The 104710-nt window shown below is 43.0% G+C and overlaps 16 protein-coding genes, 5 long non-coding RNA genes and 2 other non-coding genes across 44 annotated transcripts; 11 read left to right on the top strand and 12 right to left on the bottom strand.

The window, feature by feature from the left end:
* Positions 1-721: 721 nt before the first annotated feature.
* Pld (Phospholipase D) lies at positions 722-6502 on the bottom strand. Of its 2 annotated transcripts, XM_069051108.1 has the most exons (13): positions 6069-6502; positions 5879-5954; positions 5656-5819; positions 5247-5607; positions 5080-5200; positions 4875-5026; positions 4505-4785; positions 3965-4451; positions 3183-3915; positions 2851-3062; positions 2671-2796; positions 2044-2623; positions 722-1994 (listed from the first exon to the last, which is right to left on the bottom strand). In XM_069051108.1, the coding sequence occupies exons 1-13, from the start codon at positions 6079-6081 to the stop codon at positions 1893-1895; spliced, it is 3408 nt and encodes a 1135-aa protein (XP_068907209.1). In that variant the 5' UTR covers positions 6082-6502; the 3' UTR covers positions 722-1892. The 2 variants fall into 2 exon arrangements, with proteins under 2 accessions (XP_068907209.1, XP_068907210.1); XM_069051109.1 differs by lacking the exon at positions 5879-5954.
* A 148-nt stretch (positions 6503-6650) lies between these two features.
* Positions 6651-9404, top strand: LOC138133256 (nose resistant to fluoxetine protein 6-like). Its single transcript, XM_069051114.1, has 12 exons — positions 6651-6949; positions 6996-7189; positions 7239-7450; positions 7501-7577; positions 7627-7820; positions 7868-8028; positions 8079-8247; positions 8306-8490; positions 8537-8663; positions 8727-9053; positions 9106-9214; positions 9262-9404. Exons 1-12 carry the CDS (start codon positions 6754-6756, stop codon positions 9366-9368), a joined length of 2058 nt encoding a protein of 685 aa, XP_068907215.1. The 5' UTR covers positions 6651-6753; the 3' UTR covers positions 9369-9404.
* A 58-nt stretch (positions 9405-9462) lies between these two features.
* On the top strand, positions 9463-11695 carry LOC138133258 (tudor domain-containing protein 3-like). Its single transcript, XM_069051117.1, has 7 exons — positions 9463-9653; positions 9704-9788; positions 9840-9905; positions 9956-10274; positions 10329-11113; positions 11387-11525; positions 11575-11695. Exons 1-7 carry the CDS (start codon positions 9625-9627, stop codon positions 11619-11621), a joined length of 1470 nt encoding a protein of 489 aa, XP_068907218.1. The 5' UTR covers positions 9463-9624; the 3' UTR covers positions 11622-11695.
* Positions 11696-12125: 430 nt separating this feature from the next.
* spri (sprint) lies at positions 12126-69981 on the bottom strand. 13 transcript variants are annotated; one of them, XM_069051098.1, is made up of 12 exons: positions 69840-69981; positions 67168-67235; positions 63242-63345; positions 15999-16195; positions 14491-15945; positions 14297-14440; positions 13926-14245; positions 13776-13866; positions 13253-13722; positions 13072-13203; positions 12533-13022; positions 12126-12475 (listed from the first exon to the last, which is right to left on the bottom strand). In XM_069051098.1, exons 2-12 carry the CDS (start codon positions 67228-67230, stop codon positions 12351-12353), a joined length of 3591 nt encoding a protein of 1196 aa, XP_068907199.1. In that variant the 5' UTR covers positions 67231-67235; positions 69840-69981; the 3' UTR covers positions 12126-12350. The 13 variants fall into 13 exon arrangements, with proteins under 13 accessions (XP_068907199.1, XP_068907207.1, XP_068907208.1 ...); XM_069051106.1 differs by lacking the exon at positions 69840-69981 and adding an exon at positions 37727-37751 and having other exon boundaries at positions 67168-67185; XM_069051107.1 differs by lacking the exons at positions 67168-67235; positions 69840-69981 and adding exons at positions 37727-37751; positions 64726-64746.
* LOC138133267 (uncharacterized) lies at positions 16194-29860 on the top strand. 3 transcript variants are annotated; one of them, XR_011160300.1, is made up of 3 exons: positions 16194-16334; positions 16429-16584; positions 28575-29860. It is a non-coding gene; the product is annotated as an uncharacterized lncRNA (long non-coding RNA). The 3 variants fall into 3 exon arrangements; XR_011160302.1 differs by having other exon boundaries at positions 16194-16584; positions 28575-28748; positions 28958-29860; XR_011160301.1 differs by having other exon boundaries at positions 16194-16584; positions 28575-28899; positions 28958-29860.
* Positions 19498-20009, bottom strand: LOC138133264 (uncharacterized). The gene is made up of 2 exons (XR_011160296.1): positions 19878-20009; positions 19498-19827 (listed from the first exon to the last, which is right to left on the bottom strand). It is a non-coding gene; the product is annotated as an uncharacterized lncRNA (long non-coding RNA).
* On the top strand, positions 23649-24889 carry LOC138133263 (uncharacterized). The gene is made up of 2 exons (XR_011160295.1): positions 23649-23786; positions 23836-24889. It is a non-coding gene; the product is annotated as an uncharacterized lncRNA (long non-coding RNA).
* On the top strand, positions 31753-35535 carry LOC138133266 (uncharacterized). 2 transcript variants are annotated; one of them, XR_011160299.1, is made up of 5 exons: positions 31753-32138; positions 32245-32441; positions 32501-32587; positions 32646-32906; positions 33233-35535. It is a non-coding gene; the product is annotated as an uncharacterized lncRNA (long non-coding RNA). The 2 variants fall into 2 exon arrangements; XR_011160298.1 differs by having other exon boundaries at positions 33084-35535.
* Positions 58041-58706, top strand: LOC138133261 (attacin-A-like). The gene is made up of 2 exons (XM_069051122.1): positions 58041-58205; positions 58263-58706. The coding sequence occupies exons 1-2, from the start codon at positions 58090-58092 to the stop codon at positions 58639-58641; spliced, it is 495 nt and encodes a 164-aa protein (XP_068907223.1). The 5' UTR covers positions 58041-58089; the 3' UTR covers positions 58642-58706.
* LOC138133260 (uncharacterized) lies at positions 65051-69842 on the top strand. The gene is made up of 4 exons (XM_069051121.1): positions 65051-68538; positions 68582-68702; positions 68755-68942; positions 68997-69842. Exons 1-4 carry the CDS (start codon positions 68449-68451, stop codon positions 69153-69155), a joined length of 558 nt encoding a protein of 185 aa, XP_068907222.1. The 5' UTR covers positions 65051-68448; the 3' UTR covers positions 69156-69842.
* TRNAY-GUA (transfer RNA tyrosine (anticodon GUA)) lies at positions 65198-65287 on the bottom strand. The gene is given in 2 exon segments: positions 65198-65233; positions 65251-65287. It is a non-coding gene; the product is annotated as a tRNA-Tyr (tRNA).
* Positions 65442-65514, bottom strand: TRNAR-ACG (transfer RNA arginine (anticodon ACG)). Its single transcript has one exon. It is a non-coding gene; the product is annotated as a tRNA-Arg (tRNA).
* A 713-nt stretch (positions 69982-70694) lies between the features above and the next one.
* On the top strand, positions 70695-72748 carry LOC138133075 (uncharacterized). The gene is made up of 13 exons (XM_069050869.1): positions 70695-70834; positions 70882-70966; positions 71016-71104; positions 71153-71270; positions 71321-71391; positions 71444-71461; positions 71540-71565; positions 71956-72028; positions 72083-72167; positions 72217-72305; positions 72353-72470; positions 72526-72596; positions 72657-72748. The coding sequence occupies exons 1-13, from the start codon at positions 70787-70789 to the stop codon at positions 72684-72686; spliced, it is 921 nt and encodes a 306-aa protein (XP_068906970.1). The 5' UTR covers positions 70695-70786; the 3' UTR covers positions 72687-72748.
* Positions 72749-74885: 2137 nt separating this feature from the next.
* On the top strand, positions 74886-75953 carry LOC138133262 (general odorant-binding protein 19d-like). The gene is made up of 6 exons (XM_069051123.1): positions 74886-75243; positions 75291-75375; positions 75426-75514; positions 75566-75686; positions 75736-75806; positions 75855-75953. Exons 1-6 carry the CDS (start codon positions 75196-75198, stop codon positions 75891-75893), a joined length of 453 nt encoding a protein of 150 aa, XP_068907224.1. The 5' UTR covers positions 74886-75195; the 3' UTR covers positions 75894-75953.
* Positions 75954-76102: 149 nt separating this feature from the next.
* On the top strand, positions 76103-78276 carry LOC138133666 (uncharacterized). Its single transcript, XR_011160466.1, has 2 exons — positions 76103-76344; positions 77471-78276. It is a non-coding gene; the product is annotated as an uncharacterized lncRNA (long non-coding RNA).
* Positions 77450-78201, bottom strand: LOC138133663 (general odorant-binding protein 28a-like). The gene is made up of 5 exons (XM_069051604.1): positions 78130-78201; positions 78000-78084; positions 77859-77950; positions 77682-77802; positions 77450-77634 (listed from the first exon to the last, which is right to left on the bottom strand). The coding sequence occupies exons 1-5, from the start codon at positions 78175-78177 to the stop codon at positions 77534-77536; spliced, it is 447 nt and encodes a 148-aa protein (XP_068907705.1). The 5' UTR covers positions 78178-78201; the 3' UTR covers positions 77450-77533.
* Positions 78277-78344: 68 nt separating the features above from the next.
* On the bottom strand, positions 78345-79568 carry LOC138133664 (general odorant-binding protein 28a-like). 2 transcript variants are annotated; one of them, XM_069051606.1, is made up of 7 exons: positions 79170-79568; positions 79038-79087; positions 78899-78983; positions 78764-78852; positions 78592-78712; positions 78476-78546; positions 78345-78426 (listed from the first exon to the last, which is right to left on the bottom strand). In XM_069051606.1, the coding sequence occupies exons 2-7, from the start codon at positions 79083-79085 to the stop codon at positions 78397-78399; spliced, it is 444 nt and encodes a 147-aa protein (XP_068907707.1). In that variant the 5' UTR covers positions 79086-79087; positions 79170-79568; the 3' UTR covers positions 78345-78396. The 2 variants fall into 2 exon arrangements, with proteins under 2 accessions (XP_068907707.1, XP_068907706.1); XM_069051605.1 differs by lacking the exon at positions 79170-79568 and having other exon boundaries at positions 79038-79112.
* Positions 79569-80424: 856 nt separating this feature from the next.
* LOC138133661 (general odorant-binding protein 19d-like) lies at positions 80425-81282 on the bottom strand. Its single transcript, XM_069051603.1, has 6 exons — positions 81133-81282; positions 80999-81083; positions 80861-80952; positions 80692-80812; positions 80572-80642; positions 80425-80524 (listed from the first exon to the last, which is right to left on the bottom strand). The coding sequence occupies exons 1-6, from the start codon at positions 81181-81183 to the stop codon at positions 80486-80488; spliced, it is 459 nt and encodes a 152-aa protein (XP_068907704.1). The 5' UTR covers positions 81184-81282; the 3' UTR covers positions 80425-80485.
* A 199-nt stretch (positions 81283-81481) lies between these two features.
* On the bottom strand, positions 81482-83265 carry ort (ora transientless). Of its 2 annotated transcripts, XM_069051601.1 has the most exons (7): positions 83175-83265; positions 82870-82938; positions 82446-82817; positions 82314-82396; positions 82028-82263; positions 81828-81988; positions 81482-81776 (listed from the first exon to the last, which is right to left on the bottom strand). In XM_069051601.1, the coding sequence occupies exons 1-7, from the start codon at positions 83240-83242 to the stop codon at positions 81485-81487; spliced, it is 1281 nt and encodes a 426-aa protein (XP_068907702.1). In that variant the 5' UTR covers positions 83243-83265; the 3' UTR covers positions 81482-81484. The 2 variants fall into 2 exon arrangements, with proteins under 2 accessions (XP_068907702.1, XP_068907703.1); XM_069051602.1 differs by lacking the exon at positions 82870-82938.
* A 2479-nt stretch (positions 83266-85744) lies between these two features.
* On the bottom strand, positions 85745-88127 carry LOC138132502 (heparanase-like). Of its 2 annotated transcripts, none has more exons than XM_069050012.1 (10): positions 87994-88127; positions 87758-87840; positions 87495-87711; positions 87068-87441; positions 86787-87015; positions 86605-86741; positions 86378-86556; positions 86186-86327; positions 86003-86138; positions 85745-85954 (listed from the first exon to the last, which is right to left on the bottom strand). In XM_069050012.1, the coding sequence occupies exons 2-10, from the start codon at positions 87801-87803 to the stop codon at positions 85792-85794; spliced, it is 1623 nt and encodes a 540-aa protein (XP_068906113.1). In that variant the 5' UTR covers positions 87804-87840; positions 87994-88127; the 3' UTR covers positions 85745-85791. The 2 variants fall into 2 exon arrangements, with proteins under 2 accessions (XP_068906113.1, XP_068906112.1); XM_069050011.1 differs by having other exon boundaries at positions 87939-88092.
* Positions 88128-88260: 133 nt separating this feature from the next.
* LOC138132500 (probable cytochrome P450 301a1, mitochondrial) lies at positions 88261-90695 on the top strand. The gene is made up of 7 exons (XM_069050010.1): positions 88261-88405; positions 88477-88763; positions 88812-89057; positions 89116-89353; positions 89404-89723; positions 89770-90452; positions 90504-90695. Exons 2-7 carry the CDS (start codon positions 88598-88600, stop codon positions 90612-90614), a joined length of 1764 nt encoding a protein of 587 aa, XP_068906111.1. The 5' UTR covers positions 88261-88405; positions 88477-88597; the 3' UTR covers positions 90615-90695.
* On the bottom strand, positions 90686-100164 carry LOC138132499 (calpain-D-like). 3 transcript variants are annotated; one of them, XM_069050009.1, is made up of 11 exons: positions 99822-100163; positions 99110-99773; positions 97140-97561; positions 96499-96708; positions 93816-93904; positions 92791-93767; positions 92413-92615; positions 92190-92365; positions 91858-92138; positions 91576-91805; positions 90686-91525 (listed from the first exon to the last, which is right to left on the bottom strand). In XM_069050009.1, exons 1-11 carry the CDS (start codon positions 100040-100042, stop codon positions 91051-91053), a joined length of 3948 nt encoding a protein of 1315 aa, XP_068906110.1. In that variant the 5' UTR covers positions 100043-100163; the 3' UTR covers positions 90686-91050. The 3 variants fall into 3 exon arrangements, with proteins under 3 accessions (XP_068906110.1, XP_068906108.1, XP_068906109.1); XM_069050007.1 differs by having other exon boundaries at positions 92791-93904; positions 99822-100164; XM_069050008.1 differs by having other exon boundaries at positions 92791-93904; positions 99110-99752; positions 99822-100164.
* Positions 100165-100241: 77 nt separating this feature from the next.
* Positions 100242-101026, bottom strand: mRpL17 (mitochondrial ribosomal protein L17). The gene is made up of 2 exons (XM_069050013.1): positions 100709-101026; positions 100242-100656 (listed from the first exon to the last, which is right to left on the bottom strand). The coding sequence occupies exons 1-2, from the start codon at positions 100904-100906 to the stop codon at positions 100282-100284; spliced, it is 573 nt and encodes a 190-aa protein (XP_068906114.1). The 5' UTR covers positions 100907-101026; the 3' UTR covers positions 100242-100281.
* Positions 101027-104710: the final 3684 nt, after the last annotated feature.

The raw sequence follows: 104710 nt of genomic DNA, 5'->3' as shown, positions 1-104710 counted from the left end.
ACATCATCCATTTTTGAGGTATGACGTCACATTCATTTTTTTTAAATAGCAACCCTCACTTTTTCTTCTTTTTTTGATAAACCTTCCTACTACCTAAACGACGAATGAGCAAAAATTAGTACCTTACATAACAATTTTTTTGAGAAAATGACAAATTTTTCTTCAAAAATTTAATTTAATTTTTAATATAAATTTTTGTATTGACCTCAAACAAAAACAAACAAACATCTAAGGTTAACAATAAAATTTAATGCAAATTGTCCTCCGTCAACCATTTGGCACTCATCGACAGTTTGTACACTGCGCTCAATAATGTCAGGGCTTATTTGTTCCATTTCAGCGCGAATTTTCTGGCGTAAATCTTCTAAATTGTTTGGTCTATTAAAATAAATCTTCTATTTCAAACAAATCCATACAAAAGAATTTTTACAGTAAAAATTAAATAAAATTTTTTAAATTAAATTTCTCATTTTCTCAAAAAAAAATGTTATGTAAGGTATGTACCAAGTTTTTTCATTTGTTTAGATAGCAGGAAGGTCTATCAGAGAGAGAAGAAAAAAGTGAGGGCCGCTATTTAAAAAAAAATTAATGTGACGTCATGAACAAGTGAAGCAACTTAAAATAAGCATGATGAGAAATCAAAATTGACCTGTTTCAGCGTTTTCCACAAATGTTATTAGTTTTGAAATGACTTAATTTATTGTAATAAATAAAATAACTGTTTCCACTCTGTACTCTGTATATTGGGATATAAGGTTAGTAAGTACATTATTACATATAACAGAATCGAGGAAGAGTTTGAAACATCGAGACAAAGACGAGACGTTTTTCGCACATTTGCTTATACGAAGAGAATTGACATTGAAGTAATTTTTTTGAGAGAAATATTTTGAAGGCATTAATGTCATTAATTACTTACCGTATTAGGTATCGGTGTCATTATTTACTTACCGCATTAAGGCAGTAAGTAGCTAGTAACAACACGATTGTGCGAACATTTTTTTAATTTTACCCTGTGCCCACTTTAGATGCATACCTATTATTGATAAAAAACTCATTTTTTTAACATAATTATATTACATAAAATACATAGTATTATTCGCGACCTTATCAGTAAAAGATTTGAGACACTTGTGTCTTCATTTAGTTTTTGCAGGTAAAAAAAAAGCAATAGGTTTATTACTTTGCTGTTTTTTCCCTTCATTTTGATTGGATGTTGAATAAAATTATGTATACATATTCAATAATGAAAGTAATCGTGTGAACGTCATTTATGTATTTGATTAATCTGACGTCAAAAAGGATTAAATGATAATTGAAACGAGTCGAGTTTTTTGATTAGGTGTAATTAGAAAACAAGTTATAAATACTGTGCAAAATGTAAATGCGAACAGGACGTATGATAAAAACGTGTAATACTGCAACAAATTAAATAAAATAGGAATAAAAGTGCGAGAATATAAAATTACAACGAAAACACAAATCACAATATAAAAATAATAATCATTATTATTTGGACGAGTATTTGTGTAAATATCTTTCGCTAATCTATTATTTTGCTCTAACAATAAACATTAAAAATATCTAAAAGCTGTACAACAGAGATATCCAACGACACGTATAAATATTTTTGTGCGTAATATATGCACCCAACAAATTAATATCACGATTTAAGCACTCTTCGTTTAATAAACATCTGTTATAATAGTTAGGTAATTAATGCACTTGGAAAAACCATTTAGACTGTTACATGAGAGACATTTGATTTTTTTCCGGAATGTGAATTTGCTTAGTTTCGGCACTATTTTCTTGTAAACGGTACTATAAAAAATAAGGTCACGTTTAAATCTTATCATAAAAAATATATGCTTGCAGCTGTGTATACTACTACTCTAGGTCCATAAGGAAGTAGGCATCATCCCTTCGACCGAATTGGCGGCGGGGGTCAAATTTTCCTGGCACAGAAAATTTAAAGGCAAAAGTACGAGATGACCCTAAAACAAATTGTTATTCTCTCGTTGTATTTTTTCAATGGAAAATCACCTGGATACTCTCCAGCATCTTCTCGGCCCGCGAAATCTCGTTGATGTACAGCGGTTTCTCGTCTTGATTCTTTTTCAAATCGGCGAACGTCTCCACTTTATCGGTCGGAATGCAATGGAAGACTTTCTCGTAGAACTCCGTGTTCAAACTGGCAGTTTTATACCAGACCTCTTTGTAGAAGTAGTCGGAGATTGGGTCGGTAATGTCGAAATCTATCATTTCGTGTTCTTTGCCCAACAAGCCCAGATGCTCCTTGAACAAGTACTTGCGCAAGCTCCCCGCGAATTTGCCGCACGGGAAACTCTCCCCGTTCATGACCCCGTCGTCGAAAGCCTCGTCCTCGATCAGGACCGCGATCTCCGAGTCCCTCTTGCCGATCAGCGAGCGATCGTTGATGTTCGCCGAGCCGCAGATCACGATTTTGTCGTCGACGATCATCAGCTTCGAGTGGACGTAGATCAGCTCGGTGATCGGTTCGTTGTTGAGGGTCGAGTGGGTTCTCAATCCGTAGAAGGAGATGTAATCGGAGGGGTTTTCGATGCCGTGCTCTTGCAATCGCCCGATGATCGAGTCTTTCCCCCTGAAACGAGTCGTGAATGATCGGGTGGCGGCGAAACCGAGACGTACTGAGAGATCGAGGCGTAGTTCCAGTGGGTGATGGCGTGCAGAGACGTCCCGGTCGGTCCTCCCACTTCGCCTTCGAAACCGGGAAGCAGCGGCATCACCACGAAAACTCTGAACACTTCTTTGGCTCTGGAAAAAAAATCACAGTTGACGGTCGGTCGAAGAAGCGAGCGCGGGGCGAACCTGAAGGCTCTGATGATTCGCTTGTAAAGCGCCTCAGCTATTTGGTTTTTGGTGTTGGGGTTGTTGTAAGGCAGCGAGATGAAGAACTGGTTCTCTATGTAGATGTAGTGTTGAGCTTTGTTGATTGTGTCGATGTAGGCCTCGTGAATGCTCTGCTCGACTGTATCTGGTTCTAAAAAACCACAAGACCAAGTACTAACACTTCGTAGGACCTGCGTCAGACAAACACAACATGTAAACAACACAGACTAAATCTTCACGGACAGTTTTTTAATCGAAATGATCAAATTTTCTTTGTTTAGATCGACAAAAAAAAAAGTTTCCGGACTCACTTGGCACGAAACGTTGTTCACTTCGTTCGGGAAAACCACCGGAAGCGTCTTGAACTCTTCGTAACTTTTTGGCAAGAGAAACGGGTAAGTCTTATTCGATTTGGCCTTTTCCAGCTTGGTCGCGTTCCACCTTTGGATGAAGTGTCTGGAGACGTCCCGCGCCGCCGCCCCCTGGACGCACACCCCCACGTCGTGCCACGGCATCCTGGGAGTGGTCACCCGATCGATGAAATCGTCGAAGGGCGAATCCAGATTGTTGAAATCCTTCACTATGAAATTAACATAATCTTTGCCCACCCACAACTTGGAGGACCCGTTCAAGCTTTCCAATATTTCCTCCGGCGTCTGGTTTTCCTTCTCGGGAATACTCTCCTTCTCCTCGACGCTGTCCTCGTGCGGAGTGTAAACTAAATTGATGAGATCTTTTCCTTTGCTCTTGACGGTGTTTTTGATCGTGTCGATCACGTTCTTGCGCTCCATGTTGGGAGTATTGCACTTCATTTTTTCGTTGAGCGGAGGCATCAACAGAGAGTCTCCGGGCTCCAACTGGGGGAGAGGACTCGACGGGAGTTCCGCGGGACAAGTGTCGGGCTCCTCGACGGCGGGGATCGGGGTCTGCTTGTACAGAGGGATGGGGATGGGGTAGAAGGCGTCACCACCGGGTACACTCGACGTCTTTTTTTTCAAAGTGGAGGGGTCGATTGTCGGGGTGATGCTCCCCAAATCGGTCAACCTTCAATTATGTTTTTATTGGTTACGAAGCGAGATGGCGTGACTGTTACCTGTGCTTGGCGTCGTCCCATCGGCCGTAGCACAGGTCGATTCCGCCTACGAAAGCGTAGCTCTGGTCGACGACTACGATTTTTTCGTGGTGGGCCCACAAGAAGACTCCGACTCGGGCGTGGTCCGGGTGCCTCAGGACCTTGATGTTGTCGGACAACTGCGCCAATTTCTGCTTGCTGTAGTAGCTGTTGAGGCCCAGTGCGACCTCGAGTTCTTTGTACAACAGCACGAAGATTTTCACCCCGCTCTCCGCTTTCCTCTGCAACAACTTGTCGAGTCTCCAGTGCTCCCCGCAGATCGCCGGTCGCTTCATGTGTATCTCGGGGCTCAACCACCAGTCCGTGATGAAAATCTCTTCTTTGGCGTTCTCGATGGCGTCGGCGACGGCTGACATGTAACCGGCGCCGTCCACGAACCAGCACGCCGGGATCGTGGTCCGCAAGGGGGCGAACGATCGGTGCTGGTTGGGTTGGACGAAATCTCTGGCTGGAACGGTAACGTACACGGGAGGCGCTCCACAATCGAGATAGAGTAAGTACCTGGACCGGCGGCCATGTCTTTGAGGGCTTCGACCCACTCGCGGCTCTTCCTCCGCGTCCAGCATTTGAAAGCGATCTGCCTGAAGAGCGTGATTATTTGGAATCCAGTTTGCAAACCGATAGAGTACAGCCCGGACGACACCTCGAAGCCCTGGTCGAACAAAATCACGCATTTGATGATGCCGTCTTCGGGGTTGACGTAACCGAAACACGTATCTTTGATGAAAAACCATCGCTCGACCCAGCGGGCGCACAAAATGTCGTTGCACAAGTGTTGACATCTGGAAAAATGTCAATGCGTCAGTGCTGACCTCTGGAGAAACGTCAACGAAACGTCGAGCGTGACCGACTTGATTATTTTTTGGCTCACCTAATGCAAAAGAGACACCTGATGAGGCCGCAACAGTTGCAACCGGCTTGTCCCGGTTGAGTGCTCCCGGTCCTCTTCTTGATCATCCCCTCTTTGCCTTTGGCCCCCAAGCCCTGGACGAACGACAGATGCGAAACTTCCAAAAATTCGATCTGCAAGAGACACCGCGATTAAAAGAACTTGTCAAGAGGGGCGATTACGGTACAGTGGTGGGATGGTTGCGATAAATGTTGATTGACAGCAGGTTGTTGAGATAACTCTCCAACTGCTTGATCCTGTCGCCCAGCTTGTCATAGGGCACTAAAATCTCAGGTTTTTTCGGAAATCTAGAAAAAACGTCATCAGTTGCGCTTTTTACGGTGACGCAACTACCTGGGCAGGGCAGCCTTCCTCTTGCCTCTCCCGCTCTTGGGCATCGACATTTTAAAACTCTTTCTTTTTCTTTTGTGGGTCTTGCTGGGAAATGGTATGTTCAAGCCTGCCCGGAACAGTAGCAACTGCTGGTGCAAATTCTGTATCTGTTTGTAGCGTTTTTTGATCTGCCAGGTGAAACTTCCATGAGTCAAAGAAATGGTGTACAAATTGGGGTTAATCATGTGGGTGGTGAGGTTGCGCTCGTAATCTGTGATCGCGGCGACCACATCGACGGACGGTATAAACACGTTTCTCTTGAAAGACTTGAACTTGACCGGGGGCTTGTGGATTGTTTGAAAAACGAGTCCATCACCTTCATCTTGAAAGTAATTTCGGTGAGAGAGAACACGACCGAGGGGCAGCTTACCTTCGACCTCTTCGTCGGAGCGTTCGATGACCACGGGCCCGTCCCCCACGTCCACGATGATGAGAGACTCCGGAACGCCCAACTCGTCGTCGTACTCCGACCCTCCGAGACTCGGTCTCGTCAACGAGACTTCGTTGTTGCACTCACCCTCCTCCTCCTCCATCCTGAAACAGATTCCGTGTGGTTTTTCAAAAGTTTTCAGTCAAGATGAAGCGGTAAATACCTAACTATGTTAATTGTTGACATGACGGACTTTTTTGCGTGCGGTGAAGGCAAACGGTGCGGCAGTGGTTTCTTATCTTATCGGATTAGGATTTTGGTAGAGAATGCGGAGATAATATAAAGACAATACGAGGTAAGGAGCATAACCTAGATGAGGAGCGACCGTGCGTTACACGAACAAGACCACTTACATGATAGTTCCATCGAAGGGATCCGGGGCTCCGTTACAACTAAAGTGGTTTTATAAATAGTTGCATGGGTCGCTTAATTAAATAGCGTGCCTGTGATGTAACCCATCCTGAGAAATTGAGTAATCAGGGAAATTCGAAGGAATTACGAGTCATTTAGTCGGCGCTCGAATGTAGGCAATACACTATACACAAACATCTGTCATATAACTAGTTTGACATTATTTTGTTGTTTTTCTTGATAACGTGACAAGTAGGTCATGTGATAACAATTGTCCAATGAATTTTTAATCTATTGGATTCGAACCAATGGAATCAATGACGGAGCAGTTTTTTTTTTATTTTCACATTTAAAAAATAATGAAGACTGCACAAATGGCATTTATTCATTAAAATCACGTAATAATTCAAATTTGTTGTTGTCTTTAAGCACCCCAGGTCGAAACTGTGCGTTTTAGCAATATTGTTTGTGCAAACACAACTACGCAGTTTTTTAAACAATTTCTCAATTATTTTCTCAGGCTTAGGCAAATGTAATCTCTGTCAACAACGCTAAATCTTGATTTCATTCAGAGTCGTTCATATCTGTCCTTCTGCTTACAAGTTTAATCTCTTGTATTCAAATGGGCATAAATTCGTTGTCTTTGTGTTGTCTTTGCGACAATTTGCGCACCAATCTACACGCAAAATGTTGCGTCTCGTGCTTCTCGTCTTGACAATTTTCCAAATTTCCTCAATCAAATGTGAAGTCGCCAATAATGTAACAGACATCGCAAATTTATATTTTCAGTACGTCGAAAACGCAACAATAAGTCACGAATGCAAAATCCAGCTCAACCTTTTGGCGTTGGGTCTGGGCGCGCGGAAAGAATGGGCGTTGAAAAGTAAGTAGATCGGCGCCAGAAATGTGTCTCTGATTGATTCGCGCAGTGTTGGACGCGACGGCGAAGCCCCAAGCCGGGATCCTGTTGGGGAACATCATGCACGTGGGAAATTACGACGAGTGTCTGGAGGTCGACGAAGACCTGTTCGGATTGAAGATTCAGGGCAAGTACTGCACGGCTGTGCTCCAAGCCCACCCGACCTACGGAGAAGATTTCGCGAAGCTGCTGACATCGCTGAATGTGAAGGGTTGCATTTCGCAAAGTATCGATGAAACGTCGTATTTTGCAGGCTGGCGATAAAGTCGTCGAGGGAGACATTCTGATGGAGCTGCGGAAATCTTACGGGGTCTGCGTCCCGAAAGGTTGCACCATAGAAGACTTGCGAAACTTGTCGAACAGCATCGAGGAAGAGTTTCAGTCTCCGGCTCATTTTCATTTCGCCGAAGAGTACTGCGACGGGGGCGAGAAGCCACCCTTCAGCGCCGCCGCGATCGTCGCCATGTCCGTACGAGTCGAGGCGACCCGCGGATGTTACAATTTCTCTGTTCCAGATTCGTTTTTTCCGCTTTCGCCGTCATCGTCGTCTGCAGCACCCTCTACGACGTATTTTGCTACCAGCGTCTCGCGGGTACGACTCGCCGGACCGTGGCGACCCCGTAATGATCGCTTTTTTCCAGAGAAAAGTCCCAACTTGTTCGTCGCCTTTTCGGTACTGACCAACACTCAAAGATTGCTGTCAACGCAGACGACCGAGTCTACTTTGGGGTGCCTCAACGGGATGAGAGTGATCAGCATGATGTGGATCATCATCGCTCACGGCTACCAATTCGCGTTTTTCACTCCGGAAGTCAACGCGGTTCACATCATATGGGTAAAGTCCCCCAAACAGCCAAACGAAACTTGATTTGGCCGTTGCAGTGGAAAGATCATCTTCTGAGCTCAATCATCATGGCGGCCTCGGTGGCGGTGGACACGTTTTTTACCATCAGCGGGCTGCTTCTGGTCTACCTATTTATGAAGAGCAACGACAAAGGTGTTAAATTCTCTCTGCCGATGTTCTACTTGCACAGGATTTTGAGGTGAACAAACTCCTAAATCTCGAGTATCTTCTCGACTGCTGTCTCCACAGATTGACGCCCTCTTTGGCGATGGTGGCGCTGCTCTCGGCCACTTTAATCACCCACATGGGCAGCGGACCCTTCTGGCCTGCAATGTACGTGACGTTTCAGGAATCGTGCGAGAAAAACTGGTGGTCAACTGTGACCTACTTGCAAAACTACGTCCATACTCACAACCAAGTACGACATTCATTCATTTTTGTACAAACTTGACCCGCGTCTAAATTTTGTTTTCAAGTGCGTGGGACAAGCTTGGTACTTGGCGGTGGACACTCAGATGTACTTCCTGTCTCCCGTGGTACTGTTTCCTTTGTTGAGGTGGCCCAAACAAACGATTGGGGCGATCGGAGTGTTCGTCGTCTTGAACTGCGCTTATGTGTTCGAAATATCTTGGAAGAAGCAACTAGGAGCGACATTTTTCAGGTGTGACGAAATCGTTTGTGTATTTTTAATCGCGCGATGGTTACAGCCAGGATGAGGCGCAGTACGCGTATATCTACAGCCCCACTCACGTTAGAGGAACCGTTTACCTCATGGGTATGGTCTGCGGCTACTTCATATTCCAAACGAAGAACAAACGACTCGAGTTACGCAAGGTACAAGCTCTACTTATTGATCAAAGTTAATAAATTGAATTGACGGTCGCGTCGATGATGTAGTCTATGGTGGCGCTCTTGTGGGTTTTGTCTCTGCTGGCGCTGACAGGAATTGTCTTCGCCCATTCCTCCTTCAACGCCGATCAATACACCGTACTAGAAGGGGCTCTGTTTAATTCTTTGAGTAGAGTAAGTTGGAGCGGAGCTCTGTGCGTCGTCATCTTGCTGTGCGTCAACGGTTATGGCGGTGTCGTGAACTCGTTCCTGTCGAGTAACGTCTTCACAGTTTTGATCCGCTTGAATTACAACGTCTATCTCTTGCATTTACTCGTGATAGGGGAGGTCGTCGGTCAAGGGAGAACTCCCATCCATTTCTCTAATCTGGTCGGAGTGAGTGCACATTTTGCGACTCCGGCGCGTTCTCATTGTACATTTGTTCCAGTTTCACAGCTTTTGGGGGAATTATGCTTTTAGTTTGGGGGCTGCGGTCGTTTGGACCTTAGCTTTCGAGTCACCTGTACTGGTCATAGAAAAAATTGTATTCGGACAAAGTAAGTTCGTCGTGACGGCGAAAAACGAGTTGACATAATATTTACAGAAAAAAAATCACACCCCAAGAAGTCTTTGGAAAATGGAGTAAAAAACGGAATAGGAGCGGAAAATAAGGTTTGCGACGTACCAACCATCTCGACTAGTTCGAACTAGTGGTTGAGAATATTAAATAAATTAACGATTTTGAAATTGACTTTTATTTCTTGTTACCCCCCATATGACGTCATTGATTTGACATGTGACATGTGTCAAATGTCAGAGAGTGTGAGAGAGATGAGGATAGTTTGGTGTGGGATTCAAATTTATCATATTATTTTGGTTAATTACTAAAAATATATCAAAACTTTAACCCTCCCGTAACATGCGAAAGTGTCTAATTACTTAAACCTTGTTAAAACTAGTATTACTAATGGCTGTAGATATTTTGGGACAAACTTGGTAAGTGAGGTTAGGTTTCGACTTCCTATCGTTTCGCACGGATTTTTTAGGAGTATCTCTCAAAAAGGTCAAGATATTATTACGGAAAACAACACGGTTAACGACAAAGCAACGCTGTTAAAAAATGCACTTAACGTAAGTCTCCGGAAAAATACGTGTTTTAGTTTAATTTCCCAGTTTTTCTAGTCCGATTTGAAGGAGATCGGTAGCCCGGTTTTGGCCAAAAACGCAAACAAAGCAAATATTTCTCAGGTGATGGTGCATTTTCGTGGTTACAACTTGTTAACGAGGAGAAGTTGTAGGTTGTTTTACAAATCCAGAAAATCCGGAATGTTTCTGCCCCTAAGGCCAACGAGAATTCTCAAGCGGCGCCGCGCATGTTAAAACTGATGCTCACAGATGGTGATACGTACATTCAAGCCGTCGAAACTGCCCCCATACCGTCACTCAATCGGGACAAAACTCCCCCAGGTTCGAAATTGTTGATTCACTCTGCTAAAATATGCTCTGGATATGTACTCTTGGACTCGAGCAACTGTTCGCTGTTAGGGGGTCAAGTTCCGGCGCTTTGCGAAAAGTGGGAGTTGGCCAAAAGCGTGAAGCATCAGAGCAGACAAAATGGTAAAAAAAATCTCTTTATAAGTGTATTTTTGATTGGATTTTTTTTTGTCAAAGCTTCAAGCGACGGTCCTCCCGCTTGGGTCAATTTCGGGGGTAAAATCCAGGTGGAGGTTCAAGACAAGCAGTTCAAATCGCTGGAGACTAAGAGTCAAGAAGCGAAAGAAAATTCGAAATTCGATCTGCAAAGGCAGGATGCAATCGCTGAAGCTGCGTCCGGCGCGGTGAAAAAAGTGTTTGGCGGCGGTTCGAAGCAGCCCGTCCAGCCCGCCTTTAACCCTAGAGCTAAGAAATCAAACGAGTTTCCCGTGAGGGACAAGAGGAATATGAAAATGAAGACCGGCAACGGGAAAGAAATGGAAGAAAAACTTCAAAAACCGCTAGAAAAGGTTTCTCTGTTTGATTTCCTTGAAGATAAGCTTCCGCCGAACGAAAATCTTGGAAACGATGTTTCGCAAGAACCGTTTAAACCTCATCCAAATAATAACGTTCAGAGAAACACGCCGACTAATTACCAGAACAATAGATATCATAATCCTTACGTAAATGCGAAAGTTACGGGTAATAATTCTGAATATCAAAATAACTCGAGCAGGTGGAAGAGCGGCGCCTATCCGAACAAACAAGCCGAGAAAGATAAACCGGAGAAAAATCCGGAGATCAACGGATTGAGCAACAGCTTCGGGAAGATGTCGCTCAATTCGCAGTTCGCGAGCAGGAGTCTGAAGCAGCATTTGAACTTGGGCCCCCAGAAGAAGAACAACGCCGCCGAAAGTGTCAACAGTTCGGCGACCTGGAAAGTCGGAGACGATTGCGTCGCCAAATATTGGGAAGACGGAAAGGTTTCACGTTTGCATAATTTTTTGTTTAGCGGAGGGACAAAAACACTGTCTGTCTGTTTTTCCGTACTTTTTCGTGTCGATTGTTATTTTTGAGTTTTGACATTTCATTGTGTAAACACAGCGACACGGACGCCATCTACAGTTGTCTCTACTAAACTAGTCAGGCACAGTAGTTGGCTGTGCATCGGTTTTTCTAATCAAAATGGCCGATATTGTTTTTGTCTTATTTTTAAACTTGTGCTTGTAGAAGTGTTGTGACACAGATATTTTCAGTACTACAACGCCAACATTACGGCCGTAACCGATACGACGTGCGTCGTGAAGTTCAAAGGATATGGTAATATCGAGGAAGTGCTAAAAACTGATTGTCTTCCAGTTAGCAGCGAAGCAAATAAAAAATCACATTATACAGGTAATTGACGCGTTTATTTGAATTGGCAAAAAAATCATGTTCTTTTCAGGACCAATGGAGTTCAGAAGGAACACACGGACATACAGGAGACAGTAGTAGTCAGTCAATTAAACTAATTAACTCGATAATTTATTGTTGGTTTTTTTACTAATAAATTATTTCTCGATTAAGATTTTGTAAAAAAATCCAAAAGTTTCTCGTAGGTGGCTGACGTGCGCGGAGGTGGACTAGTTTGTGATTTCGCCGTTGGCGCTGCATGATGTCATCCGATAGGACCTCCGGGAAATAGATTAAAGCACCTCTCGATTCAATTCTGATTAAATTACGTAACGCGTTCGACCAATTTTGTAAATATTTTAGTTCACGATCACGGGGATGTTAATGTTGCACTTACGATGATGATTCTGGCAGCGTTCTTTTTCTAAAACGTTTTATGTAATTCGAGTCGTTTTTCTTTCAACTTCGAGGTCCGGCAAAAAAAAACTTTACCGTTCACTTGTTACAAAACAGACAGAAGAACAGTCGAAGAAGCCAGTGTTTGTTGTGCGCGTCCCTGGATCGGTCGTCGTGTCGCCTGCATTCAAATTTCAAACCATAGAGTAAGAATATATTTTTATTGATATCATTCAGCACAGTTGAAAAGAATAAATTAGATACAAAATTTGTTACTGAGACAATAAAACAAGTATGCAGCTATGCTACATTGTATAAAAGATTAACATGTGTATTAAAAGTTATAAATTGACAAGTTACACTTTGATATAAACACAAAAATATGTATGTACAGAAGACTCGTAATAAAACGGTTTACGTTTAAATACATGACTAGAGATTCAGTTTGTCTTGATTTGGCCAAGCGATTTTAGCGTCAGTCCTTTTGTAAGCTAGCATAGTGTGTTTGCTCCCGCTGATGAAGTCCTGGGGACATTCGTTATCCAACAGTAAAGTTTCTGAAACAGACGCCAAACATAACCTCAAAATCTCCCAAACGCGGTTGAGTCAGTCACCTTCCCCGTCCGTGACTCGATAGAGAGCGTAATCCTGCGGATTCGTTATCCTAGCCTTGTGCGCGATGATATTGCAGACGTCCTTCGTGGTCATGTGCGGTTTCGCCGGCAACGTCTTCGTCAAGATCGACCCGTGCAGCTCGTCGGGAACCACCACTTTCAGCACCGACTGGAACCGAACGCTCGTCCAACTCGCACAAACCACAGACTCGCGCCCACTTACGTCGTTCTTCGCGTTGTTACTCTTGACGTTCTCCACGCAACTCTCTTTGAAGTTCTTGAGCACGTGGACCGCCGACGACAACGTGGTCAAGTAGTAGCCCCCTTCGCCCGACAGCAGCGACGGATGCAGCAGCCCCCACATGTACTCGGCCTCGATTTCCGCCGCGACGAAATTCGTCCTGACCAATACCCACACGAACAACGGCAGGAAGTCGTCCGCCCCCAGCTGCGCCGCCTTCCCCGACCCCGTCAGCTGCCCGGTCTTCACCTGAAACCTCGATTAACACCGCCGATCACACCCGCAACGAGATACTCACCGAATTGAAGATGGTGGCGATGGCCGCGAGGAGGTACTCCAGCTTCTCGAGGGGCGAGTCCGCCGTCTGGAGCCTCTGCAAGTACTGGGAGATCGTGCCGAGGGAGCTGTCCGACGGCAGAGTGATTTTCGGCTGAAACTCGCAAATTAATTTCGGCGAGAAGAGATTGGTATCGACGCACCTTGATGGCCAACTCTGCGATGGGGCGCGTCGCCGCGAACTGGATGTTGTCCGCCAACAACCTGATGGCTCCGGTTTTGGTGTAGTGGTCGAGGAACAACTTCTGCAAGTGTCCTTTCAGCGGTTTCACCACCAACTTGTGCATCACCCCTTCCAAGATGGCGTCCAAATTGAGAAACTCCGTCGGTTTCAGCTTGCTCCTCTCCCTCTCGATCTCCTTGTAGAACCCCTTCTCGCCGTGTTTCACCAGGTAGTTCTTCATCCCCGACATGAACTGCCTCATGTTCCTCATGATTATCTGCGGATTGGTCTCTTTCGACTCGCAGGTGCAAGCGATGAAGTTGTCGATGTTTTGAGCGAACGTGGTGTTCTTGTCTTGGGCCAGCTCCAGGGCGTAGGTCCTGATGGCGGCCCCCACGGCTTTCGGTCCGCTCCGCTCTCTGTTCCTCAACGCTTGCAAACGTGGGGCGGCTGAAACTGACTCTCTTAGCACGTGACCGCGCGACACCCGACCTACCACTCACAAAGTAGCGGATCCAGTCTGTCCTTGAAGCTCTTCGACCTGTTCATCACTTTTGTACCGTGGTCGATCCGTTCCGACACGGAATCGTCCGTCTGCAACACAACGATCACATGATCACAACAAAACAAATGACAAACGACGACGGACAGACCTCCGCGACTCCCTGGTTCAGTTCCGTCCACGGGTCGGAGAATTCGGTGAGCTCGCTGATCTCCGACGGCGGCGCCCTCGGGACTCTCCGGTCGTCGACGTTGTCGTAGGCGGACATCCTGCACAGCTCCTCGTCTATCGTCAGTTCTGCGGAGGTGCGGATGTCGGGGAACCGCTTCGAGATCATGTCCTGGACTGTCGTCCTGTCTTCGGGGTCGGGCGTGTACGGCTGCGGCGACGACGACATCAGCGTGGGGATGACCGGCCAGTCCGAGTCGTACTCGGGGTCGCTCGACTCCATCGTGACGTCGCACTCGCTACCTGAAATTTTCGCTGCAACTACCGCATCGATCGAGATTTTGTCAGGCTCACTTCGGAAGGTCCAACCGTTGTCCACTTGCCAGCTGTCGTTGCCGCGGGTTTTGATCGACGGCGGCTGCACCGGCTTCGCTTCGGGCTTGCGCAACGCGGGGAGTCTCTGCTTGGGGCTCAGGTTGTCCGCTGAAGACGACATCCCTGCAAATCAATCGAAGTTGTTTTGTTGTCACGTCGTCCGAGTGACTCACCGTTGAAGTCCGAGTCTATCCGCTCCAGGCCCGGGCTCAGGGGCGAGTGCGACAGCAGACCCGGCGGATTGGAGTGGCGCTGCTGCATCGGAATCATCGTCCGGGGGAGCGGCCTCCTCGGCACCGGGTTCGCGATGGAATCCGCCGGTTCGGCGTAGAAGGGACTCCCCTGCTTGGGGGCGTGGGGGCTCGCCATGTCCTCGATGAGGGGCGACTGGAGGAGCTGATTCTTGCAGTTCTGCACCGGGGTGCTGCAGTCGCTCCTGTGCGACTCCACCGGACTGAGCACGTTGTTGTTGAGCGAGACCACGTTCGCGGTGTGCTGGAGCAGATCGGGCGAGGCCAGACTCTTGGGCTTGTTGGTCGTCGGTTCGTTGGTCCACACGTCTTCGTAATCGCTGATCTTGTCGCCCAGACCGCTCCTGTAGTAGAAAGTGGGCGAGTCGACGATGTCGCTTTCTTGATAGTGCTTGGACAACTTGTGTTTGGAGCGTTTGCTGTGTCGCGATGTTTTGCTCGCCGATAAAGGCGATAACGTATCGGGAGATAAGAGGCTGTTCAGGTCGGAATTGGGCGAGAGGATTGACCCGTTGGGCGAGAGAACCTGGTCGGTGGGGCCGCCCCTCCTCGAGCTGCCCTTCGACGATATCGTCGAGTTGCACTGGCCCTCGGGCGACATCCTCTTGGGGTCGCAGCGGACCACCTCGACCTCCGACCCTTGCTGCTCGTCGGTGCCTTGCGCGTTCACGCTGAACGTGACGGTGGTGGTGACCGTGAAGTTGTTTTGGGGAGTCGACGGCTTGGACCACCTGGGTGGAGGCGGCGGGGGCGTCTTGGACGCGCTCTCGTTCTTCGGCTTCGACAGTTCGACCTTGTTGGGTTCGATGAAACTCATCAGGTTCAAGGTGTTGGGTCTCGCCGGTCTGCTGTTCTCCTTCGGAATGGGAGTCGAAGGCTCCGCCGTCTTGAACGTCGTCATCAGCGGGTTCAGGTTGAGGACCAGGTCGGCGTCGGGACTCGTCGCCGCCGACGGCGGAGGGCTGTACCGCCAGAACTCCTGTCCGAGGAGGGCGAGCGACGACAACTGCTGTCTGCTCTTCGCCTCCCTTATCGCTTTCGGCAAGGTCAGCTGCACCGGAAGCTCGTCGCAACAGTTGGCGTAGTGAGCGATCAGTTCCGGTATGCTGCCGAAGCGGTTCTCGCTCGTCTCGAGCCCCAAATGTCCTTCGGTGGACTGGATGAGGTAGTGCTCGATGTAGGGTCCCTTGTCGATGGGGAGTCGCACGGAGAGGGCCATGGTGTCGCTCTGCGACGACTGTCTTACCACGAAACAACCTTCTTCTTTGCCTTGGAGCAAGTGGAACGCCCCGGCTCTCTGGATTCCGGGCAGGAACCAGATGGGGTGCGACCTGATCAGGCGTTCGGTGAGACCGATGTCGCAGGTGGCTCCGTAACCTTGAAAAACGCCATGAAAACGCCATCGGGGACGGTATCCAGACTTGCGGTACCTGATTCTCCGCTGTCCTCGCTGCCGCCCTCCGAACCCCCGTTGGATGACAGGAGGGACTCGCCGGACGCCGATCGGGATGGCGGCGCGGGAGACGAGTTACGGGCGTTTCGACACGGAGGCGGCGACGGGGACGGCGCTCCCACCATCGGGCTCTGACGGTCGCCCAGCAGGTACGGTTCGAGGAAGGCATCGCTTCTGTAACAAATGACACATTCAAAATTCTAGGGATTTTTTATTTTTCATATTTTCAGTTTGTTGATTCAATCAAGTTGGCATCGTAAAACGAAGCCATTTTCTTATTTTTCTTTATTTTCAAACAAATCGTCGACCCCAGGTTAGAATTATTTAAATTTTCATGCACGTTTACTCGTTTTCCTGGAAAATACTGACGCCTTTGTATATCCACACCCATAATTCGTGTTTCACAGGAACTGTTTACTTGTTATTTGGTATGCAATAAAAAACCAAAAACTGAGGTTATGTCAAATGGTTGATTTCCATAATTTTCGGCTTTTCGTCGATTTCCCGACCTCGACGACTCCCCATATCGACAACTCAAAAACCAAGAACCTTTGCAGAAAACGGTAAGATCCATTTCCCTGTTTATTACGCCGCCCGAGACGTTATTACGAGACGCCTCCACTTGGGCTTTCCAGATCGCTGAACCTAATTTTAGACGAATTTTTAACATTCCACCCGCCATCTCCGTGATTTTTATTAATAAAGAGGAAATTTGATCGAGAGGCTTCGCCCGCACTTTACCCAAATCATGAACTCGCTCACCCCCAGCCCCCAGCATTTCGATCGTCGCCCCGAACGGAAAAGAAGTCGCAAACGAATGTGGGCCAACCCTTGCGACCCCGTCCGAACATAACAAAGCTTTTACCCACTCGTAAAACACGCAATTTAGAAATGTGTATAACGGGATGTCCAATAATCCTCGAGGGCCATACAGCCGGAAATTAAGTGATTTATTTGGAACGAAAACGCTCTCCTGGCTTGGAAAAACAAGGTACGATATGGAAATCGAGCCCGATTCGTCGAATTATTTTTATTGCGGTGCGCCGAGATAATGAATTTATTGGTCCGGGTGAACGAAACTTTTGCCGTTTTCTCTCGTCGAGCGCGCCGAGAGAATCCCGCTCCCAAAAATAACACTTATGCAACGCTTTCGACCCAACGACATTTTAATTATTATTTCTCGGCGGCGGAATGTTTTTTCGTCTTGTTTGACATTCCGCGTCTATTTGCGTGAGAGTTTGCTCTTATTGTATCAGCTACGGCCGGCTGTGTCGCTTTAATTACTTCACGGCGTTCCAGAACCATCCAGGAAATCGGTCATCGGCGTTCCCGTCCGTCGCGATCCCGACGTCAACGTGGAAAGTTTATAAAAAGACGGGGACGGTTGTTTATTATTTGTTAAGTGTCAGTCGTAGACGGTTTACATCGCGGCGAAAAAACCAAGAGAGCTTTGGAACGTAGCCAAACGGCCGCCTCCCGAGACGACACCGCCGCTCCTCCCCCCACCGGTTTCACGAATCGTAGAAAAAATGTTTACGTTTCCGCATTTTTGCCATCCGTAATCAATCGAGTTTGTCGGTGCGGTTAACGAACGTTCGCGTACGATCACGCTGGATGCAACGGATCTGGCATTTGTGACGAGCCATAACACGCCTCGTCCGTTCGAATCACGTCGCGACGTTTCGAAAAACCGTCGGACATCTCCAGGTGAACGGGTGAGTCCGTCCCTGGAGCGAGACGGGGAGTAATGCATGCAAATCTGTCTCTTTCAGTCTGGTCCGTGGATTTATCGGGGGTTGCCATGGAGGCTGGGGTGGCGCTTCATTGTCCCTGCATCATCCGGCATTATGGGAAGAACTGTGTGCGCCCCGGGCGAGAAAAGGGGGAAGAGGGACGGACTCTTATCCTCGGTCGGGTCACCGCCAAGAAACTCAACACCCACAACAGGTGTCGTCGACTCGATCGCCGTGATCGATGCAAATTAATTCGACAAAGCGAGCGGGTCCCAGAGGGGCAACGAATCTCGACCGGCAACGTTTTGACGGACTCAAGCTTCGCTGTTTCAGGAGAATCACCTCCGGTCGAGTTCTTCCGACACGCTCGGAATTAATATTTACCGATGTCGGCCGGCTCATCTGCTCCCGGATGAATATTTAAAAATCCGGGGAAGGTTCATAAAGTGGTCGATTCTGGTCAAACACAAACACGGAAAAACGTATGGGTGTACACGTGTAAATAAATTATGGGTGCAGTCTGATTTCGCCGTTCGTTTGGATTGTCGAGGCGCGCTCGTTTAGTAAATGAAAGCAGGAGACAAACAGAACAATCAACGTGAAATGTCAATTCGCCCCGGCAAAATCAACAGAACGGGAGTCGATACTTGGAAAGTTTGAAACATAATTCGCGGTTCTACCGTGAAGCATTATCGACCGTTGGGGCTGGTCAAAACAAAATTTTCAGCACAAAAAAAAATACTCGTGACTGGTACAAATCGGTTCGCACCGAAGGATTTTTTTCGCCTCCGCATCGAAAACTACGGCAGACGGAGAAAAAGTGTGCGGAACCTTTTTGCGAAGCACAAAAAATTACTGACAGCCATCACCGTTTAGACGCGAGAAACGTGATTTGCGTTAATTTTAAAAGTACAACGAAAAGATTAAAAAATAAAATAAAATTAAAGAGGAAATATCGAAGAAATTGTTTAAACATTTTATGCAAAGCGTTAAAGCTTTCAGCAGATGGAGCAAAATTGTGTTGGAACACAATTTGATCGACAAGCAGAGCACCGGCGTGCCCCAATATCGTGTCAAAATTTTCCGTCGTTACTCGTTTTGCAACTCTTATCCATTTAAGGTGTAGAAAGGAGCGAACCGATAAAATTAATCTTCGTTTTGTATCGGCTTGCCACACTGCGATCTAGAAAAAAAGCGCCTGGCCACGCCGATTCTAAGAACGACACCGTTTCTGTCGATCGCTCTTTAATTATTATTAATTACGCGGCTGACGATGTAATTTTGTCTATAATAATGCAGTTTCGCCTCTGGTAATTGTGTTATTAAGATAAGCGAGGATATGGTGGGACAGGGAGACCTTTTATTAGTCCATTACGGTCGTGAACGCGATAAGAAAATCAATGTTTATTTTGTTTTGGGGTACGCTGTTCCAATTACGCCATCAAAAACATACAACTTATCAGGAAGTTGTTCGTAATTGGGGTAAACGCACCCTCGACCCCCTCGAATTTATTCATAATTTGTAATCGAGTTGTATCCGGTGTAGCAGGTCAAAGTGCCACTATTCGTTTTGGCCGGGGTAGGAGGCCAAGAGGTCCTACTTATGCTCGCGGGACAATAAGATCGCTGTTCGAAGATCAGGAACAAGCAACACAACGCACGGCATATGACGTCGCGACGCGCCCACCCTGCCGTAACCTTTTTCGGGACGCTCATTTCGAAATAATTCAGTTTGTTTGTGCCGTCAATCAATTCATTTTCAGTTTATCGGGTCAGGGTTCATTTTTTGTTTATCGTTTCACTTTCAGTTTTGCTTTCAGTTTTGCTTTCAGTTTCACTTTCGGTTTTCGTTTTTTCCTGTCGCGTTTCATTTACAGTCCATTTTGTAGAGTCTGGGTGCCAGCCGTATCGTCGTTCTTCCAGTTTCGTACCGTCGTTCGCAGGTGGTCCGTTTTGTGGGGACACGTCAGGATCACGCTGTGATGCCGCGCCTGGTGTCGCCAGCGTAGTAGTATCTCGGCGGGCCCCAAGCGCATCGGGATCATCTGCGGATATCGTTTTTGGGATCGAATTCTGGAAGCAACATCTCTCGTGAATTACGCGTGGACTCACCGACACATTACCGCTTCAACATCTGAATTTTCGGATCGGTGACGTCCAACGTAAACAAACCGGCGCCATGTTCGACCATCTGTCATTTAGCGCGCAAGTGTAGGATCGCCGGAAGTTGTCATCAAGATGCGCGGTCAGTACAATAACCGGGACGCCTTATCGCCCAACGGAATAAGGTCCAGATCTTTCGGGTTGATCTCCTAGAGCAGGGGGTAGCCAAAAAAAAAAACCGATCGCGAGCGGAAATTAAAGAGGACTCGGTCGGCGACCGCCGAGCGGGCGGCAGGTGCCGCAAGTCGCGAGCTGCGAATCACGTGCGTGGCGTTCGGGATCCGCAATCATCCCTGTGGGTGGATTGCCGAACGCCATGGCGCTTATCGTCCGGCGCTGCCAGCCTTCGGGGCCGTCGAGGAGCCCGAAGATTTACCGTTTTACCGTTTACCGTTTTGCCGTGGTCGAGAAACCCCTCGTCATCTAGCGAGATAGAGGTAATTATCCTTCATTAGCGAATTCACTTCACTAATTTTCGTCCGTTAGGGGTAGTTCGAGCCAGATTACCGTTACCGTACCGCGAAGGAGAACCGGAAAGTCCTCCTTCGAATTATCGAGAAGCAACCCCTTTCAGCGGAAAGGTAATTACCGAATCGATTGAGTTTCGCAACACTAACGACAATTCGTTAGGGGTTGTTCTTTAGGGTCAGCCGGACCAGTCATCGTTATTTGGGGCGATAGTTCGGACCAGGAACGTTGTTCTTTAGGGTCAGCCGGACCAGTCATCGTTATTTGGGGCGATAGTTCGGACCAGGAACGTTGTTCTTTAGGGTCATTCGTCGCCGCGTCGCTTTTAGGGTGATTGTTCACCAGGACTATCGTTATATGGGGTGATCGTCGCCACATCGTTCGTCAGAGTGGTCGTCGCCAGACCGCAAACCGTCCATTAAGGTCATCGGACCACGTACCGTTTCACCAAGGACTAAAGAAAATCGTCAAGGTCACACCACGTTACCGGCGTAAGATAAGTCGCACAATTTAATTGCGGATTTGCGAAAAATCAAAGAACGCCTCAAATATCCCGCTTCTCAATATTTAGAACCGTTTCAATTTGTAAAAATCTCGCATTTCAATAATTTCAAATTTTTAGAAAGACTTCACGAAGCCCAAGTTTTCAAATTTCACATTTCAATTATTAGTAGCAGTTCTTCTACTTCCAGTAAATTTGCAATTTTTTCAATTATAGAATCGATGTTAAATTTACGTTGTAAATTTATGAAAGCAGAAGACTGCGCTTCATTCTTGTTTCACGCATGCAACAGATTTTCCTTTCGTCCTTTTTTTCATCGGAGTTGTATTAATTTTAAGTTTATTCACAAATAAGTTACAAGGTCACCTGTAAAGGAAAGCTTTCTTGATAAGACCAGAATAAGGTATTGAATAAGATCATTAATGTGAACTGGTTCGAAATTTCAATTAACAAAATTACGTAGAGTAACGTTGCCAATTCCACGGACCAGTGCACACTTAAGTAAGCATTTCGAATTTCCTGGACTGTTGGACAAAAATTGAATAAACTAATTATTTAATTCGCAAGGAATTAAGTTCTTTCGTATTGACTCCGAAGCATCCGAGAAACTGAGCACTTGTCCCGGCAGCTGGACAAGCTTAACAACCAGCTCAAGACAATAGCTGCCTGGCGCCCATTTTTTTATAATCCGAACCCACGCCCTATGCCCCGAAAACCCCCTGAGAGCCCGGAGCTGTCACTGGCCAACTTTTGGTCACACAAATATTGACGCCCACAACGTGGGGCTCGATTTCCCGACTTTTTGGAGCAACCACAAATTTTCGTTTATCGCTCATCTTCATTTTCGCGAAATTTGTAAACCAATTTGGGCCTCGAGGGCTCGCTTGCATTTGACAGCCACAAATTTTGACGCTTGGATTTTCGAGGGCCTGTCAAGTCAATCGAGCCGCCACAAATTTTGACGCGATTTGTTAGGGGTGTGATTTGTCAACTTTGTAGCAGTCACAAATTTTGACGATTTTGCTTCCTCGTTTGAATTCCGCAAATTTGGTCAGTTTGGCTCATTCAGCTTTGTTTATCGTGTTTGTGACTCAACTACAGATTTGGCAAGATCACAGATTTTTCATTGTTCAACAATCGGAGCTTTGGGTTTGGGTTTCAGAGAAATTTCAGTTTTCAATTTTTTTACCGTGTAAGAGAAGCAGGAATTTTGCAGAGAAAATTAGCGGATTGTATTCAGTCTTATCTCGTGTCTTCACAGATAAGAAATTTTTTGAGAACGTTATCGCGCTGCGAAACACTTTTTCGGGTGACATGTTTGTTTGAGTTCCATCCTTGTCGCACAATCGGAGAAACGGTGGACATTTCGCCAATGTCAAGGTCAGACACTCGAAGACCTCCAAGTGTCTCTATGAGCGATTTTTTTGCGGATGACGTTCCGTGGAATCGTGGAAAACGCTTCGTCGCATTTTCACTTTCCGTTTTCGAGCGCTGCAGCGAAAATTGCGTTGCATTTTTTTTCGTCGAATTTTTTGAAATGATCGAGACCAAAAATTTTACCGTGGAGTTTGTTCAGGAAAAGTTTATTTGAAAAACCCCATTTATGACATATCCCGAATTCGACTTACATCATACCGCAGTACTCAAGTACTAATTGACATTGAGATTCAGTTTTCAATCGTTTGATACGCGCAGATATCAACTAGCCATTTTGTGGCGGAATCAAAACTTTTCCATTGAACAAATTTTGACGTTTTTGAGAAGACTTCATCTTCGTTTTGTGTAAAAAGAAAAAGGCAACCGCGTTACCTTTTCTTTTTTCTTTTTGAGGAGGGGGGTAGTGTAGCAGGTCAAAGTGCCACTATTCGTTTTGGCCGGGGTAGGAGGCCAAGAGGTCCTACTTATGCTCGCGGGACAATAAGATCGCTGTTCGAAGATCAGGAACAAGCAACACAACGCACGGCATATGACGTCGCGACGCGCCCACCCTGCCGTAACCTTTTTCGGGACGCTCATTTCGAAATAATTCAGTTTGTTTGTGCCGTCAATCAATTCATTTTCAGTTTATCGGGTCAGGGTTCATTTTTTGTTTATCGTTTCACTTTCAGTTTTGCTTTCAGTTTTGCTTTCAGTTTCACTTTCGGTTTTCGTTTTTTCCTGTCGCGTTTCATTTACAGTCCATTTTGTAGAGTCTGGGTGCCAGCCGTATCGTCGTTCTTCCAGTTTCGTACCGTCGTTCGCAGGTGGTCCGTTTTGTGGGGACACGTCAGGATCACGCTGTGATGCCGCGCCTGGTGTCGCCAGCGTAGTAGTATCTCGGCGGGCCCCAAGCGCATCGGGATCATCTGCGGATATCGTTTTTGGGATCGAATTCTGGAAGCAACATCTCTCGTGAATTACGCGTGGACTCACCGACACATTACCGCTTCAACATCTGAATTTTCGGATCGGTGACGTCCAACGTAAACAAACCGGCGCCATGTTCGACCATCTGTCATTTAGCGCGCAAGTGTAGGATCGCCGGAAGTTGTCATCAAGATGCGCGGTCAGTACAATAACCGGGACGCCTTATCGCCCAACGGAATAAGGTCCAGATCTTTCGGGTTGATCTCCTAGAGCAGGGGGTAGCCAAAAAAAAAACCGATCGCGAGCGGAAATTAAAGAGGACTCGGTCGGCGACCGCCGAGCGGGCGGCAGGTGCCGCAAGTCGCGAGCTGCGAATCACGTGCGTGGCGTTCGGGATCCGCAATCATCCCTGTGGGTGGATTGCCGAACGCCATGGCGCTTATCGTCCGGCGCTGCCAGCCTTCGGGGCCGTCGAGGAGCCCGAAGATTTACCGTTTTACCGTTTACCGTTTTGCCGTGGTCGAGAAACCCCTCGTCATCTAGCGAGATAGAGGTAATTATCCTTCATTAGCGAATTCACTTCACTAATTTTCGTCCGTTAGGGGTAGTTCGAGCCAGATTACCGTTACCGTACCGCGAAGGAGAACCGGAAAGTCCTCCTTCGAATTATCGAGAAGCAACCCCTTTCAGCGGAAAGGTAATTACCGAATCGATTGAGTTTCGCAACACTAACGACAATTCGTTAGGGGTTGTTCTTTAGGGTCAGCCGGACCAGTCATCGTTATTTGGGGCGATAGTTCGGACCAGGAACGTTGTTCTTTAGGGTCAGCCGGACCAGTCATCGTTATTTGGGGCGATAGTTCGGACCAGGAACGTTGTTCTTTAGGGTCATTCGTCGCCGCGTCGCTTTTAGGGTGATTGTTCACCAGGACTATCGTTATATGGGGTGATCGTCGCCACATCGTTCGTCAGAGTGGTCGTCGCCAGACCGCAAACCGTCCATTAAGGTCATCGGACCACGTACCGTTTCACCAAGGACTAAAGAAAATCGTCAAGGTCACACCACGTTACCGGCGTAAGATAAGTCGCACAATTTAATTGCGGATTTGCGAAAAATCAAAGAACGCCTCAAATATCCCGCTTCTCAATATTTAGAACCGTTTCAATTTGTAAAAATCTCGCATTTCAATAATTTCAAATTTTTAGAAAGACTTCACGAAGCCCAAGTTTTCAAATTTCACATTTCAATTATTAGTAGCAGTTCTTCTACTTCCAGTAAATTTGCAATTTTTTCAATTATAGAATCGATGTTAAATTTACGTTGTAAATTTATGAAAGCAGAAGACTGCGCTTCATTCTTGTTTCACGCATGCAACAGATTTTCCTTTCGTCCTTTTTTTCATCGGAGTTGTATTAATTTTAAGTTTATTCACAAATAAGTTACAAGGTCACCTGTAAAGGAAAGCTTTCTTGATAAGACCAGAATAAGGTATTGAATAAGATCATTAATGTGAACTGGTTCGAAATTTCAATTAACAAAATTACGTAGAGTAACGTTGCCAATTCCACGGACCAGTGCACACTTAAGTAAGCATTTCGAATTTCCTGGACTGTTGGACAAAAATTGAATAAACTAATTATTTAATTCGCAAGGAATTAAGTTCTTTCGTATTGACTCCGAAGCATCCGAGAAACTGAGCACTTGTCCCGGCAGCTGGACAAGCTTAACAACCAGCTCAAGACAATAGCTGCCTGGCGCCCATTTTTTTATAATCCGAACCCACGCCCTATGCCCCGAAAACCCCCTGAGAGCCCGGAGCTGTCACTGGCCAACTTTTGGTCACACTGCTTCCGACAATTCCAAAAAGTTCGTTTGTTTTTGGCCGGTTTTGCGACCATCACTTTTGTGATAAAACGACAATAAAAAATAAATAAAACGCTTTATCGAACGTACTCGGCGATAAAACGCATTGCGTGGTTGGTAGACGTGTCGAAACCGCCGAAACGTAAATAAATGGTTGTAGTTGTCGCTCTGGCAAAGCAACAACAAAAGTATTTTCCACAAACAACAAAACAAAAAACAACTATGTTGTACAGTGCATCAAAGCACAAGTGTTGTTCGTCTTTCGCACGAGCGTAAATTGTGCGAGTCGCCTCTCTGGCACGGTTCACCAAGAATTCGATTTCGACATCGCCTCGCATTTTTCTTCTATTTGAAGCATCACCGTGTCGATCCTGTTGGAATTTCGGGCCAAGGCCGCGCACGTCTGCCAACTCGAAAATCAGGTGAAACGTCCTTCCTTGGGACTCCGCCGCAACATCCATCTTACCGTGGTTTGAAGTGTCCCAACTCGCCGTACCTCCTCGACGCGAAGTGCGTCTGAGGCGAGGGAGTTCCGCACCAACTCCTCCGCTTGTTGTCGACGATCGTGCTCCCGGTGACGGGACTCAAGCAGAGACTGCCCCTGGTCCGCGGGAGTCCCGTGTTGTTGTTGGGACTCCGCAGGCCGTTGTCGAGTAGCGTCTCGGGCAGCATCACTACATGGCACTGGATCACCACGTCCTCTCACGTCACTCGCGTCGTCCCTGCGTCACAAAGGGTGGCTCATGTGCGACACGCCGACCGCTAAACGGAAGAGATTAAAGGGGCACGGGGTGGAAGGAACCGGAGGATTATTGACGTTTGATAAAAGCTCGGCTATCATTTGTTGTAAGTGTGCAAGCTGTTGATGGCCAGATAAGATGCGAGAGAGGGTGTGATGGATGGCTGCGAAACATCGATAAGCTACTAGACGAGGGCACGAGAACCATCTTTTTTCCTTATGGAAAATTACTCGATGCGGGACCGATTATTAACTATCGACTGTTGAGCTGCACCAGTTGGAATTATTGTCGTGGATAACTTCGACGTGACGTAACACTCTATCGTTTTATTAACTGGGAAGGCACTGGTGGTGGTGGTGCCGCTCTAATTACACCAGCCCCGCCAAACAGATTAATAAACTTTGCCGTTAATGCAACAGTTCAAACTTTGATATTAACTGAGAATGTGCACGTAAAATTAATTAGTCGACGTCCTCGCTCTGCACGCCACTGGTCCCACCATGTCCGATTACCTATCGCTATCGAAAACACAGACAGTTGGAATCGCAGTCGATAAGATTTTTTGTTGTTGTCGTGCACTGACGCTCCGGTATTTAACGCTGGAAGTAAACGACGGAAAAAAGACTCCTGATGGGGATAAATCGGATACGAGAATAACAATCTAATAAAAAGTTACGGCGGCAGTAACTTGAATTGAAGTGAAATTGTCCAATTAACGATCAAGAATTTTATCTCGAGCATCCTCCACGCAAAAGTAGAATAATTAAAGCCTCGCTTCAGTCTCTTTTGTAAAAATTCTATGGCGGCGAGAAACTTTCCGAATCTTCCTCCAATTAAAATCGTCATTAAGGTTGGTTCAGAAAGGAATTTTAAGGTCTCACCGCGCGGTTTCACCGTACGAGGGTCATCCGAAAAGTTCGTGCGCGACTCGAATTTTTAGCGACGCATCTGTCACGTGGACAACTGTCGAGTATCAAGAAGATCTGTCAACCATAAATTTGACGTTCATGCGAGACGCTCGGAGGCGACAGAGAGAGAATGTAATTAATATTTGTGAGGCTCGCTCGTCTTTCAATCCAGTAAATGAACATTTGAAGTGATGGCACAATACAGTTGAAAGTTTTACAGATATTTTAATCACGAGCTACTGGGTTCATGTAGAACTCGGAAAAAATATGTAAACAATTCTACATTTTTTTTTTAATTGCTTTTAGTCGTTGTCAAACAACCTCGTAGGTAAAATTTCGGCACATTTTAAAAATACACCCTGTATATCATGTTTTATAAAATGTACGCCAATGCGAAGTAACCTATAGGAAATATGCTTTAAAACAAGGAAACCGCATTGGTGCATTGGTGTACGTTTTATAAAATATGATATACAGGGTGTATTTTTTAAATTTGCTGAAATTTTACCTGCGAGGTTGTTTGACAACGTAGAAGACTAAAAGCAATTAAAAAAAATTGAAGCTCAAAAAATAAATGTCATTTTTGAGATATTTTTTCCGAGTTCTACATGAAACCAGTAGCTTGTGGTTAAAATATCTCCACAACTTTCAATAACACCCTGTATATTAAAATCCATAAACGTTGGACACGTGCCAACCCCTACTCGTTGTAGAATCAGATGAGCTCTATATTTCGTACTAAAGGTACTGCCGCAACGAGCGTTTAAAATGTAAAATTAGAGAGAACACAGTGTCGTATCACGTTGAAATGTTATGCGAGGGGCCATTGGACAAATAATCAGTTGGAAAAAGCGTCGACGGCGCCAACATGTGAACGATGTTAGCTAACGCCACGCCCCACGGGCCCCACGCGTGGCCGCTTTTTCACGAAGCTGCAGGAGGGTTACGATTTTGATTTTTTTTTTCAAGATTTTGGGACAGATGTGGGCAGTATTTTTTCCGGAAATCAAATCGGCCCCGGCAGCGGTGCCGTTAAAAACAAAAGGTTAATGGCGTATCCGCTAGCAGGAAGCGTTCAAGCTGAGACAGTTATGTGCAGGCTAATCCACTTATTTTAACGTCTCATAAACGTCCAATCACAAGTTGATTATTATCAGCGCGATGTAATTTATTTTGGTGGGAAAGAGAAAGAACGAATGGATGTGTGTAAAAAAAAATGTTACATAAAGAGAGTGACTGTTCCTGCGTAAATCCTGCAGCGTTGTCGGCCTTAGCGCCAACTTTCAATAACTCAAGGTGGGCGTCACCGCGTCCGCGGCAGATCCTATACTTTATCCGGAGCCTTTTCTTAAGGGCAAAATCCCGCAAGAAAATACCGAATTAATAACATCCAACCGACTCGTTTGATGTTGTTGCCGTAAAAAAAAATTAAACAGCTCCCACATAATCGCACCGCTCCGGGCGAGCACACACAACACACACAGCTCTAACGCAATTTTCCCGAGTAATTCACAATCTCCGCTTTTTCATTTAGAATACGGAATCCTGCTTTATCGAGTGTGAATAATAGTGAAAGTTGTTCGGTGTTTCCACAGGTCGTCGATCGACGCCGACGAAAATCGGCTGTCACTTCGCCATCTTGCAAATGTTTACTTTCGGTTGCATCACCGCCACCATAAAAATCATATTTTCACATGAGCAGACGTCGAACGGGTCGCGAATGGAATGTCCTCGTCACGAATTAAAATTAATCGTTCGGGAAGGCGAGCGACTCTTCGTTCGGTCAAAACGCGGACCGATTCATTATAATTTGACCCGAGTATTTACAGGTCACGTGGTCCGGGTGAGAGTAACGCGCGACCGGAGGAAACTCCATCGGCCGAGGAAGAAAACGCGAACATTTTGTTGGACCGGTCGTCTCGGGGCGATGAGGAACAAGAGAGGGAAGAAAGAAGATCAGGTGAACTCGTGAGCAAGTGGAACGCTAACATCGATAAGCTCCGGTGAGTTGCGAAGTATCCTTGAAAAAATCTGGCAATTAAGCGGAGAGTGCTTTCAAATTGTTTGTGTGATTGCATCTTGCATAAATTTCTAATTAATCGTTATCATTTCTAAATCACTCAACAAATCCAATAATAATGGCAAATGAAAAATGTAAGAACTAACTAATAAGAGAAAAGGAAAATTATTTGGAGCGATGATAATTTTTCAGACTTTCATCGAGGGACGATGTTATTTACAAAGGGTGAAAAATAGGGGGCCGAGACTGCAGCCTTGAGGAACACCAAACAGCGAAACGTACGACGAAGTGTAGAATCATCCGCAAATATGTACCCACTACATAATACATATTGGGTGATTCAAAATGATTGTGGCCAAGTATGGCAACTATGTACGAAAATTTATGTGGCAACTGTATGGGTAGGGTTGAGTTGAGATTTCTTTGACAGTTCATAGGCGTGCAATTTTGAAAGTTTTCAAATCAATGTGCAATGGAATTAAAAAAATCAAATGCACGCTTATAAAATGTCATACAAATATTAACTGTACCCCATTAATACAGTTGCCACATAAATTTTCGTACATAGTTGCCATACTTGGCCACAATCATTTGGAATCACCCAATATATTGATTGCATCGTAACTATGGACGAAACGTGGGTTCGCCATTGCGACCCAGAAATAAAAGAATAGTCGCATGAATGGAAACACTTTGGTTCACATCGCCCAAAGAGCTTCGTGTTCAGGAAATCGTGTTTTGGGACAAAAACGAAAGCATTCCGACAGATTACTTAGAATAAAGTAAAAGTGTGACAAAACTGTTATGCTATTCTTCATTAAAAACTCAAAGATTCGTGAAAAAATCATGGAGAAACATCACGGTATTGACTCGAGAGCTTCATTAGGGTTCGGACTGATCGACCGTCCCCCATATTCACCAGATTTGATACCCACGAGTTGTCACCTATTTTGGAAGCTTTGGAAGTAAAACCAAGAAGTTTTTCAGATGACAAGGTAATAAGAGTCGTGGAAGGATTACTTTATTATTATGATCAAGATAAATGTGTAAAGTTATACAGCGAGTTATGCCTAATAAATAAAAATTCCTTCTGAATACAGTATAGTTTTTGTCAACAAGAACTTATGAATGCCTCCTCGTACACAACAGATAATTTGTGTTTTTTCGTCGTTGTGAAACTGCAAGACCTTGGAGTATGTTTGAACAAAGAATTTATATCTACTTCCTCGATTAATCGTGCAATTTCTTCTTCCTTATCAACGATGCTTATGTAATGTTAATTACTTAACAATACAAAATGTCATCTCTGGTTCGGTGCGACGAGACGTCACCGCTTGGCGAGCTCCATCTTTTACCATTCTTATTTTGTCCACATTCAAGACCGAGGCTTTTGATCTGTTCGTACAAATTTCTCGGTTTCCTCTTCCTCCTGGACGTGTTCTGATCATCATTACTATTATTAAACATGCGGATGCGATGTCAAACGACCACCGACTGTGTGAACCTTCACATGCTTTTTCCTGTTATTACGAATCCGCGCGACATGGAGGATTTAATTAGAAAGCGGCCCTCTTCCGGGGTCCCAGCCGATACAGAAATAACGCCATGTTAACAAACCTAACGGACCATGAAAGATGGTGCATGATTGGATCTTTTGAAGTACCGAATAAATCAAACAACCCCCGGGGCATAAAATATACATGATGGGTGGGAAGCTTCCAGCAGTCTCAAAGCTCAATTTCAAAGAGAACCGTTCGGGAATATATCGAATTTGTCGGGGGCACCCTGCACGATTATTATCTTCCGCATACCGTCACAATTGAATTTTTTCTTCTCTTCATCGATACTTTTACCGAACGCCGCTCGTTCCATTTAAACCGTGAATGTCGAGCCGTGATATTTAAATTCGAACCAAGGTCGACCGCACTTTTGCCCGAGCTGCCGCCGTCGCCGCCGCTGTGCAATTGTGTGTGAATTCACAAATAAAACTTTTCAATTTCCTATTGTTCTAAACCGTGTCAAAGGCGGAACAGTAAGAGTGGCGTAATTAACCCACTTCGAAATTCCTAATTTCCACAAGTGAAATCGGACGAGATGGATCGACCAAAAAAAGATGCATTATGGAAATTGATCGAAGAGGCGCGTTGGTGTGAATTCTTTCGAACCAAAACAAAATCAATCTTGAACTGCCCTCGATCCATCGATCCGCTCGGCCTCCCGTCTCGATCCGCGACTTGATGGCCTTGGAAGCTCAAAACTGCACCATTTTATGTATCTTTTCGGTGCCACAATTTTTCGGCCACCGACGAAAATCTATTTTTAATTTTCCGACAGCAACAGATTCGGATTCGGAAAATTCTCCCTAAATCTGGAGTTGATTGATGAGGCTCGGATCGTCCATTCGTCCTCGTTAGGGATTTAATCCCTTTCGGCGGCCAAAAAACGCCCGGATGGATAACCGAAATCGCATCAAAACGCGATCAGCGACTTGTCCTTGCTCGCCACACTCCAGCTTGGCCGTGTCCTGCGTACTTTTTTTTTGCACGAAATTTTTTTACCTTCGCTTTCGTCGTCAGACAGGAAAAGTGGTGGGAAAGTGTGCGGGTTCGACGAAACTCTTTCGACGGTGGGTGTATCGCACCGACCACGAAAAACCTCCTTCTGAGCTAATTCCGTACACAATACGAACAACAAGGTGAACGAACCTTAATTGTTTGTCGATGCAACAATTTTCAATAGAGCCGAATCGACCGCGGAAAAAATCACCCGACCCGAACCCGACGGCGAAGTCTTCCAACCCCGCCAGGACCCAGAGCTCGCATCAACCACCGATCGCAAAATTTCGAAGGGATTAGCTCAGAGAGGCGGCTTCGACGCGTACCTGGCTACTATTGACAAGCACATTCACATCACACAACGTGTCACAAACAGAACTGGCGACGAGGGAACGCGTGCTGTGCGCCTACGAGTCGCGAACTGAACCAGGGCCGTGAATCTCCAATGAAATCCTTTGATTTCACTGTTTGCCGCGACATCTATAGTCCTGGCACAAACTTTTAATTAAATTGAATGCCACTAGATGGTGGCACCATAACACAAGGAATTAAAGTCCCTAGAAACTATAGTTTCTAGGGACTTTAACAAGGAAATGACAAGGAACCGGAACATGTCATCGGCTGCCCGAGTGCCCGCTGCCATATTGGTATTGGAGTCATTTGGAGTAAGACCACCAAGGACTGGCGTGCTGTTTGTTTCATTTGTTTGGCGTTAAACTTTCATTTTTCGATTTTTTGCTTATGATTAATGAAAAGATGACCACCACTCGCATCCGACCGTGTTGTGTGCCTGGATGTACCGATAAAGAAACTGCAAGGTACGTAACATTGAATTTTGTGTTATTTACTTTACATTTCATACTTATTAGTTATAAGAAATTGTTCTTGTGGTATGTGCTTTGGTGATGTTTAACTTTTGTGCAGGTTCTCAATCCCATCTGATGAGCTGGTGAGACAAATTTGGGTATCTCGAATAAACAATCCAAAATTGATTGAAGTACCAGAACATGCAGTGGCATATTATCGTGTATGTGCAAGACACTTCCATGACATGTGCTTTGTTACTGGATCAAATAATAAGAAGTTGCAGAGATACTCATTACCGACTCTCAATTTGATAGGTATTTACATAATTAATTACAGGTTTAAGAATGGTTTTAATTTTCATATCAATTTGTAGGATTTGATTTGCCCTCGACAAAGGAGACTTGCTTTAGATATCCTGAGACTCCAGCTGCATACCCAATCACTCCAGAGAAATTGAGAGGTATTTAATAATTCTCCAACTATAGTAAACATTATTTAACATGTAATTACTTTTATAGTGGCTCTTCAAAATATTCCCCAGACCTCATCTGTAGCCACTGAGAGTCCAGAATGGAAAATTGCCCGAACAGCTGTTCAAAAAGTTTATGGGAAATCCAAAAGAAGACTTATATCTGTTGATTACTCACGTGCTTCAACATCTACTTCAGACATTTCTGTGGATGAAATGGAAATAATGCCATCGACAAGCAATATTGCCGAAATCTCATCAGAGAACATTTCTACTGCAGAACGAGCCACTTCATCTTCCCCACATTTAGGTAAATTTGCATGTAAATCGGTTGTTTTATTGTAACATAGAAGTGTTATGTGTTATGAGGAATGGTGGCTTGGGCATATGTATATGATGCATTATGGATTATAACTGGCTTGGTGGCAGTATAGCAAATGCGTATTGTTCTGTTTTTTAAATTTAGTAACAATTGCCTTCCTTCTAGGGATGGATTCACATCCATTATGCAATTAGTCTTCAAATATTACAGTCCTCACATATTACATGCATTGATGAAATCATATTACATAGGTCCTGCCATTGTTTTTTTAATGTGTAATGGTATGATATGCCTGATTGCTATATATTTCCTAGCTATGGAGTCTTCAACACATGGTGGTAGGACAGGAGCCATTAGTCTGAGAGAAAAAGATCTCATTAAAAAGTTGAAATCTGTTCGCAATACAGTAAGGCGTGTCAAGAAAGGGAGATCCAAGTTACAGCAAACTCTGAAAACACTTAAAAAACACCCTGCAATGTTAGAGCAAATGCAAGAGTTAAATGAGACAACGTTGAACTTCATAGTAAGCCAATTAGAGAACCAGCCGAAAAAACCTAAAGGCCGACGGTTCACTATGGACGACAAAGTTTTTTCATTATCATTAATGAAACAAAGCGGGAAGGCATATAAATATTTACGCAGGATATTTGCTCTCCCAGCGCAAAAAACCCTGCAGAACCTGCTGAACAATTTGCCTTTTTCTTGTGGAATCAATGAAGCAGTGTTTCAACAATTAAAATATTCAGTGGACAAGATGAAACCCCTTCAACGCAATTGTGTACTGATGTTTGACGAAATTGCACTATCAACTGGACTCGAATATGACCAAAAGTCGGATTCTATAAAAGGTTTTGTGGATTTCGGTGGTGCCCATAAACGCCCTGCATTCGCAGATCACGCACTGGTGTTTATGATAAAGGGAGTGTACAGAAAATGGAAGCAACCCACATGCTATTGTTACACGGAGGGGACGGTATCTAAAGGCGATCTGGTTCGCATGATTAAAGAAGTTGTGCGCAATGTCAGGAAAACAGGCTTGAATGTGGTTGCGTCTGTGTGCGATCAGGGGGCGACGAATGTGGCAGCAGTTAATGCCTTACTGCATGATACCAATGCCGAGTGTCTGCGCAGGGGCGTTGAGAATAGGTATCACGGATACACTATTGATGGTGATGAAGTGATCCATCTTTATGATTACCCTCATTTAATGAAGGGTATTCGGAATGCCCTCCTTACCAAGGACCTTTCCTTTACGCAGAATGGGAGGGAGAAAATTGCATCATGGCAACACGTCGTAGACGCTTACCGTGTTGATCAAAAATTGGGTCTGTACAGCCAGTTTGTAAAGCTGACAGATGAACATATCCTGCCTGAGAAAATAAAGAAAATGAGTGTGCGACATTGTACGCAAGTTTTCAGTCATAAAGTTGCGAGCGCAATAAAGGCCAGGGCATTAATCAGCCAGGAGTTGCAGCCCAGTTCGCAATTTTATCTAGACCCGGCAGCCTCCGACACGAGTGACCTTTTGCTGTTTTTTGATCAACTATTTGACAGCGTGAATGGAAGTCAGCTTAGGAGTCAAGACGGGAAAACGTTGCGTAGTGCAGTGACTGATGCCACAAACCATATTCCTTTTTGGGAGTCATCCATTGTGACATTGAAGTCGATGTATTTTACCGCTCCAGGTTCCACCAAACCCGTAAGGACGCCATCTCTGAAGAACTGGATTTTCACTCTCCAGAGTTTTATTTATTTGTGGCGAAAAGTTAGGGGCATCGGCTTTAAATTCCTAACTCCAAGGGCCTTCAATCAGGATCCCTTGGAAAATTTCTTTTCCTGTGTAAGGGGCTATGCTGGAGCAAATGCAAAACCCACTCCAACTTCATTTGCCCACACCACTAAGGCACTGCTGGTGAACAATTTGGTCTCTCCCCGTGCCATTGGAGCCAATTGTGAAGATGATGGGTCACTTTCGTATTTGGACAATTTGAAAAGTTTTTTGAACACTCAAGTTGCCATCACGGAGACTCCTTTGGTGTTGGCTCCAGTTTATCCCCCTGAAGAGACTGTCCAACTTCCCGCCGAAGATAATATGGATTTGGCAACAGCATACGTGTCTGGTGTGATTGGCAAAAAATTGAGAAAAAAATTGCCTGCGTGCCAATCCTGTCAAGTTAATTTGGAAACGGAAGAAGACTTGCCAGAACATATGCTGATTCGGGTAAGAGAGTATGCTCCACATGCTCTGGTGCGTCCCAGTGTTGAGTTGTCACAGGCTGTAGATTGGACAACAAGACTTTTTTTTTCTGCGTTGCCACATATAATAACAACATACAATATAAAAAAACGTTTGTTAGATAAGGTTGATATCAATTCGCCAATTTTTACAAATCTTTTTTGTGCGGAGCATTCCGTCTCGAACACCGAGATCCTTTTAAGAATCATATTAAATTTTGTACTGTATTTTTATGTTAGTAAGGTTAACAATATTTTAAAAGGCACTGATCTTCGGTACAAAGACCTTGATCCGTTGACCAAGTTGGCCTTTGTGAAATACGGCAAATCCCGTAAAGGACCAAAGCTTCCTTTGTAAAAAATAAATAAAAACTGTTTTTGACATGTTTTATTTTTTAGCACTGCATAATGTTTTTGCCAGTCTGATTTAAGCGCCTTTTTGTGTAGGTCTTTCGGAATTTGCTTTGCTTTTTTTTGTCAGTTTTTGACATTCGTCTTCAAATTTGACAAATTAGCACAATTTGGGGCGTCCATTCACAAAAAGTACATAAATGTTGTTCACGTTGAGTTTACAATTTCAAGGTCGAATAATTTAATTTTTTCGTTCTGTTTTGTTGTAAATAGTAACATGTAGTAACACTGTTCACATTGGATTGAGCATTGCTAAATCGCATTATGTTGGTTAGCTGCATGCCACTATTTACAAAACATAATTACAGAGCCGAAAATAATTATTGACATTGAAATTGTCAACTGAACGTGAACAACGTTTTATTAAAATTGAAAGTGGTGAAACCGTGCTGTAAATGGCGCGAAATCTTAACCCTGAACCAATCTAAGAAGGTAGCCTTGTTGCTTACATTTTTAACTCGTGCCAGACTAATAGATGTCGCTGACAGCATTTTTCTGGCACCATTATTTTGTGAAGAGAGCGACATCTAAACTCTTAACCAATCTAAGAACTGAACTGCAGAAACCGGCATAGCAGGAGAGAGCACGCAGCAGGAGCCGGTCCGGTTAACAGACGAGCGCGTGCCCAGTGCCGATAGTGTACGATTCCATGTGTAATTGTACAACCTGGCCCACCGGTGATAACGCGAATTATGCACGGCTAATTGATGATCAAAATCAAGTCCGGAACTGACAGCAGGAAACAAACATGCCCGATAGCAGGAGCCGGCGGTGGTGCAACGGTCTGGTGGTGGCAGGACAGGTCCCAACCAGACGACGCTACTAAACTGTCTGCATCCTGTCGGACAAGATTATTATTATTTGTATAACATATTTTTTTGTGCCCGGATTTTAGGTTTTTGTTCTGCCTCCCCGTCCCACATCCGCTACGATCATTATTATTGTTTTATAGAAGTGAAAACACATACATTTTATTCCCGGCCAGTGAATTAGTTTCATGCGACACGCTAAAATCGTTCGCAACACGCTAAGATCGTCCGCAACACGCTAAAAAGCCGTTCGCAGCAAGCTAAAATCTCAGGAGTCCAGTTTAGCGGAGCGAGAGAGAAACAGTCAATATTAATTATTTATACCTTGCTCCTGATTTCTCCAAGTACATACTATCATGTGAAAAAATAAAATGACATTTATTTTTTGAGCTACAATTTTTTTAAATTGCTTTTAGTTTTCCACGTTGTCCTACAGCCTCGTAGGTAAAATTTCGGCACATTTTAAAAATACACCCTGTATATCATGTTTTATAAAATGTATGCCATAGAAGTTTTCAGTCCTGTCGTGCCCGTGCGGCACACACTCTTTTTTTGGATTTGTCGAGGCGCGAGGAAAGTTTTCGTAAAATTTTCGAATTTGCAAAAATGTACTGAAAAAAAAATCGCGTCGGTTAGACTTCCGCAACGCAAACATTGTACGTGGTGGAGTAAATGAAAGAGAGTCAAAGCAAACTTCCATGCAAATTCGCATAAATAAACATGAAACGGCCAAAACCAGACGCGCGCCGCCCCCCGAGCGAACCCTTCATCACACAAGGGTGGAATAAAACATAACGGCAGACGGGCAATTTTAACTCGACGACACCTTCTCCGTTTCCGTTTAATTAATTGTAATCATATCCGAGATCGATAGGGGGACGGATCCGTAAGAGCCGCCCCTCGGACGGATTCAATTACGCGGGGGCGAAAATCCGCCGTCGCCGCCCCGATCCGAATCGGATTGTCGTCGTTCGTTTGCGTTTTTTCGGCGGACACCTATTTTTTTTGTCCGGGCGATGCTTATCCGGCTCGGGACTAATTGACGCCCCCGATTGATTCCGCACCGTCCCCTTAGGTCCTTTTATCTGCGACCCTCGATCGATCGACGAATTAATTAGCCGCAGTCGGAATTGATCGTCCCGAACGGATTTTTCAGACCGAATTAATCCGGGGTCGTAATTGGGAGGGTCTTATTTACATTTGACGTCGCGGGAGTTATTTCGGGAGGATCGCCGGATCATTTCGTCTGCATTAAAATTTACAGAGACTATTTGGCAACAGTAAACACGGTCTTGGCAGCAACTTTAAGTGCAACTCCGGCGTCTCGTCCCCGTAAATAAAACATCTACTTACGTGGACTTGTTCGGCGGTGACTTACCTGCAACAAACAAAATACTGACGTTAATTGAGTAGTCGTGCGCGAGGCGGCAACGAGACACTCCGAGGAGTAGCAAATTTGCTCCACCGGACTTGGACGCGACCTCCTGCATGTGCCCAACAAGTGTCTGGCTCGCTCGATTAACAAAACTGTTAAAGAAGACCTCATCTAGTCCACATTTCGCCTCGGATAACGACTCCGTTCAACAAACAAACGCGTTTATGTTCCCGCTCATAAAGGCAATCAGCGTCAACTCGAATTCCCGTTAATCTGATTTACTCGCGAGTGCCCTTCTCGTCCTCCCGAAGACAGGTGGTAAAGGGCGCTTTTTTCGCAATTACGAAAACGGGAGAGGGGGACCGCCCCGGTGGTTCGCTCCGCCCTTTTCTTTTATTCGACGCTCTTTTGCATAATAAAAAGTTTTAAAGGCGAAAAGTATCATTTTTTACGTTGACACTTATGATAGAGCCGTCGGTGCTTTGACCTTGTCGCGCTATCAGATAATAGTGTGCCGTGAGGGGGACACAGTCGCTTGTTCGGTCCGACAATAACTCATTGATTTCTAGTTCGCCGCCGCCGCTGCCGCCTCGATTCAATCGCGCCTATTCAAATATCTTCGCCTCTATTTCCTACATTTATTCAGGGGATCGAGAAAATAATTTATAACGTGTCCACGGTCCACGCGGCGGATTAAAATTCATGTCTGGGGGGCGGCGAGTTATCCACCAGAATGCTAACACCCTGTGTAATGTAATAACGCCAAGGGCGTCTGCAGAATATATCATGTTCGTATTAATAAAGGATGTTTACTGGAGCTGTTTAATTAATCAATTACTCCTTTAATTAATTTACGGCGCCCCCGTAATGCAGTCGGTGGAGGAGGACCGGTCCGACTGGGTGATGGGACCCTCGCACCCCCGAACTCTTTCTGCAAATGGGATGGAGTGTAAAAGGCGAAAATTGTCACAGCTGCGGGTGCACTTAACCCACACGCTAATGCCAAGTACAACCAGATGAAAAACTAATGACTTCACTTGCGCTTGACGACAATGGCCTCTAATTGGGTTTGAACAGTTGAAAACTGGCAATCGACGGAATTAAGGGCCATTGTAGCGGCACCAGAACGCGCATTCAAATCAGCTGGTGTTCTGGTGCAGATGCCGTTTCCGGCGGAGGCGGCCGGCTATGCGACACGACACGCCGCGTTGCATCGCCGGTTGCCTGCTGGAAACCGACACGAAGAAGATGCGAATGAATATTCATAACGCCAACGCAGCTTTCGCGTTTTGATGCGGAACGGGAGGACCGCCAAGGAGTCAGGGGTTGATTGCTCGGGGCCTCGGATTCTGCGGTCAGACCGCGAAAGGGGTGGCGGTTTAGACACCCGGGGCGCAATCCGACAATGCTCTTTGTGACGGCGGCGAAGAACCGATCCGGACGTTTTTGTTGGAGGATTTCGAGCGCGAGCTCAGTTTTCATTTTCGCTGCTTTCGTGCGATGTTATTGTTGGGACGAGGGGGTGCAACAAACGGAAAAATTGCAAAATGCGCAACCCTTTTCATCGATCGGGTTTTACGCGGGGGTTAAAAAATGAAAAATTTCACGAATTACTCTCGGGACTGTTATTTTATAGGGGGATGTGAAGTATTGTCCCTCTTAATATGAGGGTAATTATGTCACGATGCCTCTTTGTATTGTTATTCAAAGTTTTATAAAACGCCGAAATGACTCGACGTAATTAGCCCCCGTTAGACACAAATGTCCAGTACGTGAAGCGCATTTTCCACCCCTATTTTATTTTATCGTCGGGGTTGTGGCGTACAATTGTGAAAGCTGAAAACTGGACGTCAACAAAATAATTCTAAAGTCTGGAATCCCCGACAATTTTAAAACAACACTCACCCCTTCCCACGATTTTCTCGTGGTCCATACAATGCAGACATATATTTTCTTCTCTTCTTATACATTATTTTTATTTATTTCTTCTTTAACATGATTACCTTCCGAGTTGCTTTTCCTCTTTTCATTATTTTTTCCGAATCTTCTCTAGCTGAGGGACTCCTTATTTTTTTTATTCTCATCCCGATTTTTTTTTGTCTTAATTTATTTTTTATGGTTCCTCTTAAAAAAGGACTGTGGGCCTGATTTCAAGTTGACTTGCGACGGTCGCACTTGTGGTTGTCATGGTAACGTCGTAAAAGAGAAAGATGACGCATATTGGTAATTAATGTGTAGGACAAAGATAGCTACACATTTGCGCTGCACCGCCTATTTGCCACCATGGCTTGATATTGGGCCCTTGGAAAGTTACCAAAGGCAACTGTTTTAAAAATAAAACCAATGTCATAAATGAATTTGTCTTTTTTTACATTCTTCTTTCTTTATGGCAATTTCTTCTGGATGTTTTTGGATTGTTTCAAAAATGACAAAATAAAAAGAGAGTGAATTTGCGTTCTATTTTTCCTTTATTTCTCTCAGCATAATTGCATATCTCTTCCCTTTCCGTTTCCCTTTCTGTTCAATTGTTTCCTTCTTCGATTTTCTCGTGGTCCATACAATGCAGAAATTTATTTTCTTCTCTTCTTACACATTATTTTCATTTATTTCTTCTTAACATGATATCTTCCCAATTGCTTCTCCTCTTTTCATTATTCTTTCTGAATCTTCTCTAGCTGAGGGACTCCTTATTTTTTTATTCTCATCCCGATTTTTTTTTGTGTCTTAATTTATTTTTTGTGGTTTCTCTTCAAACAGGACTTGGAACGTTACCAAAGGCAACTGTTTTAAAAATGTCATGAATGAATTTATCTTTTTTTACATTCTTCTTTCTTTCTGGCAATTTCTTCTGGATCTTTTTGGATTGTTTAAAAAAGTAAAAAGAGTGAATTTGCGTTTTATTTTTCTTTTATTTCTCTCAGCATAATTACATATTCTTTTCTCTTCAATTGTTTCCTTCTTCTCGATCTACTCTCTGCAGATGAAGTTTTGTTTCTTCTTCTTCTATTTTTATTCTTGGTAGATGACTTCATTTTTTTCAGGAAGCGAAAAATAAAAACACTACCGAGAAGCGAATTCGATTATTTTTCTTCGAGTCGGATAAGCTTCGGAGTTCTTCGAAAATTTGTCACGACTTTCCAACTTCTGATTTATTTCGTTGAATTTTTTCCCCGCACAAATTCGATTAAGCCTCGCCGAGTTTATTTAATATTTCAGAACCAATCCGTCTTGAACTTTTAACCCCACCCCGGCCAATCTTCCTAACAGGTGAACAAAACATCCCTCCGCCATCATATAAATCCCAATAAAAATAAATCACCGGTGGCGCACCCGCGCACTTCTTAAAACACAAGTTTACATCTGTCCGGGAGTTTGCTCATAATTTAGCCCGTAGGTAACCCCCGGGGGACGGCGTTTGGGCCCTTCAAGACGAGATAAGGACGCAAACATGATAAACTACAAACATTTCTCAAACGCGGGACATGTTGATGTTTATTCGAGGCCCCGATAACGACGAATCCATCTTGTTGCCGATAAGGGATCGATGTCGGATCTCCTTTTTAACGGCGGCGGCGGCCAAGGGTCCGGGAACGATAATTAAAGTCCGACGTTACCGGAACGAATTGTTGCAAATTCCTACGCGGAAAAATCGGGCAAAAATCCGCTTTAATTAAATCGTACCCTCCAGACTCCCCCGAATTTGTCAAAGCAATCGAAATTCCTGTACGAAACTGCACAACACTTTTTGATGAAGTTATAAAACTTATCCAAACAGCAAAGCCGTTTTTATTGGACGGTGCGGTTTAAACGCATCCAGGAAAACTCTCCTGACAAGGACTAATACCGCTTTGACAATTGAGCGAAGAGCACCGGGGGCTCGAAAAATATGTTTAATATCGCGCACGATGCGGAATGAAATTACGAATATCCTTCCGACCCCACGTTACGACCGTCTTTATTGTTCTGCCTAATTGTTTTAATTATTAAAAGGATTAGCGGACGAGGGCCGCCGCCGCAAAATAAACAATTGCACGAGGTAGAAACTTCGTCGGGTAATTTCGTAAAGCGTGTCGTCCTGTCGCGAAAGCTCCGGGCTCCGGTCCTGTCGTCACGCAATTATCGAAATAATTAAGAAAGCGATCTTAATCACAACGTTTCGCCGATGCGCCTTTGATCATCCCCCTTCGATGCCCCCTTATTATCTAAATTAAACTGTGCTCGGGTATCTTAAAGCCGCACCGTGTAAAAGCTCAGATGCAATAACAATAAATCTCGGCGCGGTAAAAGGATTACAAACAACCCTTAGAGAGGCGAACCTATTTAGCATACCTTTTCCTCGAATCCTTTCATAATTCCCACCCTCGAACGAAACCGAGCGTCTAAAACTAATTAAAAATCACAGCCGGTTAGGTTTCTTTTTGTCCGGTTGCATTTCCATTTGCTCCGGTCGTGTTCGCCCCCGCTTTGCTGACGTCGTAAGTGGTTTATCTGCGGGGCCTGGACCGTGTAAGGCTAATTGGGCATCGTGCGCCCCCTAATGAAGTGGACGTGTCCCCGAAAAATCTTTTGTTTCTGATTAATAAAGAGTTGCACGATCCGAGGAGGGAGAAAAAGCGAGACGGGCACACTATTGATAAAAGTTTCGCAAATTCACTCGGTCGCATTATTTCGCCTCGTTAAGGACGAAACTTTTCCCCAGACGTTGTCGGATTCCCGTCCGACGATCTGGAAGATCATATTTTTCCTTTTTAAAGTGGCCGGGATGTGGGGCCTCCGACAATGCTACCCGCTCATTACGCCTAACAAGATCCAGGATGTATGAAAACTAATTCCGGGTAATTCCGGCGAGGGGTACGTGCGAGCTTAATTTAATAAATGCAGGGTTATATTGTGCGTGTTGCTCGTATCGTTCTTACTTGTAAAATTTCCCACCTACAATACTATACCGCACTAAAGGCAAATTGATGTGATTACTTGGTTGCCTACATACCAGGGGCTTCGAGATCATCATCGAAGTAAAAAATACAAACAACCAACATCAAGTGACCCGCAACAAACTTCGTCTGTTCATTGATCAAAATAATAAAAACAAATGGTTCGTGGTCAAAGAAAAAATGTTCGCTCCCACGTTCCAGAGACGTTTTATAAAACATGATATACATGGTGTATTTCAAAATATGCCGAAATTTTACCTACGAGGTTGTGGGACAACGTAGAAGACTAAAAGCAGTTAAAAAAAAATTTACCTCAAAAATTAAATGTCAATTTATTTTTTGACAGAATTTTTTAAATATTTTTTCTGAGTTCTACATGAAGCCAGTAGCTCACGGTTAAAGTTTGGCACGCCATTTACCTAACACCCTGTATATTGCGGCCTGAACAAAATAAATCCGTTGATTAAAACTCTGATATCGACATTCAAAAACCTTTCCTGATTTAGAACATTGTGATATTTTGCAAAGTATTTATTGCGATATTTTGTGAGGTGTTTATTTTTGAAGGTCAACAGTGAACAAGTCGATTCATTGTTGAATATTTCGATAATAATCCGATAAAAGTCAGAAAGTTTGCGTAAATAAAAAAAACGTTTTAGATACGAATGCGTCTACATACTCAGTTACCTGCACCAGGTCCAATTATTTTTCAAGGTCATATTTTCCCCACATTTTTTTCACATTTCAACGCATCAGGGTGCGACACATTTGTAATTAATAAGTACCGGTGAAAGGTGGAAGGGGTCGTAATTTCGCATTATCGGTGCGAAGAGAAGAGGGACCAGACCGGACAGTCGGCACAAATTGGGGTCGAAAAGAGCCGGCTAATCTATATCTAGGGGCGCGTTATTGAATCGAACGAGGGCAGTTTTTTAACTAACGAGGAATGCATTTGACGGACTCGGATCTCTAATTGGATTCTTGGCCAGGAGTCCAAATTAAATTCTACTTTTATAGACGATTTGTTCTTTGTCATTTATCGGAAGAGATGGGAGTCGTCCAGGACAAGATCGAATTTATTACGCATCGGCTACAAAAGCTCCCCGACCGCTTCCATTAACTTTCCGACTTTAATTAGATCGACTCCCATTTTTCACGGGAACTCCGCAAACTCCGACCAAAATCGGTGGCAAGGTCGCGCCGACCGATTTGGCGATAGTTTACGCCGCCACCTACGCCACCGTCTTCTGGTGATTCATCATCTCTTCGGTAGAATGAGTTTTCGGTGCGCGAATTATTATCACTGACGACCGGTCGCGTTAATTTAATATCGCAATTTGGTGAAACTCATCCGAGCCGGATCCCTCTAATGTCTTATTTAAACTCTGTCCATTCCGAGAACGGGAACAGCCCTCGAGGGCCCCGACCGCCGCAAATGAAATATAATCCGGGCTTTATAATATCGTAAATAAAACGCCACTCCGACAATTTCCTTATCTTAAACACAGTCCACCGACTTACAAACTGAAAATAACCACATCCTCAGATTAGGAGCTACATTTCCGAGAGCTGTTAGGTGAGCACGTCTCGCTCCCGAGCGAAGCTGGTGCGAAACACTAAACTCGGGAGATACGATCGCGCAAACAGCCCCCCGGGTGCTTTTAACAAATTCACCGTGCCCGCTTGAATGTTAATTATTTAATTTGATGCGAAGGTGCTCCCACCGGGTCGCTACTCACTCGCAGGAGGAGAAAGAATTCCTGTAGGCCACCGTCCGCAGCAGCAGCGACGTGTACTTCGTTATCTTCATTTCTTCGCCTCTCCAGATCGACACACATCAAAACGGCGACCACGAACGACCGCACAGAACCTGGTACTGCAAACGAAAGCGAACGCGCGACCACGACGACGACGACCACGACGACGTCCTTGAGAATGAATGCCTAGTCTGCCGAGTTTACCCACCTTACGAGCGCACTATTTACACGGTGGTGCGACGGACCCGGTTAAATATAGACGGGGTTTCGTCGGGAGAGCGATCAATTTTTACACGGGTACATTTTCTAATTGTGACGACGACAAAACGGAATTCACGATAAATCAAATAAATTGAAACGGGCCCGGCAAGCGGGCGCTACAAGCTGCAATAAAGCAATTCCCTAAACAAGACCAGGGAAATTGTCCCCGGATTCGTAAGACGGGGTTGGTATAATGCGCGACAACTGAACAGCGCCGAGAGAGCGACGACTTTGCTCGGATTAAAATAGAAATTGCGGGGATTTTTTGGGGACACGCTGTAGTTGCTGGTCGGTTTTATGCAAAGGCGCAATTAGTGCATCCGCCTGGCGAGCATCCCGTGTCCAGGTCCGGCTCGAGAAGCTTTCGAGAACACTCATAAAGTTACTGAACTGTCAGAATTTTGAGCGCCACCTGATGGAGATAGAACGAACGAAACCGATTGCACATGTCAAGAATGGTGTAAAAAGATGCAGAACGTGGTAAAAAAGTAAGGAAGGAACGACCACTACAAAAAAAAAAAACGAGGAGTTTGTTTCAGACTTAGCTGGAGCCGCCCCTGTTAGTTTCTTGACCCACACAACCCATGGAAATGGTAAATGACTCGATCGAGTCTCGCAACAGTCCACCTTCGCATAAGCGGCACCCGACTATAAGAGCAAAGGGCGAGAAAAAAAAATGTATTCGCCGAGTGCCTCAAGTGCTCACTGAAATGGTCCTCGACATCGAGTGTTTGTTCCAGTTAACATAATCAAAAGTTTGCGCCAAGTCGGGGGTCGCGAAACGTTATTTACTGCCGTCGGGGACTCTTTAAACAATCCTAATCTGGGTGGAGTGGTGAAATATGCGTCGAAATTCACCATATTGCCAACCAAAGTGAAAATTATCGAAAGTGCGTCCTCGGAGCGCGGCAACCAACAGCACTCCCGGCGAAGAATTCAATTTGAAGTCTCTAGGTGGGCACACACGCGCCTCCATTTTCACAGAAATTTAATGAATTTAATTAAAGCGAGCACAATGACGGCCGCGATTCGAACCTCGAAGGCCCCACCGCCGGAAAAACCGCCATTATTAATGAATTACAACGTCGGGCTCTGAAATACTGCGCTAGTTCGGCGTGTGAGGCATTACTTATTAATGGCGGAACGGCTGATTTAGGAGCAACAACGCAGCACCAGTCCAGATCTTATGAGAAAACTTATAAAATACGACAGGTAAGGCGTCGGGGGCGGCGTACGTGTGTTATCCCCGCGGGGTCACGCGAGCTTTCCCTCGAAAGAAAAGCTCTCTCTCTACATGTTAATTCCTTGGAAATTAAGAGGCGACTCATAATCTCCGGTAATATTTCACGGTGGGGGCGTTATATTTCTAATTCGGACAAGGTGTGATATTTCATACGGTGAAATTCCATATTTATGGGTGCGGGGAACGTATACCACGGCCACGGTGTTAACAAATCCCCCGGTGCTCGGGAATTAATCTGTAAAAGCCCGCGTTTTGAACAGCATTAGGCGGATCAGGTGTCTCTCGATTTTCCACCCTCAAAAACTTCCATCCGTATTGTTTACTCCCTCCGGACTTTGCCGCCCGGATCTTCTCCTCATGATAAATAAGCGAGTACTCGACCGATGATGTGCGCAAATCGACGACGGGCATTACGCAAAGCCCACCACGGGGAAGTGGAGCTACTGTTGAGATATCGGGATTTTATCAGACAAACAAACACGACACCCGAATAAATGCCGCCAAACGGAATTGTGAAATGCACTCGAACAAAATTCAAACGAAATTTCAGACGATTCGTAATCAGTTGGGCCATAGAGAGAGAGAGTTTTCCCCTTTAAAGACGTGGCTGCGAACTCCGACCCCAAAAACTCCTTCCGCATTGTTTTTTTGCAATTATCTAAGGAACGGTGGCCAACAGAGTAAAAATGTAAATGAACGAAAATGCTCAGAATTAAAATTCAAATAAAAAACCTTTAATGTATTTTTACCCTACAGCTTGTAGTTCTCGTGCAATTTAATCGCAATTACGTGCTCTGTCTCCGCCGATGCAGCACCCATTACGATTCACAATATAGATTTTTTAATGTGAAGGGCATTTTTTTACAACTAGTAAATCTTTCAGAATTTATGTTCATATTTCATTAAAAAAAAAATCTGCGGTGCCCGTGTGGCGTGGCCTTAACTAACGTTTTTCGAATGCTGGTGTGAGAATGAGTCAATGATTGACGGTTCGCTACGTCGAAAAATTTAATGAGCAATGAAAATTATAGGAAAGGGTGCGATAGGTAAATAATTCAAAAATTTTCTAGCTACGAAGTTCTTTAAACCAAGTTAGGATTAAAACCTGGAAACATTCTGAAACGTATTCAAAACATTGAATCTTTTGAGGAGTTGTGTTGTGAAACAATTAACAACAAATCTTTGTATTTCTGAGTCAGAATTCAAAATTCAATCTTTTTTCTAAGCAGTGAATTTTCAAAAAAATGTAATCTAGTGGAGAAGCTACCGTGAGATCGAAAATAAAAAAAAAATCGAGAAGAGAAATGTCATCAGATATGTTCAAAAACAGGCCTGGCACAATTCCCGAATTAATGCAAGTAATTATGTACTGATAACTGCAATTTAATTGATGTCCCGAGTTTGCGAAGGTCATTTGAAAACATGAAGCGAAGAGAGTAGCATTATGTTCGTAAATACGATTGGAGCTCCTCGTGATTCTTTTACAACCGACAGGTCACACATAATTCACACCTTTATGAAAATCAAGATTTCAACGTTCTCAAAATCAATAACCTAACTTTTAAGACTGACATCTGATAATTGAAATTTTAACGAATTGCCAACTGAAATTTTTGGTCACAGTCAACTCTAATTTATTTTTTTTTTGATCTCACGGTATAAGTACAAGTCGTTCCATAGACTTTGAAAATATTATTTTCCCTCCAATTGTTTCTATTGACTGTCACAATTTTGAAAGATTTCCCAAAATGAACTTTACTCCTGTTGCACATTTGTCTACCAAGTTTTCCTGCTTTGATCAAACAAAAATTCCTCAACTGAAGAATATTCGTGAAATTTTCAAGCTCACCCCGTAGATACATCTCCTCGTGACAGTCCATCTTCCATTCGTAACGATTCGTCACAGCTACGAGACAGTCGCTTCGGCGGCATAAACAGGTGGCAGAGAATCTTTTCCAATCTGAACTCCGAGTCTGAAACCGCCCCCATCCCCCAATTTAAACTCGGGTGAAACTACTCGGCGACGACCGTTCCGCCACTGTTTTAGTGCAAGAATCCGTCTTTTTATTGCAAACTTAAATTCAGACTTGCTTTTAAATCGCTCGAGAACCACAAATCGTCCAACAAAAAAGTGCACTCCTAAAACTTTTTCATTTGAATGGTGATGTTGAGCACGTCCCGTTGCATCTTTTTATCGCCGGACCCTTCCTCCTATAATTATGCGAAAACGATGCGAGGTCACATGACGGACCAGTTGAGAAAAAGGGGCGAAGCCTCGCCGGAGCGGAAACGATCCTCTTTATCTCCGTTTCCGCAAGTGCGTTTGCAAAATTTTATCTCTTCGTTATAATTTATTTCGGCCACTATTGGACCGTCCTCGTCTTAATTTCGTTAGGAAAAGTCTAAGTGATCGTTACTCGGCTGCGTCCCCTCTTCGAGCGGGCGCTAATTCGGAATATCGCGCCGCCCCCGCTCCACGTATAAATAAATAAGGTCGAAAAAAGTGCACTGCACATCTGCGGTTAAGCACCATCCTTGATACTTAGCCCCGTAACGGCACCTGCTCCGTTCTTGCCCTAATGGCACTTCTTCATCCTCGTTGTTGGCGTTTTTTGTCTGAGTAAATAGCTCATATACGAGGTGGAATCGTTCCCCGCAAAAAAGACCTATCGCTTAATAAAACATCGCCGCCTCTGTATTAAATCTGGCACAAAAGAAGACGTCGGGGGATGGAAAAATTAAAACGCGAATACGGCCCTTTCCTCCGTTATTAAAGTCGAAAACGGTCGCAGTGCTGGCCGCGTAATCCGCGCCGATAAAAAAACACGACCAGACGAATAAATCGTGATAATTGCGGGGGATAATAAATTTCCACCGGATTCGACGCGGAAAAATTATTTAAATCCGGACGAATTTTCCGGTCAAGCCTGCATTGCGGCCCTCCAAGATTCCGAATTCTGAACGTTCCCTTTTTCGAATCGGGATGCGTCGCTTGTTCGCGCCAAACGGACCGCGTGATTGTCCTCGTTAGAACAGGACAATTAAAATATTTTCGCAAACTATTCGTATTAATCACGTTTCGGTCGGTGCGCGTTTTGAATAGTGTAGACAATGTCTTCGCCCGGGGACCAACTTCTTGCCTCTCGCCTTGCCTCTTGGAGATAAACGATTCGGTGGCGATCGCAGCGCAGCCGTAATTTATGGAATTAATATCCGGAACGTGAAAGGACGGCGAGAGGGGGACAACCAGGCAATTAGCTCAGGTATTAATCATAACTACAATACATAAAGCAATGGTCCGGCTGAGAACACGATAAAAGCCCCCGAATCGACCTGATTTATGAATATTGAAAGCGCGAGGGCTCCAGATAACCGGAATTTATTCCACGAAAATTGTTCAATTTTAATTCCCGCTCCTGATGGAGATATTTTCCGATTTGGATCGGACGGGTGGCGTGTTCGGCGACCATTTATTTCCTCGCACGCGATTAGTTTGTAGTTGTTCCGAGTGTAATGGTGTTTTGATAACCGGTCACTTTGTCCAGGTGGGCGAGGGGCGATTTATCGATCACGCTCCGACAAAATGGTGCCGCAGCTCACACGACGTCGGTCCAGATGAAGATTTTACGACCTGGGCTGGAAGGAAATTACGTCCGGACAAAGCGACCCCTCAAAAATTTCCCACGTCGCCATTATCGCCGATTGCCACACTATCTCCTCCCCTCTCGCTAATAGTTTCCAGATACTCGTCCCAAAAATCGGAAACTACCACCTATCGGCGGCGAATTTTCCCTAAAACGCTTTCCGTGTATCGATTAAACTTCGTCGCGTCTTGTATTTGAGTAATGAACGTCACTTTATAAACTGGCGACACTCGCTTTGATTAAAGTTTATTATGGCGACATTCGAGGAGCAATTTTTCACGGGCCCCGGATGACTACTTTTCGGTAGATTTATGAAGTGGTCCTTATTCATTTAGGGAAAAAGCGGCGGCGGGGTTCGCCGCCCCCGCGCTTAACATGCAGGACGAACCGCACGAAGATGGCGCAGCTGCGGTCCGGCAACGAGTATCTCTAACGACACCGCATTATGTACTCGTCGCAGCAGCAGGACGCCAACTATCAAAACGGATAAATCCGGGAGTCCGGGGAATTAAAAATGAGCGGGGGTCGATAATTCGGACACTTTTCTGTAAGTGGCGGATTAATAATTTATCCGGGGCGGCGGTTTTATGCCGCAGCTGCTTTCCATACTATAAATTGCCCTTAAAATGGCGCATTGCAGTTTATAACATCCACCTTTACGGCCCACGGATACTACATAAACTGGCGGCGGCGTGTGCCGTTTCCACCTGGGGGTGGTTTTAATTTTGCCTAAGTATTACGACGGCTTCATCTTCTTTTACGAGTGTGTGGTGTGTGGGGGTGAAGCTCTGCGCTTTCTTACCTGAAACAAGAGAAACAACGTTAGTCCCGTGACCTGCGACGTTGCGATAACCGCGCCGCTGTAGTCCCACCCTTAAAATTCACTCTACCCCCAAGTTTGGAATTTATGGGGGCTCTTAAAAGTTGAGGTAAACGTGAGGTGAAGCGGTTGGACCGATATTGCACATGTTGAGATTAGATTTTTTCGCTGGGGGAAAAACACCACCTGACAATGTGACAAAAGTGCTGAACGTACGACGTGTGACGACAGACATTTTTGATTTTGACAAAGAAGACGTTCACGGAGATAAATCTGTCGCAGCTCTCCATAAATAGACAGGAAATAAATTAGCAAAACCCCTGCGGCAATTTTTTGCTTAAACGGAACATTAAACAGACATAACTGTCGATATTGGTCGAGAAATGGTCCCTATTGGATCCAGGAAACGCGCCCCTAAAAGGTGAACGTGTGAGTGGGAATTATCGACCACACAAATTTGAATCCCACGAAATATCCCTGTCCCCCGAGAATGCACTTGCATTATTCTTTTTTAGAAGGCTGCGACCGGATGGTGCACAGTCCGGGAGTGGCCAAAATCCCTAGATCTGGTAACTCTAGGAGTGGTCACTAGATCTCCAGATTTGACGCATTATAAAAACCTGGATAATCTATCGGGATTTTTTACACAACAATCATCGACGATTACTTTGGAATTTGTGATAATTCCAACTCTTCCTACGACCCCCTCTCCTCGACATTCTTTTATTCTGTTTTCGGAATAAGATAACTGAACTATTATGTCTTCGACCGGATGGTGCAATCGCTCATTACGCGCTTGCGGTATCCAGGTATTTCCTGCACTGAAACTTCTAGAATGGCCAACAGGGTCTCCGGATCTGACACCTCTTGAGCAGGAAACATCAACAATTTTTTATTTTTCAAGGTTACTCCAATTGTTGTGAGAAGATAAAATTATCGCCGAATCTAATCTGGCGTTAATCTTTCGCATAAAAATCGTCAAATAATTTTTCGGAATTCGTAATCATTTCTACTTGAATGGCTGCGTGGGAGCTACCGATTAGTTTAACCGTTTCCATATCATCCAATTGGTCGTGTCAATGTTTGTTTGTTAATTTATTTAAACGAAAATTGGACGAGATAAATCCTGTTATTAAAAATAATGATTCACGAGTGCGTGCTTTTGACTAGTCCAGTCGGATCTAACTCATTCGTTTCTTTGTCCCAATTCATCTGACATTTCTTTGAACAAACAACTTATCTAATCTGCATTTGCACTGTTGATTAATCTTTAAAAAAAATTCTCGGTTGGAACAATTAAAATTTGTAGTCGTAAAATGCAAGGTTATGCAAAACATGTAATGGGGGATTATGAGGGTAGCCATAAAACGCTAAGTGTTTCGTCACGTGATTACCGCCAATTAGAGGTAACATTGTTGACTGTAAATAAGTCGTAAAACTGACACTTCTTCGGTTAGTAAATTCCATACTCGATTCGTATTTTCCCAGATGTTCCCAAATTCTTTCGGCGAATTTTACGAGAGATAACATATTGGGTAAAAAACCGCGATAACGAATCTCTTCACCGAACGATACGGTTTCAACGCACCTCTTGTTCGGTTTCTGGTACCTCCTCCTCTTGCGTATCTCCCGGGAGACCACGTCGGGCAACAAGTGCTGCAGGTTGGTCCTGAAGAAGTCGGTGTCGAGGGCGTCGGTCCTCAACTTGAACGTGTTGTACGGCGAGATCTTCCTGTTGAAGTCATCGATGATCCTCTTGGCCTCGACGTCTGGCGTCACGCCTCCAGCTCGTCTCAGCTTGGCCCTCGGGATCAGAGAGTGGACGCGCACCTCCGAGCTCTCGATTTTCACCCGTCTCACCTCTAGGCTCGTCTGCCGGCTCAGACTGTTGAAGAAGCTGACCGCGCTCTTCACGTTGGGACTCTTCGCCTCGTCGGTCTCCATCCCGACGCATTTTCAACACTGATTCATTTCGGTCGAATCCGATCGCACTGAGTAACAGTTCATTACTAAGCCGGCAGTTGGACGTTGTTATCTGCGAGAAGTTCGCGATAAGACGAACAACTGGTAAATAAACAGATGGGAATGACACTGTTTGTTGCGGGATATCGACACGACTATCGAGGACGTCTCGAGGCTTAATCGAGTTAAGCTAATTGGATAATTGCGCGGGAGGGCCCGGATTTCAACCGAGAGTGACCACCACCTCGATTATCAATAGTTACACACTTGACGCACTTCGAGTGGACACTGAGGAAACGCTCGCTGCTCACAAATCAATCGGACGTTGCCACTTCCTCTTCGATTTGACACATTTACTACGAGTAATGCGGTAACAGTGCTCTATCCAGTCGCCACGATAGCGAATTATCTTGGCGAGTAACGATGATAAATTGATAAACGATCGTATTCATTCTACAAGGAATTCGAAATCTGGTCTCGCTCATGCCAAGGCAATTTTAATAATCAATTAACAATATTGGAAAACGGAAACCGTGAGGCTCGATGGTGTGAGAAATTCCGCTTTTCGCTCGAGTGGTCAATGACGACGCGATATATTTTTTCATTACTGGTGCCAGTACGCAATCGTTGCGGGAACCAGGATTCATCAGAAAAATGCAGCAGTGACGAAAATTTTTGTTTTGATAGTCGAGGAATTTCCTGTTTACGGTCTGGTGTGACATCGTATCAAAACAGAGATTTTTTCCTGGTGGTTTTTTGCGGAACGCCCCGTACATACCATCGAAAGTGATTCGTCAGAAGTTATGTCAACTTCCTCTGTTCGAATCGTGCCTCTCAGGATGTCGACAATTACGATGCATTATCTCAATTTCAACTAATTGCGATGAAAATGAAAATTCTCCAAACGAAATTAAAAAGTCGTCCTTTTACCTTCATTTTCCCCTTTTATTGCTCCCTATTATGCTTGTTGCAAAACAAGTGTCATTTTTTCTCTCGTAAAACCCAAATTACACTTCTGAATTAAACTGTCAAGTGTTGATATGAGAACGAGAGAGACAGAATAACATTAGTGTTATTATTATTGAACCACCTCACACGTGGTTCATTGACGTTTATCGATTTCTTGAAAGATATGAGGAAACGCGATTTTAAACGCAACGAATTCTAGGTAACACTCTATTTTTCATATTTTTTGTTGCATAATAAAACGCACAATATAAACAAACCTAAACTGTTTTTATTTTCGTTTCTTTCTGTTACTGAAACTGCTAGTTAGTTGTTAATAATTAAATGGAATAAATTTTGTGAAAAATCAGTTGAACGAAAAACTGTCAAAACTGGGGTGGTTTTGACGCACCCCTCCCACAATTTCATTACTGCTGACAGGTTTGCAAAGGGTGCAGAAAAAAACTGTTTCTGGTCGAAATAATCAAATATATTTCTCTTCAACTGGGCCAATTAATGGCTGTATGACACGATGCTAAATTTTCTAGAAAATTTATTAGAAAATGAGAGAGGACCAATGAACGATCAGGATCTGACAAAGACAGACTATGATCCTGATCGTTCATTGGTTCTGATCGAGGGTCTCACAAATTTTCTACAAAATTTAGCATCGTGTCAAACAAGCTTAAGAGACTTGCCTGTTTTTTTTCTTCGTTTAAAACTTACTAAAATTTTAATTTTTTTACAAAACAGCTAAAATATTCCCTTTTCATTCGAATAATTTAGCAAGGATAATAAAACTCGTCGGCTACGCCTCGCGGACGTAAATAATTCATTCACTAAATTAATGAATGAATTTTAAATTCACTTTTCTTCAAAGTTTTCTCACAGAACTTTGTGAAACAATTAAAGCGTAATCTGGCAAACATACTCGTTTTATAATCGTGGAAAGATGTTAATTTGACATTGAAAGCAGCTACACCAACACAAGAACATGACGACAAAAAAAAAACTAAAAAAGTTGTTTGTTGCTTAATTTCGAATTAAATAACAATTAGCACATAATGGCTAATTAATTACTTATATTTCTTAGTTTAGGTGAGATTATCATCCTGTAATAGTTATTTTCATATGAGTAGCGCTGTCAGATCACTTTTCAGGTATGATGCCGAAATTTGAAGCACGAGGCGTTAGCCAAGTGCTGCAAAACAGACCGAATACCTGAAAACTGACAGCGCACGAATATTGAATAACATTTTTCGTGTTCGTTTGGGCAAAGTCTTAAAAAACATTAATTTATTGTAAATTTTGAGGTTATCTTTGACAGAGGTCAAGTTAGGTATATAACCAGGAAAGTTTATATATTTAGTTATACATATATGTACCACTTTCCCGGTTATATATCTCAGGAAACGAACACAAAAATATTTATGATAGCTATGATACTTGATAGTTTCGAAAAAAAAAGTGGAAAAAAACATTTTTTACTAGTTTCTTTTTAATGTGTCTACAGTAAAAACTGTCGACGACTAAATTATTTTTATTGTTGTAGATATCTCAACCAAGTTCTTTTCTGGTGAAGCAAATCAAATTCGATTTGGTTCCAATTTGAAAAATCTCGATTGTTTCGAATTTTCGAGAATCCACTTTACTACTTTTAAATGTTCATTATTCCCTTCATGTTGTACTTAGGGCGACGATTCTGGCACCCTCTCAGACTCCCCTTTGCAAAAAGGTTTTATTTGAATCAGTTTGCCGCCCATCCTCCTTATTCGCCTGATTTATCTCCACCAAACTTCCATCCATTCCCAAATCTCAAAAAAAAAACCTTGAATGTGGCGATTTTCCTTATCAATTGTATTGAACGTCATGATTATAGCTCATAACAAAAACGATTTCAAGGAGAAAGATACAGCTGTTCGCGATCTGGTCCCACTTTTCAAATGACCCTCGTATTACCGCGGTACAACGTCGTACCATCTAAAACCAATCAGGCAGTACTCAAACAATTTACATTTCACCATAATTATTCTAAACGCAATTACCTGGCAACGCGCGGTACCAGAAAACCGGTTGCGATAAAACACGATCGATTTACTTTCGTTCGCGGATTAGCACTGCAGCAAATGTTCTTGTCAATAAAAAATGCATGCAAATCGCGTCCAATTCGTGGTTCACCGGAAACGCCGTCAACTTCCGTTTCGTCGTCTCTAATCGAATTCGCTGTCACTCCGGCTGATGATTAAGGAAAAACGCGGCCCGACAAGAGACGAATCGGTGAAAATTGCGGGGGCCGGCGAGCTGACCTCAGCCGAAATCCAGCTTGGCACGCTGTTTACAAATAAATTGCGATTATACCGACCTGTCGATCTCCCACAGGAGAAAAACAAAAAGGAAAAAAACAAGAGAACCGCAATAAATCGCCGAAAATACAAGGATCGCCCCGATAAATTGTCTCGTTCCGAACATCTCGCCTTATCAGTATGCAAGCTCGCGTCTTTTTTCAACATTTTTGCCTTGTTTTCGCGCAGACCCGTATAAAACAGTTTTATTTCGCATGCATAATCAAGGAACCGGTGTAAGTAGCTGTTCCTTTGGCGCATACATTTTTCATATTCAAAAACATCCACCAGCCACAAACACAGCGGGGGTGGATTTCCAAATTCTGTCTCGACATTAGACGTGCACCACATACAAAGCCCGAAACGGTTCAGTGACGTTCGTGACCGGATGCTAGGAGGAAATGGAGTTCGAGTTTGGAGAAGAGAGAACGGAGGACGCCGCATTTGAATACGTCGATGTTTTTTGCACGGTAGTTCCCGTTTAATTACATAAGAGGCAACTACCTAATTCGAACAAATTGCTCCCTCGCCAAAACTAAACACCTCCCGAATAACAACGACTGCTCTCCTCGGCGAAAGAGTTGATCCTCATTCGATCGGGGGGCTGCGTTGCGGGGGGAACCGCACCGGAGCCTGACATGTTACAGCCTCTCGGGTACAAATTGATTCCTGAGACGTGTCCGGGGCGGCCGCCACCCCTAAATAAACATGTCGTTGGTGGCGCGGTCACGAACGTCCGAACTCCGAAAAGAACGAGTCGCCCCCGATCGCGCGCTAATTGACGGAATATCGACGCAAGCCTCCCCGCTAATCGAATTTCCGCATTAGCGGAGACATTCAAATGTGTGGAAATTCATAAAGGACGCCTTTAAGAGTTTTTAATTCAATTTGGCACCGCTCTCGCTCGGGAAGAGCGACGCGCCCCTCACCGCCTCGAGCCGGATCGTGTGACAAAAATTTCGGACATAAATTGAATCTGGACGAACCACCCCTGATCCTCCAAACGACCGAATCCTGGTGGTGTCTTTCGGTGCGTGAGATTTATGTCTAAGATTTTTCCCGACGCCTTCCCCTCGCAAGAAGGGGGCGGCGGATCCGCAACCGCTCACCTCACCACTGCATTTTTCAATATCTCCCTTGACCGCATTCGGATAAAATCACAAAGGAATTTTTACGAGCGCCGACCCGATTAATCCCCCATAACGGGAAATTTTAATTCGGGGGGCGGGCACGTAACTCAGAACAAACACATCCTACCCTCGGTGCGCCGCCACCTCATTTTACCCTCTGTGCGTTCTTTGATTTTTAAATTCCGCCGCCCTTTATGATACGCCGCACGTTTTTTATGCGCCCAATTGAAAAAATACACTCCGACTTTGGCTTTTTATTTTCATTCACCTGTCATTTTTACAAGCGTATAATTGGTTGCCTAACTAAAAATCAATTTTCACACAAACTTTCACTTTCAAGTTTTCTATTTGCCTAATTAAAAAAAACACACTCCAGCTTCTTCTTTTCCTTTATGCTGTCCCAAATAACCCCCACTTGACATTCACAAAACCCGTCATTTCACGGCGTATAATTGGTTGCCTAACGACAATTAAATTCCCCCTAATTTTCACATTTTTAATTTTCCGGAATCAAAAGGGAAACCCCACATTAACGTTCGGTAATGATGCGGTTCGTGTGTTGGCAAATGCTCATCGGGACATCGCCGTTCATTACACCGAAACCGATGCGATATTAATAACGTGTGCATTGTATGCACTCCAATTTGGAACAGGTTTTGCAATTTTCAGGATTGCCTGTTCGATTTATGATTAACAACGGTCATTGATTACGGCGACGAACAAATCGTTCAGTATCAATAACACTGTCTGAAAACGGATACATTAACTGGCTCTATTCCAATTAAATCGGATGGAATTAGACGAGTCGGATCTAACCGACCGTAGAGACAGTGACAAAATTTCGCCATTTTCTTGTGCGCAACACATACATATTTATAAAAACGCACTGATACGAATGAATAATCAAACGGAGTGTTTTCGCTACTGCGATACTACTGCAGCCTAAGGTCATCAACATTCCGCGATGAATCATAATGATCTGCTAATTGTTTCATATTCTACGAAACTCGAAAATCAATCAGGTGGACTCTCTTCTGTTCATTTTATTTGTAAAAGTGTGATCGATTCTTACTGGGAAGAAATCAGTTATCATCTGAGTCACGTTTTGTAATGAACCGCGACGAGATAAAATTGCTGCAACGAGGCAACAACACTTTATCTGAATCCATCGGGGTTTCTGAGGGGCTTTCCCCTTAGCCGCGAAGTCAGTAAAGTCCCTTAAAAACAAACTCCCGAATGGGGTATATAAACCACACTCGCAACATCTCCAGTCAAACAAGTCCCAACAACCATCTCTGCAAAAATGTTCAAGCTCATCGTCCTCGCTCTTGTCGGCCTCGCTGCAGTGTCAGCCTACGAAGTGGTCCAAGATGACCAAGGTCAAGAATTCTTCTTGGTGCCTCTACACCGGCAACGAAGGTAAGACGAAAAAAACTCTTGTTCGCTTTAGTCGCGCTGACGCCACGATCATTTTAGACAGACCAGTGTGGACATCTCCAAGTCGAATCCTGGAGTTCGTGCGACGGTCAGCCATCAAGGTACCATCTTCAACAACGGAGACCATCGTCTGGACGGTGGGGCCTTCGCTTCGAAGCAGTTCCGTCCATCTGGACCCGCCACGGTTGGGGGGAAATTGGGGTATTCGCACGTCCCTTCAGGTTCCGGTTTGAACGTGGGGGCCCAACGCACTCAACGGTTCGGTACGGACGTCAGCGCCACGGGAAACGCGAACCTGTGGAGGAGGGGCAACGCCCGTCTGGATGCTGTTGGCCAGTACAACAGACATTTCGGAGGGCTCGGCGGGACTGGAAGGCCCAACTATTACGGAGGTCTCCAGTTCTCCCACAGATTTTAATTTATTTATTTATTTCAATTCCTACTTAATCTATAATCATTAAATAAATATTTATCTTTTTTAAATATGCATTTTTTTGTCAAGGGACCTTCACGACAACCGCAAAAGTAAGTCTGAGATTTTATTTGTTTCGGTTTCCACATTTTTTGCGATGGTTTTCGTTGCTCAGAAGAAACAAATTCGTATTTGTGAAAATACAGACTGACAAAAAATGAAACTGCTACATAAATTGTCCAAGAAAAAAATTGTCTTGCACACAAACACGATAAAAAAAAAAGTTCTGCTAAAGTAAGGCTGTGTAGGGATCAAGTTGAAAAAAATAAAACTGTCAAGGACTTGTTGCGCGTGAATCAAAGGCGAATAATTATTCTATGATTTATTGAGACACACACTAGATGTTTGCCGATCTCTCGCATACATGAATGACTTACACTTTACACTTGATCTACTGTCAAGCTTTGAATTATAAGTGTACAAAAATGACTTACGCTTGCTCTAATGTCAAGCTCTGAAATGCAAGTGAAAACTTATTCTAAAACTACCACTATTATATAACTACGAGCGTGGGGGGTAGGGTGGCAAATGGCCGACGCCTCAAGCCAAGTTCAGGTAAACTGAACAGACTAATACTTCATGCTTCACAAGTTTCCAAATTGATTTTACCACAGTTTTTTCTGAAGGACTAAAAGAAACAGGTTAATGCAGAATTACACTTATTAAAATGTATTGTTAAATACGGTGTCCAAGATAAATTGGAATTTTTCAATTACATATTGTACTCACAGGAAGATTTGTAATTCTTATTTTTAATTTCCACAATCTTGCATTCTTAATTTTAAACGCTGAATTTCCGTTTGTGAAATGTATTTGCAAAAATCTCTAGAAAGTTGGAGTGACATAACCTCAAAAAACACATCTTCAGATATTACAAAAACGTGCAACAAAAAATCAAGCTGGACAGCAACTGCACCAGGAAAACACAAACGTGAATTGAAGAAAACCTCCGCAACGGCTACAGAAATCCAATCTCTCCTGGAAACATTTCGTGAATCTTTCTGAGCAACACTGTTAAATTCACCGTTTGGGGCCAGGAGGGCCAATTCGACTGAAACTTTTTGCACAAGACAATCTTGCATTCTTAATTTTAACCACTGAATTTCCGTTTGTGAAATGTATTTGCAAAAATCTCTAGAAAGTTGGAGTGACATAACCTCAAAAAACACATCTTCAGATATTACAAAAACGCGCAACAAAAAAATCGATTTCCGTACTTGAATGTGAAGGTCATTTCAATGCACTTCGTTATCGATGCACCACTTTCAATTTTTATCGAAATTATTGAACTGTTAAAAAATCACCATAGGGCACTACTGTCAAAATCCCAATTTGACAGCTTTGTGTGGTGGATTTGAAAAATGATTTTGGCACCACTGTTGACTGTCAGATTAATTGCGTCAAAATGGCTCCAAAACGTGACAAATATTGATTATTGGAAGTCGTCGATTCTTTAATGGATTCTGCAACCTTACACTGCAATCCTTGCTTCGGCCCTAATCGATGTAATCCCATTTAATGGAAGAACAACCCCAATTCTTAAAACCTACTTTGCCCATTAGTTGGAAGCCGTTTTCACAACAAATGAAAGGACTAATACTTCATAAGTTTCCAAATTTATTTTACCACAGTTTTTTCTGAAGGAGTAAAAGAAACAGGTTAATGTGTCTGCAGAATTATACTTATTAAAATGTAATCAAAAAATAATTGTTAAATACATTGTCCAAGATAAATTGTAGGTATTGTACTCAGAGGAAGATTTGTAGATTTCATTTTTAATTTCCACTGAAAGGAAATTGTACAGAAATACTGATGAAAATATTGACTTCAATCTTTCATTCTAATTTAAAAAAATCTTATTAAGGCTACTTTTTCAAAATGTTTCGCAACACTCTTATTTTTATTATGTGGACAAAACTTTCTAATTGTTGGGGCAAAGTATTTAACCTTTCTACAAAAACGATGCCATAAATAAACCAATAAAAAAAAACTACTAGAGATAATGTTGTTTATATAAATAATTTTATGGACTTTTCTTTCATATTTGTTTAACAAATTGCAACGAGATAAGAAAGTGTTGCCGTAATAAGTTAATTAGAGTAATCTTTATTATTCAGTATTTAGGACATTCTTGGTGGTTTTTCCTTCGCATTAAAACTAGTAAAGTCCCCTAATCGTGGAAGATGTCTCAACAGAGTCCACAATCAGTCATCAATCTCAACCTTCTAGATCACGTTCAAGATCTTCACCTTCGCCTTTATGAACTTCACTGCAGACTATCATGTGGTTCAAGATGAAGAAGGTCGACAGTTCTTGGTGCCTCTACAGCGACAACAATGTTAAAAAAACACTTTTTCGCCTCATCACAACTGCAGACGTCGTCAGAGCGAATGTTTGCAGTCTGGAGGCGGTACGATCAACACCTGGGGGCGGCAGACCTGACTGCAACGGCGACCTCCAGTTCGGTCACCGATTCTGGTCGATCAATCGACAAATATTTATTTCATCCCCATTTACGTCTCCGCCGAGCGACAATAAAATTAATACGAAACTGAGAGCTCCATAATTTTTATTATTAAACCTTATAAGGACCTCGTAAAAGCGTTATAAAAACGAGGTGTCATAAAAGACGTGTAAATAAAGCGCATTTCTTTATTCGCACATGGCTCGAATAAATCCACAAATTACTTATTTTATTTATTTTCTTCATAAAGACAAGCCGAGTTATTGTTATTTTACGACGGGACACAAATATTATCGTTACGACTAACGTAACATTTAACTCGGATTAATTTAACAACCCCGCTAGCGCCTTAGATACAACAAAGAGGCGGATTTTATTAAAACTGCTGCCCCACTTGACGCACAGTCAATCTCGCCATTCCGAAACGAATCGATACAAGTATTTACGTTTGTGCAACCGTCAACTACTAAGTGGATCTGTTTAATTCCAACGTTCCGTGTGAAATGGAACGTGTGTTGTTACCCCCCGAGTCCCAGGAATCCAACAGGAAAGCGCCCCAAGCCGCTCCGACAGAAGCAACAATTTCCTTTCAGCTCGTCGCGATTTTTGATCCGCTTGGGGGAGTTAAAAGCCAGTCGATTGCTTCCGAGGAGATGTAGAGTAAACTACTTAATTAAACTCTTCACCAGAAGAGTACGAGACAGGTCCAAGCGGGACTCCGTGAGTAAGAGACCGAAAAGTGAACAGTTACATTGTAACAATGATTGTTCAATTGTTTCGAGTGACCTTAATTCCTTTCAAGGACACCAATGGGCGTTCGAGGAAGCAAAGGAACGTGAAACGACAATTTTGCAACAGTTAGAGTTCAAGGTTAGCAATAAAATATGTCGGCTAAATATAGTATCGGTAAACAAATAATGCGAGAGTTGTTTTTCCGGGTTGTTAACTTGATCATTGGTGACAGTTAGTTAGCGGTTTCCACGTCGCATTTTCACAGTTTTCCAAAAAGGGGGAAAATTCAACCGGGCTCGTCCATTGTTGAAAATAAAAATCTGCAGGATTTTCATCATGGGGTACCTCAGGGGGTTCATCTTGTACCAAACAATAGTTGGCTTTTTACGAAAATAAATACTGTACTTTTTTTGTGTCGGACCGGTTTGTCGAACTTGTAGAGGAAAGCTGCAGTAAACAAATCCATTAATTTCGCTCCTGATTCGGAAGCAATAATCAGATTGCATTTTGCAAACAAAACTTAATAGGCATTATAAAATAACCCCTAAATTAAACAAGCAAAACGTGCTCGACCACTAATTCGATCATTCGAACACAATGCCGCACAATACCCCTGTGTACGCGAAAAAATCCCCTCATTTGTCCCTTGAGTGGTAATTGTGATTGTTGATAAAGCGCGGCGCACCGAGAATTTCGCATGATTCCGCTGCAAACCCGTAAATTTATGCAGAAATTCAATTTGTTTTGTAATAATCCGTCGATAATGCGGGGATGAACCCGAGCCCCCAGCCCTCGCGCAGTAATGACGATTCCGAGTCTCGCACACAAAAATTCCCAAATGTGATTTATTACCGGATAAATTGCATTTCGGAATTGTGAAAAAGCAGAATGGTTTATTGTAGATTTCTAAATAAAATTTTCCATCTCGGGACCGCCGGTGAAAAATCGAGGTGACTTTTTGATCATTTCCGCATCCCTCTCGACCGAATAAGGGGGACGGGATTATGTCCCTCGGCGCATTTTATTTTCCGATATGTACGAATAGAATTCGCACCCCTCGGGCAATACAGGAAAAGTGTATATTTTTTTGATCGGCACCATACATCTCCACGGGGGAAATTTGTCTGGAGCGGCGCGATCTCCTCCCTTAATGCGATTAATCATTATTTGGTGGAATAAACAAGACGACGGAACGTCACGGTTCGTGATGTGGAAGGAATGTGACAGTGGAACGGCATCGGTAAAATGGAAATAAACGATACGTCGCTTCCACCTAATCGCACTGACTGACACGTTTCCTAATCCGGATGAAAAATTTCTAGCCGGCTTGTTCGAACCGGGTCGACTCACCTAGTGTGCAACTCGCTGTCGGAAAGGCGGTCGTACGGGGGCGGCGGCGTCGTGCACAGCTCGCTGAGCATGTTGTCCAAGTCGGTGGCCAAGCTGGACAGCAACTGCAACAGGAAAACACACACGTGAATTGAAGAAAACCGACACAAGGGCTGGAGAAATCCAATCTCTCCTGGAAACATTTCGTGAATCTTTTTGTTAAATACACCGTTTGGAGCCAGAAGGGCCAATTCGACTGAAACTTTTTGCACAAGACAATCTTGCATTCTTAATTTTAAACGCTGAATTTCCGTTTGTGAAATGCATTTGCAAAAATCTCGAGAAAGTTGGAGTGACATAACCTCAAAAAACACATCTTCAGATACTACAAAAACGTGCAACAAAAAAGCGATTTCCGTACTTGTTGAATGTGAAGGTCATTTCAATGCACTTCGTTGTCGATGCACCACTTTCAATTTTTATCGAAATTATTGAACTTTTTAAAAATCACCATAGGGCACTACTGTCAAAATCGCAATTTGACAGCTTTGTGTGGTGGATTTGAAAAATGATTTTGGCACCACTGTTGAGTGTCAGATTAATTGCGTCAAAATGGCCCCAAAACGTGACAAATATTGATTATTGGAAAAGTCGTCGATTCTTTAGTGGATTCTGCAACCTTACACTGCAATCCTTGCTTCGGCCCTAATCGATGTAATCCCATTTAATGGAAGAACAACCCCAATTCTTAAAACCTACTTTGCCCATTAGTTGGGAGCCGTTTTCACAACAAATGAAAGGACAATGTGGTCTGTGTATAGAAGGCAGGAAAGGATGAGTCACCAGTAAGCAGCCATCCGTGAACGTACGGCCCCTTCAGACGGAATCCCCTTTTACACAGCGCTCGCCCACACATGTATCAATAAAAGTGCAGTTAGAAATGTACCAGAATTACTCTCCTGCGTCCGGAAATCAACAAAAAAGACGCAATCTGTCGTTTTTTCGTCGAAATCGACCGAAAATAACACGTCTTGTGATGCCACCGAGCATTGACGTTTCTTGTCCGTCAAAAGAGACAAGCTAAAAAACAATTGAATTTGTTGGTTTTGAAATTGTTGCTTCTAGTGCATATTGATAAAGTTCGCCTTATCAATGCACCAGTTGCATAATCGGTCGTTATCAGGTTGCGCTAGATGACACACCACGCATCTCTATCTCTAATCTAATCAATTCCAATATTTGAGTGTTAATTACTCACACCTGCACGTGTGCCAACATCAAGCTCCACTACAATACAAACTTGATAAAATTAAATGTGTCAATTGCAACAAGCCCGTTGTCATGACAATCTGGCATTTTTTCTTTTCGAATTTATCGCCGATTTCCTCTAACGCCAAGGCCGCCGAAGAAATATCTACAGCAGCGTTGTTATTATCGCGTCGTCCTTGCTTTTCTCGTCGAATTCGTTACGTTGTAATTATTGAATGCACGATCAGCGACATTACCCCGTAATAATCCGCCATGACTTCGGCCCTCCTACGGAAATCACAACACCGAAGAAAAACAAACTACTGTGGTCACACCGCACATAACCTAAAAGCACGGACGCGCCGCGGTCAGTTGTCAATTGAAGCACTCTTCAACCGCATTTTGCCGCGATTGAGAAACCGTGAACTGTTCAGGTCGGCCGGAATCAACTGAAGTTGATTCACTTTCATGTTTTTCAAACGCACATGTGTTGTGGTGGGCACGCGATGGCCACGGACGCGGAAAAGTCGCCCTTAAGACCGCTGGACATAAAGACCGGTGGCTTGACAGGTGTAAAATGGTCGAAGCGGCCGTTATTCTGCCGTAACGTATCGCGACGTTGATAAGCGTAAGTATGCCAGTTTTTACTTTGCGTTCATGTTTGTTTAAGCATAACGTAAAAAACGTACAATGTTATTCGAAGTGTAAGTTTTTTGTGGAAAAAAAAAATCCTTCGAGCCGGATTTGAACCAGCGACCTATGGATGCCTACTTTTGTAACCTCTACAGTCCACCGCTCTACCAACTGAGCTATCGAAGGGTGCGGGATTGAGGCGCAACGGAGGTGAAAAACAGCACGTGGACTAATTAAACGCAATATAAAAATTGATTACATAATTTTCATTTTTGTGAACATGATTCTAAGATTGGTTTAAAATAGAAATTCGTTGTAATTTGTGGAAAAAAAAAGTGATCGATCCTGCCAGGATTCGAACCTGGAATCTTCTGATCCGTAGTCAGACGCGTTATCCGTTGCGCCACAGGACCTTACTTTCAAAGTTTAATACATTGAGTAAAAAGAAAAAGTAAATGAATAAATACTTCAATTCAATTTACATAATTAACGTATATAATATCTCAGAAACATATTTCTAATTGAGCTCAATTGAAAAACATCTCCGTTCATCATCGTCAGTTACAGAACTTTGTTCCGTATTTTCGGTGAATGTATAAACATAAATAATAAAGATTTTTTTTCCAAAAAAGGTGTTTTCTTTCAATTCCTCCCTTAAATTCCTTGGTATTTCTCTCTTTTTTTAATACCAACTATAGAAATCTTTGCTTTTAGGCCTTGCAAAAGAAAATCGATATTGTCTTTCCGAGATATTTCTTTGCGTTTTCTGGGTAAAAAAGAAGGACCAATTCAAATGACACTGAAAGACTTTAAATTCCAACTGTTTATTCTAAAGTTAGAATTTTTTGGAAACAATACTTGCTTTGTAACAACCAGTCCTGCATTGTTAGCTTCAAACATAGAATCTCCGTCAGTAAAGCATCTTTTCAAAAACTTACAGAAAATTGTAGTGGCATAACCTCAAAAAAAGATGTTTTCACAAGAAGTAAAAATTTGAAACAAGAACCGGATTACCAGACTTGCGAAACGTAAAAGACATTTTGATGCACTTCAGTAAACTCTCGAACAATTTTTTCCAAAACTATTTTTTGAAGCACCCTCAAAATTACGAGTTGGCACCACTGTCAAAATCGCAACTTCACACTGTTTTATGGTGGGATTTCGAAAATTATTTTGGCATCACTGTCACGGTGTAGTGTCAAATTTCTTTCATAAAATGGCGAACAGTTACAAATGTGTATTTATTTCCACCTTTCTCGTTTCCCAGCGCCATTTCTCGACTGAACCCTCCCCCTACCCGACATTACAAACACACTTATCCCGCATTTAAGTCTTTGAATGTCTTCATCGATTTTCGCGCTTATGGACTCTTCGCCCCATTCCTCGTGCCCACACTGTCATAAACTTATGCAAACCCTATCCCGTCGATTCTCCCGTCCTGCAAGTCCCACACCACCATCCAGTAAATACCATCGCCCGATTCCCGCCCATAACTCATTCGAATGGTTTTTGCGGACAGTGATGCGATAATAAAATCCAGGGAATGCGCATTAAACGCACATGACCATAAGTGCCCGCGGTCAGCAACGCTCCCAATTGCACTATAATTACAAGGGGTTCGACGGTCCCGTGTCCCTCCACCCGGCCAACGCGCCAGACAAGGACCTCCGCAACCGCCACCTCCAGCTGTATATTAACGGAAATGCAATTAGACCACGGACATTACGCCCTCTCTATGAACCGCCGCCGCATAAATTTCGCATCAAACGAGACACCTCTCCGGAGAAATGTGACGTCACGTACGGGATACAACTTGTATTGTGTGTTGCCGATCGAGCTTCTTTGATCTGCTGGCGACAGTTGTTCGATTCGGAAATTACAGTTCGTGCAAGAATGTCGACAATGCGACAAAAGCTGCCGGTTCAGAAATACAACGCGTGCGGCGACATGTTCGCGTGATTTATGGGGAGGAATTTGAACGACCACATGGCCAAAAAGAAATATGTTTTTGTACAGTACAACATGTGACGCTAAAGTCTGATACGTGGTCGGGAGTTTTTACGCACCTGCATGTAGACGCTTGACGTGGAGGACCTCCTCGAGCGCCGGAACTGGATGAAGTTCGCCATACTCCCTGAAACAAAACGCAAACGTTCATTTTCTTGCGCTTCTACTATCTATTCTTCACTCGACAAAAAACAAGCAAAAATTTTATTGCGGGTATGCAACCAATTAAACACGAGACACGTCTGCTCCGCCCAAGAAAATTAAATTCTTCCGGGCTGTATATAAGGCGGGTTTTTGTTCTGGCTCAAGATAAATTCTGAGCGAATTCCAATTTTGTCCTAGGACGAAACTTATGAAGGAATAAACCTTTAAAGTATGCGACAAAAAGGTATATGAAATAGAGGACTGAAATATTATATTATCAGAGACGACGTCTCCGGGGAGCACCGGAATTACTAGCATTCAACTGTGGCAGTAAACAGTGAACAGCAAATGACACCGCCTGGACTCCGGGTGTCGCCATAGGCGGCGCGAGAATTAGCTTCGTCGTGGCGTCTCCGAAAAACCACAATCCCACACGATTTTCTCGTCGTTGCGTTTCGCGTCCAGCAGAGCTAAAATGTGTAGAAAATTCGAGGGGGCGAGTCGGGACGCCACTGAGACCCTTCGATAGTAAGTGGCTGGCCGCAAAGGGCGCTAGAATAAAACAACAGCGATAAAAATGATAACATTTCGCAAACTACATTCGCACGGACGCGAATATTTCGTCGCTTTATAGGCAAAAAGACGCAAATGGCGCCATATGTGGAGTTGCATCAGAGGCATTCGCGCAAAATTCGAGACACTCGGACAATTAGTCTTGTCACTGTTACCATCAAATTTAACAATAAGTGAGCAATTTCTCACGCCACACTTGCAACAATGCCCCCGGTAATTGCCGTGGAGAAATCCGTCTTATTATGTCCCCAAACGTTTTCGCCGATTTCTTGCGGATAAAAATCCAGCCATGATCCGAGATTCCGGTTTAAATCCGCCGATGTAAATTTATTCAGGCGTCCCTGCACGGCCACCGGACCATGATGGGCATCGAAATCCGGGAATATCGAGGCGATTGCGTTATTACGAAAATGACAGTTTCATATCATTGTCTCTGGGCAGCGGCGTGTCTCTTTGCGGTCCAAAAACGAAAATAATGAAAGGAGAAATGTGACGACACTCGTACAGGCGCATCTCGAACTCTTGCACATCCAGGACACATAAGTAGATTTTTTTGTGGCGGTTCTTGTCAGTTTTACTGCGACTAAACTGACTCGTTTTACGATGCCTCAGTGACCGATACGATGGAGCTGAAGAGAGTTTGTTTGTTTTTGGTCGGTGTTTTGTTCTTGTTGCTGCTGAACGAGATCGGCTGCATCGCCACGCGAGAAGAGGTGAGTTGGTGGCGTCTCGTTTGCAAAATTTCAGTTTTTGCAGAATTTCATCTCCGATGAGGAGAGACGAGCGGCTGATGCCTACCACAGCAACTTGGACTCTGACAAAAGGGGGTTGTACGAGACTTCGGGCACCTTCATCAAGCCCCAGACTTATCCCTCAGGTTTGCCAAAGATCTCTCAACTAACATTCTCTCTACTCATGATTGTTTCTAGCGTACGGCCAAAACCTCAAGCCTCAGACGTATCCTTCAGCGTACGGCCAGGCGTTCTCGAGTCCCGGGTACGGCACCGCGTACTACCCAGGGGCGTACTCCTCTGGACACGGTTCCTTCGGGGGCTTCGGTCTCAGCGGCCACGGAACCAACTACGGTCACTCTCCGTCCTACGGGCACGGCCACGGCGTAAGTCACTCTATCGAATATCGATTCACTTCCTGCTAAAATTGGTCTTCGCAGGGGCTGGCTTTGAAAGGTTTGCTGATACCGCTGGCAGGAATAGCTCTGCTCGGAGCCGCCGCCGCTCTGTCCTCAAATCCGGTGCTGCTGCAATTAGGAGTGGTTAATGGACGGCGACGGCGTCGAAGGTCTCTCGATCGGAAAACTAATCGCGCATGAAATAATTAATTCTTGTTGAAAATAGTCGATTAAACCGTTGATCAGTATTTGATGAGTATTTGGGTTGATTTTGAATGTCCGATGTCACAAAAGTGAGGTTAGGTGGAAAAGTTTGGGGGCCGCTGGGTTGTCAATAAAGCGGTGAAAGATGAGAAACAGAAAATAGTTTGAGTCATTTTGTGTTAGATTGGGGGTGGGTGAGGCTGCGGGGGGCACGGGACGTGTCTTGCAAGTAGGATTGTGCAGAAAGAAATGTTGGTTAGGTGGAAAAGTTTGGAGTCCGCTGGTTGTCGACAACTGTCAACAGAAGGAAGAAATGGGGCTGTTTCGTGTAGGAGGATTTTTGAAGCCCCACAAAGCAGCTCGTGCCTTTGTAACCGAATCTGTTCGTTCGTCGTAAAGCGAACAGTGGGGCTATTTTAGTCGGCGTATTACAATCCCGACGCCGACCATCTGGCACTTCGAATCCACCGAGATTATTTACACAACATTGATTTGGAATCCCCGTGCTGGTAGCATTTCCATAAAAAAGATAATGCAAGTGTGGGGGTGAACGTCCGATAGTGCGAGCGCCCACTCGAAGCCGGCGAACAAAGAGGTGTTAAGGCTGTTACGAAACCACCCTTGACAGCTTTCCCGCTGCCCACGACCGACCCACGCTCGAATTTTTCGCCGCTCACCTACCTGTTAGGATTCGGGTGTCGTTCAAAAGGGGGCCCCGGGGCGCTGCACCGACTTCCGGTGTGCCAGACCTTTGTACTTTTCCATGGTACACACTAGTGAGCAACCACCGACTCGGCACCGGTCTTGTCGGTCAACGTGCGCGACTTCGTGGATTCCATAACAGACTGGAGGCCGAGATGCAACGGCTAAGACACCTCTGGGCGGATGCGATGACCTCGAAGAACTCCACCAGAGCCGGACTGGCGCTTCGCACCTGAATAGCGGGTTTTACCATTGTGGAGCTTCTCGAGCGGCGGCCTCGTTCCACGGCTTATTTACACTCTCAAAAAGCAATTCGGAAGTTTGCTCGCGCTGTTTGATCTGGCAACGGGGGCTGCAAATAATTCCAAATTAAATAAACAGAGTGTTGCGTCAGGCCCAGGTCGAATCGGGGCGTTCCCAATTTTCACAGGAAGTGACTTACAAAAAATTCTAGTGAAGCGAAAGAGGCTTCGAATTTGTTGTCACTCGTTCAAGGTTCAGATTTCGTTGTTTCCCAACTAATAACAAATATTATTCTGCAAATAATCAAAACAAATTACCAGTTATGTGTTCAATAACCATACGACTCGTTTGACTAATGACAGTTCACCTCTCATTCTTACTACTTATTATTGTTTTTATGCCACACTGTATTACACCAATATACAGGGTGTTAAAACTTTAAAACACTCCGCCTGTCTATTCTTCACCTAAACTTAATAATGTCATTAAACCCCCCAAAACATTCTGTATAATTTCTTGATAAAAAATAAATTACAAGATTGGTGGATGGCCAATATATTATTATTGCAACCGCTCGTTAAGTCATTAATGTCGATTAAATATGCAAGAAACTCTCCTCATTTAGTATATAAAATCTGCTGGGACTGAAGAAATTTGCACAGAAGACACCCTACTGCGAAGAAATGAAGATTCTGCTTAGTTTATCACTTCTGGTAGTGGCCACACATGCCGTAAGTACACTACAAGAAGAAAACACTTTCTCATTAATTTCCTCCAGATCGACAAAGAATTTATTGCACAAATGAAAGAAAAGATGAGCGAACATGTGAAATCATGTGCCAATGCTGTATCCGCCAGTTCAGGTAACCCCAAAATCTCAGTTGTTTAAATTTTGATCCCTCAAAAATGTAGACGACGTCGCCGATATCTTCGCCCACAAGATCCCAGCTTCGCACGAGGGCAAATGCATCTTCTTCTGCTTGCACAAGCTCTTCAACGCTGTGAGTGTCCCGTCTTTGTGACATCACCAATCTAAACTTCTTTTTAAGCAAAATGAAGATGGCAGTCTAAACATGGCGGGCGCTTTGGCCAACTTGGAAATCTTCAAAGACCTCGACGCCGATCTTTACACCAAAATATCCACCTCGTTCAAAAACTGCGAAGGGAGTAAGGCTATTTGCTTTGTTTGAAGAAAAAATTGTAGCTCGTTGTTGCAGCTCCTGTGGATAGCGACCCTTGCGTTTACGCCACCAGTTTGGTAGAGTGTATTGTCAAGGAGGGTAAAGCGGTAAGTAGATGCAGGAGAGGTTTCGTGCAATTGTAACGAATTGTGATTGTAGCTGGGGTTGGACGAGGCTGTCATCCAATAAAGTGTCAATTTGGAAATGATTTCTGCATCTGTAAATGGATTTAATAAAGAATAAAGCACTGCAAAGATTAACATTGTTTCATTCGTGGCTAGGTAGGCAACACACAATACACAGTACAGTAGATTATCGATTGATGAGGGCGCCACTAGAATTCGCGGGCTAAATTTAAAACTTAATTTAAAAGAAGTAATGATGGCCCCACGCACTGAATAACTGTAACAAAATGTTTTGATTTGATTGAAATAAATATTTTTTAACCCTTGAACAGTTTCTTTTTATTTTGTTCGTCCAAACCTTTCGCGGTTTAATTTATTAATGAAATAGAATTACCAGCGTACTATTTATTTAATCCATTCATCATGGTTTTAAATGAGCAAGTGTGCGGAAGCGTAATCAGTTATTAAATTTTAATTACCGTTTTCGAGCACCAAGACATGTCCTCAATTACGCCCCCCGTTCCTATAAAACACAAAAAGCCCCAGATGCGTCTTCAGTTCAGACTTAAGCATGAAGTTCTTACTAGTTCTTGCGGCTTTGGTGGTCAGCGCAGTTGCCGTAAGTAAAAATCTAAAACGAAATTGTTTTGGTTTGAAATGTTTGTAATGGTAGATCGACGAGGCCTTCTTGGAGGAGTGTCGAAGCAAGGTGAAGAAAATTGTGGAGGATTGCGTCGCCGAAGAGAAAGCTTCTGAAAGTAATTATGTTTGCATTGATGTGACATTTGCAAAACTGGTGGTTTTCAGGTGACTACCAGCAGATCATGTCGATGAACGTTCCAGAGAGCCATGAAGGAAAATGCGTCTACTTCTGTGCCCACAAGAGACTGAATATGGTAGGTATCTCAAAAGTAATCGAGCATTGCGTAATTAAAGTTGGCAGCAAAACGACGATGGGTCGATTAACAAAGAGGGCGCCATGGCTACCTTCGAGATTATCAAAGACATGGATTCTGAGTTTCACGATAAGGTGATAGAAGTGTACCACAGGTGTCTACCCAGTAAGTATTGTTATTCTTGTTGGGAAGTTTGTTGGTGAGGAGAAATGTGTTTCAGCTCCTGTTGACAGCGATCCTTGCATGTATTCGGTGAGCTTGTACAATTGTTTCATGAAAGAAGCGCAAGCCGTAAGTTTTGCCAAGTAATGTAATGGCGTTTTTTGTTTTACTTTTTGCAATTTGTTTTAGGAGGGAGTACACGAGCTCATCATTAAATAAGAATCTTCACTTCTGGCCGGGCTGACGATTGACGAACAATTCAAGGATTTGACGTAGCACTTTATTGTCTTTATAAAAAAAAAAACAATAATAAATATATATCAACAGAATTCGGTGTTGTTTGTTTCTTGTAGTCTACGTAAGATTTTTAATTAATATAAATGAGACAGTTGAGATAAAGTCAAAACTCTAATAATCCAAATCTATACTTTTGAAGAATCAAGTCCCACTGTCAGAATTTTCCAGACAAAAGACTTTTCACTGCAGAGTGATCTCTATAAAAGAGATAATCAAATTTACGTCCATTTTCCGAGTAATAAATCTATAAATCTAGGAACATTTAACTTTTACTAAATGTAACCAAAATAAATCCGAGATAAAAATTTCATAAACTGAAAATTACATTCTTTGAATAGTGTAATTTCAGAACAACAGATAAAAATGGATTGTATTACCGTTATGGAAATTAAATATTTATAAAATCGTTGGATTTTAAACTCAGCTGTCAACACCGTGGAAATTTGGCGACGTCGCGTTTACAGGAAAATCTTTTCCTTTTTGTCTTCTCTTGATGGATTCTCTTCATTATTATTTGTTTTGCAAATATTCCATTACCTCGAAGCAGTTCATTTTTTGGATCTCTTTCTTCAAACACTTCTTGCAGTTTGACATCAACCGTTATTTAATCGTGTTTCCATAATATCCATTTTACATAAATGTCAACTCTTGTCAAATCATTTAAAATGTTTAAAAAAATATTTTATGTTCTTAAAACATTCTCTTAAATAATGCGGTGCCAACCAAAATACTCTGCAATTTTCATTTTCTTTTAAAGTAACAAAATATTTTTCAATTCCTGCCTCAACTCGTGATACGAAGTCCCTAGATCTAGTAACTTTAACGTGATAAATTTCACAGTGCCGTTTAGTTTTGTGCTTTAGCATCAATTCATTCTGTCATTTAGTGACATTCTCTTCTGCGTTCTCAATATTACTCCCGTAAACTTTTCATTTGGAATAGCGAAGAAAATATAAACTTGAGAGAGATCTGCAGCAGCGCTAGCGGTGCTTGTTCACCAAACCTACACGACCCGCGAGATTTAAATTTCTTTCAAACAAATATCGCCCGTGGAAGCAAATCCTTGTTTTAATTTTATCATGATTCTGTAGAATAACCTCTAGATGTCAAAAATGAATTGTTTTGTTGCTGATGGAACCATAAAAATGTTGGACTCTATTTTTTCTAAGTGTCGTCGTAACTAAATTCAGTTTCAACTCCAGTCACACAATTTGTTGCTTTAGGATCTAAAAGAAAAAACTTTAACATATAGTATAATTCAGAATAAGTGGCATCGCGGTAGGGGTTGATTCTCTAAAGTGAACTCTATATTATGTCAAAAAATTTAGTAAACATGTGAAACCATCATTACTTTATTCTGAGGTTATGCGTTATAGTCGTTTTCAACGACATCCGTGCTGTCATTGTCATTTTTAATATGTTGGTGCAGATTGTACATACAAATTCATAACCAAGATTCAGAGTATAAGCAAATCCTAGTTAAAAAAATGTCAAACAAGAAATTGAGCTTATAGTAAAAGAAAATTGCTATTTCGTCAAACATCAACAACAAACAATAAAACTCAGCCTTCAACATGGTATAAAACATGGTTAAACCAGGTCATCCTCGGAATCCAAATCAGACTACACGTTTTCTTTGATTTGTTTGAAATTATAGAAAATAATTTGAATTTGTCAATTTGCCGCGTCAAGCTAAATTGCCAAATTAGAGAATTCAAAATTACTAAACTGAAACAGCAAGTAATGCCAACATACTGTCATAGTGACAGCACGGATGTCACTGAAAACGACTATACATAATTTTGACATGGTTTTCACACACAGCAGAGATAACCCCCAGACAAATAATACACTTTTCATAAATGAAACAAGGAAATTCCAAATACTTATAACAAGAAAATAAATACAAAACGATTCCAATGATAATATCAAGGCCAAATTAAAAGCGAAGGTTACCAACAGCATCGAAACTAGGGTATTATTAGGAAGGGTCTTGCTGCCAACGTAAATTTGAATTTCCAACACCTACCGCGATGCCACTTATTCTGAATTATAATATAGTTTTGATTATGTCTACATTTGTGAAAAATTCTGTTTGTAAATCTCACCATTTCTGTTTGTTAGATAAAAATGAGAAAACTTGGTAGCTCCCAAATATCAATTTAATTCATTAGTTTCAATCACTGTTGATTACACGTTCCAACGTTCCTTAATTGAGTACGCAAAGTGTTATTAAAACAATTGACTGCGAAACACACAATGATTGAGGAAACCGGAGCTATCATTTTCTAGCGTTTCATAATCAATTTGTACAAAAATGCGCCTCGACTGACCTCGTCATTGTCAAAAATCCCAACTATAAAAAGATGCAATTCGGGGAAACTGTCAACAGTCTTTAGCAAGACATCGTGTTCCCAACTGTACAAACAAAATGAAGTCTCTCGTGATTGTCGCCTCCTTATTCCTGGCAGTCAATGCTGTAAGTTACTCCAAATTCACCAACTGCAAACTAATACATTCTTGCAGTTGGACAAAGAGTTCATAGACAACTTCGTAACGAAAGTCAAAGCTATCGGTGAAGAGTGCATCCCAGAGACGTCCGCCAGCAAAGGTACAAATCTGTTTCTGCTTGATTATCTTCACTCTCGTACTCTGTTCCAGATGACATTAACAATCTCTTGTCCTTCACGGTCCCGTCCTCCCACGAAGGCAAATGCTTGATCTTCTGCTTCCACAAACACTTCCACATTGTAAGTACTTCAATTGTCTCATCTAGCACAACCCTTGATGATTATTCCTAGCAAAATGAAGACGGAAGTCTAGACAAAGCCGGAGCGCTGCAAGCTCTCCAACCATTGAAAGAACACGACAGCGATGTCTACGATAAAGTGGTGAAGGTGTTCCAAACTTGTGCTGACCAAGGTAAGTCCAAATCGTTGATTCTTCAAGTCTTAAACAACTTTTATTCAAGCTGCTACCGATAGCGACCCTTGCATTTACTCCGCTAATTTGGTCGAATGCGCTCTTAAAGAAGGAAAAGCTGTAAGTCTGAAAGTTTTGTGAAAGCAACATATTTAAGACTTGTTACAGATGGGACTGCATGATCTCATAGTCGTCGAAATGGAATAATTCTAAATCTGTTGTGAGGTTGTTTCTTATGGTTTAATAAAGCAATGAATTCATGAAAAATGTCTTTTATTCTCTTTGTTATTTATTTTTACAACTTACTTTTAGTTTTTAGTGCGTGCTCTTACTATGCAGAATAGTCAGAATAAATACAAGAAAAATCTTCAACTTCTCTATGGTACACCATAGACATCAGTGCGCGTCACGCCACCACAGCTTAATGCTACAAAGACAGAAGTGCACTATTTTTAGGGATTTTTGTGACTTGAAATTTTACGTGTCAAACACATTAACTTAACATTACAACCGTTGTCGTTACGTTATTTATTATCGAGAACCTCGCATTGCTCGCCACAGTCGGGAAGATCGTGAAGTTTTTTCAAGGATCCGTGCAACAATGGCAAGCCTGTATCACGCATCAAGGACAACATTATCAGCATTTGCTGTGAATAAGGTATGCTAAAAATAAAAGTGTTTTGTCCGTTTTTCGACACAATTCAATGTCAGTGTCAAATTTCTTGCGCGGTAATCGTTTTCGTTGTGGCTTTTTTACCATTTCACTTTCATTTGCTTTTCATTAGGTACTATCCGTTTATTAAACTCCCGCACTGTCAGTGTCAAATTTATGACTTTTTTTTTGGAGTGTACCTATGGTGGCATACATTTTCAGTTGCCTGTACACTAAATCTAGTGATAAAAACGTCGACAAGAAAAGTTTGGTTATGTTAATGGAGTTAATTCTCTTCTTTGCAAACAATAATTAACAATACCGTGCTTCTCTCTAGTCAGTATTCTTTTACGTTTCTGATCTTCTTCTTGTTCAGCCATTTTGTGTAAGTAATACTTTTGAATGAAAGAAAGCGAATTTGTTAAACTTATAGTTGAATTTTTTTAATAAACAATTGTCAAAACGTTGTCTTGTTGGTATGAGCCAAACTGTGATTTTCATGATAATACGATTGGTCACATTGAGTGTCAACATTTTTTTATGTAACTGAGCCTGCGCCCTAACGAGCGAGAGTTTATTTCAAATTCGAAAAGGTTTCTCCTGATTTCTCATTAAATTTGTTTTGAAAATGAATTCACGGAAGAAAGGTACGGGAAGTGAAGTGAACATAACCTCAACCATGATTTGGTGTCAAATTGTTATACAGCTGGTCCATATGTCCAAATTTTAGGGTGGTACAGTATGGTTTTTTACTTCATTTTGACACTGACAATTGTTTATTAAAAAAATTTCACTATAACTTCAAATTTAAAATTTAAAATTTTTGCGCCAACGTTAAAGCAAAAATTACTAGTCTCAGAACGGCAGTGCGGCAACTTGCAAACACTTTGACAATGCCGGAGTTTAGTAAGTCATAAGAAAATCTTTGAAATATTTGCTTCTTAAATATACCTTTATTAAAAACAGGGCAAAATCCTTTTAAAAAAAGTATTCTGAAGGAGCCCTACTTGTAGTTATGTATTTAGCTATCTCAAAAAAATTTTTTTCAAAGAAATCTTAACTTTTCAACACCAAAAGATCAGGAGACAATCAAAAACGTAATAACTTGTAATTCTTTATTGTTCTAACTCAGAGCAAGTACCAGGTGAGAAGATGAGAACTTCTAGATTTCGTATCACTTCATCTAGATCTAGATTTACGCTAGCAGAGACTCGTCCAATCCCATCGCCTCCGCCTCTGTCTTCCCACAAGCGGTCAGCGCAGTTGCGGTGTCGCACGGGTCCGCCACTGGTTTCACTAGAACACCCCGTATACACACCCTTCACACCCTCCAAAAGCATTACCTCTCATCCCGCAAGTAACAAATATCTTCAACACCTTCTGGTACAGCTGAGGGTCGGCTTTTTGAAGAGGTTTCAAAGCCACCATAGCTCCAGCCCTGTTTATCCCGCCGTCAGGTTTCATCTAGGTGTTGGTACCGCTCGTAAGAACTTTCTCTTCCGGGGATCTACACTACTTACCACGTTGAAGTTCCTCTGGATGCAGAAGAGCATGCACTTGCCTTCGTGGGTGCTCGGGGGTATTTGTCGAGAGACCAGCTCGGCGATGTCGTCTAGACGAGAAGAGTCGTGAGACAGTTGGGGACGCTCGAGACAACTCACCTGAACTCGCGTTCGTTTCTTCGGCACAAGCGGCACCGATATCTTGGATCTTCTCCATGAACTCGTCGATGAATTCTTGATCGAGCTGAAGAGATTAGTGCAGAGTCGTACTTGAAAGTGGGGTACTTACACCATTGGTGAGGACCGCAAGAGCTAAGAGAAGCAAACAGGACTTCATGGTGGTGAAGCGAAGACTACAAGTGCCAAGTCGCGACAAATTTTTATATAAAATGGTCGAGGCCAATCACAAATTAACTAAATTAGACGTTGCGGTGAACTTATTTGTTTTTAATTGTGCGTCTAAGAAAACATAATAATTAGAGTGACTGGGAAATAATTTAATGATCTTCAACAATGCTTTTATTTCTATAATCTACACTACTAATGTGAGTCAACTTCATCCCAACAAGGAGTCGTCAATTCCAGCCTAGAACGAAAATTTTAAATTTTGAAGGTTTTCGAAAGAGGGGACTTACCGCTTCACCCTCTTTGCGACCACAAAGCATCAACTGAGTCCCAGTTTCACAGGGGTCGTCGAAAAATGTTGCTAAAATGACAATCAGCTACCCTTCATTGTGGACTTGTTACTTACCCTTCTCTCCACAGGAGACGAAGATGGTCAAGAGCTTCTTGAAGAGCTCAGGATCGGCGTCTCTCACAGGGTCCAAAGCCAAGACCGAACCCACCTTATCGATGGTACCATCTTCCTTCATCTAAACCAGATCGATTGACCAAGTGCATCGACTCGAGTTTCTGGTACTTACCATGCCAAACTTCCTCTGGAAGCAAAATACCATACACTTGGCCTCATGACTAGTTGGACCTTTTTTCTCGATCAGTTCGGCAATGTCGTCTGCAACAAAATCACTAATTTCCTGGACTACCACTTGGTCAATTACCTGAAGTAGCGTGAGTCTCCTCGGCGCAGACTTCACCGATTTTCTGCATTTTCTCCAGGAAGTTGTCGATAAACTCCTGGTCCAACTGAAAGCAAACTCATCATTATTCAATGATTGTGACAATTTTGGTGATTTTTACGCCACTAGAGCCACCAAGGATCACAAGTACTACCACCAAATACTTCATGACTGCAATTTACGAAGAGATCAGAGTTTAGCCAACTTTATATACAAAATTTTACAACAATTCAAGGACCTGACAGTAACGTACCGTACAAAATTTATTTGTTTTTAATTGTAGGATTGCCGATGCAACTTTCCATAATGTTGTGATTAAAAAATCATTCAAAAAATTAGATGTTCGCAGTGATATAATGTTTTTTTAATTAAAGCAGATTTGCACAAAATGAATCGATTTCAGGGACGTCTCAGGTGAATGCTCTGAATCATTGGTATCATTTAGTTAATTGTCTCATAGTGCATTTGGATGCGGAAGTTGGCACAAAAGACAAAGTTTTCTGTAGTACCACTGGTATTATCTATAAAGTATCCCCACTCTTGGTACTATAAATTCCACTTTATTTTAAAAACTCACGCTCATATTTGCTATTAAATGAACAATGTAGCAACAAACATATTTTCAAAATTTGTTCCTCCTAGAAGAAAATGTCAAAAAACTGTCATAAGTAGATTGAGTCCAACAATACACAAAAAATTTGTTCAATGATTTATTCAAATAAACTTATTATCTAGGTCACGGAGAACAACCTGGTAATACATTTTTGGACGTTTAAAGAATTTTTATTTGCGTTAGGTGAAGAGATGATTCAAACTATAAAACATAACCTAAAAAAATTTTGCGTTTTGGATTCATTGTTTTCTCGAAAAAATGTTTAAAAAAATGGAAGGAATAATGTTATTGTTTTTCCTTTTTAAAGAAGTTTCTCTCCCCCATTTCAAATTCGGTGGAAATTCAATGCTTATGACATTTACAGTGTTGCCCGCGTGTAACCCACAAATGCCGTCACAAATTATGTAAAATTGCGCTACCGATCATCAGAATTTACCTAATTTACAACAGAAACATCTTTTTTGCTTGTCTACCTTTACCTAAAGTAGGAACATTTTATAAAAATGATCAAAATCTCTTATTTAATTCCAAAATTCTGCAATACTGCATGATCCTTTCACCATTGTATCTCTTTTTGTCAAGAAAGTAACAATTTATTCGTTTAAAAGGGAACAATTTGGATTTGGAATCCAAAACGTCGTTTCTTTTTGGTGAATTTTCGACGACTAAAAATGTCGCCATCAGCAGCGGCAACACTGGGTAGTCGTTCAAATGTCTTTTATCTATGGTCGTTCAATTTCCTTTGCAATAAAGTCCCTAGATAAAAGTAGTAACTTTGCAGCGCCCTGTTGCGGTTCCGATTGATAGATTCAAATTTTGGCGCCACTCAGTTTTGATTAACAACAAGGTACATTCCAGAGATGCTTTCTCGTTTAGTTGAGAAAAATAAAAACAATATTTTGAATATGCTTTATTTCTAAAACTAGTAACAATCCGTCAACAAGCAAGCGTTATATTCAAGACGATCCCAAGAACGCCTCCTTCGTCAGCCCCACCTGAAACCACTCGATCATTATCACAAACCCCAAGACACTCATCTTACGGCAGCCATTTCCGTCACAACACAAGTCGCCATCGAGGACGCGCTCTCACAGGCATCATCGAAAACTTGCACTACAACCAATGAAAATTAATTGAAACCTAGACAAAACCAAAAACATACTCTTTGCCTCGCAAGCGTCGATAACCTTCAAGATCTTGCCGTGCAGCTCCGCGTCCAGAGCTTTGATCTCATCGAACGATTTGACCGTCGCCTCTTTGTCAAAGCTGCCATCTTCCTTCATCTACAACGCACCAAAAATAGCGTCGATTTTGGAAAAACACTGGCTCACCATGTGCAGCTCCTTGTAGAAGCAGGCAAGAACGCATCTGGCCTCGTGACTGGTCGGGGGAAACTTGTGAGTAATTAACTCCGCCATGTCGTCTGGAAAAACACCAAAATTATGCAATCGTGAAAGTGACGCTTGTACCTGGTGTGGCGTGTTCTTGGTCGGAGCACTTGGTGCCGACCTCCTCCATTTTCTTGAGCACCTTCTTGGTGTATTCCTCGGGGAGCTGCAAATCGAGAGTTAGAGGGTCGCAAGAGAGGACGAAGAAAACAAACCGCCGCGCTGGCGCCCAGGATGAGGACAGATGCTGCAATCAGGAAACGCATGGTTGTGGCTCGGTGGAAGTACTGATGTGGATGCAGGATCGGTGCGGGTTTTATAGCGAACAGATTTTTAGACAGTCATAATTTTTTCTTATTCGTTTTTAATAATACAGCAATCAAAATCTACTTAATGACGAGTTAATTCACCTCTAACAACGACGGAACTCAATGATTCAGTGTTTATTCCACACATTTACTTCTAAATCTACCAATTAACTCTACTAGACGACTCTTGTACTTTGAGCTAAATCTAGTTTGTTTTTGCACTACGGCTGGCTAATCTGGTAAACTCTTTGGGTGTGATTTAGATGTACTCAGCAAACATCACCCAGTAAGTCCCGTTGAGGACCGTGAACAACAACGGGAAAAAAATCCTGCTAAATCTATCGATATTAATAGCTCTGTTTCTGGCCCTTTGGGCTGGAGTCTCCACCGGGACCGCTTTTGGGGCCCCACTCAACAAAAACGAGTTTTCTTTCGCCGCCATGTCAAAAATCGTGTCGATTTTTTTGGGGGGTTGTGGTGGCTTCGGCAAATCAGAATCCCCCAAGACGATGTTCACCAAACAGTACTCCATGAGCGCCATAAACACGAATCTGCAAGCAACGACTTAGTTTGGAGATTTTGACAGATCACGGGGTGGTCACATGGTACAAACTGACATGAACGCGTCCACTGCTTTTAAATAAGAGACCGGAGGGAGCGAAGCTTGGCTCTTGGCGTGTTGCGTGGAGAGAGTCAGCAGAGAGGTGACACCAAGAGTGACGCGAGCCGGGGCGGCTTCCGGTTTGATCCAAAAAGAGACCCACTGGATTGAATGAGCCGAGGGAGTTAGAGAGAGACTCACGGACATGATGACGATCAGGCACGTGGGGATGTAAGTGTGGAAGAGGTAGTAGCCCAGGCGGCGCTTCAGCTCGAAGACCACTTCCAAGCAGGTGAAGTTCCCGGTGGAGTAGACTTGGGTGCAGTCGGCGGTGTGGTTGTGCACGAGGGCCAGCTGGGGGAGCTCGATGTTCTCGTCGACGACCAGAGGCACGTCGGGGTCCCACTGGAAGATCATGTCGTCGGTGGTGTGCGACACTGGAAGCGAACAGTCTTGGGGGATGTTTTGGCAAACAGCGACCTCTTACGGCTCTCCATCTGGAGCTTGCACTCTTGGGTGTCGTGGGGGTAGATCATGAAGTTCATGGCGCACGAGAGGCGCAGCGTGAGCCTGAAACACTCGCGTCAGATCGGCTCTGGATCGACTGGTCTTCCCTTACTTGACCATGTAGAGGATGGTCTTGTCTTTGTACAGCCACATGTAGTGGTTCGGTATCGTCATCGTCTGAAAGGTTACAGATTTGGCATTTTTGAAAAACGAGTCGGGCCTCCACATGTTCTTCAACCAGTCCACCTCCAACAGTCTGTACTCTGAGGTCATGTTCTCGGGGAGCCTCAACCTGTGGTCCTTCCAAGTCTGCGCGAAGAAAATATCCGCGGCGTAGGTCATCGACCCCTCGTCGATGCTGTCCAGCCCCATGACCGTCACGTGAAAGTAGACTATCGTGGGGTTGCCGTCTTTCTTCGGCGGTCGCATTTTGTCGTACTTGCTGGGGTCTTCCGGGAGGATGTCGTTGATGGTCAATCCGGTGCTAAAAACGAGGAGGTGATCACAGATCGATCGGTTCGTAAGCGGAAACCTACGCTGGTTCTTCACGCTCGGGTTCCACTCTTTCCGCGAATTGCTCGTGATAATAATCTAGAGGACAGAGGCTGGAAATGGCAGAAAATCTCTTATTGGGGCGTGATCGATCAGGGATGCACAGTCAAGGTCGACCATTATCTCGTGCATGCAGTGGAAGTAAAATGATAATGGTGCAGCGGCTAATTGCTCGAAAAAATTCGAAGGAGCTAGACAATTGGCATGTACTTGAATTTTATTATTTCCTGTAATTTTTTTACCATTTTGTGCGATCGCAAATTAGTGTGCGGGGAGGACCGGTACTTACGCTATATTACCACTGACACCGTCGTACAGAAGAAGGAAAATAACCAGAAACATTTTACCGCAATCCATCTGACTCGCTACTTAACAAAAATGTACTAAATCATCTGAAACACTTGTCTCGACTGTCACGCTTAATATCTTGTCGGTTTTAGATCCGTCGATCTTGAGTTGTAGGTCGTGAGGGTGAAAATAGCTGACTAAAGAGTGAAGAGGTTGCGCGTCTTCTTATGCACTTTGTACCTCTTGTCCTTTCCACCACCACACAACAGGGTGCTGAAGCATCATTTTGTCCTTAACTAATTCTCTCGATTCTTGGTCCACCGATTCAAATCGCAAAATGAATCCTGACATCATTCTTAATAAACCAACAATTAAATTGTTCAACAATCTTTTCCCAACAGCACGAGTGTTGTCGCGATTTCTCCGCCAAAATTATTGTACCTAACACTGTCATTATCATGATTATTTCTACCAAATTGTACTGCTCATTGACATTTTTAATTAATTTAAATATGGGTTCAAGCGCAAATCCTTCACAGAATTTTACACCACTCGAGCACGATTCCCACGCCAGCGGTTTTTAAAGTGGTGGAGATCACCACATTCGAGACTCTTCAAGTTTGCCAAGACAGGACCGTCTCGTTCGTTTCTTGCTCCACATAAAAATAAAAATTCAAAACGGAAACGGAATTGTACAAAATCTACATTTCCTGCTCCCCTTTTTGTGCAGGGTGAAATCGAAATACATCAAATATTAAAACCTTCTTCAGACTAATTGTGAAAATCACGTGCATTCAGTTTTGCGCTATAGATCCCCATGAGGACAGAAATGCCATGTAGGTACAATTGCTGCCACGGAATTTTGGCCGTCACTTTCATGTCAATTAAAAAAAAAGGATATAGTCCATACTTTATTGTCATTATGACTTTTGGAATTGACATCCAAAAATTTGTCAATGTCATACTTCATTATTCAAATAGTTGCGAAAATGCTGCCAATATCCTATTTCAATAAAGTCCCTGTTCCAAGATTGCACGAAATGAGGTAGCGATTTTTCTTGTAATAGCAGAAAGTGAGGTTACGAATACTTAAGGGCCACTTTACATTTCGACTCAATGGAATGACAATTGACGGCCAAAATTCCGTGGCCGTAATTGTACAGTTTAAGCACAAAGTTGAGTAGGTACTATGGCGACCAAAAAATTTTGGCCGTCACTTTCTTGACATTCAAGTAAAGTGTAAATAAACCTTTAGGAATCGTAACCCCACTTTCGATTCTTGTCATTTTGACAATCAATTTAAACTGTTTGAAGATCAGATATTCGAAAGATCCGACATGAATGAACAAAATTAGAGCAATCGTACTATGGCGGACAATAAATTTAAGCCGGCCTGTCATTGCCTTGACATCAAAATGTGAAGCTGGCATTATGTTCAACTAACCCCATTTTCGATTTTTGTCATTCTTGTCATCGTGACAGCGATAATCAAAATTAAAATTGGTAAAAGAAGCGTGCACCAGAGAGAAGTGCTACTACAAATCAGTTATGCAAGTGCGTCATGATCTGTGAGTTACGAAAAGGGCGAAGGAAACGCCTTGAAAATCTTCAATTTGACAAACTGACACGTCAGTCATAATGAGTTAATGACAATAAATGGTCGCTTGCATTGACTTTTTTGAAATGTCAGAAATTTGCCAGCCTAAATTTATTGTCCGCCATAGTACAATTCGAGACACGGAATTTCGGCCATCACTGTCAATATATCTTCAAAAAATGTAAAATAGGCTTTACATTATTAACCTCAATTTTACCGGTTGCGACGATTTTGATTGACATGCGATTGACGTGAACAGAAAATACATTTCAAAATTTGACGTTTGAATGTCACGTTGATGATCTATCTGTACAGTTGCTTGCAAAAAAAAACGGAAAACGAAAAGTTTCCTAATGTAAATTTGATTTTGTCCATTTGTCAATTAACTTTCATTTTACTTGACAAAATGACAACACCCATCGAATAATTTTAAAAAATGTCATTGAATTTTGACATTAATTCTAACCTATCTCTTGTAGAAGGTTTCACACTATGAAAAAATTGTAACAATGTGTCAGTTTTATTGTGATTCTGCAGCAAGTTTTGCAAGGTTTCGGGACAATCTACATCGAAGGGCATGTATTAGAGATCACGGCCGACGACTGTTTTGTTATGTTTTTTGCTTTGACTTTTCCTTTCACTTGATTTTCACTCTTAGTTATCTTACAAGTTTTTGCGACTTTGTGTATTTAAAGTGTTTTTCAACAATTTCATTCATAGTAAGGTCTTGTCACTCTATTTTTAAAGCGTTTTTGCGGCTATTCACATTTCGATTTATTAGAGTTTGCAGAAGGGTCTCGTTCACGATGGAATTAAATTAAATTGGACATTTTCGGTTTATTTACTTTTTGAAGATTCTATGGTTTACGTATTATCCATTTCTTTTGTTACGATGCCATTGCCTCATCATTTTATCGATCCTCGAATTAGACTCGCTTATTAGACTCTTTTCCAGGGATCAAGTAAACTCCAAATTACTCAAAAAGTTTATTGTAAAACGTGACAATATAAAAATTATATATTAACAATAAGACGGCACAGTTCCAGTCGCCGGGACCACCCAGAACGCCAGGGAATACGGGGGCATCTCCACATACGGGTGCGCCGAGACAGTTCTGGGGAGTAAATTTGGCACGTCGTTGGTGTTGGTCAATTCCAAAAGGTCGTCATTCAGGAAAATCAACCTACAAATAAAATCAATAGAAAATGCGTACATTGAGCGAATGCAAGACCTTGAGTCTATTCTCTCTACGGTGGTCAAGACGTAAGCGTGCACTTTGAGATCCTTCATCGCTAGCTCGTCGTTCAACGGGGTGGTGCCCTCGAATCGAATCTTCGCAATGCGGTTGTGCAAATTAATCCCGAAAACTACAAAATTCAAAATAAACGTGTTCGCCGGTTGATTTGAATTTTACCGGTGACAGATGAGATATTTTTGTAGTAACTTTTCGGTTGGGTACATTGGCAATAAATTCGAGTTTTAGGGGAATGAGTCGTGTGACAATCGATGACCTTGTTGCCCACTAGTTTTTTGTACAAAACGCTCACCCACCAGTCCTACCAACATCAATAATTAATCGACGATCGATAGAGTTTTATGCAATTACAGGTGATGGCTCGTAGTGTTTGTTGACCAGGGCGTAGTGGCCTTGAAAGATGGTCTGTCTGATGACCAAGTCCAAGCCGTATTGTGCCGCCACCCCCAACTTGTCTAACCAGATAAAAGTCGCGACGTAGCGATTAGAAAGGTGGAGAGCGCCGCCCCCGTAAGCAGACGAAGTTTCACCTTTAACCAATTATGAACAGGTGTCGATCAAAATGTGACAAAACCCACCCAACCAGATGCGCTTATCCGTCAACCTGTCACCCTGCACGATGGCCTTGACTGCGTTGATCTGCCACTTGAGAATGTCAAAAGTTTGCGGATCTAGAAAGTCACCGACTTTCGCCGTGGCTCCGTTGAAATAATATCTAGAAATATTTTTTAAATGTCGCTAAAACTTCTCGAGAACTTACTGATGCCACGTCACTGCATCGACCACGTGACCACCTTCTGTCAAAAACTCCCTAAGATATGCAGTACTCTGGTTGCTATCAGTTCGAGGTCGGGTCACGTCCGGACCTACGAGAAGTGAATCGGCGTATTTGGGGTACTTGCGCAACAAATTCCTCAACGTGTGGAAATCTTTGGCCAGTTGCGAGCTGTCCACTTGGTAATTAAATTGGTGGCGAAAGGAGTTGGGTTCTGGAAACACACAGAGTTGGCAGCACTGATAGCACTAGTTTGTGCGCAGTACCGTTCCCAAGCTCCCAATTTAAATTGAAATTGTGCTTGTTGGAAAAACTGATCAGTTCTTCTGCGTTTGTGGGGTCCCAGGTGTTGTTGTCAAACCTCTGGAGCACGTTCAGGTCGAAAATCAGGTCTAAGTTTGTCTTTTGAGCTAGTTTGTTCAGTTGAATCCACTCTTTTGCGTTCATGGTGAAGTTAGGTTTCTGCAAGTAGTCACAATATTTTTGTTCATAGGAGCATTCACCTCCGTCCGTTTCTCTTAGGTGATATTTGAAAGACATCGATTTGTTTGTCGTGAAGATTAGTCTGTCGGCCATGGTGCCCCCAACGCGCAAATAAGCAGGAGATAGAGCTTTCATCACTTTCAGAAGTCTTTCATTACTATAATTTGTTAGAATCAATAGGAAATAAAGTGAGAATGTCGATTTAAGTACGTGAAGTCAAAGTGCTTGAAGCCGCTCGCGATTGTTGCCGAGTCAAGCGCCACGCTTAGAAATTTCTCATTTGTCACAAATCTGGGCTTGACACCATCAATATAGACAACGTGGACTTTCTGGTTCAGATCTACCGCGAAAATCGCGAGAAGCATTATTAGAGTTACGAAACATAGAGTTACAGATAGGACGGTACAAACGCTGCCGCATTTCTTCACTGCAAATGAAAATTTAGAAGGGATCAGGGAGATTATCAAGTTTACATCTAGGTCTGTACTGTAGAGTGTCCTCGTCAAGTGTGGTGAACATTTTGTTGAAAATTTTTCAAAAATTTAAGAGTCTTGTCCTGGAAATAAACAAATATTGTAAATTGTCTTGAATAAAAAAAATGACAACTGCTCTAAATAAACTTGTTTACTATAAACATAACCTAAATTTTCGTACCTTTATTGCACCGTCGAAAACGAGAATTTTACACGATACAATTGTGCAGACATACCTGGATCTATTTATTGCGGATTATGTCGAGTTAAATTTGCAAAAATTATTTTGGAAAAAGTTTCAATTATTTTTTTCGTATATAAACAGAGACAGCGTGGGCGTGACGTAAACTGAGAGAGGGGAGTTCCGGTGGCCAACCGGAATGGACTGGCCCAGCTTCAAATCGCTCTAATCCCGCCTTTAAAATGAAAAAACCGGCGAAACATGTTAGAAATTGGATAGGACATCGATAAAAACACCAACGGGCTGTGTAAATACTGCAAAATAATTTTTTGAGGGAAATAATTGGTTGACATCAAAAAACAGGAGCCCGTTGTTGAATTGTAACAAATGAATAACGGCGAAAAAACGTGTGGCGAATTTTTGGTGCGCGTTTTTTGGAAGAAATACCAGTTGAAAATTAATTCCAGGTGAGGGAATCGCTTACGATTTGTACAAATCGATCGCATCTAACAAATTGCGCCGTTTGACCAACTTTCAGTAAGAAATTGTGGTTTTGTCGGGTCCGCGAAATAAAGCGAATAGTAGCCTGTGCGCCGCCATTACTTTTTTGACCAGCTCAAGTGACGCCACTTGGGAAAGGTGAAATTTCGTCGAAAAAAATGTCCATAGTGCAAGCCCTACGCGTGAAACCTTTGCATTCCTACATTCTGACCCGCTTCAACCGGAAGAACTTTGCAAATGACTCGACCAAGACCTCTGCGACTGCGGCCTCCGCATCGGCAGGAAGCGCCCAAGCCCCCAGCCCAAGCGCCTTCACAATCACCGGTAACTCCCACTTTCCGTAATTCCCCGCTCATCCGTGCTTTTCTGCAGGCAAACCCAACATCTCCGTGCCCCCAGACCCCGTCAAGGTCACTCTGCAGAAGCCCGACATGGACCTGCTTGTCGACACCTCGACTATCAAGAGGCAGGTGGTCGTAGATCAAATCACCAAAGCCATCTCCTTCGACAACATCCCTGGTCCCATCAGCCTGCGAATAATACACAGAATATGGGGGATGCTGCCCGTCATAAGCACCCAAATCACTGGCGGAGCGATTCAGTACTTGCTAGCTGTTGGTAATGGCCGGTTAAACGCGGATGATGGATCGAAACGCTAATTTTTCGAAAAATGTAGGTAGCTTGCTGAGCTGGAGCGGGAACATGGCGCTCTTCAAGCGATTTTTCGACCACTACGGGCCTGTGGTGCGTCTGCACGGTCCCCTAGGGGGCGACATCGTCATGGTGAGTCGCCCCGAACACGTCGCGGCGGTGTTCAAGAACGAGGGGCCCTACCCCATTCGCTCCAGTCTGGACTCGGTCGAAAAATACCGACTCCACTACAGGAAATTGAGGCATTCGGGACCGTTTCTCATGTAATTCACGGAAAATACGTGTTTCGACCGTGTTAAAATGTTTTGTAAAGGTTTGGCCCGGAGTGGGAGAAATTCCGCAAATCTGTGGAGCAACCTCTTCCTCTGCTGATCGCTCGACAGTACGACAAGATCGACGACACTTGTGACAAGTTTATTATGCGAATCGCGAGCATAAGAAATCGTCAAGAGGAAGTTCCTGGGACTTTCCAGAAAGAAATCTACAAGTGGTGCTTGGAATGCATGTGCTTGGTGACTCTGGACAAGAGATTGGGTTTCTTGGATCCGTGCGGTCTGAGTTCCACTTCCGATCCAGGAGTCTTACTGGATGGTTTGATCAAAGCGACCAAAGCGATCCAGCGGTGCGAATACGGTAAAATGACGAATTGTCAAAGCTTTGGTTAAAAATATTTGTCAAGGTCTCCACTTGTGGCAATTCTTTCCGACTCCCGCTTGGAAATCTCTGGTGGAGAATTGCGATTCAATCGACAACGTCCTGAGCAAGTACGTGCACAGAATCCAAGCTCTGATCAAGGAGAAAAAAGAAGGCGACACCACCAGCAAAGAGACGACGTGTCTCATGGAAAACGTCCTCTTGAAGCCTGGGATTATGGTGGAGGATGCCATGACGATCCTGCTCGACATGATGCTGATCGGGATCAATGCGATGACCCACACCGTCGCATTCATGCTCTACCACTTGGCCCGAAACCCCAGATGTCAAGTGAAGCTCTATAACGAGATCTCGCGTCAACCCTCCAAACTGTCTAAAGACGCGTTGGCGGCGATGCCCTATCTGCAAGCTTGCATCAAAGAGACTCTCCGACTTAAACCGCCGATTCCTCTGTTGGGACGCATTCTCCAGAACGACCTCTCCGTCTACAACTACCACATCCCGAGAGGGACTTACTTGTTGATGGTGACGAGCTTGTCGAGCTGGCGGGAAGAGTACTTCGAAGACGCTCACAAGTTCATGCCGGAGCGTTGGCTCACTCCCGTCGACGACATGCAAGTGTTTGCTTCGATTCCGTTCGGTTACGGCGCCAAGGCTTGTCTAGGTAAGGAACTGGCAGAGATGCAGATTGGAGTTTTGATAACGAAGGTAAGACAATTTGTCGAGGCACGATCGGTGTTAAATGCGAGTTTGAAACAGATCTTGCGGAACTTCAAGATCGAGTATCTTTACGGCGACATCAACAGCACCAACAAGCTGTGGGCGGCGCCGAACAAGAAACTTAGATTTAGATTTGCTGAACGCGTTTAAGTTTGTTGTTTTGGTCTTAACGTAAGTTGTGTTCTCGTTTGTATGTTTGCTTGGTGAAAATTAAAATGGAATTATTTGAAAGCTTACTTTAATTCTTAACAATTTACGAATTCACACAAACTTTGCAAGACAATCTAAAAAGCATGTTACTGAATCTGTACTAGTAAACACCAAACAGCTAACGTAACTAAGTTACATAACAAGAACAAACGTAGTTACGTTAACATTTACGTTTATACGTCGTAAAAACTGAACACTGTAATATTCGTGAACGTGGTGACAAAAACGATCTGCATTAAAACATGTACTGATAAAAACAAACAGCTATTCAGGAATGAAGAAACAAGAGTCATTCTGAACAAAACTGGACACTTAGGCCATAATCTCAACGTTTAAAAGATCAAAAAACAACAATAGAAAAAAACTGAATAGAAAATTAAAACAAACGAGGCATATGCAACCCGCTAGTCTGATAATCTAGCTCTGGATCGTGACAAGTGCCGGAAGGCCCCCAGTCGTATAAACCCTGTGAATTAGCAAGTCTATGTGTGAGTCTATGAGCTATGGAAAAACCGCCACTACCCTCGAGTTGCGTCAAAACAATGATAACTTGTCGGGTCAAGGGAGGCACAGAATCGACAGTTTTCAACGTACCGCGTGTCGACACCACGTTATAACTCTCCTGACAGTCGCACTTGACGTGAATCCACTTGTTCTCGTGTCGATTCTCCACCATGACCACCAGACCGGCCCATCCCTTCGTCAGGTAATAGGCGGTCATGCCCTCCCGACCTTCGTGTCTCTGCCCCCGAGCCAGCGTCAGCGAAATGATGGAATCGGCCAGGATGCAATCCGGAGGCGTCAGCTGCTCGGCCAGCAACTTTTTCGAGCTGTGAATCGCTAGAACATATCTTTAAAACAAGAGGTGAAGCGGGTGCGGGTCACTCGGCCGCGGGTCTACCTCGGGAAGGCCGTCAGGTCCTCCAGTCCCGTGTGCCAGTGGTTGAAGGCCAAGGGCACGACGACGTACTCGCCGGCCTCCAGCATCTTGTTGCAACCGACGAAACCGCGGACTTGTCTTTTGCTGTGCTCCACCAAGCTACCGATGGTCGAACCGTTGCGTGCTTTGAAAAGTACCACGCACAGATCTAGTTGAGATCGTTGGGATTTTTCAGACTTTCGTTGCCCTTCCTGTCGACAAAAACTCGTCAAAGTGTACCACGCAAGAGGTGCGAGGAGTTACTTGAAACAGTGTGAAGTCCACTTCGGTCGGTTCCAAAATCGTGAGCAAAATGCAAGATAAGTGTTTCTGTGAGGAAAGCGGGGGCAACACTCCCGACAGTCTGACTTCGTTCCAACCGTTCCGAGCTTTGCAGATGTCGATGCAGTCGAAGTACTTCAAGACGTCGGCGAAAGAAATCCAGAAGGTGCCGTCTTGAGGTCCCTCCGGCATCAACTCGTACCGCAACGAGCGAGTCCACTTTTCCGAAGTATCCGACCAGTCCCCTTTCCAGACGAAGTGACCTAACACCACTTTAACAGTAGTGACCTTCGACACCATCTGCTCCCACTTACCCCACGGATTTCGCAGTTTCAGAAGTCTGTGACCGTCCACGTCCCTCACATCCAGGAGAGAATAAGCGTGGCGGGGTCTCAACCCCTTGTTCTGGTACTCCACCTCGTCGACTTTCATGTTGCCGCCGCCACAAGACGCCCCCATCAAAAAAAGTGCTTGACGTGAAGACAAAAGTCTGCAAAGGAGCGAGTGATTGAGGGGAGAGTCGGATCGGGGACTTACTGTGCCCAGATGAGATCAGTGTCGAGTTCCTCTTCGGCGGGAGCGGGAATAGAAGACGCCTGGAGAGGAATGGATTCGCAAGGTGCTCCTGTCAGTGTTGCTAAACCTTCGATGGCGCGCCCAGAAACTAAAGCTTCGTAACAACCGTGGATTTTCGCGACGGCCTTTTCGATCAAAGGAACCCACAACTGTTTCCTTTTCGCCTAGATAAACACACAATTTCAGTGGAAAAAATCGATCACCTCTTTTGCAATTTTACAAGCCGTCCCCTGCCCACACGAGATTTTGCATTATTAATTAATGGCCGCAATTAAAATGATATCAAAAAATAAATCAATATCCGTTTTAACTGTGAAATCTCCGGGGAGGAGTACTCACTTGAGAGTAAAACAAATGTCCTTTTTTATCACATGGGAAGTAGTCGTCCACGAGAACGGTGGTCCAATTGCCGTCTTTACACAACCTAACTTGATAGACTCCCTGGTGGCAAAAATCTCTCGTGATCAGAACGGCCCTGATCAGATCTTCGCGTTCTGCCAACACAGCTAAGGCACTCAAGAGCCAGCAATTCCCCAAAACTCCTTGAGATATATCAGATGGATGCGGTTTCCTGAAGACGGCCCAGACCAGGTCCGAATCGGGTCCGTCGTCGACGGTGATGTCCTTGAGCCGCTTCCACTTGACGGTGTGAGCGTCCTTCACCTCCCCCGGGTTGTAGTAGAGACTGCTCGGCGACGGCGCGAACGAATCGTCCACGTAACTCTGCTTCTTCAACTTACAATATCTCACTATGTAGTTCCAATGCTTATTGGCTAGTTCCTCCTGACTCAACCTTAAGGGTTCTTCCGGAGGAGTGGTCCGAACGTCTTCGCGGATTTTCTGGCACATATCACAGATAATATGAGATTTCGTGTTTTCGAAAGTGCAGATCGTGCATTGCCAGGCTTTGATCGCGTTGGTGTTGGGCGCCACCACCTGGTCCAAGTCGCTCATCAGGCTGATCCTGGAGCGACTCCTGTTCACCACTTTCTGACTGTGGTTCACTTTGGCGTACGTGCTCTTGTTGTACTTCTTCGACGAGCCGTGTCTCGGTGAAGGATTTCTCCCGGACAGCGCCACCTCTAAACTATTTTTGTCAGTCTTGCAGGCTTTGCAGGTCGGCGCCGACAACGGATTCTTCAGGGTGCACTTGGTGCACGACCAGAACTCGCCCTTTCTCAACGTCATGTCGTTGCTCATCGTAAGAGAGCGCAGTTTCGAGCCGCAGCACGCCTCGCAGGTCAGGGAGCGGCCGCTGTTGACCAGGGTGCACTTCTTGCACGTCCACTTTTGCTCGTCGACGGGACTGTCTTCACCTGAAAACGCGTTGTGTAGATGAGGCGGAAACCTCGCAACTCGGGTACCTGGCAACAGTTGGAAATCATCGTCCAGGTCTTGGTCCAACGTCGCCAGAGGGACTTGGAGCTCGACTGACTCGTTCCAGTTTGAAGACCTTCAACGGGACAAAAAACTTGAAACCTTGAAGTTATTGTTGCGACTAATTTTTTTTAATCGATACCGTTTGCACACGTTTTTCATGACACACTTTCGTCAAATTTAAACAGAATTTGTGCTGTTCGACTAAAATGGGACAAGTCATGAAACTGATCTGAATGATAAACCAGTGAATCTCAAACTGTTTATAATTTATCGTCACAAATTTGTTGTATTTTCTTGAAGACCTGTACCAAACAAGTACTTTCAGAATAATTTTGTTTTTTGCATATCGTAATGAAAGTGACACTTTTTTACACGAAAAACCGTAGTGAAAGTAAACTTGTTTTTTGTTCGACACTGTCAGAATTTGAGAATTTTCTCCTATGTGAACGGATTTTGATAAATTTGACAACTTGTCAAAACGAAACGTCAAGCTAATTTTAAAGATTTTCAGCGATTTGGAGCCTTTGGGAGGGCTCGTCGAACAAAAAAACGTTGTATTCAACTCGTTCTTGTGTAATTTGGCCTTTTTTTGGCACTCGTGGAGCTTTAAAACTCTCGTTTCACTCGAGTTTTAAACTGGCCCACTCATGCCAAAAAAAGCCTAAATTACACACGAACTCGTTAAATAAACTACTATTACATCAAAAATCGTAGTGAAAGTAGTACTTTTTTGAATCATTTTATTCCATCTCCTTGGAGATGAATGTCAAAGCATACCTATTTTTTTTGTTGTTGTAATTTTTCATAAAACCTTTTAGACCAAATTTATCAACTTACATCGATATGCAAAAAAGTAGTGTGTACACGTTATGGAAGTCTCTTTTTTTCACTTATTTGCTTTAACTCATGAAAAAAAGTATGACTTTCATAACTAGTTGTACAAATAACTACCTATTTCGTTTTTTCCGTTCAACTTCTAATCACTAAATTTATCAAATGTTATCGAACGGTTATTTGTAAATCATTGATTGTTGTTGTTGTTCAATCTCTTATGTGAAAATCTATTTTAAATAACTGTCTGGGATTCCTTTTACTTCCACAAACAAGAGACAAGAGATTTAAAAAAAAATACACCTCCACCATTTTTTAAATCATTAATTATTAATTTTCTATTAGGAACATGGATAGATTTGTTTTAAAAAATATTTATTTAATACATGACAAAAATACCAAGATTTTTTAAATATCCAGCGCATCCACCATTTTTGCGCACTGGAAAATCCCAACTTTTCTTTATTGATATTTGAGATCGCAATTTTTGGTTTTGTCCACTAAATTCGTCACAAGGGATCTATAAAAATTTTTAATCCCGGCGCATATACCAATTTTCAAATTATACTAATTTTCTTTGTTAACATTGGAGATAGAAATCTGCGGTTTTCTCTGCTCAATTCGCGACAATAAAATCTATCAAGCACAGTTCTTAAATTTGATGTAGTTCACTGGACCGATAGATTTCTTATTAAAAATATTTTGGCGCATCCACCATTTTTGCACTTAATAAATTATTCTTTTGCTGTTTTTTCTGTTAAATTTGCCACAGTGCAATTTATAAAATCCAGTTTTCAAACCTATCCTGACTCACCACATCACATATTTCAAAAAATGTCCCAGCGCATCCACCATTTTGGTTTGCTCCATCATTTTTCAATTTTATTTTTTAATATTTGAAACAGAATTTTTTTCTCGGCTCAATTCGTAATAATAAAATCTATGAAACACCATTCTTAAATTTGATTTCCCCCACCGGGCAACAAAGACATCAACAGACTTCCTTCGGCGCATCCACCATTTTTCCATATTATAAATTCTTAATTTTCTAATTAATATTTGGAAAACAAATTTGAAGTTTTCGCCATTTCATTAGCAAGAACGTAATCTATAAATCACTGTTTCTAAATGTAGCTCATAAGAGATATCGATTGATTTTTTCTTCTAAAATTTCCTCCAGTTAAACTTCCTGCGTAATTTAATAGAAGCGAAAAGGAAAAAGAAGATTCTATAAATGGTACAAAAGAAGCAAAACGATTTCCCAGTAGTATTGAATTATTGATAAGATGATACTTTATCACACCCGGAAATATTTTTCTACCTCGTGGTTTTAACGCTATTGAATTAATACGAGGAATTGGTGAAGATTATCATGTCATATTAGCATTAAAGGCAAACCACATGTATTAAAAACGTAAAAAAATCGTTAACACTAAAAATTATCTTGAAATGGTGCAAAGAAAAATCACGTGTGGAGAAATATCTATTCGTTGGATGAATTTTATAATCACGATTTTGACAACAACCACATCAATGCAATAATTGGCAAGTTACAAGATTTTTCTTTAATATTCAAAAAAATATTTTCAAAAAGTTGTGTTAAAAAATGACATTGTTTTCGCTTTCAACATAAAAACTGTCTTTTTTCGCAACACGAAAATAGTTGTTGTGCAACACAACAAAAAGAAACCGTAGTTTATGAACCCATTTTCAGAGCGAGCAACGCTTACCAATCGACATAGAACATCACGACCGTTGCACTTATCACCGACTAAATAGATCAGTGATAAGCCCGAATTGACGTAACATCAGCTTTGTATTTTTTTATTGACTTACAGTGGCGTGGAGGCGCTGCCTCTGTCCTCCGTGACCGTCACCGTGCACGGTTCATTCAGACTCGGTCTCATCCTCGGCCCCTTGCAAATGTCGCACTTGAAATTATTAAAATCATTGTAAGCGAACGAACACTGTCGACACGTCCATTTCCTCTTGTCGAAGGGCCAGTTCGTGGTCACCGTGCTGGCACTAGACTTCAGTGCTTGCAATCTTCAACAAAAAAATTAAATAAACAACGTTCTGAAAACACCTGGAAAAACAACGAGATGACAGTTTATACGATCATGCCAAGAAACAACATAAGAAGACCCAGTGGCGCCAAGTCGGAAGTAGAAAAGTCGAAAGATGAAGCGCTAGAAGCTTAGTGCAGCGAAAATATTGCCGAATTGTGATCGGGCGTGAGTTTGTGACAAGTGAAACGAGAATTTGGGGCGAAGATTATCGTGAAACGGTGGAAAAAATGGGGGTAGAGAATGTGAGGACTCACAATCTCAAGTGAGGATTACTTTGGACAAAACTGATTACGCCAAAAAAATTCTCGGAATTCGAGTGGCGGTAAAAACGGGAGACTACTCCTCAGTCTTTTGGCCTTGAACGTGAACAACGTGAGACAATGACGTAAGACCCTCGGTACCACTTACATCTTGTCGTGTTGTTCGCTGTCAAATTCCCCCCCTTTCTTGTTATGCGCGTTGACGATCCCCTGGTTCTCGTAGATGTGTGTCTTTTCTTTGTCGGGTTCCGAAATGCCAATGTAGGTGTAGAGAGTGGTGGCAGTGGCACCTTCATTGCACGTAATATCACCGGTACTTCTGTTCAAATTGAGATTACTATATCTAGCGGTAATGCCGTCGAAGGAATGTTGGGAGGCTTGGATGTCGGTCATCGAGGTGCTCGATTTCGGAAAGGCGCTTTCCAGCACTTCGTTGCCCAGACTTCTGCGGTTGATGTTCGGGACGTGGAGATTCTGTGAGGAAGGTAGTTCGGAGAAGGAGCGTCGATACGAGGGCTTCTGGTTGTGACTGGGGTTCCTCAACGCCTCATTGTCGGCCCAATTATCAACCTGTAATATAAAAAGGATCGCCTGAAAATTTTATTAACCAATCAATAGCGATTAATAATTCACACGCACAGTTCTAGTTGCGTTATGACTTCTGGACTATTAATAAACGGTAAAAACGCTACATTAGGCGCGGTAATAACGCTTCATGAATATTCATGGTTTTACACGTTAGCGCAATGGATTTGTTCCGATTCGTTTTGTTAATTTCGCAAGTTTTCACGCTGAAAAACTGTCTTTCTGAACTGGTACGAACAGGTAGCTCCCAAAATGACGTATTTAATGCAATAATGGAGATACAGCACCACGTGAACTTTTACATTTCGAAATTGGGTCGACGAACTGTTCCAAGAGGTATTTACGTTTATTACGAGTACCAAAAATAGATTAAAATTTGTCCAACGCGCTCACAGAAGCGACGAACAGAATACATTTTAATGCATGCAGTTAGAGACAATTAAAATAATTCAACTTTGAAGTTTGGCTGTCGCGAACGGCGATAAATCACACTAATCTGTCATTGTCGATGGAAGGATTACCTCGTGTCGGGGATTAACAGGATTAGATCTGTTTTATCCTAACTAAGCACTAAGCGAAACTAACTGGCGCAAAACTGAAAGATAAAAATTAGACAAGAACTTGTGGACTGTTTTTAAAAGCGGATAAAAATGATAGCGTGAAGAATAAAAAAATCACCGATTGCTGATGCGAACTGGAGAAACGAAAGAACGAATCGAGTTTATGATTCGTAAAAGTCGTATTTTATTGGAGAAGTTAAAAGTAACTATGTAATTGTGAATTGTGACTAGTTTGTGAAGCAGAGTGAGTATGTGATTGTGAAAAGCGACGAGTTCAGTTTTGCAAAGTGAGAATTGTGTGAGCATTGGAAAAGAGGAGACTCAAATACAAGGTTTCGAAATAAAGAGTTGAAGATTTTGGTAGCAATGAAGATGCTGAATGAAACAATCAGTTTTGAAGAAACAAATTTAAATAAAAAGAGGCAGAGGAAGAATAAAATTTGGGGGACTGCCGAAAATGGAAGAGAGCGTGAACGAAGTTAAAAAAAGAAAAAAACTAGTTCGGAGAGAATTCGAGAGCTTTACAAATGATGATGGACACAGACAAAAAAGATTATTATCACTTATCACTTTTTTTCTCTTGAAAAGGAGAATTTTATCAATCTTATCGTTTAGCTTGAGAAGATATATCCTGATTGTTTAATAGTTTTGGAGTAAATAATAAATAAAACCGTTGTTTTTGTCATGTTTCTTTATTTTAGTTATGATTTTAATGTCAAAAAACATACTATTTGATCTTTGCGTATTTCTTTGGTGACATCGCAATTTCAAACTTACCGCCAAAACTGGCCACTCTGGTTGGTTGTCTGGCTATATCGAGCGTTTTTATTGGTCGACCGCGTGATACGTAATTGTGCATTTTAACATCTTTTGTTTTTTATTCTCAAACAGAAAACAATCGTATTTTGGACGTTTTGTGCCATCACGAAAAAAAAAAGAATGAAAATTGAAAAAAAGTTGAGCGATTCTTTACCTTAATAATAACGCTGGGATTAAAATTGCTGTTGAAATCGGACGTGTAGGGGGCATCGCAAGCTTCGCAAACATCCCTGTTAGGTCCGTTGAGTAAAGTACAGCGCTTACACGTCCACGAATTGGCGATCGCACCTTTAACCTTCCACGTGTAACTGGGACTGTGTCCCGTGTTAATCCCGCTCGCAGTAGTTCGAATGTTAGTTGGTATCAACGGATCACAGTGAATTTGTTGCGCCACCGAACAACTGAAACTTTTTATGCTCGAAAGCGAGATGAAACTATTCTTGGCCCTTTGACACACGCAAGTCAGCGGCCTATCACAATTCAGAATGTCGTAGTTCCTGTAGTTGGGCTGTTCGATGGGGGTGAGCGAAGCGCAATTTTTGCAGGGCGATTGAGCAACGTTCATTATTCCCACGGTAGAGTCGCACACGATGCACCTCCCGACGACCGAACTGAACGTGACGGAGCAGTCCGTGCAGAGACTGAGTCGGACCAGGTCAGGCAGACTGTTGGACTTTTTGACAGAGGAGGGCCCCCTGCTGTCGATATTTTTGACCGAGGCGCTCCGATGCACCAACAGAAAGGTGTTAACGACGGTGTCTCGCACCAGCGTGGAGCAAGACCGCTTTTCCGACTCGCTGAAAACGACAAAGTCAATCCTGAAGAGTTTATTGATCCTCTCGCTTTGGGGATTTATCGGGAATTACCTGTGCGGCGGCCGATCGAGGGACGAATGGGGGATGGATCTGAGCCTTCTGATCACTGTGCAGTTGGCGCCGCCACCGAACGGCTCCCCCGCCTCATGCCCTTTGTTTGTGTGCCGGACCTGCCTGCTGGTGCCGCATCTGACGCATTTCAGCTGTTCGGTGGGATTTATCAGGCTGCACGACCCGCAATGCCACTGAAGGACCGAGGCGATCGCACCCATGGCGGATGGCACATGGCTAAGACACCCATCAAAACACCGAAACTGTGTCAACGGAACGCGACGAACAGCTGATGCGTCTCCACTGCTGTTTTCAAATTATTCGCCATGTTGAAAAACACGCGCGCACGCTCGACAACACCTAAACTAGACAACCAACAATACATCCAACCCCCAAAAACCTAATAAAAAATTAAACAAACCCGTTTACGTCTTTATTTTATTAAATTCACACTAAAACATTATATCCTGTCGGCCTCCGAAGGTTTCTTCTCGGCAGCGTCGATCTTCGCCGCGATCTCAGCATATTTCTCCGCTCTGTACGCTTTTCTAGCCTCATCCAACAAAACATTATGAATCAAATTCCTGTTTGTCTGCATTTCAGGCAAAAGCGACGGATAGGGATTGCCGCGCAACTCCAAAATGGCCTTTAACCTAGTCTCTGGATAAATCGTGGGGGCCCTCAATAATCTAGTGTAAGCCGTGGTATAATTTGAATATCTTGGCACAAGAACTTTAAACAACTTGTGTACTAGTTGTTTTTCAACCAACCAATAATCAGCCATCTCCATTGTTTCTTTGTGACAATCGCCATACCTAATAGCGTCTGATATTAGCTGCAACAGTCAAAATTAGGTTAGGTGTTAAAAGGGGGCGATCAATAATTACCCTTTCGGCGTACATTCGCGACTCGTCAGCTCTAGGGTAGTTCAATTCGAGGCGTTCGTGTTTAACCAGAGCTGTCACAGTTTTTCGGAGTTTGTCCAAACGAGCTTCGGGGCCCCCCGGTGATCGGAACTTGCGTAAGCGAGGATTCACTTTTGTTCGTAGCTGGGATACCAATTTCGACACCTCTGCCTGATTCATGTCGAACTGAGTCCAATTCAGTCGAAAATAATTGTATTAATTGGAGATAAAATGGATGTTTTGAGGTTAGGATGTGATTGAGGTCACACGGAATTTTGATATCATAACCTTAAAAATATTAAAGTTAGTGTGGTTAGTAGTTACACGGTTTCCATCAAAAATACAAAAGCTACGAGCCATATTAGAAATCAAACAGCGCAAATTATTTTAATTTATTATCAGTTAATATTATTATTAGCGGTTCATGGTTTTTTCGAAAAAAATTTTTGTCGCCCATTCGAACCAAATTGCAGTCAGTTATTGTATAGGAAGAGTTGAATTCAGGTATAGTAAAAGTTCCACCCATTGAACCCATTTTTTGCTGTGGGAGCCAAAAATATGGATTTTTTGGTTTTTTGCGAATTTCTCTAAAACGGAAAAATCCAGGTAAATTTTTTTCGGCTCAGAAGAAGCGCCTTGACAAGAGCAATCCAACGGTGCAAAATTCATTGCCATATGTGGCTTAATAAGGGAGCTATGGGCATTTAAATGATTTTCCGAAGTGAAAATTAGATAGAAGGGGGGGGTACGTGGTTTTTTTCCGAAATTTTTTTGTCGCCGATTCGAACCAAATTGCTGTCAGTTATTGTATAGGAAGAGTTGAATTCAGGTATAGTAAAAGTTCCACCCATTGAACCCATTTTTTGCTGTGGGAGCCAAAAATATGGGTTTTTTGGTTTTTTGCGAATTTCTCTAAAACGGAAAAATCCAGGTAAATTTTTTTCGGCTCAGAAGAAGCGCCTTGACAAGAGCAATCCAACGGTGCAAAATTCATTGCCATATGTGGCTTAATAAGGGAGCTATGGGCATTTAAATGATTTTCCGAAGTGAAAATTAGATAGAAGGGGGGGTACGTGGTTTTTTTCCGAAATTTTTTTGTCGCCGATTCGAACCAAATTGCAGTCAGTTATTGTATAGGAAGAGTTGAATTCAGGTATAGTAAAAGTTCCACCCATTGAACCCATTTTTTGCTGTGGGAGCCAAAAATATGGATTTTTTGGTTTTTTGCGAATTTCTCTAAAACGGAAAAATCCAGGTAAATTTTTTTCGGCTCAGAAGAAGCGCCTTGACAAGAGCAATCCAACGGTGCAAAATTCATTGCCATCTGTGGCTTAATAAGGGAGCTATGGGCGTTTAAATGATTTTCCGAAGTGAAAATTAGATAGAAGGGGGGGTACGTGGTTTTTTTCCGAAATTTTTTTGTCGCCGATTCGAACCAAATTGCAGTCAGTTATTGTATAGGAAGAGTTGAATTCAGGTATAGTAAAAGTTCCACCCATTGAACCCATTTTTTGCTGTGGGAGCCAAAAATATGGATTTTTTGGTTTTTTGCGAATTTCTCTAAAACGGAAAAATCCAGGTAAATTTTTTTCGGCTCAGAAGAAGCGCCTTGACAAGAGCAATCCAACGGTGCAAAATTCATTGCCATATGTGGCTTAATAAGGGAGCTATGGGCATTTAAATGATTTTCCGAAGTGAAAATTAGATAGAAGGGGGGGGTACGTGGTTTTTTTCCGAAATTTTTTTGTCGCCGATTCGAACCAAATTGCTGTCAGTTATTGTATAGGAAGAGTTGAATTCAGGTATAGTAAAAGTTCCACCCATTGAACCCATTTTTTGCTGTGGGAGCCAAAAATATGGATTTTTTGGTTTTTTGCAAATTTCTCTAAAACGGAAAAATCCAGGTAAATTTTTTTCGGCTCAGAAGAAGCGCCTTGACAAGAGCAATCCAACGGTGTAAAATTCATTGCCATATGTGGCTTAATAAGGGAGCTATGGGCGTTTAAATGATTTTCCGAAGTGAAAATTAGATAGAAGGGGGGGGGTACGTGGTTTTTTTCCGAAATTTTTTTGTCGCCGATTCGAACCAAATTGCAGTCAGTTATTGTATAGGAAGAGTTGAATTCAGGTATAGTAAAAGTTCCACCCATTGAACCCATTTTTTGCTGTGGGAGCCAAAAATATGGATTTTTTGGTTTTTTGCGAATTTCTCTAAAACGGAAAAATCCAGGTAAATTTTTTTCGGCTCAGAAGAAGCGCCTTGACAAGAGCAATCCAACGGTGCAAAATTCATTGCCATATGTGGCTTAATAAGGGAGCTATGGGCATTTAAATGATTTTCCGAAGTGAAAATTAGATAGAAGGGGGGGGTACGTGGTTTTTTTCCGAAATTTTTTTGTCGCCGATTCGAACCAAATTGCTGTCAGTTATTGTATAGGAAGAGTTGAATTCAGGTATAGTAAAAGTTCCACCCATTGAACCCATTTTTTGCTGTGGGAGCCAAAAATATGGATTTTTTGGTTTTTTGGCGAATTTCTCTAAAACGGAAAAATCCAGGTAAATTTTTTTCGGCTCAGAAGAAGCGCCTTGACAAGAGCAATCCAACGGTGCAAAATTCATTGCCATATGTGGCTTAATAAGGGAGCTATGGGCATTTAAATGATTTTCCGAAGTGAAAATTAGATAGAAGGGGGGGGTACGTGGTTTTTTTCCGAAATTTTTTTGTCGCCGATTCGAACCAAATTGCTGTCAGTTATTGTATAGGAAGAGTTGAATTCAGGTATAGTAAAAGTTCCACCCATTGAACCCATTTTTTGCTGTGGGAGCCAAAAATATGGATTTTTTGGTTTTTTGGCGAATTTCTCTAAAACGGAAAAATCCAGGTAAATTTTTTTCGGCTCAGAAGAAGCGCCTTGACAAGAGCAATCCAACGGTGCAAAATTCATTGCCATATGTGGCTTAATAAGGGAGCTATGGGCATTTAAATGATTTTCCGAAGTGAAAATTAGATAGAAGGGGGGGGTACGTGGTTTTTTCCGAAATTTTTTTGTCGCCGATTCGAACCAAATTGCAGTCAGTTATTGTATAGGAAGAGTTGAATTCAGGTATAGTAAAAGTTCCACCCATTGAACCCATTTTTTGCTGTGGGAGCCAAAAATATGGATTTTTTGGTTTTTTGCAAATTTCTCTAAAACGGAAAAATCCAGGTAAATTTTTTTCGGCTCAGAAGAAGCGCCTTGACAAGAGCAATCCAACGGTGTAAAATTCATTGCCATATGTGGCTTAATAAGGGAGCTATGGGCATTTAAATGATTTTCCGAAGTGAAAATTAGATAGAAGGGGGGGGTACGTGGTTTTTTTCCGAAATTTTTTTGTCGCCGATTCGAACCAAATTGCTGTCAGTTATTGTATAGGAAGAGTTGAATTCAGGTATAGTAAAAGTTCCACCCATTGAACCCATTTTTTGCTGTGGGAGCCAAAAATATGGATTTTTTGGTTTTTTGGCGAATTTCTCTAAAACGGAAAAATCCAGGTAAATTTTTTTCGGCTCAGAAGAAGCGCCTTGACAAGAGCAATCCAACGGTGCAAAATTCATTGCCATATGTGGCTTAATAAGGGAGCTATGGGCATTTAAATGATTTTCCGAAGTGAAAATTAGATAGAAGGGGGGGGTACGTGGTTTTTTCCGAAATTTTTTTGTCGCCGATTCGAACCAAATTGCAGTCAGTTATTGTATAGGAAGAGTTGAATTCAGGTATAGTAAAAGTTCCACCCATTGAACCCATTTTTTGCTGTGGGAGCCAAAAATATGGATTTTTTGGTTTTTTGCAAATTTCTCTAAAACGGAAAAATCCAGGTAAATTTTTTTCGGCTCAGAAGAAGCGCCTTGACAAGAGCAATCCAACGGTGTAAAATTCATTGCCATATGTGGCTTAATAAGGGAGCTATGGGCGTTTAAATGATTTTCCGAAGTGAAAATTAGAT

The sequence above is a fragment of the Tenebrio molitor genome, chromosome 6 (genome assembly GCF_963966145.1).
Source record: "Tenebrio molitor chromosome 6, icTenMoli1.1, whole genome shotgun sequence".
Classification (NCBI taxonomy): domain Eukaryota; kingdom Metazoa; phylum Arthropoda; class Insecta; order Coleoptera; family Tenebrionidae; genus Tenebrio; species Tenebrio molitor.
Note: the sequence above shows the minus strand (reverse complement) of the source record. Positions and strands in the feature narration are given on the sequence as shown.

Coding starts and splice junctions, on each gene's coding strand:
- Pld (XM_069051108.1), bottom strand. Junction 3,916..3,964: donor TGGGACGACGCCAAGCACAG/GTAACAGTCACG, acceptor ACATAATTGAAG/GTTGACCGATTTGGGGAGCA. Junction 1,995..2,043: donor AGATGCTGGAGAGTATCCAG/GTGATTTTCCAT, acceptor AATTTGTTTTAG/GGTCATCTCGTACTTTTGCC.
- LOC138133256 (XM_069051114.1), top strand. CDS start 6,754: ATGTTGCGTCTCGTGCTTCTCGTCTTGACAATTTTCCAAATTTCCTCA. Junction 7,190..7,238: donor AGCTGCTGACATCGCTGAAT/GTGAAGGGTTGC, acceptor CGTATTTTGCAG/GCTGGCGATAAAGTCGTCGA. Junction 7,451..7,500: donor GCCGCCGCGATCGTCGCCAT/GTCCGTACGAGT, acceptor TCTCTGTTCCAG/ATTCGTTTTTTCCGCTTTCG.
- LOC138133258 (XM_069051117.1), top strand. CDS start 9,625: ATGGCTGTAGATATTTTGGGACAAACTTG. Junction 9,906..9,955: donor ACAAAGCAAATATTTCTCAG/GTGATGGTGCAT, acceptor GAGAAGTTGTAG/GTTGTTTTACAAATCCAGAA. Junction 10,275..10,328: donor GCATCAGAGCAGACAAAATG/GTAAAAAAAATC, acceptor TTTTTGTCAAAG/CTTCAAGCGACGGTCCTCCC.
- spri (XM_069051094.1), bottom strand. CDS start 52,351: ATGGAGACCGACGAGGCGAAGAGTCCCAACGTGAAGAGCGCGGTCAGC. Junction 14,441..14,490: donor GATAGACTCGGACTTCAACG/GTGAGTCACTCG, acceptor ATTGATTTGCAG/GGATGTCGTCTTCAGCGGAC. Junction 13,867..13,925: donor TGAACCAGGGAGTCGCGGAG/GTCTGTCCGTCG, acceptor GTTGTGTTGCAG/ACGGACGATTCCGTGTCGGA.
- LOC138133261 (XM_069051122.1), top strand. CDS start 58,090: ATGTTCAAGCTCATCGTCCTCGCTCTTGTCGGCCTCGCTGCAGTGTCA. Junction 58,206..58,262: donor CCTCTACACCGGCAACGAAG/GTAAGACGAAAA, acceptor CGATCATTTTAG/ACAGACCAGTGTGGACATCT.
- LOC138133260 (XM_069051121.1), top strand. CDS start 68,449: ATGGAGCTGAAGAGAGTTTGTTTGTTTTTGGTCGGTGTTTTGTTCTTG. Junction 68,703..68,754: donor GCCCCAGACTTATCCCTCAG/GTTTGCCAAAGA, acceptor GATTGTTTCTAG/CGTACGGCCAAAACCTCAAG. Junction 68,943..68,996: donor CCTACGGGCACGGCCACGGC/GTAAGTCACTCT, acceptor TGGTCTTCGCAG/GGGCTGGCTTTGAAAGGTTT.
- LOC138133075 (XM_069050869.1), top strand. CDS start 70,787: ATGAAGATTCTGCTTAGTTTATCACTTCTGGTAGTGGCCACACATGCC. Junction 70,967..71,015: donor TGCTGTATCCGCCAGTTCAG/GTAACCCCAAAA, acceptor TCAAAAATGTAG/ACGACGTCGCCGATATCTTC. Junction 72,306..72,352: donor CCCACAAGAGACTGAATATG/GTAGGTATCTCA, acceptor TAAAGTTGGCAG/CAAAACGACGATGGGTCGAT.
- LOC138133262 (XM_069051123.1), top strand. CDS start 75,196: ATGAAGTCTCTCGTGATTGTCGCCTCCTTATTCCTGGCAGTCAATGCT. Junction 75,244..75,290: donor TATTCCTGGCAGTCAATGCT/GTAAGTTACTCC, acceptor ACATTCTTGCAG/TTGGACAAAGAGTTCATAGA. Junction 75,376..75,425: donor AGAGACGTCCGCCAGCAAAG/GTACAAATCTGT, acceptor ACTCTGTTCCAG/ATGACATTAACAATCTCTTG.
- LOC138133663 (XM_069051604.1), bottom strand. CDS start 78,177: ATGAAGTCCTGTTTGCTTCTCTTAGCTCTTGCGGTCCTCACCAATGGT. Junction 77,803..77,858: donor TCCAGAGGAACTTCAACGTG/GTAAGTAGTGTA, acceptor ACCAACACCTAG/ATGAAACCTGACGGCGGGAT. Junction 77,635..77,681: donor TGTTACTTGCGGGATGAGAG/GTAATGCTTTTG, acceptor GGGGTGTTCTAG/TGAAACCAGTGGCGGACCCG.
- LOC138133664 (XM_069051606.1), bottom strand. CDS start 79,085: ATGAAGTATTTGGTGGTAGTACTTGTGATCCTTGGTGGCTCTAGTGGC. Junction 78,984..79,037: donor TCCTTGGTGGCTCTAGTGGC/GTAAAAATCACC, acceptor GTTTGCTTTCAG/TTGGACCAGGAGTTTATCGA. Junction 78,713..78,763: donor TCCAGAGGAAGTTTGGCATG/GTAAGTACCAGA, acceptor GATCTGGTTTAG/ATGAAGGAAGATGGTACCAT.
- LOC138133661 (XM_069051603.1), bottom strand. CDS start 81,183: ATGCGTTTCCTGATTGCAGCATCTGTCCTCATCCTGGGCGCCAGCGCG. Junction 81,084..81,132: donor TCCTGGGCGCCAGCGCGGCG/GTTTGTTTTCTT, acceptor CTCGATTTGCAG/CTCCCCGAGGAATACACCAA. Junction 80,643..80,691: donor CGACGCTTGCGAGGCAAAGA/GTATGTTTTTGG, acceptor CATTGGTTGTAG/TGCAAGTTTTCGATGATGCC.
- ort (XM_069051601.1), bottom strand. CDS start 83,242: ATGGATTGCGGTAAAATGTTTCTGGTTATTTTCCTTCTTCTGTACGAC. Junction 82,939..83,174: donor GGTGTCAGTGGTAATATAGC/GTAAGTACCGGT, acceptor TGCCATTTCCAG/CCTCTGTCCTCTAGATTATT. Junction 82,264..82,313: donor CAAGCTCCAGATGGAGAGCC/GTAAGAGGTCGC, acceptor GTTCGCTTCCAG/TGTCGCACACCACCGACGAC.
- LOC138132502 (XM_069050012.1), bottom strand. CDS start 87,803: ATGTTCACCACACTTGACGAGGACACTCTACAGTACAGACCTAGAT. Junction 87,016..87,067: donor AAATTGGGAGCTTGGGAACG/GTACTGCGCACA, acceptor GTGTGTTTCCAG/AACCCAACTCCTTTCGCCAC. Junction 86,557..86,604: donor GGATAAGCGCATCTGGTTGG/GTGGGTTTTGTC, acceptor AATTGGTTAAAG/GTGAAACTTCGTCTGCTTAC.
- LOC138132500 (XM_069050010.1), top strand. CDS start 88,598: ATGTCCATAGTGCAAGCCCTACGCGTGAAACCTTTGCATTCCTACATT. Junction 89,058..89,115: donor TCAGTACTTGCTAGCTGTTG/GTAATGGCCGGT, acceptor CGAAAAATGTAG/GTAGCTTGCTGAGCTGGAGC. Junction 89,354..89,403: donor CATTCGGGACCGTTTCTCAT/GTAATTCACGGA, acceptor TGTTTTGTAAAG/GTTTGGCCCGGAGTGGGAGA.
- LOC138132499 (XM_069050007.1), bottom strand. CDS start 100,042: ATGGGTGCGATCGCCTCGGTCCTTCAGTGGCATTGCGGGTCGTGCAGC. Junction 99,774..99,821: donor CTCGATCGGCCGCCGCACAG/GTAATTCCCGAT, acceptor TAAACTCTTCAG/GATTGACTTTGTCGTTTTCA. Junction 92,366..92,412: donor ACTGATCTCATCTGGGCACA/GTAAGTCCCCGA, acceptor GCTCCTTTGCAG/ACTTTTGTCTTCACGTCAAG.
- mRpL17 (XM_069050013.1), bottom strand. CDS start 100,906: ATGAATCAGGCAGAGGTGTCGAAATTGGTATCCCAGCTACGAACAAAA. Junction 100,657..100,708: donor CGCGAATGTACGCCGAAAGG/GTAATTATTGAT, acceptor TGACTGTTGCAG/CTAATATCAGACGCTATTAG.